A 144,179-nucleotide genomic window follows, 5' to 3' on the forward strand; every position below is an offset into this window, starting at 1 on the left:
AGAAGCTTCAAAGAACGACATGATATAAGTTACTTAGTGTAAGCCGGTGACAATGTCTACTTTTTTTCTACGTTTATGTAAAAAAATGGGTTGAAAACAGGCTCCGCCATTTTGTTATGTATCTATGGTTATTGATGAAACAAAATCTTTAAAAACCTTTCAAATGAAAGAATAAGAAGTGTCAATTAAGATGGTATAACAGTTTTGTCGATAAAACTATTTATAAAACCACTGCACGAGGATAAAGTCGGCAATTTTCAGAAAAAATCGAGGGTGGTCGTTTTTCGCTAAATTTGCTCAACTTTGACCTCACATATATTGTTAAAGTGAAAACACAGGACCAAAATAATCTGGGTAGTTATGCACAATTTATTTGAGAATGTGTATGCGAAGTTTCAACTTCCTAGCTCAAAAAAATCGATTTTGAGGTTTTGGCCAGCTTTTTTCGATTCTAGCCCACTGTGCGGCGCCTCTTTCCTTTTCCCCTCCTCTCCAGCCCCTCCCCGGGTGTCCTGGCGTATAAGCCTCGGGCTTGGTTCCGGGCCCCGGTGCGTTGTACCCTTAGCAGGGTTCGCCTTGAACCCTCAGAATTCTTGCAAAAGGATTTCTAACCGAAATAAACAACGCGAAAATAAGACGCTATCGTCGCAGTCAGCCGATTAGATACATATTGAAATAAATACTTCCAATTTCTCAAGATTGTCAAATTTATTATGACCTAGGTTGCAATATTACTACATCACCTTCAATATGATGTTCAATGCTACTTCATCATCAGTAACATTGAAACCTAAGTCATAAAAATTTATAATCGTAGAATATTACAAGTACGAGTATTATTTTCAATATGGAAAAATTCCACTCTATCGCTCATGAATCTTCGGATTTTATATTAAACTAGCAGGCCACCCCGGCGTTGCTCGAGACGGATAATACCCAGAGAACTGAGAAACTTGGCACTTGGAATTTATGATCATATAGGACTCCCATTTTTCCTCTATGAGCGTGGTAAAAGGTGTGCCTACACGGCAGGATGTCAACCACAGAAGTTGAATGACGTGACGTAACAAACGGTAATGAGAAAATAACGCAAAGGACGCGTCGGACATAACCAAAAGTAGCACTACAGAGTTTAAGAGCATGAGATACACTTATGTACTAACTTTGGTCGCAATCCGTGCAGCCGTACGGAAACGCATAGCGGACAAACAAACAGATATCCTCTTTTACATATATTTATAGATTTGATCCATCTTGCGATCACGGATTACGTCATTTTAATCGTAGTCGCGTGCGTAGTAGCGTTCGATCTTTTGTTCACATTTACATTTAGGTGGAAACAATTAATGCTCTCCGTTTCTCTCACCTTAACTAATATGAGCTACCTTCCCCCACCCCAACCTTTTCAGCATAGCACATTATTCCCGTTTGCTGGAGCGAGCCTAGAACCTCCCACCATCCAAATACCTGCTACACCCCCTTATAAGTCCCCTGCACCCTCCACACTTTCCCTTAAGTCATTGGGCCCCACCCTCCCCGTCGCTTATTTATGTCTGCTGCCTGTTGGGGGGATGAGTTTTTGGATAATAACCCAGCCTCGGGTGGTCCGAGGGGGTGGTAGACGGAGGGTTATAATACGGATTTAATTATTTCACGATCGGGCGGAGTCGAAGAAGGGGGGAGCGTGTGGAATTATGGGGATGGGGCTGAGGGAGGGTGAGGCGTATTATTAGGGTGCAGGGAAGAATGCTGGTGGGTGCCCAGAGGCTTTGAGTAGGTGTTCGAGATGATCGGCTGACAAGACTTATTATACGCACCTTGATTTCAACATCCAACCCTCATTCCTTCATCCCAGATAGAGAAGCTTAGACCTTGAATAGATGAAGAGGTAGTTGAAGTGAGAAGGGATGGATCCGGGACACGTAGGTAGCCAGAATAAAGCCAATTTTTTTCTGGAGAGATATCGTGGAACAGTATATCAAATGATACACATACAGTGGGAAACTTAAATATGGAAGTAAAGAAACAATTTATAAGAACCTAAATTTTTGGAATATGCTCCTATACGGAAGTGAGGCATAGACAATGACCGAAGCGGAGAAAGCAAGGATAGAGGCCTTCAAAATGTGGTGCTATAGAAGAATGATGAAGATCAAATTGATCGAACGAGTTAGTTCCGAAGAAGTCCTAAGAAGAGTAGGAGAGAGGAGAAGCCTCATGAAAATCTTAACAAGAAGACGGAATAACCTTATTGGCCACATCTTGAGACATGATGGCCTGATGAAGACAATCGTCGAGGGACAAGTGGTAGGCAAGAACGGAAAAGGAAGACCTCGAACAAAATATATGGAACAAGTAAAGAAGGATGTGAAAGAGAAGAAATACGTAGGTGTGAAAACGTTGGTGTGTCTATATTTTTCCTTCATTGAAAACCTATAATTTAAAACCTTTATAACAAATTTCTCGACCCAAAAGATTAGTTGATAGGAGAATTGAGTGGAGAGCTGCGTCAAACCAATCGTAGGATTGCTGACCAGTGATGATGATGAAACAAAGGTATCGCTCTGCCCACTTAATTTTTTGTCAATCTTTAGTTTATTAATATATTAAAATACATACATGTCATTGGCAGGTCTTCGCCTAATCTAATCTAGAACCATGCCCATACCCTCCGTGTGCAGGCCTGTCCTAACGAGTCTTTGAGTCTCTAACAAAAAAAAGCTCACAATGCACTTATTAATAATTGCCGATGCAGCGTCCTAATGGATTGAATATAATGCAAACTAAGATTTGACGAAACAGGTTAATTTTGCTCTGTGTACTTGAAGATGATTACAAGCTAATCCAAGTCCGTGTAGTGGATCTGTGAAATAAAATTATGGGGGCAAAACGATGTGTTTGTTTATCATTTATAATACACACTTTGATTGACACGGTAGTCTTGTTGGTGTGTCTATATTTTTCCTTCATTGAAAACCTATAATTTAAAACCTTTATAACAAATTTCTCGACCCAAAACCTAGCACTTCAATTCATAAGACCCCATATCACTCAAAAATCTCTTCACATGTGTTTCCCTAAATGGCGCTAATCTTGTTATCACAAGATATTTTTCCCACCCCTTACAAATACATTATTTGTTCATTATATACATTAATGATCTCTGCTGCCGCGTTGGCAGTAAAATACGTTTATTTACTGACGACGCTGTCATCTATCGCAAAATTAGTGATCACTCTGACTATGAAATTCTATCATCGGACTTAAACAACGTTCATTTGTGGAGCCAAGAGTGGAGACTCGAACTTAATCTTAGCAAATGCATGACGGCACATTTCTTGAGGACTTCGTCCAACTATAACCATGTTTATGCAGTGGATGATAATAGCATAAAGGCAACAGACGAAGTGAAGTATCTGGGAGTTACGATAACCTCGAACCTCACGTCGGGAACACATAAAGAATATTTGCGGCATGGCCCTGAAGAAATTAGGATTCGTCAAGCGTATTGTGGAAGATTTTCGGATGAGAAAGTAAAAGAAAGGTGCTATTTCACACTCGCCCGACCGTACCTCGAATATGCAGCGAGCGTATGGGATCCGGTGCCGAAAAACTTAATCCGCGAACTGAACAAAATACAAAGGAAGGCTGCGCGGTTTGTCAAAAACGCGCAGCCTTCGCGTACTGACAGTGTTACCCAGATGTTAAGCGAATTAGGCTGGGAGCCACTGGAGACTCGGAGGCTGCGCGCTAGGCTTAGATTGCTCGAAAAATTGAGAATTGGATATCATTAAGAGCGACACAGAGAACATAATATTAGAGCCACACTTTATTTCCAGGTCCGATAGAAGCGATAAATTAAGAGAGATGTTTTGCCGAACGGATAGATATGGGAATTCCTTTTTCCCCCGAGCCATAAAGGACTTTTATAAACGCTAGTCCCAACTTCGTTAGAGCACTTCATTTTTTTTAAAGCTGTAAACGGCTGGTGTCCTAACACCCCCAACCACATGCCTTTTAGGCTTGCGGGGTATTATGTAGATGGAGAATACGATTTCAGCAGGAAAGCTAGTTAGTCTCACTAGAATGACATGGGACTGAACCTTCAGGTAAACGCACAGCAAGCGTACCTGTGTGTATCTCTACATTATGTTAAGCTCTCTATCTATATATTTTTTCTCACCCTCACAAATGCGAATCAAAAATTAAGAATAAACGCTATTTGACCAGCCTGTAATGGTATGAGAGCAAATCATTATGATAAACACTCAATAAAGCCTATGCTACTTCGAAAACAAAATCATCGTTCAAGTAACTATTTGCATTGGGCTGCCGAATAAGGGCCGCAATATTTTTAAATTTTACCTATATTAATGGAAATAGACATGAAATTGCTTAAATTTGGCGAACATATTTCAGGTACGCTGACTTTTAATTCACTCCAACTATTTTTGGTAATCCTGTTACTTAGACCCTCTGATCTCCAAACTATTTAACAATTTCGGACCCATATGCATCTCTCTTGTAGTTCCCATCAGTCTTGTTGATGTATCTATACAAATTCCTCCATCAGAAACCTATAATTTTAAACAATATCCAACAATTTCTACCCAAAACCTTTCACTTAAATTCCTGTGTTGCCATATCCCTGCAAAATCTCCTCAGGTCATTTTGGGTATGTACTCCTGTGTATCTCTAAATTACATCCATGATAAAAATACAAATGGTAATGTACACACCATTTAATTTATCACTTAACGACCAACCATAGTTTCAAAAACTTTGCGAATGACTAAAAGTGTTGAAACCATGGTCGGAAATAAATCATTTGTGTTTTTATCATGGATATAGCAATATTCAACAAAATTAAGCCTGAAACGATTTTATGCGTCTCTAAGTTACGTTAATCTCGCTATGCAAAGATATTTTTCTCACCCCTCACAAATACGATTGCAGGAGGAAAGCTAGTTAGTTAGACTAGAATGACGTGGGACTGAACCTTCAGGTATACGCAAAAAAAAACGTACCGACATGCGCGAGGATGGGGTGGGCGGATGGGAAAGTCTCTTTTGAAGAGGGGGTACATCATGGGTATGGGGTAAGGGATATGAGGGTAACGGATCGTTATCAAGCGAGGAATAAACAGCGTTAAAGTTCGACGGAGGCAGGGAGGGTGGTGGCAGGGAGTAGTCATTTCTGCGAAGCGCGGATGGGTGGAAATACATGAGCTACTGCGGAGTGCAGCCAAGTGCGAAGTCAGGTGAGCGCTGGGATCTGTTTCCAAGCCGTCACACACACCTCGTTGACGCTCCAAGGGAGACAGAGAGCACCGAGTTTATGGCGTTAGTGCGCTTCCCTCCCTCTACGGATCGCGAGTGCTTTTTCTCTCACTCTTTAGCCAAGGAGGTAACTACAAGAAGCGCAGTAAATGACGTTTTCATTAAAGTAACGTTATACTTTCCTCAATCTGAAGTTTAAGGGTATTTGCAAGGGCCAGAATTGGCCATACTCATTAGCTATAATGCTTTTGATATCGCGTGTGCTTTTATCTTTTTGCTTGAGAAGCAAGAATAATTTTACGCCGGGTTTTTGCGAAGTTAAAAAAAGATTTTTGCGCCGGGCTGACAAGGTATACCCAATTCTGACCATTATAAGTACTCTTAAACTTCAGATGGAGGAAAGTAGTACGATGCTTTCATGAACTACTGCTTATGTGTTTTTCTATAATACTGTCAAACTTAAAAGCTATTTATTTCTCGCTTGATAACGATACGTTACCCTCACATCTCACCCCTGAATGCTATCTTGAAAATTTCAAGGTATAGAGAATAGATCTTTACCAAGAACTACCTGTTTGCAGAAATATATGTAATAATATTTTATTCGTGATGATTTTTTCCATCAAATTCAACTTTTTAAATTCTATTTCCTTTTGAGAAGTAGTTTATTTTTTAACATTTCGGCTCGCGAGTCCTTTTTCTCTCATTCTATAGCCAAGGAGGTCCCTCCAAGAAGCCTAGTAAAAGGCGTTTTCATGAAAGTACCATCCTATTTTCCTTCATCTGAGGTTGAAGTTTACTTGCGGGGGTCTGAATTGCTCCGCAATAGCTTTCCATCGCTTCCTCCCTCTTCGGCTCAGGAGTGCTTTTTCTCTCACTCTCTGGCCAAGGAGGTTCCTCCAAGAAGCGTAGAAATTGACGTTTTCATTAAACTACCATAATATCAACCTCCATCTGGAGTTAAGGGGTATTTTTAGGGGACATAGTTAAGAATTACTCATCAGCTAAAGCCCGGCGTAAAACTATTTTTGTTATTTAACATAATGAAAGTACGTGTCTATTCCCACACCTTTTATTTATTCCATATCGATACCTCCACTTCATAAACGCTCAAAAATTCCCCACCAAATCAAATCCACTCATCTAGTAGCACTTGTAGTACTATATTACCGCATTTGATTCGATGGGCGATTGTTGAGCGCTTGCGCAGTGAAGGTATCAATACAGTCACACATTACAGTCAGTGGAGGTACATGCTGTCCCCCAAAGGCATATACCTTGGCAATGGCATTATGTACCGAAACCTGAGTCAGTGGAAGTAAAAAAGTGTGAAAATAGAAAAGCACTTTCATTATATTAAATATCACTGATTTCCACCGAATTACGCAGGAAACTGTACCTTATATTTTGTTATTTATATTAAAATTTTGGTTTTATTTCTATTAAACTGTTTAAAACTTTCTTTTTTCGTGTTATATATCAGAACATCGTCTTGAAGGAATCTTTTTAAGGAATGGAGAAAAGATCTTTATCGAGAGCTACCTGTTTCCAGAAAGATATGTGATAAATTTTTATTCGCTATGATGTGTTCCATCAAATTCATTAATCTAGTCCAGTTTCCTGTTGAGGACTTGTAGATTTTTTACCATTTAAACCTCTTTGGGTAACGAGTGCTTTTTTTCTCATTCTATAACCAAGGAGGTTCCCCCAAGAAGCGTATAAAATAACGCTTTCATAAAAACACTATGATATTAGTATCGGAAGTTGGAATGTACTCAAGAGCAAGAGTCAGAATGGGCATAGTAATAAGCTAGACTCAGGTGTAAAACTATTTTACTTCTAACAGAAAAATAAAAAGCACTGGCGGTAGCAATAATGGGAAGTGTGGAATCGATAGGGTGATTTCCTTTTTTTTATTGCCTAAATCGAAAGATTATTACTCCTAGAGTACGCATTTCACGCTATTAAATTTTTGAATGACGATATCTATTTTTCACCATTAAATGAAAAGTGAAAAATTTCAAGCGCGCGAATACGCGACGGCTAAGTAGGAATGCTGATAAAAGCCCGTGTGACGTATTTCTGGTCCCAGCTGTCGCCGTGTGAGGTGACCTTGGGGCGAGGCTCTGAGCGCTGATACGACGCAGACTGTTTGCAGGTAGCAGAGTACCCTGCTAGCAGGTAGCGCTTGGCTTAAATAAGGATTATTATTACCCTATCAAACGAAGGAAACTTTCCGAACTTAGGCAATTTTAATAAGTGATTATTAAGAGATGTTTCCCTGAGCTCTGTGCCTCCTGCATGCATTGGTAATCTCAGACGATGTAAAACTCCTATATACTCTTATAGCATCTAGGTCCCTGTCACGTCACGTGGAGTGGCATCGCATGGCCGCCAATCTCAATTTTTTTCAAATGAGGTTAAAATTGACTATTAACATTCGTCTAAACTGGGATTTCTAAAATGAAATTGTTTATATATTATGAATACACTAATGATGGGTAACGAATCGCAATCAATGCCTTTCATTTTCTTTGATGAAGGAAACTACCCTATTGTGAACTCATTCCGATATTAAACGGGAAGTTGTTTCTCTTGCCCCTTACGAGTTGCGCAACCCACACAACTTAAAATGATCTTGGAACGCCTATCCTACTGATTGCAGGCTGAACTCGAATCCGAAATGTGAACACGTTACTGCCCATCAAACCAACCGCGGAGGGTTAACACAATCCTAAATTAGAAAGATATTTATTTCCTATCAATATCTGATTGCTTTCTCGATATTTTAAATTGTGAGCGATCATTGCGAGAAAAATCGTTCCTTTCCGAATCGTGACCGGTTAGAAATGACATTTCTATGAGATGTTGTTTTGTGTTGTGAGCTTTGTCTTTTCTGTATTCCTTTACGGTTACATTAGTATCAGGGTCACGAATGCGGGTGGTTGAGGGAAAATCCAAAAAGGCTTCGACTTTACACTTTATTTTTTAAGTACCTTTCCCATTTCGTCCATTACCGCCATTAAGTGACCAAATTCATTGCCTTAATGCCGATAAATATGGGCTGGAATGCCTTAACACATTGAGAAGCCTTCAAGGCAATATCCGACTGAACGTTAAGAGTTTTCCAGCTCTGAAAGTGTTGTAAGTGCATGATTACACAGACTAGACGCAATCTGTCATCCAAATTTTAGTGTTTAGAAGTTAACGGAGGATGATATAGGAACCCGAATTTTTCCGTTATCTGGCATTAAAAATGTTTAATTTAAAGAATATTTTTTCCATGCAATTGCGATTTATGCGATTTAAATATTTATCTTTTTGTCTACATGTACGCAATTTTGCGCACTACCTATGCAATGTGCTTTATCATGATATCTTATGCTCTCTCAAATGCATCAATATTTTCATGATAATTTTTCTAATAAATTAGTGACATCAGGGAAAAATATTTTCACCTAATTTATAGACTTCAAAGGTACTGTATCTACCGTTAGAGTATCTTCTCCAACTTTTAAGCCATTGTCATGAAATTAATGCTAATTATTTGATAGCATGAAACTACAAAAATTTAACAAAAAATGAGAAATTTCAGTTATCTGAATCCAGGTTAATGTCGAACAAAACGAATGACAAACTATAGCTGGAAAATCGGAACACATGGAGAGGCTGTCAAGGCAATATCCGAATGGACCCAAGAGTTTACCAGCGCTGAGAAAGTGGGAAGCAAGGCTACACAAACTAGACACAATCCCTCGGTCTCCATTGGCGACTGCGATCAGAATGGAAGAAAGAAAACAATGGCGCCGGATTGGAGGAAAAGGCGGTCGACTCATACGTGTACAGAATACGTACCATTCCATTCTCGGTTCATCGCCCGACGACAAATAATCCACGTCGGATGTTTTGGCCTGAAAAGGCTCCAAAAGGAGAAAAAGGTGGGACTTTGACTGGGAGGCTGAATAGAGTGGAGATTTCCGAGCGAAGGCCTCGCGATAATTATGCCCAACCATTTTCTGAGAGCAGGTGTAAAAAAAAAAAAACAGCGACGACCCGCGTCTGACGGTCGACGGAGCAGAATCCGCTGATTGGTTGGACGGGGCGCTGGGTTTGTCCGGTCGGTCCTCTGGAGGAAAGCAGGGCGGGAGACAAAAACAAATGAAATCCGACAATTGACGCGCGCGGTGCGGGTAGCATGGCAGCGAGGCGACGACGACGACGGTGCTGCCGCTGCCGGGGAAGCCCCACGGAAGCGAGAAGGTGCACGCGTCGCATTTCGTTCGTCTTTTGTTTCGGGCCCATAATGGCGGCACAGCGCGCGAGGGGGGTGGCGCCCTCGTTATTCGAAGCACTTCAGAGAATGGCTCGGAGATCCGGGTTGAATGAGAGAATCGGAAGGATTGTCGTCGGGCTGTGGGGGTGGAGCTTTGTGCATAGACACGGTCAAAAAGGGGAATGGAGGTCAAAGAGGGTTTAAAGCTATTGTGCGCCTGACAAATATTCATCCGAGCGGAGACAAAAAAATGAAAGGAGTAAGTCAGGGTTAGGGCATTGTAGGGTACCTGAAAGGCGAGCTTGCAGAAATTTTAGGCACCTTGTCCTGAGTAACTCTAACAAAGATCCAATTTACCTTGAGGAGGTTGGATTTTTTTACCTCCTGCATGTCAGAATAGTTTTTTCTGCTCTACTTCGTTTCGGTACTCAGGCTTTTATTTTCCAACGCAATTCCTGAAAAGCAAGGTGTGCAATATCCTTCAAAGCATTACCATTGGCATTCTCGAGTCATCATCGCAGGCTAACAATCCTAAGATTGATTTGACACAGCTATCCATTCAATCCTCGTATGTGATAATCTATTCACACCTACGTATTTATTCTCTTTCACATTCTTCTTTACCTGTTCCACATATTTTGTTCGAGTTCTTCCTTTTCCGATCTTTCCATCTACATGTCCCTCGACGATTGTCTTCATCAGGTCATTATGTCTCAAGATATAGCCTATTAGGTTGTTTCGTATTCTTATAAATGTTTTCATGAGGCTTTTCTTCTCTTCTACTCGTTTTAGGACTTCCTCATTACTGACTTGGTCGATCCATCCTTCTATAGCACCACATTTCGAAGGACTATATCCTTGATTTCTCCGCTGCTATCAATGTCCATACCTCACTTCCATAGAGATGAATACTCCAGGTGTAAGTTCTGATATATAGTACCTGGATTTATCTAATCAAAAAGTACAAAATATGACTAGTTTACGTATACCGGGACTAGCCACGGTGATAATTTTACGGGAGTTACCCGCAACGCACAAATTGTACGAAAAATATGATTGTTTGAGTCCGTTTATGAATATCTTCATTTGTGCCCCATATTAACACACAATCTTCTAGGTTTTGCCCTGGGGTGTGTTAATTTCTTTCTCTTGGGGGAGATGGGGATTGGTAAATTATTTTTACGGCTACCTTGAAGCCATACGAATTAATAGGCATGAAACGAGTGCTCGAAGAAAATATTATATGTGTTCTATGATGAGCAGATAAAATGAGAATTTGCTTTGGAAAACCACGTTTTTGTTAAGCAATTTTCTATTTTCCAAGGAGTTAAGGGGGGAAGTTATCCCCACAAGCCGCCCTTCTTTATCCTCTAATTTTGTACATACACAAGATTATAATCTTGCCCGAAGCTCCACTAGGATATGGTGAGCGTCTAGTCACCTGAGGATGGAAATAAAATTATTTTATTTAGAATACTGTTCGTCGCTGATGAGATGGAGAATTCTAAAAAAAATTCTATTCCATTGCCTAAAATAATCAAAACTTAAATAAAAGATGCATTTTCCGGCGTAATTCTGTGGAAATCCTTTATATTTAACATAATGAAAGCGCTTTTCTATTTCTACACCTGTTTATTTTTACCGACCCAAGTTTCGGTATATAATGCCATTTTCAAGGCATGAGCCAAATATTTTTTTTCGTGGCGCATATCATCCTTGGTGCATGTAACTTTGCACTTGTGCGCGTGACTGTGCAGAAAGTTATTTGTTCTATGCTGTAATTTTAAGTTTTAAAATCCAAGTTATAGGAAAATACTGACATGGGTTGATTATACATGCCATGAAAGTTCGGCATTCGACACATAACGCCAGCTTGAAATTGGCATCATGTATCGGAATCTGCGTCAGTACAAATAAAGAAGTGCGGAAATAGACAATTGCTTTCATCATATTAAATAATCAAAACTAAGTTACCATTTAATTGAACCATTCGACGTCAGACCTTCTTAGAGGTGATATAGATTGATTTGATACATATTCCCTGTCGGTGGCTTAACTAAGGAGGATGAGGGGATATATCCTCCCGCAGAACCTCAGAAAAGTAAAATAAAAAAATTTGAAACCATCCTCTAGTTTTGAAATTTAATAACTGCACCTGCTTAAAGTTAAATGTTGAGTGCCGAAATGATGTACTTAATATGTATATCCAGGCATGCCGTTTTTCAAAAATTTTCCCGGACCCCCCTACGCCTGGGGGGGTCTCCGCCCCAGACCTCCCCATCCCTAAGAATATTTCTAGTTTAAACGCTACTGTTCCCTGTAGTAAACTGCTTTCAAAAACATATTACGATATTTCTGATACCGCTGGAATATTGGTGAGCCGAAAATAACAGCAGGGATTGAAGCGTATTGGATGCTATGCGATCGATCGTGTGAGATATTATTGGATTGGGATGGATTGAGAAGGTATGGGAATGGCCTCATCGGATTTTTCAGTCAACGGAAGGAAGAAAAAAAAAGTATTGATGCGAACAAATGAACCCAGATTTTTTCCTTGAGAATGGAATCGCTCGTGATTAGATGGGGAAACGGCTGAATGACTCCTGGTTTCCATGAAGGTCCCCACAGAGACCTTTTCAGAGCGTTTCCCGTATTCATCTTGTAGTATGGGAGTAATTTCACTCCCACACGTCCGCAATGAAGAAGAGAAATTGGATGAAATCCTTGGATTGGAACGTTGAAGAACCTTATTTGTTCGCTGTAGTGCAGTGCGTTTGTCAGGATTTTCAATAGCTAAAATATCAGTCTTTTACACGCCGCCGAGCCTTATCAAGAGAAAGTATCCGGATCTTAAATAGAAAGTTGTATTTATTCAATTTGCCAAAGGCCTTTATCCCTTCTTTGACTGGTAGTTACTTTTTATTTATATCATGAGTTTTTTTATTTATATCATATCATTGTTTTTTTATCTTTAGTTTAGTTAGTAAAACATCGAAAAATAATCGATAGATGTACAATACGTAGATTTTTCTAAAGGGTTAGACCGACACTATTTGAGCTTGATGGTAGGTATTTACAATTAACTGAAAGTAAGATGGAGAAATAGTGTATTTGAAATCAACTTTGAGAGGATGTGTTGCTCCCGCTCCACTGATCTTTTCGTGACGAAGTCACTTGCTTCTAACTTCAAATATCATCCTGAAACTTACATTGCACATAAAATCCATCCTTGTCAGTATTTTACTATTTCTTGTATTTGAGAAATTCAAAGCACTGTGTAGAACAAGATACTATGTACGCAGTCACGCGCACGATCGCAAAGTCATTTGAACCAAGAATGATATTTGCCATGAAAAAATTATTTGGTCTAGCTGAGATTTGAAGCCGGATCTCCCAGATGCCGTTCAGCTTCGCTATTAGGTACACTACTAACACAAGGTGGTGTAATGATTTTTCTTGAGGAATTTCCTTGGTGCACATTAACAACTTCACCCTTATTTTTCTCTCAAAATTTATTTTTTGAGATACAGGTAAATGTTGACAATGGTTTGCTTTACATATTCTGGAAATTGCTAATTAGCCTATTATTAAGATGAATAAAAAGTTAATGTATAAGTAATAAGTATAATGTCAACAAAAAGTCCACACATAAAGTCCACAAAAAAGGCGTGTAGAGTTGTCCTTCGTTGCCCTACTATGACCTCTCATAAGTACTTGAGGCAAATGAATGAGAAAGCATGGAACAACAACTGGGAACTGGAAAAATTAGCTTGGAAATGGGAGAAACGGTGGTCTGCAGTTAGCCTAGTCAGAAATTTGCTTTGGGAGGTTCTTGAATGGTTTGCCAGTTTCCCTTCATGGTAATTTTTTGTCAATTCCTATGCATCAGAAAACTATAGATTTCATTAAATATTCTATTTATTTCGTTTACAATATTAAACTGATAAAGTAGGTAAATATATCGGAAAATAAAACCACACAATAACGCTTAAAAATGATGCGTGTACTATCGAGTCACTACCAGTAAAACATAAACACACCAGAAATAATTATCTGGAGCTTTCGAAGCAGTAGCTTCTTTCTCAATGTCTAAGAAAACACTGGTAGGTTTATGCGTGAAGCAGGAGCAAGCAAAATACTGGAAGATGGAAGGGGTAATGGGGAGGTGGTGGGGGCTAGTAGGAGATATCCAAGCCAGGTGTGTTACCCGCCTGTATGAGCCAATTCTACGCCAATAGGGTGGTTTCCCATTATTTTTATTGCCTAAATAGAAAGATTATTACTCCTGGAGTACGCATTTCACGCTATTAGATTTTTAAATGGCGATTTCTATTTTTCGCGATTAAATGAAAAGTGAACATTTTCAAGCGCGCGAAAATGCGACGGCTAAGTATGAATGCTGGTAAAAGCCCGTGTGACGTCATTCTGGTTCCGGCTGCCGCTGTGTGATACCACCTTGGTGCGAGGCTATGAGCGCCGCCACGATGCAGGCTGCTAGCAGGTAGCAGATTACCCTGCTAGCAGGTAGCGCTTGGCTTAAATAAGGATTATTAATACCCTATCAAACGAAGGAAACTTTCCGAACTTAGGTATTTTTAATGTGCGATTATTAAAAGATGTTTCCCTGAGCTCTGTGCCTCATGCATGCATTGGTAGACGAGCATCTCAGACGATATAAACCTCCTGACTACTTGTATAGCATCTGGGCCCCAGTGACGTCACGTGGAGTGGCATCGCATGGGCGCCAATCTGGCCTTTTTCAAATACGGTAAAAATTGACCATTAGCATTCGTCTGCACTGGGATTTCTTAAACCAAATAATTTGTATATTATGAATACACGAATGGTGGGTAACGAATCGCAATCAGCCTTTCATTTTCTTTGATGAAGGAAACTACCCTATTCGAGGGTGTGCACGTTATGAGCGGAGTCAGTGGGGGGGAAGGGATGCAATAACCGAAACTTAGTATACTTTTGTGCGAAGTGGTTACCTCCAAAAATTCGAATTTTATCTAGCGTGTTTTTTAACCTGATGGGGGGGGTCTATATCCCCCTTTGACCCCATATATCTACCACTGAAGGGCAAGGGCCACAAAAAGAGCATGGGTCGGCCCCGAATGAGTCACATGGGACAGGTTATAAAGAATGCAGAAGAGAAAAAATGCGTCGCTTTGAAAAGGCTAGCGGATAGGAGAGAAAAAATGTAGAGATGCGTAAAACCAATCTTACCATTGTTGAATAATGGTGATAACTTACATATTTGACTTTATGCTTACTTACTTATTTACTTATAAATATTGCTGGAGTAGAATAAAATTGTTTTATAGGTTTATATTTTCCCTAATAAAGTTAATTAGTTTTTAGGGGGTCACGCGCCCCTTTTGCTCCCTCTGGTTACGCCACTGACTAACGAATAAGAATTTACAGTAAATTTTCCCAATTTGGCAACAACCAGTGATCTCTATAACTTTCAACACTATATTAAGAGTCACTTGCAGCCGCCGCAAGGGAAAAACCTTTCCAGGCTATGTGCCTGAATCTTGGAATTGCACTGCTATGAATAAATGAAAGGTATAACTTACAAAGTGTACGCTTGGTATGGAAGTCGTGGAGAGGAGTGAGGGGTGCCTGAAGTATGATGGGAAGAGGGTGTCGCAGGTAGCAAAGGAAAAAGGGTGACTTTTTTATTTCCTTTTCACGAGGGTGATGCACCCTTAAATGAGGGCGCGTTCAGGGTAAGGGAATCGGCTCAAAGGGATGCAGGCGCGGGTGAGATTTTTGACGCTCCCAGACCGGAGCGGCGTGGGTGTGTAAACGAAGCGACGAATATTCCGCACCACGCACTTCGCGGCTTTGGCAAAGAAAGAAATACGTGGCGGCATGGGAAAAATATATATTTCCCAACGCCCTCTCGCCTCGCGTTGGAAAAACACTTGAAACCTCCCACAACCCGACACCTTCAAAACCACGTAATCCACCGGCATCCTTCTTCTGCTAAGGGATCACATGTTTCGGCAACGCTTTCACTTTACCCTTTTACACCCCGAACCACCGGCATTCCTTCAGCTTTCGTGGCTAAAAGAAAAAAAAATGTCTGTCACTTGCCTGTTTTCCTTTCCCATGTTTTTTTCTTAGAGTAGCACCGGATATATAGAGTAATGGTAAGGTTTAGTACTTGATGTATTTTTATAAATTTATTTTTATCATTTTTTATTAACTAAAAGGTTAAATTAAAGATAAAAAAAGGATACTGACACATTTTCAATGAACTAGACTTCATTATAATATGAAAACCATCAAAATGAAACTGTAATGTGCGAGGATGGAATGAATTACCCCTCTATATTTGTACAGAATCACCTTGTATGATGATGAATAATAATGGAGAATTTCACTACTAATTTAATAATCAGTGCTAAACATGAGTGAAAAGAACTAATTAGGCATTATAATAAATAAAATTGCGGTCATATATATCTCTAACATCTTAACCACCTGCATTCCTTCAGCTTTCATGGCTAAGAGATAAAAAATTTGGCCTTTTGCTTGCCTTTTTATCACTCTCTCATATTTTTTCCCGAAGTGACACCGGCTATGAGGTTTAACACGTAATGGAATCTTCGTTTCGCAAAATGAAATGTAAAAAGGGATTAGCAAACATTTGCAAAACGCTGGACTTCATTACAACACGAAAACCATTTTTTTTAATGTGACTGAAATCATCGAGAATAGGAAGAATTATCCCTCTATATTTGCCCAGAATTGAACATGGATATATATGAAGATGGATTATTGAGATTATCATTTAATAGCAGACCACTCGGGATTGCTCGGAAAGGAGTGCACCCAAATAAGTTGGAAACTTGAAATTCATGGTCACATAGCAGGGTTTTTACCTCGACCACCCGAATGTATACTACGGATGACTTAAAATTGAAGTAAGACGGTAAGCGGAAGGCGCTGAACAATAAAGAATGGAAAAAACGATTTCTGTATACCGCGCACAGGAGCATCTCATATATACAGTGACGTCATGGCAAAATTAGAAGTGCCGGAACGCACTTCCCTTGACTGTTTTTAGAAATGAAATATTACTCTGGGTGTTTTTGATTACAATTTATTATTTGCATTTTGTCACAAAAATGTTTGTTTTGGTTACAAATTTATATGTTAGAAATTTTGAGGCGACAATATTGATAAAAATGTTATTTAACTATTATGTCTTTCGTTAACCAGTGCCGGAACGGCTTTCCAGCACCATGGCATCACTGGTATCAATTCAAAAGTTTTACACATATTTACTTTCATTATCAGCTCTATTTTCTCTCCTTGGTATATACATTGTAAGGTCTTCGGGGTCTGGGAGAATGAGATGCACCTATTTTTATATTTTATATTTTTGTGAAAGGAGAAAAAAGAAATTTATTTTGTTCTGTCCATATATTATACTTTGTTCTTGTTTATTGCAAGTTATTGTCACATATATGTTTCATAAGGATAATGTTTCAAAAAATTATATAAACTTTCTTTTGTTTTCTGGCCTGCCTTGAATTTAATTTTTAAGATGGTAGGTTCCATGCTGGTATTTTATTTTAACCATTGAAGCTACCTAAAACTCAATTAATTTTGTGTTGTTAAAAAAAAGTGTACATTCAAGGTTGGAATCATAAATTCATTCATTCATTTACTAACTTTGGCCACAATTCGTGCTGCCGTATGGAAACGCATAACGGACAAACAAACAGACGTCCAATTCCATAAAAGTCCCAAACGTTATAGAAGATTGAGTTCTATTTATTGTAGAACGCAGCACTCCCTACTGAAAAAAAATCAGCTCAAAAGTAAAATTAGCTGTGTCCCAACTCGTTAGACATTGGGGTGCATGGATTTGTGTGCCTAAAATTTAGCTGACTTACCAAAAAGGGAGCGTGAGTTTTGACATCCTCATGCAAGTATTTTAGGTATGAATTATTTTTACATGTTCTGTTGAATGAAACACTAATATTTTATAATTATTATTTTTAACTTTAAGCTGGCTATATATTTATTCTCCATTTTTAATCTTCTTAAATTTCTGTGATACAAATGCTGCGATTTACCGATGACAAGGGAATCATGGAAGAGACAGAGAGAGATAAAATCTACTCTGATGCAGACGAGATGAGGCTAAGACCTATTTTAAACTAGGAAACCAAAGAGGAGATGAAGGAGTTCTTCCAGCTGGATAGTAGTGTAGCCATCAATAGAGGAAGCAAGAAGGAAAAAGCAGAGTAGCCTCAGCGATAGGGGTAGACTTCACAAAGGGGAATGTGCCCATTGCTGGGAATATACGCTTTGACGTGAGGGAATAATTTTCGAAGACTTCGATTTGAAGCATGCCTCTTTACGCAAGAGAGGCGATAGCAAAATGAGGGAAGATGATGATGGGAGTGTTAGAAATGTGGTTTTAGAGACCAAAGATCAAATAGATCGTTCGTGAGAGCATCGCGGAAGTTTCAGAAGAGTACAATGTAAGGGACGTTCTTTGAAAGCCTTGTGAAGAAGGAAGGAGAACTAAATCGGCCACATTATGAAGTATAATGTCCTGGATGAAAACAATCGTTGAGGGACAAGTAGAGGGAAGAATGCATTGGATGAGATCAGTGGCGCAGCGAGGGGGGGTTTTGGGGGATAAAACCCCCCCAGAGCTCACCGAAATTTTTAAGTTAAATCTATTTTACTTAATTGGATTAATATTGATTCTAGAATAGGGTGAGGATTAATAAAATATCCCTAAGAAGGTCGTAAAAATTACCATTTTGAACCATTCATCTTAATTTTTCCGGCGGAAGGCCTCCGCACCTCCCGCTAACCCTTGCGGGTATGCAATACCCCAAACACCCCAGTATTAGTTGCGCCTGAAACCCCCCTAGCCTTAATTCCTAGCTGCGCCCCTGGATGAGATACATGGAGCAGGTGACGAGGAATGTAAAATAGAAGAACTATGTTAGCATTAAATGGAAAATTATGTTAGCATTATAGGAAAATTGAATGAACAGCTGCATCAAACCAATCTTCGGATGGTTGACTGCTGATAAAGGTGAAAATCAACGAAATACCTTAACTAGGCGCATGCCAAAAAAGATGAGGTGGGCTGACAATAGGAAATGCCCACTTAGATAGAAATCGACAGTGGCGTACCTATGGGGTGGATGAGAAGATGTATCCCCCCCAAAGCCTCAGAAAAATCAAAAAAATATTTTAAATCTTGTCTGGATTTAATATTTAAAAACTGCATATGCTTCAAGTTAAATTTTAAGTGCCAAAATGATGTAAAATGCGTTATCAATCATGTTATTTTTCAAAATATTTCCTGAACTCCCCGTTTCCTGGGGGGTAGCCCCCACTACCCTCCTCTCATCTCCCCAAAGCCCCCACATCCCCTCCAAAGCATATTCTTAGTTAAGCCACTGGAAAGAGAAAATTGAATTTATTATTCCCGGACTTGCGTGTTGGTTAGGAGCACACATCATTATACATATCTTACAATTAGAGTCAACAAGTTGTACATACAACACGAAGATTTACGTATGCATCAACATCACAGAATCCGATCCGATAGGACTGGACATGAGGTGAGAGAGGAGAGATAGATTCTATCTGCGATACGGAAGAGACAGAAGGTGTGGATGGAGCGATTAAGCAGCGGGGAGGGGATGTTGAAAACAGAATAGGGTGGTTTTCTATTATTTTTTTATTGCCTAAATCGAAAGATTATTACTCCTGGAGTTCGTATTTCACGCTTTTAGATATTTTAATGACGATATCTATTTTTCGCGATTAAATGAAAAGTGAAAATTCTCAAGCGCGCGAAAACGCGACGTATAAGTAGGAATGATGGGAAAAGTCCATGTGACGTATTTCTGGTTCCCCCTGCCGCCTTGTGAGGTGACCTTGGGGCGAGGCTTGAGCGCTGATACGACGCAGGATGCTAGCAGGTAGCTGAGTACCATGCTAGCAGGTAGCGCTTGCCATAAATAAGGATTATTATCACCCTATCAAACGAAGGAAACTTTCCGAACTTGGGTATTTTTAATGTGTGATTATTAAGAGATGTTTCCCTGAGCTCTGTGCCTCATGCATGCATTACTAATCTCAGACAATGTAAAACTCCTATCTGCTCGTATAGAAACTAGGTCCCTGTGACGTCACGTGGAGAGGAATTGCATTGGCGCCAATCTGGCCTTTTTCAAATGAGGCTAAAATTGACCGTTGCCATTCGTCTAAACTGGGATTTCTAAAACCAAATAATTTATGTATTATGAATACACTAATGGTGGTTAAGGAATCGCAATCAATGCCTTACATTTTCCTTGAAAAAGGAAACTACCCTAATATAGGGTAGATACTTGGGTAAACGAGGGTGATGAAGGAAGATAATAAAATTTTAACAAGGAATGAACGGGAGCAAGCCTTATTAAGAATTGAAGAGGGAACTCCGTGAAGGGAGAACAGACTACCAGAATAATTTCGAAGTACTCCATGCAAACCTAAATTTATTGGTAGAACACTTTAATACCAATCACAATGTAATTTAGCATACCGGTTCAGAAGTGCGAGAATAAAATGTGTTGGTGTAGATAAATTATTTTTAGCATATATACCTACTGTTTTCTAGCGATTTATTTCGGAAAGCAGTCGACGTAATAGATTTGGCTTCATTATTAATGCAGCGTTAAAAGAGTGAAAATGGTGGAGGGATGAAAAAAAAGGATGCCATGTCAGCATATATGCATCAGAAACACGGCTAAAACATATTCACTGCTATTCCTTGCATTACCTGTATCTTCGTCCAAGCGCCCTCTCAATTGTGCTATAAAGCCAGGAGACGGAGCGCCATATTGTTCTTCCAAACGTGTAGTCGGAAGTTGAGTTTCCGTTCGACTCAGGAAAAAAAGACGGCGAGAGAGCGCTCGCGTCCACCAATTCGTGCGTTATTTGGAAGCAATGAGTGTCAAAACGGGGGCTCGTTTCATGGCTCCCTTCGAAATGGACGCATTAAAAAACTAAAGCAGTCATTTGAGTTTGAATTTTTTTCCCATATCACGCTGTAGTCGTGCCGACTCTTTCATTTTCGTAGGATGTTTTCCCTCTCTCTCTCCTTGTCCCTGGCTCTCCGCCATGCGATTGTGCTCGCAGCGCCGCCGCGGCAAAGAGTGGAAATGAAATGTCCTCCCCTCAGCAATCAGTTCCTCAGATCACCAAGTCCTGCGCTTGTTTCGGTTGAGTTATTTCCAGAATAGGAACCCTCACGTCCTATTCTCTTGCTTCCCTTGTTCGCTTTCGTTCTCGTATTTGGACGAGTGAAAAATGGAATGAAGGGAGTGAACAATAAAATTTGAAGACAATACAAAATCGTAACTCCCAAAGCCTTACGGTAGATTTTTGTGTTCTGTCGCGTGAAGTCAGGAAAAAATGTCCTGCCCCATTTGATTCGCGAAATACTCGCCGATGCTGAAAATAATTGAGGCGGAAGGTGATGGAATGGTGTATCATCGTTGCAGATTAAAAGCATAGCAACGAGATCCACCCTTAAAGTGTAATGCGCGAATTCCAGATGAATGGGTAACGAAATTTTGGTAGTCATTGCAAGCTTAAATTGTCCTCCGTTCAATGGAAAATGGAGCCCTCCTAATGGCCAATAATTACTGCAGAATGAGTTCATAATCACGGGGGCCATTAATTCAAAATGAATCGAAAAATTTCCATTGCATCCTAAGTACCTATTAAATACATGTTTACCCTCCTTGATCAGGTGTTTTCGTTGCTTTCAAGGTTATGTCCAAAAACGGCTATTTATTTACTGAAAATGTTGTTGCCCTCTATCTCACAAGCATTTACGATCTTTTTAAATATTGAATTTTGGCTTAACTAGGAATGCTACTAAATTCTATGCATAAATATTTTTGAATTCTTGATGAAAAACTAAAAATTAAGTCTTAAAAGATTCCAGTTGTTCCCAAAGAAAAAAGGATGATTTAATTATTAATCTTCATTCATACTTTTCGTTATTCTTATCTAACAGTTTTTCCTTTTCAAATCTCTTCCAAAGTATAAATCATAAGGATTTAGATAGATGAAAGTTTCAAATCGCCTGGGTTATTGTCAAATTTATCATTTTCTTCAAAGACTACTTTTCGAGATAGGCAAAGAAAAAATTTATACAGTCTTAAAATTATTATTATCATTATTATTACAATGCAAGTAATATTTTGAATGTAATTGACGGTGATGTACCAGGTATATTTTATAATTATTTACTTTAATATTATTATTGGTATTATAATAATTTTAATGAGGGTTTGACTTCAAATGTTCATGTTCCCTGTTGGAATGGTGGTTGACGTGGGCGCAGCTAGGAATTAAGGCTGGGGAGGGTTTAGGTGCAACTAATATCTGTGTGTGTGGGGGGGTATGGAATACCCACCAGGATAAGCGTTATGTGCGATAATTAATAAATTGCGGAATTTAAGATAAATGGTTCAAAATGGTGAGTTTTTCGGCTTTCTGAGGGATATTTTATTAATCCTTACACTTTTCTATTAGTAATATCAATCCAATTAAGTAAAATGGATTAACCTTAAAACTCTCTTTGAGGTCGGGAGGGGGGGGGGGTTTATCCTCCAAAACCCCCCCTCGCTGCGCCACTGGAGGTTGAGAATCCATGTTCCCAACTTCATACATGTACTTTTCTGAATTCAGACTATTGTATAACCGTGTCTCTCAGCGGTACATCCTTTCAGGAACTTAAAAACGTTGCCTATATCCCACATATTCATGCCGGAAATTAAAATAATATACGTCCAACATGCTGCATGGATGAGCTATACATACTACACCATCGAACATCTGTCCACGCAAGGTCATTCCATATCACCTCTTGCGAAGTATGGAATCAATTGTCAGACGACGTAAAAAAATTGAAAATGCAAGTCAATTAAAAGATAAATACCTTGAAATATTACTATAAATGAACTAATTATTGTAAGTGAACTTAATATTGTGCTACAATGTACAAAATCAGATGCTTTTAATATGTAATTAATTTCGTGAAGACAGTTTTAATTCCGCTTCCGAAAAAGAAGAAAGCTGTGGAATGCGGAGATTATAGGACTATCAGCCTAATATCGCGGTGTGGGTATGGAGAAGAATGGAGAATGTGAAATGGACGGAGAGGAATAGGAACGACGAAGAGCTGGATATGGTTGGCAAGGAGATTTTCATTCGAAAATTTAAGAACATTTTTTCCGTCTTAAATATATATATCATGCTCGTTACAATTTAAATTAATTCGCTTTGAAAGAGAAGAAGGTAAGAAAGATATAAAAAATCGTCTTATGTGCTATATACCGCGAAGGAGCAAAAAATTCGACCGTGACAGGACTCGAACCTGCAATCTTCGGATCCGAAGTCCGACGCCTTATCCATTAGGCCACACGGTCATGTTGGTTGAGGGCGGACTTAAATGTACTTATTTTCAATATTAAACTTGTAATTATTTATACTCTTTAAATTTATATTTGGAATCGGTGAGAAGTATTTTAGCCAGATGATTATTACTTCTCAGTGTAAGCAACATGACCGAGGTATTCTTATTTGCTCCTCAGTACTATACGACGCCAAAAGTGGCGAAAGCCCTCAAAGTATGCGTCGTCTGCTATACAAAAAATATTAGCGAAGTTTCACAACCTAACATTGGCATTTCATATAGCGAATGAATAAAATTTCATCAAAACATTTTGCCATGATTCTTACAATTCTACCTCTAATAGTTTATGTTTTGCGGCTTAAGTCATGTATGCTCTGTATCAACCAAAATAGGCAAATATTTTCCTGGCACCGCAATTAATGTCAAATCAATATATCTTACCTAGATTGAGGCATTTCAAACACATTAATAATAATATATAACCTTTTCAAACCATTGTTTCACATTTCTATACGTAAAAACCGGTAATTACGTTGTTTTCCATAGGCATTCGCTATACGTTAGGATTTTGTTCTTAGAAGCTGAAAGAATTTCTGTTTCGATTTCACTGATTGGCCAAGCTGGCTCAGTTCGTGGCCAATGATAGCAAGTTTTTTGTAAGCCCGCAAAACATTTTGAAATAACCGACTGCAAGTAGGGGAGAGGTATGGGATAGTATGGGATGGATTATAGTAGTTTGACAGGTGGGTTACAATATATTTGTAATGGATGTTTTCCGGGATTTATGTGATAAAGAAGTATTGAGGAATGCTGCAATTCAAGAGTTAAGGAAACTTGGTTTCAAGAATATACTCAAACAGAAGAGAACTCGTCAAAAAGGGGAAGAGGTGGGTATCAAACGCTGGGGTGTATTTTAAGAAATTTAAACATTATCTTCGTGTGCAACTCCTAATTCTGATTTCATCTTCATCATCGCGCTATTGAGTGATTTAAATGAAGTGTTCCATTTAGCATTTATTAACGTTGTTCAAGATACCTAAATATAGTTTCTTAGCCCCCAATTTGTTCCATGGCCTTATACGTGAAATTACGGTAGTCGATGGACGCTGTCTATGAATTAACGAGCATTTATTTACCCTCTGACATCGTATCTATCTGCCTCATGACGTAATTTATTGCAATCCGACATGCGTCGCGTCCAAACGTGATTCAGCTCCTCAGTAATTTCCTGCCATAACAGCGTAACTCAAGAGCACACGATAAGAGCAGGATTCGTTGAATTGATGTGACAGAAGTTTCGAAAGCTAACCTTCGTTATTCTTCAGGTCGATAGAGGGATTACTTACGAAACTTATCACAAGTAAACGAACGCGGATGGAGAACCTAGAATACTACATTCATTATTAACATCGCCGAGGGAATGTACGCAAGAAATTCAAGGGAACAGCTATATTTTTCCACGTGCCTGTAGTTTCGATTGACGCAATCAGTGTCTATTGCAATTTAAACCAGTTCGTTTGTATCTCAAATTGCTAGCGCCAAACCTGCAACTGAGCTAACCATTGAATAGATTTCATCTCATCCTTTTTCTGGCTATTAAGCACTTTATCCCACAATATGTGCCTATTAACAAAACCCACGAACAGAGGTTATCGTATTTGCCTCCTAATCACTTAAATTATGCATTGGTGTGTATAAGTTGCTAGATTTTGAAGAATGTAGTCTCTCTCCTTGCCCTTTTTTTTCTCTGCCAATTTTTATGCTACTGATGTAGCCATAGTTAAAAATTTTGCATAGTTTTAGTATTTCTCTACCTTTCACGGACAAGTCTTCATTAATTTTTCATCATGCTCATTTAGTGTTTTATTTTCCTAATTACCATCTATATTATGCTAGTGTATAAATGGGGTCTCATTGTGCATGAAGGATAAAAACACTTGATGGACTCGCAGGTTTGAAGGTTGTGTCCATTCTGGGTGATTTTGTTAGAAGTATTGTTTTTGTTCTGTATCCCAAACCCAACATTTTGCCCTTAAAACAGTATACGTATTCCTGGTAAATAATCCATAATATTATACTTTATTTATTAAGAATAATATTTTAGAAATTCCTAAGTTGATATTATTGGAAATCTTTATAATTATCTAAACGCTTACATTTACTCCTTGGTTAGTACTTCGTAACTTCATGGGATAATAACTTTTTCTTCTTTGATCATGTAGGACAGAAAGTGTGGAGTGAGAAGAAGATTATTCCATGTAGAACTTCATTCTTTGGCTCACAGAATTATTGCATTGAAGTCTGGGGTTAAGACTGAAGTACCTTCATTTGTCGTTGAAGCTTGTGAATTTATTGGAGAAAATATTTCCACTGAAGGGTTGTTTCGTAAAGCAGGATCCAACGTTAGGCAGAAGGAAATTAAGGTAATGCCTAAATAATAATTTTTACCTAAGGTATTCCACATATTGTTGTAGTATTACATGGAACTTTTTACATATAACCCCAGCCTGTACCCCTCCTACAAAGAATTCTCTCATTAATTCACAATAAGGCTTACTTATTCATATTCAATGTGTCCATGATCTCCATTCACCTTAAATGCCTTAATCAGAACAATATTTTCATCCTCCCCTTGGCTTATTGCTTGATTCATCTACATCCTCAAGACTCGTTTTTCCTCCTCTTACCCAGGCCGGCTGGTCGGCGATCGGCAAGGGCCCCGAGCTTGGGGGGGGGGGGCACAATGCTTGCGTCTATTGTCAATCGTTTATTTAAGATTTATGAAAAAAGACATTACATAAACCATTTTTATTTTGTAATTACAGAATTCTACATTTTCATTGTTTTTAGTTGCTTCTTTCACAACATATTCAGTGTACACATTATTAAAAAATAAGTACTACAGTAGATTCCGTTTAATGGGTCCACCGGTTACTTGGGGCAGCCGCTTAATTGGGGCAGATCTTGAAGAACAGAACCCAATAGAGGAATATCCCAGAGTATTCTCCGCTTAATTGGGACAGCATGCTGCTTTATTGGGCCATGAGTCGGCGACATAGACTCTATACTCGCGACGAAATGAAATTTTTTTGTATTTTCCTCCTTTGATTCACTCTTATTTTGCGCAAATATTTTTTCCTATTCTTGCCCTGTTTTGAAAGCTCTTGTTGTTATACTATCCGCGAGAGGATAAAACTTTTCTTTAACAGTACTTAGTAAAAGACATTCATTCAGCGTCGCCCAAGACTGAAAAATATATTTTTAGCTAAATTGTTATAATTCTTAAAAATCATAATAAATTAACTAAACTCGTCGATTAATTAATCAAATTAATAGTATAATAAACTTATGTTGCATTATAAACATTCTTTAGTCTTCTTTCTATCATTTCAACGTTTGTTTATGCCCATATACAGGATAGTTCACCTAATTGGGGCAGCCGCTTAATTGGGGCAAAGTGCATAAGTCCCGATATGTCCCAATTAACCGGAATCTACTGTATAATTAAAATAAGTTGTTTGAAGATGAAAGAAAATCTGATGCTTTTTTGAAAGAGTTGTTCGGAAAGGTTATTTTAGAGATTTTTTTAGATTTCAGTAGGGTTTCAGGGAACAAATTCACTAAATAGATAATAGAACCATAAAAAATTATTAAATTTTGTAAGCTGTGAAAATCTCTTTTCATAGTATTTTTTCTCACAAAATTACTATTCTTTATTTATTTATTTATGTCACACCAAAAACATCACTAAGGCCTTTACATAGGGCCTATAAACAAAATAAATTATATAAATATAATAATGAACATGTAAAAAAAAAAACAAAAAATAATATCATAAATAACAATCATTTTCAGCTTATACAACAGATACAAAAGGTCAGTGTCAGAAAGATAGACTTTTCACTATTAACTTTCATCTAGTTTTTAAGAACTAGAATGGCGTCATAATCGATTTCCGGGCATTGAATTTTCATAAGAATTTCTGGGGGAGGACCTCCACATCCTCCAGCATAAAGGGCCCCATTATGAGCCCCAGTCGAGGGCCCCCAATCACCTCAGACCGCCCCTGCTCTAACCCACCATGCCAGCTCATTTTAGGTCCTTTTCCTCTCTCCATCTCACCTCCATTATTCTATTATTCGCCTACTCATCCGCATATCCAGTGCCTTCGTTCTTTCCTTTCATCTTCCTTGTAGTCCAAGTTTCTGCATGTTTTACTGCCATGCTCCCGATCAAACTCTTTGCCTGCCTTTCTTTTACACTTATGCACTGTAAGGCTGTTTTAAACTATTCATTTATGCCACCATTTCTAATGTAATTCTTTCCTACAGTCCTTATTTCTGCGTCAGTTTTCCTCTAACTATTTCCCCATATTGTTAACTCTTTCCCCTGCTCAAGGTCATGACCAACTATGTTATTTGAAACCTCATATACCATGCTTTCTGACCTTATAAACAAAAACGTTCATTACTTTTCACCAGTTCTGGTATGGTTTTCTTGAACCGATCATCCCCAAGCCTCAATTACTTAAACATCAAGCCAATGTAAAATGTTTTACACTGTGTTTTGGGTGAAAAAGTTTTAATTTCCTTTTAATTAGTGTTTCACTCATTCTTATTCAGGCATCTCTTGAGGATGGAAATGGACTTACAAAAGAGTATCATGTTATTGATGTAGCCAATACCTTGAAACTTTTCTTTCGTGAACTGCCAGAGCCATTGATACCTTTTTGTTATCATGAGGCATTTACAAGGTATGTAGGTGCCAATTACTAAATTTTTAGTAATATTAAAATGTCTTTTCTATTTATTTTGATTCCTCTAACTTTATTTGCAGATGTCTTAAAATGGAAGACAAGGTGACTGAATGTTTACTTCTATGCTGCCTTCTTCTTCCCTTGTATCACCTGAACACATTAATTTATTTTACACAGGTGAGTAATGATTAAGTTATTTTGTGTAAAGATCTAGTTGTATTAAGGGAGATTAAAAAGAGTGATTTGAGTGCTATTTTATGAGTTTGTTTTCCTCCTTATGTACAGTCCTGCATTGCCAAAAAATTATAAGGCAAAGCAGGTTGTTTGGATGCGATGCAAAAATTCTCCAGACTTTCTCCAAAATTTCTCTTGGTTAGGGTACAAATCCAGATACCCTGTTCCCAGAATTTTCTCTCTACCACCTACTGTACGCAGGTAGACCAAATTTTGTATAAATCTTTATCTAGGCAGATGATTTTTCTCCTGTGTAATTTTTGCACCTTATGAGCACTTGGGGCTATCTCAGTGATAGTACGCTACAGGCTAGTCCGCAATAATTTCCTTATATATATCTGCCTATTTGCTCCAAATCATAACCAAGCTTAGTCCCTCCTGAATGCAAGAAGCTGATGATGGATGTAAAACAATACTTAAGTAAATTTTAAACATCCCAAGGTCACATATATTTGGCCTTGGACTTCAGAGTGTTAAACCATCGTGTCCATGAACCACAAATCTGTGTCTATGTGATGGGCAATGGCATGATCACATTTCAGTTGCCCTCATTGGAGCTTGTTATATTTTAATGTTTTATATTCTTTTATTGCTATTTATTTTACGGTTATATTTCAATGATTAAAAGTAGTTAACTTTTCTCGAATACTCCATCTCATAATTAGCTCTAACCTTTATTTATAATGCAGACCCATTTGCCTTACTATTCCATTAATGAAATTTAGTGGCAACTCATGGATTTTTATAAAATATTTACATTTTCTCCTATTATACCTTACTGAACTATTATCGCAAGAGTAAGCTTCAAAATTGTTGTACTAGCTACTAATCGTATCCGTACAGCTTAGTAATCTTAAGTACAGCTCTCGCATTCCATAAACCTCTACACTGAATCTCGCATAAGGTTCGTCAAAAGCATATTGGTGATAGTACAAATAATGAACATTTGGCATTGATATTTTGTTAATAAAGCTGTAGATCATATCACTATGGTCTGGGGCAGCTCCCTTCTGTTCATATATTCTTGCATGAACTACTATGTACGAGTGCATCTTGTAAACTGTCCTTCCCGAGAATAGATTTCAAAAAATTAACAAATTCACACCAGGATAATTTAGTGCTCCATTGCAAAAAGACACACAATTATATCATATTAACATTAATGATAGATGTGATTTCTATTCCGTCAACAATCTGACAATATAACCTTGGTTTATAGATGCATCTTTCATCTCCAATATGTCAAAAATGAAATGTTTCTTTTTATGTTTTTTTATTGGTACCTGCTTTATGTGCAGTATCTCACTGTAAATAATGTGCATTGTTTGTTGACTAGTGAGTAGTCTTCATTTCAGCTAAATTTACCTTCCTTTGCAGTTTTTGAGGAGGGTGTCTGATTACTGCGAGAAAAATAAAATGGATGTCATGAATCTTTCAATTATTATGGCTCCCACTCTAATGCCTGTGGAAGGAAGAATATCCCAAAATATGTCTGTGAAAGGATCTCAATTGAGTAATCATGTCAAAGTGATTGAGGTAATATATTTTGTATTTTAGCCTATTCTAAGTTTTGCATTTCTCCGATCAAACTCGTAAATCGCTCGTTAAATACACTCATTGAAAAAGAACTTAGTTGAATGGCATGCTTACAAAAGTATCCTCAAAGGAAAGTTCATACTCGGAGAAGCTGCACTTATTTTGTTGATGTTTTGATACCTAATCAATGAATTTGTTCAGTGTTTTCTGGAAGTAATATTAAATTTGCTTTTAAATATAGGCTTCTCTATGTGAAGAATTAGAATGAGTTTTTGTAATTCAGGTGGCTATAGAAATATTCTTTATCAAATACATAATTACAGTGGAACCTCGTTAAAGCGAGTGCGGGCTATAGCGACACCCCTGCTATTACGAGAGATAGCCGATGCACCGTCAATTGACCCTATAATAAGTGTGTTAAAAAATTCGTTTTTACGAGACCCTTTCGGTGTAGCTCTCGCCATAGCGAGGGTTTCATCGCCGGAAGACTTTCATCAAGACTCCTTAACCTCTGTAATTGCTAGCGATCTGTTAGAAATGAAGTTAATGGAGTGCTCAGTCTCAAATTTATGTGGTAAACTGTCGTTCGATAAATATAATGATTGACGAAACAATGCTTTGCATGATTTTTATTCAGTGCGGCGCTTATAAATTGTTTGAATAGTTAGTCGTTATTTGAGTAAGGAAATTTAGTGATGCAAAAAAACATCGCCTTTCGTCTGGATTTATGCTTACGTTTATCGGATAGATGTTTATCTGTCGCCGCACCACTCCTGTTCCTGTATATCTGTTCGCAACAGGTATATTGGCTATTATTTGCTCCACCTCCGGTGAAGCGACAATTCGCTATAGCGAGTGTTTATTAGTGCACCGTGGGGTGTCGTTATATCGAGGTTTCACTGTATAATTATTGATATGAGTAGAAATTGTAAGAAGCTGATGAGGAATAACTCCCATATTCGTCCTTAATTTATTTGCAATTAGGTATAAAAACATTTTATTCAGGTTTTACATTGCCGAGAAAATTTTCTATCATGGGGGTAAAAGAAAAGCATCTCGTATTGATCCAAATTTTAGCTAAAAACACTGACTCAGTTCAAGTGTTGAAACCTGAGTCGCTGTGTTTATAAATTAATTTTGGATCAATCCCTGATAAATGTTTTCCTCTAACCATCATGCTCCTCATGCATTACGCTGTACGGCTCACATCAATAATTTTTCTGAGTAGGGGTCAACTTCTTCTGTTTGAGTAAATGCTTGGATTTTTCTATTCATATGTTATATAAAATAAACTACTTTTCTATGAAGTAACTTACTTTTTTGGTGGAAGGAACTAGGAAACCTCTGTTCGGGGATACCTGTGACTTAAGGACAGTATTCAATTTCCTGGCAGAAGTATATGCATTTGTATAAGGATAGGACCTCTAGTACATATATGTACCCTCACACTTACGGACATTACACTTTTATGCATAATTTTTCTCTTTTACGGACACCAACAATGTGGTTTTTCTGACCTATCTCTTTAAAATTGAGTTTTTAAAATATAAGGATTCCATCTAGCTGACTAAAATTCCTACTCTATCACTTCATTGTGGGGTAAAAAAACGTAAATATGAGGTTTTCTTAAGGTCACCTCAGACTTATGGGCACCCCTCACTTGCAAAGACATTTTCGAGGAATGTTAGTGTTGGTAAATGATTGGTTTCACTGTATACTAATATTTCTTTTTTTTTCTTCAGCTTTTAATCAAACATTCCCATGTACTGGGAGAAATTCCTGAGAATTTAATGAAGAGGCTTCCCTCCTTTGTTGATGTTTCGAGGGTCGCATCCCGTCCTGGCAGATCAGATGCGCCAGATGGAGTAAAGAAGAAAAGGAGGAGTGAGTCTATGACACGTGTGTATTAATGCTTGTTCATGCTTATCTGCAGTGCAACTGCACTGTGGACAGATGATATTAATCACTTGCCAGAGCAAAGAGTTTACTTCTGCTTCAAGTAGTTTTTAACAATAAATACGATTCTAATAGAAAAATGAGTTCATTCCACCTAATAAAAAATTGGTTCAATTTGAAGTTTTACTCAGAACTTGGTAACTCCTTAATTGCAGGCAGAGAGTGACACTATTACTATTATCTAATGGAAGAGAATAAACTTTTTCTCATTTTGATCTCTGCTCAAATAGCTATTCTTATAGCATAATAGCATAGCAAGTCATAATTGTATTTTTGACTGTCAATTTTTGGACACCATGTAGGGCCTTACTCAGTGAAAGCCTTAGAAGAATCTCTTCTACTTGGGTTCTAGAGAGCACTAAATATTATTAATAAGCTATTCATGATTGTATGTCCAACATCTCTACCATGTTACACCTGAAGCAATCATTTTCATTAAGAAATTTATTTATGCAATGTTACTTTACAGGTGTTTTAAGTGGCTTCCGAAAAATGGTGAGAAAGCCTCCTACTCCTAAGAAGTCAAGCTCAACTGAATCATTAGACCATTCATATTCACCATTTACACCAGGGAAGAAACGAAAGACTGTTCAGTCTACAGCATCATTCTATGCTGGTAAAACGTAAGTGTCTTCATACATGTTTAATAATAATAATAATAAAATGCCTTTATTCGGGCGAGGTTGAGACTAAGAAGTTCCATCTTCCACCTAACCCCATTTTTAAGAGTTGTGCTACCAAATCACCCTAAGTTCAATAAAGTTTTCTATAAAATTAATTAATACCTGAAGACGATGCAAGAGCATTAGTGAAACCCAGGGTTATGAGTGTATAGACCACAAATATTACAAAAGAGGATCCTCAAGTCAGACTCTAAATGTTACATCACCTTCGGCGCATATAAATGGGTTTGCAAAAGTCACCACTAGTGTCGCTGAGGGGCAAAGTGTTCCGAGTTTCACGGGAAAATACTGTATAATTAGGGCTGCTAAATGAAACTTAAACACATTTTGACGTGATCTATCAAATTCATTACTTTTCAATGCTATACCTAGCAATGGCAGGCATCATGCTGCAAAATATTGGAAAAAAATTTATCACATTGCACTCATTACCGTGCCGCAGAAATTTTTGATAACTGATTAAAATGCAACTGAAGTGGCAACAGAAATCAGCCTTCTATGGGATGGAATTGGGCCTCCTCTATGCAGTCCCCTAGGTATAGACGAATCATGGTCTTCACATATTACATACGTATTTGATAAATCTATTTTAAAATGGTTTTGAAGCAAAGTACTAGAAATATGTAGTCCCTTTGCATCAAATGTTACACTTGTCCCTAAGGTAATTATTGATACTGGGAAAGCAGAGATGAAACATTTACTATCATCTTTTTCTGTTTTGCACTAGATGTTTGATGAAAGTGCCACCATCCAACTTAGTTATGCTGGACATTTTAGTTTATCTTTTTTAAAGACTGTTTTACACGAGGCACGTACTTGCACAATCTGACATGAGTTCAAAGTGTACAAAGGCGGAGTCAAAATTGCTAAAACGCATGCAAGAATGCACGGATGTGAGATGGCAAAATAGCCCCTGTTCTAATTTCGTTCATGCATTGGTGCAATTCCACGCCATTTTAGAAATAAATGCAGTTGTAATCTGCGCAATTCTGTGCCCTGTGTAAAATGGCCTTAAATAATCATACATATTACTAATGAAATCTTCTTCAATCAATCAGGGTAGGTTTTCCAAACCTTTTGTTGTGTTGCCACATAGTGATAGCATTAATGTGAGAAACAGACAATACTCGTAAAACTACCCAATGGATGATTGCAATCCCATGAATCACAGCCAAAACTGTCTATGAGTGAGAGCATGCTGCATGATAGAAATTGAGCTGTAATTCCAAGTATTCTTCTTTTGCTCTAGATACTTACCTACTTTTATCCATATGAAGTAACTAGCAAGTGCAGTTTTACAAATTTTGCCCACTAAAGAAGTTGGAGTTGTTTAAAAAAATTTTATGAATTTGCAGAATAAATTAGTGAATCAGCAGTAATGTTTACTATGTTACTGAATGTGTACTCCATTACCTGTTTGAGTACAGGTTTTTTCAAAGAAAAAATAGAAAAAAATACTTATTAGTTTTTATGTTTAAAGGAGGTATCTTATGACTCCTGCATACACTCATTTTTCTTTCCTTAGAAAACCTGGCAAGGAAACTTTTGCTTCATTTGGCTTTTGTATATTTCTATCTTTAAAGAAATGTTCATGCTTCATAGTAGTTTACACTAACCAATTTCTGGGCACACTTAGCTCAGTTTTTTATTAATATATTTATCTTTTATAATGGGATATTTGAAATATTTTGTTTACATTGTTAAAAAAAAGTTTTTCTCTCTGCTGAAGAGTGTCATTGCAGGAGTGGATATGTTTTTTTTTAATAGGATGTAAAATTACCAATATTTGAAGAAATGAATCTCTAACTTATTCTTAACTGTGTGGTATTCCATTGTAAGGTTTCTTGGTTAGTTAACTTTTACTTATACCACTACTTTTTTACATAAAACTCAGGTTTTGAAGAGTAATCGTCATCGTCAGGCATAAATTATTATGAGTAATTGTGTACAGTGGCGGAAAAAATTAACGCAAAGCTCGTTGGCGTCTGAAAGCGGCCAGTTCAGGAACTAGGTACTTGTCTTCCAAATTTTCATTGCTTTTTTTGAAATATTTCATCATTATTATGGAACTAAAGCTATTTCAAAGTCATAGAAATGTTGGACTGTTCGCGTTTTCCGCTATTTATTCAATCCCTACTTCGAACTTATGATTACTTTTAGCACTCAACGTAGGAATAGAATACAAAAGGAATAACAAAGGGAATAGAATAGATCTCACAACCAACTATACGAGGCAATTTCGCATCAGAAATGCGGTTGTAAGACATTTATGTAAATTTACAAACTAACTTTTCAAAAAATAAAAATGATTTCTCATTACCTTTACATATCAATGAAGAAATTTTATTATTGTAATTACATGAATTACCATTCATTGCGACATCTTCATTTTATGTCCGAATTTCCAGTATTCTCTATTGAATGAAGAGGAGCGATAGAGTTTTTTTGACCATTCCGTGAATTATAGTGTGTGGTCGAATTTTCCCATTGTCTTAGCAAAAAACATATTTCTAGTAAACCACGTACTGCTTACAAAAAATTTACCTCATATACAGCATACATTTTCTTTTCACTTTCTTACGAAGGATTTACTCCCATGATTGTTGCATAATTGAAATGTGCATCAAAGATGGACTTTTGAAGAAGTCTACGTAGCAAAATAAAAGTAAATGAGTTTAATAGGAGGCAACACTCAAAATTAGAAATTGAATTTCGTTATTTTAAACCAAAAAGATATGAATGAAAAACACACACGCCAAATTTCAGAGCTCAAATTCGATTTTTAACCGAGATAAGTAGCTTTAAAAGTCCGCTAGGAGCTTTGGCCACGCCCACGACGTGAAACGTATTTCTATTGGCCTGCGCCGTGTGACGTGTGAACCTCATGAATGCCGCGGGAGTGACGCTTGAAGAAGCCGTAAACACATTGGGTTCGTGGAAATAGTGGCCTAAAGTGTACCATCATGGTGAAAAAAAACGTTAATTTTGTTCTGGCTGATTATCGAAATGTACTGACATTATCAACTGAGGCTCGATGAACAATTTTTTTGTCTTAAAACGAATCATTTCATTGAAATGAAACTTCTTAAGATGAAATGTTTAAAGTTTTGATAGAGACAGTAATCACGGCAATTATAGTGGATGCTTTAATTTGTGGACATACCATCGTAAATTCCTTTAGGTACTTATTAATGGTTTTTAGTTTCCGGAAGTAAATTATGAAATAAATTAAAAAATGTCCTATAGTTATAGCTGTTTTCTTGCTCTCTGAAATGAGGAAGTTCGGGGTTCTCTCCGTTTCTTTTAGGATTAGCATTCAAATTTCGTTGGAACAGCATTTTCAAAGCAGAGGCCTCGCTTTGGTCAACTGTGCTCCTGATAATTCTTCAAGTCAGTTTCGTTCTTTAAAAAATAGTAAGCAGTTGTCATCAAAATGATAGAGGAACTCAGAGATGGGGATTTTTACATGAAAATATCCGTAAGTTCACATATATTTACATCAGAGTTAAACGTACAGTCACTTTCAAAAGTTTTAGGACAAAGTTTGTGGCACCACTTCTGCTTCTCAAGAAAATTTAGTATCCTGTACTACTTTCGTAGTTTTCTGCTGTGCTCCACTAACATTCCGCTTGTGAGTGAATATATATTTGCACTCAAAGGGATAAATTATTTTATACTGCAAATTTATCATTCCGCTTCTATTTATGCAGGATGTAATGATTGTTTCGTATGCATTTACTGCATACTTGAACCGATTTTCACCCTTACTTTTTATAATACGTACTTTTTGAGTAATTATATGTTACCGAGGCGGCCAAGTGGCCATCGATTTGAACTGTGCTAGTAAAGGTTGAGGTATCGGGACTGTCTTTCATAATTTTTTCAGCTTTTTCTCTCGTTTTCTTTCTTATTTTCAGGTTTTTTGTGTTTGTAATTTCGCTGTCATTGCTAATACGCTTTCATTGAAGCTAATGCAAATTTTTTAAATTAAGAAAAAAATGGTTGATAAAATCATGACGTCGGCATTAACGTACAGTTTGAAGTCTAGCGAGAGGAGTTACACATTACATTGTTTAATTTGACTATTATTATTTTTCGATTGATGATAGTTCAAACTATTTGCTAGTATTCATTCAGTGCGCATTTGCCTTTGGTTTCTGTGTTTTGTTGTAAGATTAGAAAAGTTAAAAAGAAAGAAAAGTTACCTATTATTTACTATTTGTGCTTCTATTTATAAACCTAGCGGCACCGTGACTCAAATGTTCTTATTTCTGCTTGTTGTGAGTAATACGATATCGTAGTATTTCCTGGAGTACAAATTTGTGATTATGATATATTACTTTGTACTATTTGACACATCACCAGGTTAGCGTCGAAGACCCTTTCCGTTACAGTAGTTGGCTTTTAATGTGCAAGATAGAAACAAAGAGTGAAAAACGGGGCAGATATGTAGTAAATACACACGAAATAATCATTAAATCCAACATAATGATATATTTGCAATTAAAAAGTAAAATTTCCCATTGAGCGCGTATGCATTTAAGCACATACGAAATTTTGCGATGTGTGGCCAAAGACAACAAAAGGAGTAATGGAAACTAAATCCCATTGAGAAGCAGAAGAGACTTACATTAAAATATGGCCCTCACAAATTCTATAACAGCCCATCTCTGAAGGAATATGCTGTCTCCGTGCAGCGTCGTACCACCGCCTTCCTCGGTCTGGGTCGTTTGGCACAACAAAAAAATACTTTTCTTGTGTTTAACGAGAGGTAGATTCACATTAGGCACACAACAGTACACGTAAGGTTTCCTCCCACTCATTTAAAATTCTCCGTTTCACCTACCATTTATTTATACTCGAAATAACGCCTGCGATAATGCACTCCTTATGCAAGCAATGCAGACATCATGAGGTTCACACGTCATCAACATGGCGTCGCCCGAGAAATACGTTTTTGGCGCGGAATTCAAGTTGAAACTTCAAACTCTTCTAGGGGCGAAATTATTCAGCGCTCAATGGTAAAATTTGGTGAGAGGCTTTCTTACACCCATTGCTTTATAAATCAAGCATAATATTCAGTAGTGTAATCCCTTCTATTGTGGACATTAAATATTTTGCGGAAAACAATTCAGACACAAAAACTGAGTACACAGGTAAATGACTGCAAGATACAGCATGTGTGTTTCAGAGAAGATGAGAATTATGCAGGAATTGATAAAGAAAGGTAGCATCAAAGATCGGATTTGAACAAAAGAAATATTCACTAGAATTAGAAGAAAAAAATTCGAGAATCAATTTATTGATTATGCCTGGGCGAGAAATTAACGAGGAAAAATATATATCAGTCCATTAGATGTATCAACTTGTAGCAAGGAAATATTAATAATAATTCGATTACCACAGAAACAAATTCTCTATTAAATTCATTCCCTTCTATTAACTCAAAAATAGAGTCGAATTCCATTAAGTTCCTTTCCACCCATTCAAATTTCCGTAATCTTTCCTATTTCCTAAATAACTTGTGAAAATTATAATAATTTTTTTTGATTCTCATTTTATGTAAGTTAATAAAATTAAAAAAACATCTAATGCTTAGTTCAGATACAATTATTTTAATAAAGATCTAATTTTTAATTGATGTTGTTAATCAAATGTGCGTTCATATGAATTATTTTTGTGATTAAAAATCAAGTTTTAAAGACATTATGAGGTACAAAAAACTCTATTTACACCTCTCATTTCACTATGAAAGAAATCGTTTAATAAGCAAATTATTCAATTTCTTCGGATAACTACAATAAAGAAATTGTTGAACCTTAAAATGGCCATTACATATTCCGTTACCTAAATCAATTCGGCTTCGCATTTCTTTTCAATTTCAGTATGTTACAAGTTGTTCCAATATAATCCTCGGGAAACTATTATTGGGCGTAGAGTGTTGATCAAAGCATTGCAATACAGAACTGAAAACAAGCAACTGATTTCTCGGAGGTGGCTCAAAAAAGGGCTTTCATTCTGCTTTGAGGAACTCTATAGGAGTTTTCCCTTGAAGGGGAGAAGAAGCGTAGGCCGTGACACATCGCACATACAGCTAATGTTAGGGGCCTTGAAGCGGTGCTGGACGACGCGGAAATGGTAGTCAAAATTCACTCCACAGTCAACTGCCCAAATAGTTATGCAATATGGTGGTTGCATTTCAACAAATAAATAAGCGCGTAAGAATTCAATAGCCATGCAACATCCTATGGACCTATTGCTAGGTATTGCGAAGTTTTAAGATCAGAAAAATGTTTGCAGTGTGTGTGTGCAGCATCAAGTCATTCGTCACTGGGACTTGATCCGTGGAACCTCTGATTCGAAGCATGATACTTTATCCACTACACCACCGGAACGATTGGATTCTGAGGCAGTCTCAATGCCCAATATGTCGGCTGTGTCCACTATGTCCCGACGAGAGTATATTCCATTGTAGGTGAGTCGAGGGCGAAGTATGCTTCGGAGAATATGGCGAAGAATTTGTAGCTGGATCTTTTGCGCCTCGTCGTAATGCGACAGGCATGATTATTTCCCCGGTATAAGGGATATATAGCTTTTAAAACTCCCGGTTGTATGAGAGCATTACGAGGGCAAAATTTTGGAAGACAAGTAGTTCCTGAACTGGCCGCTTTCAGACGCCAACGAGCTTTGCGTTAATTTTTTCCGCCACTGTACATCCAGGGAAAACTTATAATGGAATACCACAAGGTTAACCAAGAATTAGTGAATTTTATAAATTATGATGTATTTATCTTATTATTGTAACCTATTTAGCTTACATGGGAAAGGATGAATTTGGAAACAGATGCTAAAACATGGGAAAATGATAGGTAAAGATGTTCATTTATGAGAGTGTTTTCTTGGTTCCTCTTGGTCTCTCATAAATGAATATCCTTGCCCATTAAAGGAGGTTAGGATAGTTTGGTGATGAACCTCACTTCAATAATGTAGAAGGAAATAATTTCGTAAATACAGATTTGCACTATCATCTCTCGCACGTGCAAGTGCTTCTCCGTTGCCTTTCTGTGAGCGTCTCTTTCTCACAGTGCCTTCCTGGCTCCAGCCTCCGCATACCCTGGTGGCATTGCCAGGGACCTCAGGGTCCCAGGGAAACAACCTCAGCCAGGTGGCTGTCCTTCATGGTGGCACTTGAAACTAAAGAGCTCCACCACACCCATCAATTTTCCCCTATTCTGGCATCCATTTCAAAATTTATCTCTTCCTCAGTTAGGTACCTAACTAGGTTACAATTATAAGATAATAATTAGAGATGGATCGAATAGCATTTTTCTCGAATTCAAATATCGAATACGAATACTTAATTTTTTTCCGAATGCCTCTCTCGAATATGAAATACTGCATTACTGAATATGTATGCACGTTTCCACCAATTTTAAATACAAACGAAAATTATAATAAAAAATGCTGAACACTTTGCTAGTCATTCTACTTGAATACGGCTCCCAAATCCTAAAGCAACTGTCACCCACGTTTACATCAACTATGCGCGCATGAAACACCGCAAATTCTTTTGTTCTTTTTAATATGCATATTGAAGGTTACGTAATTAGTATGTTCTACTGCATTTGAAAATCTAAAATTAAAAATAAGAGTGACAGTATATTTAAAATTAGAATATGCAAAACATAAATTTGATCATGCAACATGAAGTCAGAAAAAGAACAGCCTTCGTGAGTGCATTTGGAGGTACACATACATTCTTCTTTGGGTTGTTATTGTGGAGTCATCTGGATTATACGTATTCTAATGCTTATTTTCAATCATAAGTTTTCGTAAAAATATTAGTAAAGAATTGAACCAATCAAATGTGCAAACCTTTATGTTTGACCCAAACATTGTCAACGGATTTATATTGAACCACAGACAATCTGTGCTGTGTATTTGAAATTCGAATAATTGATAACTTTGTGTCATCGTATATCGAAACATAATGAAAATACACTTTTGTATGTTCCACAAGAGTTTTTAATACCGACCCAGGTTTCGGCAGTACACACTGTCATTATCAAGATAATGAAGGTGTAATTGATAATGATAGTGATACCTTGATAATGACAGTGTGTACTGCCGAAACCTGGGTCGGTATTAAAAACTCTTGTGGAACATACAAAAGTGTATTTTCATTATGTTTCCTGCGAACAAGTTCCACCAAATATCGCCTTCCAACCTTAAGCTGATCGTATATCGAATCGTGTAAAAAGCTCATTATTCGAGGTACTCGGTGATTCGACTATTCGAACGTCCCATCCATAATAAATAAATAAATATATAATAATTCACGCCTCATGATGATGATTACTCATAGAAACCATCATGATTGGAAATTTATCATCATCGGCAGAACCGTACTGTTATTGCTATCACCTAAGTATTTTTACATGTATTCCTGCATCTTTTCTGTATGTAGTGTTCTGCATGCTTAATGTAGATGCATGTTATTTCAGGTATGATGTTCCAATGACTGTAACTCCAAGATCATTTTTGTCTAAAATGGCTCGCTTTTCCATTCCTCAAGATGCTATGATGTCATATCCTGCATGTGCCTCTTGTTCACCTAAAGTTTGCTTACATCCCAAGTAAGTGGCATCAATTTTGTTTCATTTTGAATGCATGTTCTCAGTTTTCTTTTGCCCTTCAATTTGGTTCCTGCATTTAGGGAACCAATATTTTTATGTCATTTAGGATACCAGTAGCATTTTGGATTCTGATGTTATGTTTTACTGTACATCTACAGATTACTGTAATCCTGCTATCTACAGGTGCTAGTGGTATTTTCCTGTTTTCATTGATTTCTCCAATTTACTCTCATGGTTAATATTTTCCATTTCTTTTACTTATGAAACTGTTATCCCCTGCTATTTTATGAAACTATATTCCTGTATAAAAATGCTAATATGTATATTATGGTAAGATATATTTTATATCTGCTCCTATTTTCCCAAATTTATTTAGTGCACTTTCAGGACAAATTGAAAACTTGTGGTGAGATATTTTTGAGGATAATATGGAGATATCTTCCTGGAAAAATACAGTGAAATGATGCTGAAGAAAGTTGTGATCACCTTGATATTTTATTCTATTGTTTCGATAGAAGTCCACTGAGTATTTGCCCCCACCATTTATTTCTGTATCAGGACACTGAAAAGTGTCGAGTAGAACAGGTATTATTAGAAATGGGTATTTCTCATGTCAAGTTATATTGTGCATGAATTGTAAAGGGTTTAGATTGAATAGACAACCCAAGTTATGCGTGCAAATATGTTCATATCGTGTATCCTATGCATCCTTGGAATTAACCCTTGGGCTGCAGGAGTTCACAATGTTAGCTACCAGCCAGTGATGAAAAGACACCCAGTGCATGAGGCACCCTCTGCCATGAGGGCTGGTCTGTTAGAATTAAGCCCCTTAACAATCCTTATGGTGAGGGAAAGTGCCCAAGTGCAAGATATCCAGGTAGAAATAAAAATTTTGAGTAAAAGCCGCAGTCGGTGTGCAAAACGTATAAAAACATTCCCGCACTCCAAGGGTTAATGAACATGAAGCTGAACTTAAAATCTAAATTTTTCAAAATTTACTCTAATTCGATGATTCAAACCAAAGGTTTGTTTTGAGAGGAGAGGGTAGAGCTCACCCAAGACTTAGCCACATGTATGTGAACTTCACGCTTTTAAGATAGGGGGCCTATTCCTTTCCCTGGGCCTCCTCACACTTTAATTTGTGGTGTCCAAAGTCTTCCCCTGGGAAAATGTTTTCGTTATATTAATAGGAATGTAGCATAAGTATGCAGTGTGAGTGACCCTTCTTATAGTACATAATATATTTGAGTACTGTCAATAATTATGCATCTAAAGATGTGTTTACATGGTACATTAACGTGTACAAGTTAATGTCTTAATGTGTGAATGCGTGAATGAACACGAAAATGCTCCGTGTAACCACCCAACTTGAGTCAATGCATGAACAGAAAATAGAAGCTGTTCTAATTTGGTTCATGCATTCCGTTCCTGTCCACAAAAATCATTCACTCAAATAGACATTAACTTGTACGTGTTAATCTATCCTGTAAAGAGGCCTTAAGATTTGTATGCTCATAAATTTTTAATGGCCATTATGAAGAATTCTTGTATGAAAACCCACTTAAGCTCTCTTGTCTGCTTTGAGTTGCTGAGCCAGTCCTTATTGCACTCACTATTATGATTTTTCTTTTCAGTGTATCTCCTGCTGTTTGTCACCATCGAGGTTGCTCCTACGGAGATGATGAAAGCAACGAGGAGTTGACAAAGAGTATTGGGAAAAAGAAGGTAATTAATAATAAGTAGTTTGGGTGAGAGCACATTGAATCCTATTACATTATTCTTTACATAATATAGTATTTCTTGGAGTTGAGGTCATTTATAAAATAAGTTTCAGCCAACGTTTCGATTTATTTTTTAAATCATCTTCAGGGCTATGTAAGAAAAAGTGTGAACAATATAAAATACAGAGAATAAAAACGATACACAATATTTATACATAAAAAAAGGTATAATCGGGTTTTTTATACAATATAATTTTAAGAAATACAGTGGAACTTGGTTAGTACGTTTTCCTCCTTAGTACGGCGATTTCCCTCGGTCCCGGTACCATCCGAACAAAATACAGGTAAAAGAATTTGGTTAGTACGTTTGAAAAAATTGCGCTTTCCTGGTTAGTACGCTCAATTGCTTGCCGTGACGCAACCCGCAATTCGTTCTCTAGTGTCTTCTTAAGGGTCGCAAACGTCTGAATTCATGATTTAATTTATTATTATTAGCCATTAACATTCTTCCATTCATTCCACATCTCTTTCTTCTACCGTAATTTATCCAAATGCATTTCTGAATTCTTGTGACGTGATGAAAAATAAAATGCGCCCATTTTTCGGGAATGTCTGACTACGAAAAACTACAGCCAATAAGAAGCCCCAATATTCCCCACCCCGAGCTCCTCACCTTCTGTTGCCTTTGGAGTGCCCGCTGCGCACAAATTTCGCGAGTGGGCAATTGTTGCTATTGCACGAGTTATCATGATGAAGAAATGAGTCTTAACGGTATTAGACAATTCCCACATTATCTAAAGCAGTACTGCTCCATAAACTCGACGTCGTGCGTATTTACTTGACTACTGTTGCGGGAGCAGACGGTCCTGGATCTCCACGCGAAGCTTAGCTTAAAAATACTTGATCTCGGAACGAAAGCAGACGACATTAGACAAGTTTTGAAAGTAAATTTCAACTGTCTAATATAAAATTTTCTTGTAATTACGTCGTAATCTAATAATCTTGCGTGTCATCAGTCGATATATCGATCGATTTTACAATCGAAATGGTATCATTCCAGAAGCGAATGTCTACGGCTGTTGCCGTAATTTGAAAGTCAATATATTTTTGCCCAATGATGTTTAAAAAACCAGTTGACTTACTCCGGGTTGTTGTTATATTCTCCGAGTACGCTGTGAGAAAGAAAAATGACTTGTCTTCGCTTGTCTGAGCTTCACTCGTCCTCGTTCTGTAAATATATATAGGATAAATCACGGGAGATAGACGCCGTAATCATGGAATCGTCTTCGGAAATCTATGAAAAATTGCGATTTTTATTCACATGGTATTGTTTTTCAATGTAGCGCTCATTTTCTTGATTTTAAATGTGAAAAGAGTTCAGGAAGGCGATCCTATGAGAACTACCGATAGTAATTGTAATTATGACGACTTTTTCACTGATTGCAATAACCCCGACTGCTATTATTTACTTTCCTCGTTAGTACGTTTTCCTGGTTAGTACGTTCATTTTTCGTGGTCCCTTCAGAAACGTACTAACCAAGTTCCACTGTATATATATAAGAACAGAATGGAATATACAAAAAATTTTGGCATACCTCAAAAATACAAGAAATACTATATTATATATTAAACAAGGTCAAGAAAAGGAAAAAAAAATAATATTAATTATTCTTTACCTAAAACCAATGACTAAGGTATGCGTAAAGGTATATTTTAGCTTATCCTATTTCACTTTTTTTATGCGTGAACTGGTCATGTAAGCAACTAATGTGAAAAAAAATTCATTGAACTTCATATTTTAGTACTAATTGTGTTCTTTTCCAGAAGATGGAGGATCCACTACCACCATCGGCTACCAAAGTAAAAACAAGTAAGTCACAACTGAATCCTGTCAGAAGATGGAGTTCTCTTGCTTCCTCGGCCCGGGGCAGTAAAGTAGCTAAGAAGTTAGATATCCAGCAATGTGGTAGTACTCCAAGGAGAGATGTATGTACGTCAACTAAATCTCTTCATGTCCCATCGTCAGGATATGATATTCAACGTTCTCAAAGCTCAGGTGACTGTCAGAATCCTTGTAAGACTGTGAATGAATCTGAGCAGCAAACGCTTGATGAGCCACCTGCCAAAGTTCATCGAGGATCTTTCACTATGGCTACATTTGAGGAGGAGTATCAGGAGATAAAAAATAAAGTTTCAGCCATTGAAAATCAATTGATGGAGGAGTTTGGTAGGTTAGGTGCAACAGTTGATGGGAATATCTGTCCACCTGGCGTCTCATGTGCCAAAAAAGGTAACAGTGACATCAATTCAGAGCAATCTAAAGTTCTAGACTCCGTGCAGACAAAATATGAAAAAACTTTGGAGGAAGCTGAGAGATTCAGTGATTCATCTGCTGATCAACTGGCTAAGAGACTTAGCAGAGATTTAAAAATACGGTGGAGTGCGGAGCATAAAATTATTCGATCTCCAAGCGCACGAAAAATTGGGTCCTTGCGTCGTCGTTCAAGGGAAAGTCTAAAGCAGCAAAAAGTTAATGCATCGACTGATGGTGGCCCGCAAAACTCGTGCAACCCCTCAGTTGCCAATAATTCTGCAGATTTTGAGGTTGCTTCCAGGTCAGGTCACAATAGAGCGAACCACAGCAGTTTGAGGAGAGGAAGACCCAATACAGTTCTCACTGGCCTCAGACACCCAAGTCCTGGATGTAATTCTGATGGTGGTGATATACCTCTTCATCTGAGATCAGGAAAATGTGTGAGCAGTCCTCAGTTAAATAAACAGCAAGAAATGGCCTATGCAGGCTCAAGAATCTCGAACATCTCTCAGTCCCTGACAGATATGGGAGTCACGTGCACTACATCTGAGCTGAATGAAGTGAGAAATGGCAATACTTTTGATTTTCACTCTCCTTGTTTCCCTCAGTCCTCTAATCTGAATTACTTCAATTCCACTATGACATCAACTCCTGGCCAGCTGAAGAGAGCTTCATCATTCCAAGATCAAATGGAAGCTTCAAGAAGTGATATTTTACGATCAACTCCCCAAGATCTGAAAAAGTGTGAGAGTTATGATAATGTTTCGAGAGTCAACATGTCTGACCCTATGTTCAATGCTTCATCGGGGGCTGCAGTCACCAACTGGCGACCAGCTGCTGTGTTTCTGAGTGACCCAAGGCTCTCTGAGCAGCCAACAACAGGCAGAGAATCTGTGGCCAAACTGAGAGCTCAGAATGCTGGGAAGGTCTTGGCCAATGTTAAACTATTTGAGCATAATGGACGTGTGAGAAGTGAAAAGACTTTAAGTCTTGCTGGAGCTTCTAGCACAAATATTAATCAAAATTTTAACCTCAGATATAAGTTGAATACTAATGTTAATGTAGTTAAAAACGAGAGTAATAATAATGGTGATACTTTACCCTCAAATTATTCTGCCTCTTCGTCACTCCCTAATAACCTAAAGGATAGAGCAAAACCAAGACGCTCCTCCAGTGATTCTGCTTCCCATGCAACCAGACAAGGTCATCTTAAGAGGCATGGTCATGGAAAACGTCACCATAGGAAGCACAGAAGTTTTAGTCCTTTCAGACATAAGGAAAACATTCATGGTATTTACAACAATGTTAGTAAAGAAAATGTGATGGATCCTTCATTAAGATTGACAGAGAATTTAAATGAGTATAACCATTTTAAAGAAGCACAAAATCCACGCATGGATAATGTTTTGAGCAAATTAAATCACCCATCACCTTTGAAGGACAGCAATCGAATATTAAATCGAGAATCTCCTTCATGTACCCCCCCAGTTGCCTCACTCCATGGCAATGGGTCCCACAAGTATTCAAAAATGGAATATGATGGTAAAACTCCTCAAACTCCATGTTTTGATCGAAGTCCCTTGATCAAACAGCCTTTAACTTCAGGCCATGCATCTTTGCGTCCCATTAACTCCCTAAGGAAAAAAACTGGGAAAATATCTCCCATCAAAGCTATTCATGTTGTGTCTAGCGATGGGACTCCCAAATTGCCAGCCAAGCGGCAGTCACCCCGATTATTGTTGCGATCTCGGTTAACGTCCAATGCTTGTATGTAGTAGGAACATGATGGAGAATATTTGACTTGCATAAATTGGCTGTATGGTTCTTGTGCTAACGAGCGGTATAAAAATGTGATGTCTTGTATGTGTGTTGATTTTATGGCATTTGGTATGGTTTTCTTCATGTTCTCTTGTGTTATGTATGTATTTTTAAGATTTTTATATGTATATTTTTAATAAAATGTTAATGACTGAAATTATCGTATGCTGCATTGATTTCTAATCCTCAACCTGGAAGTTGCAATTTGATGAAGTTTTGGCTGAGGCTGAAGTTACTGTGAGTGAGGAATGGGGTCAGAGAGTTAACTTGTTAGCATTAGTTTTTATGTATATTTATGTCCTCCTTGGTCTTTCAGCTAAGTTTGAAGCTATTGATGCATATACTGGGTTACAGATATTAGATTGACTTCTTGATGAAGAGATTAAGCTGTGAGATAAGCAATTTTTCTTGTGGAAGAAATAGTTGTTATAGCAGCAGAATTCCAATGTAGTATTGATCTACCTCTGAGTACAGAAGACTATGTACATATATAAAGCAGAAACCTGTGAAGGTTCCTTGACTTAGCAGGAGGCCAATAACTGCTTTGCTACCCATCACATGGAGCAGATGATGACTACTGCGCTTCATATGAGAAAAAGTAATACATATTAACAGTGGTTGACCCTCCCTTTCTCTATAGCCATGATAACAAACTTTGAATACTGATATGGGTACTATGATTAAGAAGTGAGGAAAAAATGCTGGTATTATCAAGAGGAGTTGTAGATACTCAGCAATTTTTGTCTTAGCTTATCAGAGAAATGAGTTGAGAACTTGGCTCAACCAATCTTTAGTGTTTTTTACTGATGGTGGCAATGTACACATCCCTATGATAATGATATGTACTGGAGCTTGCTTTCTTCAATATCATTGCCATTTGGAAACTTGGCCAAGCAGTAATTTTGATGACACTAAATTAGTATTCTTCTCCACCCACCAATTTTTTTTTTCAATATAAACTGAGTTTCCATGGTGGTAGCGTTTTATTGGCCATTGATTTCGAATAGTATCCGGCTACCCATAGGCTCACTCTTGAGACTGTGAAATACTCTGAACTCAAATCTGTCTCCCCTTCATTAGCTTGTGTGACCTCACCAAGAACTTATCATGTAGTTGGTTGCTTTTGTTGCCCACCTTGTGCTGGCTTATCTCTGCTGGAGCCTTGCTACATGTGTCAGCATCAGGTGATGTGCTAGTGTTTGGAGATTTTAATCTTTCATTCAGTTGGATGCCTTCATCTTGTAGTTCCCCTTCCAATTCCCTGAATGATTTCTTCACTGAACACTTATTTAATGCACTCGGTCTTCGTCCTTTCCATCTATAGTTTCCCAACAAGAAATTTGACCATGCTTGATTACATTCTTTTTCCAGCACATGTCCAGTTGCCCCGCAGTAGAAATATATTCAGTACTGGCCGTGAGTCCCCTATTACTTTTCCTGCCCCTCTCACTCCACTCAGCTACCAAGATTTATCACCTCCTGACCCTGGCAAAAGCTGGAACTAAGCAGATGGGCCACCAAAAACTGCTCTGTCTCCCATGGAGCCTCCTGGAGTATGGGTTACCAGAGGATGCCCACCAACTCCCCAACTCCTTCATATGGATTGGATTTGGTTATTGAGGATTATCAGTAGAATGATCCTCGGCATTTAAAAAGCAAATTAGCTGATAGAAAACTTTTTAAGTGCTACCTTGGTCCACAGTCCCATGAATCATTGGCAAACTTCCATCTTTGTCACGACTACACCAACTAAGTAATGGGGTTTATAGATGAAGATGTGGTAGAAGTGTGAGTGTGCAATAACCTGGCATCCTTAGGAGAGACCATCCAGCTCTATGAAGGGTCCCAAGGTCACCTTAGCGTGGTCCGACAGCCTTGCAAAGGTGTCAATTTGGGGGTGTGTGCTTGTGCCTGTGGTAGTCCCTGACGTGGAAGTACATAATTCCCGTAAACTGCCATAGGAAGGCAGTCTGGTGAAGTGTTTTTTGTTTATTCCTCTGGCGAGTGGTGTCAAATTTTACGGCCTTATGAGAACCTCTTTTTGAATCGCCTATCTATAGAAGCCATGGAGCTCATTTTCCCCATTATCTATTTATAGATAATACTAAGGTTGGGCAGAAATTCTACAGAGAAAAAATCACATGCCCAAACCAGGATTTGAACCCAGATCTCCCAATTTCTGGTTGAGTGCTTTAGCCTGTTAAGCTACAAAAGTGTCTTTCTTTCCCCTCCGTGGAAAATAGGATATTAGCTAAATTTGGCGAAAGCACTCAACTGGAAATCAGGAGATATGGGTTTGAATCCCAGTCAAGGCAAATGTTTTTTCCCAGTGGAATCTTTGCACAATTTGTAACATTGTGGGTGACTCTGTAAAGTTTTCACCTTGGCTAGTGCCGGTATACTTAATTTAGATGTTGCAACTAATTCCAAAAAAGATTTTTCTCTCTAGGTCCTGAAAGAGAATGCTCTAAAAAACAGTGAAAATTGGCAGTCAGGATTCAAAAAATATTTTTTATTCAATTTTACTCTTAAACAGGGTTTATACCGCTCAGGGAAATATAAATTGGGACAGTAAGTCAATGAAATTAGCTCACGGTGTGGGAAAAATTCTAGTGGCACTGCAAAGTGGTTGAACACGCCTTGCTGCGTAAGAGTGGCAAGGTGGGTGTTTTGGTTATGTCCTACCAGGAAGCATAGGGTAGCACCCTGGTGCTAATTGACTTTGTTTCATCAAACAAACTTTATTTCACTGTGTACCTAGCTGCATTTTTCCATAAAAGTGACTGCTTTGCCATTGAAATAAAATCAGGGAAATTTAAAAACTTCAGAGTGGAAATCAGGGAAAAGTTATGGAAATTTCTGCTTGCGGCTTTCACAGTGCTGGATTGCAGTTTTCTCCATAGTTTCCAGATTAGCTGCGTAGAAGTTTATTTCCGTTGACATTTTGTGGCCTATCTTCAGAGTGCTGATGGATGGAAATATCATATTCCGGGTGGCCTACCAGTGGTGCGACCAATCCGCGTTGAGGACCTCGATTTTGCATGCTTTTGCAAATTAGTCTTTTTCAGGTCGCATTAAATCTATCCCCATCATCTCCATAGAAATTTTCTGTTAGTTTTTCAATTTCAATAGCCTCCTCAATAATGCTTTGGAAATGATGTTTCTCTTTGGCAAGGACAAAGTGCCACTGGTTGACCCCGGGAGGATGATGTAGCTATATAAAGGGCCATTTCCATCTATCAGCACTCATACCTGATCTGAAGATGTGGCCAGCATATGCCATGAAACGACATTGGAAATAAACTTCGACGCAGCTAACCTGTAGAGCATAGTCATTGAGATAATGGAAATGTATTTGCTTGGTGGCTGTGAACAGAGTTGATTATAGAAGTATCTGAACTATAGAGTCTACGTTGAACCGCTAATCCACTAATTCAATCTAATAAATTTTCAGATGAAATGAGCTTTGATTAAATTTGGAATCTTTGAATTCAACGAAATTAGATGAATTTTCAAAATCCTACCCCAGGGATGTTTACCAATGGGACCAAGGGGGTCCGCCTCCCCAAAATGAGCATCTCCGCAGTCTATCGCGCACTATGCTTTGATTGATCATGATCAGGTTGACCTCTCACCTGAAATATTTTTCCTATACACTACTGCCCTCCTCTATTTTTCATCGGAGATGGGTTGCCTCGCTAATTTAATAACTATCAACTGTCTTCCTTCCTGTTTTGCCTAGTAAGCTTCACACTAAAATTCCTTCCTGTGTCCCTTTCATTCCATCATTTGATGGCAAGAATAGTGTGAAACGAAGAAATCGATAGAACAAAGGTTGACTGTGTAGTGCAATCAATGTCTTCACAAGCAAGGGCAACAGAATGAAGACACAAAAATACTTCCTATTTAAATATTTATTGCATTCAAAAATTACCGTCTCAGTCATCCACTTTGATGAATTGAAAAAAAAACTATGGAGTTTCCTGTTCAATCCCCTTGAACCCCAAGTCGATTTCAACAAAACTTACAATTTCCAGAGTCGAAATTTCTTGATGTTCATATATCTGTGGATTGGTGAACATTCAATGGTTATCCCCATAAAACGGATTGTTGATGATTATAATGCAATTTTGTCCTTCCCCACATGGTTACATGGAAGTCACAGAGGTCACCTTCCTCCAAATTTTGTCAAAAAATTTCAATTTTTATAAGTTTAATAGTTTTTGTATATTTGTAAAGGATTAAAACCTTTTCCAATGAATTATTTCTATATTTCTTGCCGCATGAAATTTAAATATTTCAAAATTATTTTAAACTTCAAGCTGCTAATTATTTCTTCCTGATTGTTAACCTTCTTAAATGTCTAAAAAATTTCAATTTTATCTGTTTTTAGGAATAAATATGAAGTTTTAGGCTCGAAAATACGTTGCAAATGAATATTTTAAAAATTTTACCCTGGAGATCAATGCCTGTCCCTCAGGGTTATTCTGTACTCTCCGGACCCAGGTCATGATCCTCCCCCAAATTTTATGCTAAATCCATCCCTGCTCACGTAGTACCTATTACTGTACGTTTCACATCTGTCCCTCTCTGTTCTGTTTTTTCGTTCTCTGAATGAAGACGTGTGTGATGAACCCCGTTTTTTTTGCCTCCGCTCTTAATCGCGACATATACTTCTGATGAAAATGTAAAATGTTAAGTCTGTGCAACTTCTATTTTATTTCAAATAATTGGAAATTTTACTTATTATTTTCTATTGTGTACTATGGGTACGTGATCAGAGCCATCATACTTATTTTGTTAAGACTGCTCTTCAAGAAGCTATCATACAGGAAAGTGGTTATCAGTTTCTTTAATCTTTTACGACGCTGCGAGAAAATATAGACATATTTGGCGCCCACCGGGTGTTTTGGCAACAGCGCATCGTGGTAATGGCAACAGTGTCACCAATAAGATTGCTCCAGAACTACACCCACGTCAGGTTTGTTGCCGAATGAAAGAAGAAATTTATCAGTGACAAAACAGAAACACATCGTTAGCATTTGGAAAGTGTACGTTCTAGTCATTTTGTGGTTTTCAGAAGATTTGCAGTGAATCTCTGCTGTGTCAAATCGCTTTTTGTAACCGTCAGAGTTTTTCTGCAGCCTATATTTTGTGTTTTCCGTGTGCATAAATTTATAAACAAGAATGCGTTCATTAGCCTATTTCACCATAACATCCCTAAGTTTCTTAATGACAGCGTGTGTCATTGGAAATGCATATTACCAGAAGAAACAGTTTTATCCTTCAGTTGTATATATTACAAGATCCAGTCCAAGCATGGCGGTTTGTACTGTTTCCATTATGTCAAAGTGTAGACTTCGTTTTTGCTACTGTAACTGATGACTGTATGACTCTTGATTTTAGGTCATCTACATGCAGGCACTTGTTCTGGTTATTGTTATTGGAAAAATAATGCGGAAATTCTTCTTCGGACAGTTACGAGCTGCTGAATATGAGGTACTTTTGAGCTCAACATTTGTTTATTTCTGCTAATGAGTTGCGTGAGCTCCTATCTTCCATATCTAATGATTTTTAAAATTTATTTTCACAGCATTTAATGGAAAGATCATGGTATGCCGTGACTGAAACATGCCTAGCTTTTACAGTGTTTAGAGATGATTTTACTCCGAAGTTTGTGGCTTTGTTTACAGTACTACTGTTCTTGAAATCATTTCACTGGTTAGCTGAGGATAGAGTGGATTTCGTGAGTGGAATTAGAGTTATCGCCTTTACTAAAATATTTAAGTTCCCTTGAATTTTTTTTCATTTCCTTGATTTCAATTTTCAGTTGGAAAGGAGTCCATTCATATCCTGGGTTTTTCATCTGAGAGTTTCAAGTAAGTAATGTTTACGATTGGTCTAGAACTATAAAAATTTTCTTTCAAGTGTTCTGGAGTTATGTAAGGGTACTGTTACCGTGTGCTTCTTTCACTTACCCGATTGAAGTATGAATTGGTACAGCTAGCATTTCTCCATTATTTCTTTCGTATTAATTTTGTCCATTTAAGTTCTAATGCGAGCAAGGATTTAGCTATAGCAGCTACTTACAGTAATTCGGAAATGTCTACACTCGAGTGTCAATGGAAGGCAGATTTTTTAAATTCTCTTATTGCATCACCTATTCTTTCTCATTAATCTATCTTGATAACCTTAGTAGCCATCGCAGAAGGTGTTCATATGTTAGTGTTGTGTGTGTAGGTTTGTCAAGAAGTCTCAAATCTGCTGCTTTTATAAGGAAAGCATTCATTCAGTATGGTTTTCTCGGTTTTCTTACTGGGAGGGATAATCCATAAGTAGTTGCAGATTTTTCAATGTACATGTTTGTCATCAAATGAACATGACAGACGTAGTAACATTGCCATGTATCAAACATCTCTCTTCAAAAGAAACCCAGGAAGACTTTGTCCAGGAGAGTAACAATTTTGATAGAAATTTTCAAGCTTGAATAGTTCACCAGTTTAAATGCTAGATTAGATTGATATAGGTTGAAAAAAATGGTTTACCAATGTTTTTGTGGATATGGTATTAACAGATATGGAAATATGCCAAAAATTCATTCAATAGCATTTTTAGTTGGCTGTTATTGTGGTGATATGATTACTTTAATCTATATTTTATTTTTAATTGTTAATTATAGTATGTATTGTCATTATAGAAATCAGTATTCCAAGTATTGATGGTACTGCCATTAAAGAAGAAATCAAAAATACCATTTTGAGTTTTTAATGGGAGCATAAATTATTAAAGTACTATCTTCAGGACAAAATTTGAGACATACCTTAGAGTGCTATAGAAAATCTGTAGCCCATGTTGGTGCCCTACCCTCAAAACGAATATTTCTGATCAGACATTTACGTGTCAAAGACTTCTCTTTGGTATATTTGTGATTGTTACTCATTGGGAATGACACTGCTCTGACTTGGATTCACAATATACTGTAATTATATGGTAAAAATAAAAAGGAAAGTTATGTTACATCAAAAATACATCTTGAAAGGTACTCCTTCAAGTGTCAGATGGTAAAATATTCATATTGAATTTGATAATGTGTCGTGTATTCCACAGATTTTTATTCATTTCCAACAATGGTTTGAACGACAGAACGTCATAGTTATGGTTTGCAAACTTATGATCGTGAAGCAGGGGCAGATACAGGATTTCTTTCTAAGGGGGGGGAGGGGGGCACAAGCAAGGCCGTATCCAGGATTTTGTTCTTGGGGGGGGAGGGGGGGGGCACAAGGGTACCTAGTAATACAAAAAAATGCATTGATAATGGGACTGTATTAATAATCTTGCATATTCTATAAGAGTCTAGGGGGGGTACGTGCCCCCTTGTCCCCCCCCCCATAGATGTGCCAATGTTGTGAAGTACTGAAAAATGTGGCTGTAAATACAAAATATTTGGGGGTGGAGAAGGATATAAGTTAGGGCAGAATATATGGGGATAAGTTACATAACAGTTTTTTTTTTTGCTGAGACCAAGGAAGGTTGGCTCAGAAGTGGTGACCTGCTTGAGGTAGGAGCATTTTATGTTATCAGGTTGTCTGCTATAGGTTTGAGACCATCAATTTTTTTTGCAGCAAATTGACATTTTGATGCAAAGTGCATAGATAATGGATTGAAAAATTTGTCTCTCCTTATTTTCACTCTCACAATCGACAGTGGAAAGCATTGTTAAACATTCCTGAAATGTGAAAAATTCATCATGCGGTGGAAAAGCCTGTAAAATTAGGAATATCTTGGTGTTTACACTCATTTTGTGATGAGGTTTCTCTATTTTTTTTTCTTGGGAAGTTGAGTGGTAATTGAACAATACTAGTAAAGCATAAAACTATGAGAAATAATGTAAAATCAGCACTCCAGAAATATGTTCATACCAGAAGTAAATGGGAATTCATTTTTACCATTTTTATCTGGGTAATCTCAGGGAATTATACCCTCGAGTCTGGAACTCTTTGTGGCGTCTTTGTATAAAAACTGCAATGGAAGGGGCCTTTTTCAGCTAGCTGGGGAAGTAGTCAGGAGGCAAAAATTTCCCCTCCATTCCAGGCTGCTAGAAGTAGGCAGGGTCGTTTAAGTGACCAAACTAATTAGGGGTAATTTTTAAGTTTTTATCTAAAGGAAGCAAATGCGTGGTGGCGAGCTGTGATTGAAAGGGTTCTCAGTAAAGTCTCCTAATGGGAATGGTCACCTTTTCCGACATCCTTTTTCATCATTATAGACTTGGCCAGACTGAAAGTGGGTATTAGCATTGGTGTAATGAGCTTTTAAAAGAGTTCTAAGTTGTTTAATACAGTGGAACCTCGTTAAAGCGAGTATGGGCTATAGCGATACCCCCGTTATTATGAGATATAGCCGATGCACCGTCAATTGACCCTATAATAAGCGTGTTAAAAAATTCGTTTTTACGAGGCCCTTTTGGTGTTGGCTCTCGCCATAGCGAGGGTTTCATCGCCGGAAAAACTTACATCAAGACTACTTAATCTCTGTAATTGCTAGCGATTTGTTAGAAATGAAGTTAATGGAGTGCTCAGTCTCAAATTTATGTTGTAAACTGTCGTTTGATAAATAAGTAGTTAATTTTGGTGAAAATATTGTGGCGTTAGCATTCGCGAATCTTCTTTTGTTCCTCGGGCGGCATAAAGCAGTCGTCAGCATACCCGCACGTCCATGAGTTGCATGAATAGAAAGCATTTGATGGCAGACACCATGGCCAAGAAAACACCAAACAATTAGTCGTTGTTTGAGTAAGGAAATTTAGTGATGCAAATAATCATCACCTTTCGTCTGGATTTATGCTTACGTTTATCAGATAGAAATTTATCTATCACCGCACCACTCTGTTCCTGTATAACTGTTCGCAACAGGTATATATATTGGCTATTATTTGCTCCACCTCCGGTAAAGCGACAATTCGCTATAACGAGTGTTTATTGGTGCACCGTGGGGTGTCGTTTTATCGAGGTTGCACTGTAATAATTTATTAGACATTAAACAAATTGAATTTGCATTAGTCTTCATCATACTTAAGTTGAGTGATTTGGATCACAGTTAAATGCAATATTTGACCTTAAGAAAGTAAAATACCTAAAATACAATATGTCAAGACAAAAGATTATATGTACATCAACGAAGGACAACACAATGTCACAATCAAAAAACTCAATTACAGAGTAAAATGCTTTTTGTAAGCCATTTACGGATAACTTTTTTAAATTTGGGCAATAACACATCTTTAGCCTTAGGGGGTAATCTATTGAATAGTCGTATTAAAAAGACATTAAAAGGATTTCTGTATTTGGCTAATTTACAATAAGGAACGTCTAGGGATGAAATGAAATGTTTTTAAATGATTGATTGAAGTATCTGCTATAGTGCAGAAGTATTGAATTTTTTGTAATGGTTTCTTATCAATATGGCTTTTCAGTTTTGCTGGCATTGCTTGGATTGTTGGATGAACATTTTGTGGAACATGCCTACCAATCAACAATGTCCAAAGGAGCTTCAGTTCAGCTTGTATTTGGATTTGAGTATGCTATTCTATTAACCATCATGATCAACATAACTATCAAGTACATCCTTCATACTATAGACCAGACGAGTGAGAATCCATGGGAGAATAAGGCTGTATTTTTGCTCTACACTGAACTTGTAATGGGTAAGTTATTGATTTATTCAGCTTTAGCGTCTAACAGTAAAAGTATGTTTGTAATAGTTAATCAAATCAAGAAGCTAACTTTTTGTGAGCCATTTGTTTTAAAGAAAGAAAGAATGTCATGTTCATTACCAAAACATTCTGCATGCGACTCAAACTGCTCTCTTGTCTTAATGGCCAAGATAATATGTTATTTAAAATTTTTTTCAGTTTCTATATTTTACCTCTTTATGAACTAAAATTCGAGGACAGACTTATTTCAATCTAGATAAAAAGTAGGCCTTATGTTATTAAAAGTGAAAGAATAATATTTTCACATTGGTTATTGATGACTCAAGTCTGGAATAGCAAAGTTAAAACATTGATTTTTTTTAGTCCATGCTATGTTGTATAATGTGGCAGAAGTTATTTCTAATACTTCTTGTTGATTTTTACTTCAAATTTCATTAACTTGTTAATATCTCTTTTGTAGGTTTCATCAAAGTTGTTTTGTACCTCACGTTTGTGGCTATAATGATCAGACTCTACACCTTGCCATTGTTTGCTTTCCGGCCAATGTACTACACTATGCGGTATGTTACACTTTTAATAACATTTATACGGGAACTCATTTTGACCTTTCAATTAATGAAGGAACTTATTGCATAATTATGCTTATATATAACATTTAACTTATGCTTAACCATTTATGCTTAACAGTAACATTTACTTATTTTGATTAGGATGTTAGCTTTCATTTTCATTTATTAACATGTTATATTTAAATTTAATTGTTATAGTTTTGATCCTTTCCTCCTTTGAAATGTATACTTTCTCTTTGATAGTGCTTTCAAGAAGGCGTTCAACGATGTTATACTCTCTAGACGAGCCATTCAAAACATGAACTCACTATATCCAGATGCTACTCCAGAAGAATTGGCTGCTGCGGATAATGTTTGCATCATATGTCGTGAAGAAATGGTCACTGGTGAGACAACCTTCACTCTTAGGTCGTTTTCCAATCCACGTAGTATGCATTCATTCCCTTGTTCCCTTTCTCCCTTGCACCCTGCTCCCTTACTAATGCTCTACTGGCACCATAAAGTGTGAACGGAAATAATACAAACTATTGACAGTGACGAAATGTGACGCACGGGGTAGTGTTAGGACATCTGGTGATTGATTTAAGAATCAATTTCACCTTTATACTTATATTTTTGCATGTGAAGAGCAAGAATTCACAATGCCGATATAATATAGCGTAAAAGAGCTCACCTAATAAACACAAAATTACTTAAAACTCCAGTTCAAGATTTCTGAGTTTCCCATTGCCGCCATTTTCACATCCACTTCCTACGAAGTAGCATCCACGTTCCCTTGTTCACTTACCCTCCGTTCCCTTGCGCCCTGCCGATTGGACCCACCCTTGCTGTCGTCACATCCGTAAGTTGCCGATCGAAAAGTGCACGAAGGGTGAATAATTGCGAATTGGAAAATGGCCTTAGCTTGGTTAATTACTCTTTGTCAGTGATCTCTTGGGAAAATTATTTCTTAATGACATTCAATTTCTCCTCCTGAGCAGCTTCAAAGAAACTGCCATGCAACCACATTTTCCACACATCCTGTCTTCGTTCGTGGTTCCAAAGGCAGCAAACATGTCCTACTTGCCGTCTCAACATCTTGCGTACTGCTCCAGCTACCAATAATCGACCTCCTGTTCCCGGTGCCGCTGCCACACAGGCAAATGCTCAGCAGAGAATGGCTGGGAGGCCACAAGCTCCGAATGCTGGTGCACCACCAGGAGCTCGACCAGGTACAAGACATGATTCAATGAAGATGTTGTGTAGTGTGGGTCTTAACACTAGAATGATTGGGGGCGGTCAATTGACCATTCACGTTTTTCTTTTGTACACCATCTTGCCCGTGTGAATATAATCAGAAAATTTGCAAAACATGCTTACGAGAGTTAAAAAAATACGTATCTTGAGACCAAATTTAATGCTGTCTTTTCTGCTTTTAATGCTTCATTTTAGTCCTGTCTTTTCTGATTCTTTTTTTCTCTGATATATGTTTTCAACCAATAAAAATAAGACAAAAACAGGTTTTGAAATGCTACTGGTGTTTTAAAAGGCAAGATGTATAATTTTTTAACAATGTAAGTGAAACACATTTTTATATTACAATATAAATTTTTTTGGTGTAATTAATATTGTTTACAGTGTTCTTTTTTTCTAACACTTTGCCTGAACATAACACAGTATTGGAACACTTCTACACTCATTAAGTAAAAAAATATGGAGGGAAAATGAACGAAAGAACACAAGAAAAGGGCAAACGGTCAATTGACTGCTGGCGGTCATAATAGGTACTCTACTGTAGTACCATAATAGGTAGGCTTACCCTGGTCATTCTAGTGTTAAATAAAGTAGCTTTTATTTACTAGTTATTTTTATACTTTGGCTGAGGTGAAAATCATTAAAGTTTTCTTCATCATTGTGTCATGTGCTGCAGTTTCTTCTTTTGATGTGGGTGGCATTGTATCCAGGATATCCTTCTCTTGGAGCAGGAGACAACACCGCCCTCTTTCAAAGTATGAAAATTGAAAATGATGAAGTTGATTGTAACTTGTTTTAGATTGTTGGAAAATTGCAGTTCATTTGATAGTGCATTGGTTCCACAAAGTAAAGCTGGAATATGTGATAGATATGAAGTTAATTTGGGATCCTCCTTTGAAATCAAATTTATAGTGAGGGCAAAAACATATTTTTTCATACGAGTTGAAGAAATAAAATCTTGGCTTTTTCCACATGGTGATTTATTATGACCGACCATGGTTTCGTTACAGCATAACGTTACCTAACTGATAATGTTACGCACAACCTTGATAATGCTACACTGGAGCAAAACCATGGTACGTCATAATAACCCGCCAAGTTATTATTACTTCAACTCCTATGATAAAGGACTTCCACCAAGTTACACACCTGCTACTATTAATTAAACATTTTTCTTTAAAGTTTATTTCTATTTTTTGGTACATTATGAATAATGTCTATAAATATCTTTCATTTCTGTTCTTCATTTTGCAGTTTTCATGAATCCATTCCAAGTGCTTGCGGGAGGAAATGGAGCTGCCATGCCTGCACCTCCTTTTGCGTTTCCCATGTGGCCTCCTTTCAGGCAGCCTCAGCAACAACCCATGCAACCGCAAGGAGATGGCGCAGGCTCTTCGCAGGCTGACCCCAACGCTTCCTCTCGGCCAAGATCTTCCACGCCTCAGTCAGGTGAGTTTTCAGTCATTGGGTCACTGAACCATTTCCACTTCAGTTTATTTTCTGAATGACGTGCTCCAATCCTTTATTTATTTTTTCTGTGGTTCTTTACAAATGGAAGGGTAGGTAGTGGAATGATAATTTATAGTCTGTAATCAACATAGAAGAGTGGAAAAAAGTGGTTATTATTTCATATTGTAAAGTATCTAGTTAAATACATTGAGAGCACAGCTATTGCTGCTGGTATAAAATCATTTTATTACTTCTAATGCTTCATATTTCATGAAGTATGAGTTATTTATGTACGTTACGGATGTTTTAGCATTGTTAAACTTTCAAAATACCATATTTGACGGCATATAAGATGCACTGGCATATAAGATGCACTCTTAGATAGAAGGCCACACACCAGGAAAAATAGTTTCAATAGTCCGCGCGACAGTGCGGTACTACAATAACTTAACACGTTGCGTACGGATGGCGAGAATTCTCGTCATTTTTTTCCCAAACTTTCCGGACGGATGACTAAGATTCTCGTCATTTAGGCGTGTCGACCTAAACAATTTAAAGCGTACAATACGTATTCGTTAGTACGTTTTCAGTTGTTGTTCGTTATTCATAATGAATTGATGCATCATAACGTTTGATTGGGTAAAGTTATATTCTAAACATTAGCTTTTTAACCATGTTTAAACCAAAGGCATTACGCCCTAATAGGCACATATTTCCAATCTCGGCGTTCCTAGGAATTTAAATACTCCGGTACGCAATGTGTTAATGTGGTTTCTTTTAGTTCTCATGTTTCGTAAAAGCCAAATAAACAATCATTGAATGCAATTACCAAACATATTTTTATTGAGGAAAATTAACAAACGGCAAGGAAATGTACATAATACAAAATAAAGCAGAAACATCAAAAACACAGATTATTTTAGTTCTCATGTTTTGTAAAAGCCAAATAAAGAAAGCAGAAACATAGGCGGGCAAAGCAAAGCAGAAACAAAAGAGGGCTGAGCAAGCGCTACTAGTTTCGTTTACTTTTTTATGGGAACGGTGCGGTGTCGAACAGAAACCATCTCAGTTTTCTCTTCTGAGCTATATTTTTGTCTGCAAAAATTTAGTTAAACCTGATAAAATGATTGTGGCAGATGTAGAAAAAGTTACGTGTCTCTAGACCTTTATCCGGGCTTAACCCGTTTAGTGTGGCACGCCGATATATCGGCTTTTACGTTATTGTTGTTAAATTGGAGAACATTGAAATTAAAAAAACTTCTATATCAGTAAACGTATAAAAATGTTGTGATTATTGTCCAGTTTAATCTCATTAATTAAAAAAACCACTTAAAGATATATAAAAAATTAACTATTTAATGTTTATTTTTCCTAGTTGCTACATTTTATTAATATACCCTCCGCATTTTTTGACTGTACCCCAGGAAGAAGGATAGCACTAAATGGGTTAAAATATCACTCAGTATTGAAAATTAGCCTGTGTCCTTCACGTTTAAGATGCCGGTAACTTTTTTGAGACCAGATTTAGGAAAAAAAAGTGTCTTACATGCCGTCAAATATGGCATTTATACAGTTCCCCTTAATAGAGCTTATATTATGTAAATTGGATGACAAGCCACACTCCACAGTGCACGATTTGGCATTGGAAGTTCATGACGAGCTAGACTCGTCATTTCAGTGCCAGGGGTTAACAATCCTGAATTTCATGTATCTCCTTGGAAGTGGTAACATGAAGAGTACAGCAAGCTGTCCAAATCAGGTTTATTGCCTGTGAGGGAAACCAGGTATATTGGGAAAAGTCAAGAGGATTTGAAATGGGTTTGTGAAATCAGGGAATCTTGCCCGTGTTATCTGGGAAAATTTATTTCATGAGGAACTGCCACCAATCTTAGGATTGTTGACCAGCGGTGATGATTTTTGTAATTTACTGTAGTGCATTCTTTGATTCAGGTGATCCTTCTCAAGATGGTGATGCTGCCTCCCGAGGAAGTGGATCCGAGAATGCTTCATCTTCGCAGAATGCAGGGGAAACAGGCGGCACTTCTGAAAGTATGCCCAGGAGCAGCCCGCCATTTTTCTACCCTCCATTTCCATTTGTGCCGTTTGGTAAGTTATTACCTGTTATGTAGTGTCTTTGTGGAAGGTGTTATAATTAAAGGGTGTCCAGAGACAGAGAGAATAATGCGTGAATGTTTAGTCCCTTGAATTATGCATGAATTATTCATAAATTTTTTGCTCCAACCTCTAATTTCGAATTCTTTACATTTCAAATTAATTTCAGATAAAATTTTGTCAGTTCAAAGCCCATTTTCTGGCCTAATTTATGTGAAGTCGGATTCAAAAGTATTGCAACCAATGAAGTGGCACCATTTATGCCACAGTATGGAAATTGAGTTTCGGTACTTTCTATGGTACCAGTAGGTGGGAAATTTGAACAACATTCTCACCTCCCGCAATATTTATATTACAATGCGTAGATCCCTACAAACGGTTTATCCAGGTTGCAGATTATCCGTGCATGATTTTTACTCTCGCTCAATTTTTTCCGTGATCTTTATAAAAAAAATTAAAAGCGGGCACAAAACCATCAGAATTACTGCATTAATGCTAAGATAAACCGAGCTTATTATTTCCGTGAGAATCCCCATGGTGAAATGGAAGGGATCACGTGCTAGCTGCAATCCCTGGGAGCACCGTGTTCCTGTTTTCCAAGCCTCGCAGTGCATGTCTGCGCTTCGCTAAAAAGATCGCGGACTGGCGAAGAAAGCTCTCATTGAGTCCGGGAAGCACTCTAAAATAACGGAATAACTGCATAAACAATAAAATATTGTTTGTTTTAGGTAAATTATGAACATTGCAAGACATTTAAGTGAAAGGTTGGGTTATCCGTGTTTTCCGACTATTCATGCCGTCTCTCCCCATCATTAGCCCGGAGAATTGGGAGTGTACTGTACGTGTTGTTATAACTTAGCCATCGATATGATTTTGGCTGGTAGCACGTCCGTGTTGGCAAGCAAAGTTGGGGGCTCTGGCCACCACAATTTTGGCCGCGCTTCCAAGGAGCACGACCAAGTCCCCAAAATGGCCCAGTGTGCTGTTGTACATATAGCTCAGTGACTTTCGTGGTGGTGCCTCCATGGTGGCCTTGTGTGCAAAGGCCCTAACTGTCTGTGATGGCTTTTCTTCTTCATGTCGTTAATTAGCCTTGGATGTCTTGTTTTCAGGTGTACCTCCACCCCCTCCTCCAGTGGGCTGCCTCTCTGGCCTCCCTGAGGAAGAGTTGAGACGACTGGAAATGGCCGGGCGGGAAGGTCTTGAGGCCAGGCTTGAGGCACTGAGGACCATTCAGATTCTCCTTGATGCGGCCGTCACTGCAATGGGTCAATATGCAGCTGCAGTTGCATCTGCAGATGCTGGGGCACAAGTTAGACCTCCAACTCAGCAAGCAAATCCAGAAACTAGGTAAGAATAAAAACTATTCCATGATGCAGTAGATGTTCAATTATCCATCCTAGTGTCCGACACCTTAATGGATAATCAAAAGGGATGAATGACATATCACTGGCATTACTTGACTATAATGGACCGGATATCCTCAATCATTGTTAAACTGTGTATCAATTGTGAAATTGACTGTATAGGACTTGATTTTAAGTTTCTTGAGATACAAAAATATTTCTCATTGCTATTGTACTCATCGACAAAACCAGAGATAATTATAGACCTGATATTTTATTGATCCATAAATCAAATCCAAAGCCAAAATCAAATATACATATCTGATTAGTACCACTGAATCAAAGTGTTGAGTCCACAGAAACAAAAATGCATAAATATATTAGAATTTGGGCGATAAAATAAAAAATATTTGGAAATTAGAAGAAGTTAGTATTCACCCATTAATAATGTCTGCTGTGGGAGTGTTATCAAAAAGGTTCAAAAAAAGAAATTGAAAACCTGGGAATTCAAAACACCTAGCTAACCTCTGGCAAAAAGCTGTTTTACTAGAGACTTGCCACATTGTAAGGAGATTCCTGGGCTGATTATGATTGGGCAATGTAGGATAGGGTGAATTTCTTCTTCATTGTCATAGCCTTATCCTATTTTACCTTTAGGATAGTTCGAGTATATTTATTTTTCCAGTAAATCAGCTGAGAAAGAGCAAAAAGCCTAAAATAATAGTAATAAACTTTATCTTCCCAAAGATGTGGTAAATTAACAAGAACAACGTATGTCACAGATATATAAACAAACATATAAACTAAATTAACAATACATGCTTTAGTGCAGTCACAGAGCTCTTGAAGTATTTCTCAATGGAGTAAAATGGCTTACTACAAACAAATATTTTCAGTTTTGATTTTAGAGCATTCATATTTTTTATTGCTTCCTCATAATGCAGCTATTTATTATCCAGTTTGATGTCTATATTTTTACAATTTTTCTGGTTATAGTTGTAGTGGATGTCATTTTTTTGTTCTTGTGTGATTATGGTGAAATACAGTGTTAGCATCGATATAACACATGATCTTTTTCACATAGAATGGAAACGCCTCCTACCAATGGCTTTTGGGAACTAAGAAACCTCTAGCTATAGTGAACTTGCTGTCGTTATTTCTGAAAGTAGTTAAATCACTCAAAATCATTCCACAGGTGTTAATAGGGCTGTTTTTGCTGAGAGGTGAACATTGCAGTGTAATAAATTTAATAGTTCTATTATTTATTAATCATACTTTTGAACGTTGTATTTCTAATTTATCCACTATCAATTTATCATGAAATCATGTAAACATAACCACAATATTTCATTATGAAATGAAAGTTTATATGATCATTAGTGGGATTACATCATATGCTGAGGCATTAAGACTTTGAATTGCAACAATCCCAGCATCAGTCACTCACGTACTGAACTGCACAATTATGTGCTGTTATTATTCTGATTTCTTGAATGCTTCCAATATGTTATGACCACTAGTTTATCGATAGAAATATGTTGGTAAAAATTGATTTTTCGAGCATTCAATCTTTAATCGAAATGAAGTCATGAAACTACTGCGAGAGGATAAAGTTGGCAATTTTCAGAAAAAATCAAGGTTTGTTTGTTTTTCGCTAAATTAGTTTAACTTTGACCTCGTACATATTTTTAATGTGAGGGCACAGGAAAGAATAAATCAGGAAAGTTATAAGTTATGCACTCTTTATTTCAGAATATTTATGCGAATTTTCAACTATCTACCTACTCAAAACAGTCATTTTTGTGGTTTTTTGATAGCTTTTTTGATTTTAGCCCATTGTGTGACACTGATCGAAAAGAACACACAGCAATTTGGTCTGACTGTCATCTGTGATTGGCTGCATCTTTGTCAATCATGTATTTTTCTAATTACAGTAAAACCTCTATGTAGTGAACCTCTCTACATCGAAAACCTCTATACATCATACCAACCCTCTGGTCCCGTCAGTTTTACATGTAAATTTATAGGCAAACCTCTCTATAGTGAACCTCTTTATATCGTAAAACCTCTATATATCATAGCAACGAGACACCCCCGAGACGGCCTAATTACCTCCGCATTTCGTACCGAGACAACTAGAGACCATCAATGCAGCTGCGATAACGAACATGGAATGACATTATCAGCGATAAATATTTCACGCTTATTTTTTTCTTATACACCTTTAATAATTTTCACGTTAACCATTAGTTTGGGCCATTTTGTTCTATATGAGAGCATACCTAACAGTTAATAAGAAAAAGGCATCCAACTCTCCTAATCATATTAAGTGGTAGTTAATGATGATGATGACAGAAGACATTGTTTTCTCTCAAATCATGGTCAAAATCTTGCGATAGCAATCGCTTTCATTTACTTATGGCTTTATTTTCTTGTAAGTGCCTACATACAATGTTCAGTTAATAAAAGAGGCGACCAGCGCAGCTTATAATCACTTGCTGGCAAAAATATTTCAACCAACTTCACTCCCATCCATGGAGACAGAATTACTCGACCGCATTGCTACTTCTGCTTCTAAAATGAAAATATTTCATGAATATACTGCGACTCGAAATAAATCAAATACAATTTTGCAATTATTTCATTCCCACATTTCCCAGTGTAGCACTTTCTTACTACCGCCTTGGTAATTTTTTCGATACTTTCGTGAACGATCGTAGTTTATAATTTATTGCGCTTAGCGACATATGTCTTGCCTGCGTATTTATGCCGCAAAATCTGACTCTTCCATCGGGAGTCCGGGATGTCAATTTCTAGCAATACTGACGAACATCAATCCATGCGCGACAATGTTAGGTGAAGGAGACAGCTAATTAGCTGATATGCGGTAGGGCAATGAAATTTCTTACCGTCGCCGCCGCATTCTAAAGTAGTTCGCCCAGCATTCTCGCCGGGAAATCACGTCCTTTCGCAGACCTAGCATTTTTGTGTGCCCCTGACAGATTTTTTCTTCGGAACACTACTTGCATTATATTTTTGAGAGAGAGAATTCAATGAAATTTTCAAAATTGTGCTCAATTTCTTGTCTATTTTTTGCAGTAGTCACATGTTTATTTATATTTTTATATTTTTTAACAAATCACATGTTATAAGAATGATAAATCAGTTCTCTAAAAGATATTATCAGGAGTATTTTCAATTATTGCCCATAAAATATAAAAATTACTTAATTAATCATAGGCTGATGATGGATTCGAGAAATAAAAGAAGGCGACTACTTGGCATTACCACATAATTAGCAATTTCTCTAGCCATCAACGAGGGCTGGCAGAAGGAAGATGTAGCAGTGACCTTTGGAAAGCCATCATTCACCCTGACATCTATTTTAAAAAACCAAGGAAAAACATAAGAAACTGTCTATCTAGGCTGCACAATTAAAAGACTCAGGCAGTGAAATACGAGGATGAAGAAATTATGTTGAGAAATATAAAACTATTGTACTTTCCTCCGAACACTATTAGTAAATTGAATAATTTCTTAGGTCAAAAGGCATTAACGAAAACAGCTAGTGATTTATTTATAGTGAAAATGACATTAAAAAGTGCTCATGTAATTGAAAACATTATTTCGAAAGAGTTTGAAAAAAAATTTAAGCAAAACGAATAACTAATTTATTTTCTAAAAAGGCCTCTTTTACTAGTTACTTTACCTTTGTGTAATCCTTTTCCTAATGTATAACTGTAAATATATGTTCACTTATGCATGCATATATGTTTAAATATAGTTATTTAATGATTAAAAAGACAGTAGCACCTTTAATTTCCCAAGGATATGAAAAAATGGTGCCTTCCACTAAAACCTCTCTATAGTGAACCTCCATACATCAAATTGCCCAAATTTTGGTCCCCTCCATTACGATGTAAAGAGGTTTTACTGTATATCTATTTGCTATAGGGATCCAAGTCATACTCTTGACAAGGCCGTGATCCCTGTTGATGTTGTAGTGTGAAGGCAAATCTCAATGTCGTCTTCAATGACAAGGTCCCTCTATCCATGCTGCATCCTAGCTGTACAATTTCCTAGTGGATATGATGCGATTGCGCTTCTGTTCTTCTCTGCTGCTGCTGATTTCTCCTGCTTACAGAAGTGGCATAGGTGTCCTTTCAGTTGCATTTCAATGGCCCCTGCCATCATGTTGATGTAAACCTGACTGCTGTCCCGCAGGAAGGCACTTTCCATCAAACAGGATCTTTTGTACTTACAAGTGGCTGACTGCTTTGTTTATTTGGAGGTAAATAGATTGTTTCGATGTTGTGGTAGGGCAATATCCTAGATGTCTTCCCGGAGACAGTGGATGCATGTGAAAATTCAGCCTCCGTCGAAGCACTGACCCTGTATGAAACCTTGAAGAATTCACCCAAGGTCATGAAGAGTTACTGGTTACGCTTGTACCCCATAGACTTTGCTTGCATTTTCTGGTGCAGTGTTGTGAACACAGGTTGGATACTTTTTGGGACCTACCTCTGCGGTTTTTTTGTTTGAAGAGAAAAAGTATGTTTCTTTAACCCGGCAGTGGTCGCGTGGGGTGTCCCAGACACCCCAGTCTTATATAAGCGCTATTTTTTCATGCAATTGTGACTGCAATGACCTGTAACCTCCTCTAGCTGATTTTTTTAGCTTTCTGAGGGTACATGTAAAAGATAATTATAAAATCAATGCAAGTTTTTAAGAAAAATTACTTTTGTCAAAGCTCTGCAGAGTGGGGTGCGCCAGACACCCCACGCGACCGTTCTCGTTACGGTTTGCCGCCGAATGTTTTTCATCCATTTTCATCACATTTGATAGCTACTTTTCTGAAACTGGCCATTCAAGTTGTCTTTTACGTTTACATTAATAAATATTTATTTATTGGTATATTTTTTGCCTAAATTTATGTAAACAAATAGAAAGTTAGTATTTTTTTATAATATTACAGTGATTTTTCTCGAAGTGAGCCACGAAAAATCGATCATGTAATACTTTTAGCACGTTCATTCAGTACACTATGGATTCCTGCAGTCTTTCTAAAAAAAGGAAAAAGCTAATATACTTTGACTTTTGACTGAAATTTTGGATGAGGATTTATTTGTTTCTGACGTCAACTTTTGTAGAAAATGCGATTTCTTAGAAGTGATTTTTTGAAGACTTCGTTCAATTACGTTAGTGCAGTAGTTATTCAAAAAAAGTCGTTATTTACATGTTTCTGTGAATTTACCAGTGAAGGTTGGCTTTATAATACTTACATTCATCGATTTCAATTCATACTAGATGTCAGCTACCTCTAGAGTAAAAGAATGAGTCTTTGCCTTTTCAATGAATCTTTGAGGGAAGAAGATTGATTCTGATGAAAAAGAAGATGGGTGTCATGTAGCTGCGCATGACACTTACACTGAACAACAGTGCAGAGATGATTAACTTTTATAAAAGGGAAGGGAGCTTATGTACGTTGGGAAGTATGGAGTTGAAACGTGTAATACGCAGGGATCAAGACCAAACATAAGAACATAAAATTGTAGCAGTGTTACTGAGAGGAGTGGACTTATTAGAAAAATAAATTGGATTCAAAACTCGAATGGTTTGTTTTCGTATGATGTTCATTGAAAGAATGGTAGAGAAAATTGTGAATTGCACTAATATTCAGGTAGAGAAAGTCACTGAAAATAATTCTCGTAAAAGAGATAGTGAAACAGACAGGAAAGAATTAGTGTTCCTGAATAGTATTTTACTTTTAGCCAGGGCAAATAAAACTGAGTAACAGAATTTTTTATAGTTTTGGAACCACAATGGATTAGGAGTGGAAATATGTTATTCCTCCATGAGCCATAACATATTTCTCTTTTCCCCTTTATCTTTTCGTTTCCACAACGTGACTGCTAAAGTAGAGAAAATGAAAAGTGGAAAATTAGCACAAAGTACAGATGTATTTGAGATGTTTGCTCGCAATACACGGCAACATTATAGAATTGGGCCATGAGAAAAAGCTGATGAGCAATTGATTCCTTTTCAAAGAAGATGTTCATATAGGCAATATTTACCTTCCAACCCCGCAAAATATAGCATCAAAAGTTTTGCATTGGCAAATTCGATTGTATTTGAAGATGTACCTACTCAGAGTGGCAACCAGAGGGTCCATTTTTTTTAGTTAACGGTCCAAAAGAGGAGTTAAAGCGAATGTTTTCTTTTGTAAACAGAAACGGGAGGAACATAGTTTGAACTACTGATTCAATAATATTCCGCAAGTACATGAAATTCTAAGCAATAATTTGACGGTTGCGGGAACAGTGCGCAAAAAATAAAAGAGATTTAGCACTGAAAGTCGTATAAGTAAAAGAAAGAAGATAATAGCAGCTTATTTTGGTTTAGGAAGAAAAAAGCTCTAGTTTCCTGCGTCGTAAAATGGTCAAAGAATGTAATTCTTTCGCCAACAATTCACACAGCTATATCTATCCATGAATCCAAGACGAACAGATAATAAAAGAAAACCGGAAATATTGACCTTTTATAACTGCACTGAAGGAGGTGTAGCCACATTAGACAAAATAGGCAGCACCTATCATACAAGCAGAAACATCAGGAGATGGTCCATGGCCATTTTCTTTCATTTGCCAAACACTGCTGACATCAGTGCATTTGTTATACGTAGGTATTCTAATTCACTATTACATTGCAAAGAAGTTTTCTTCGTGAGATAACTCGATCGTTAACTTTTCCATACAGTAAAATTAGATCGATATTGAACACGATCTCTAGAGACTTGAAAAATAGAGGAATATGCGTAAAATGAGCCTGAGAAAAGGATGTGGAGAAAAATAGAAAAAAGTAGGAAGATGTGTTTTTTTCCCCACAGATATAAAAACAAAAATATACTGTAAACTGTGTTAGAAACTAATGTGCGGTACACATTTGCTGAAAATTTTGAGAAGTGATTAGAAGCAAATAAATAGTTTACATGATTTATTTTCTGCATTCTTTAGATTCAATAAAACTTTTCAATAGCGTGAAATTGAACTTCTATTGAGGACTACATATTTGTTAGTTTACCTTTCCAATGCTGTATATAATTTGTAACAGGAGTATTTCAATAGTTATAAGTGACCGTAATATCATCTTAAATTTTTCCTCAAGAATACATTTTTGGAAATCGATTCAATATCGATAAGTAAATTAATTTAGTACAATTATTAGTATTTACGTAAGGCAAATAGAGGTCGACGCTGAAAATATGATGAGATACAGTGATTGATGTTTATAAAAGTATATGCCATGTATTTATATCTCAACATTTCAACTGTGTCCTTTGGCTGAAACAAAAAAAATTGGCAATTTTTTCGGAGGAACTGGGACTGCCTACTGGAAAATAGGGTAGGTATTCAAAAATATTTTCTTAAAAAAATAAAAGTTGAATTATGGTTTGAAATATATAGTATAGCCATTCCTAAATAAACAAAGGATACGTCGAGATGTGAAATTTTTAAATGATATATACTATTTGAAAGAAATTGAAGAAAATCTTTTGGGGTGTCAGAGACACCCCACGCGACCGTTTATGTTCGGAAAATGGGCGCGACTACCGCCGGGTTAATATCTATGGTTACAGTTCTAGGGCCGAGGAAGTGAAGGAAGATCCAACCAAAGATGTAAGGGTGAATGCTGGAGCATCCACGTCATCTGTTCCTGCAAGTAGCAGTGGTAGCAGTGAAAATGCCAGCTCCGCACAGTCTCCCAGTGAACCACCCCTGACCCAGGAACAGGAGGAAGTGCGTCGTAGGAGGCTACAGAAATTTGCACAAGCAACCAGTGAAGCATCCGAGTAGGCCCTTTTGAACTTATATCCTGGTCTGATGCTATCTGGTTTATATTATTGAAGTTTTGTATGCGACTGAGTGTGATATGAACTATGTGCAATGAAGAATCCAGTCGGTGTTTTCCACTGTGTACACTTCACCATTGTCACTCTCTACAAAGCGAAAAGGAGCACGGGAAGATGTGCTAAGGTTCTTTAATGAAAGCCTTATTTGTTTCCAGTTAAAGCAATTGTTATTTTCAGCTCATGGTTTCCGGTTGGAAATTCAGTTAAACCTCATTCTAAGTATTTGAATATAAGGTTATTTTTTAACTGATGAGGGTATCCTTTTAATAACATTGCCTCAATGAATGTACAGGACTTAGGGTGTTTATGTTTTACAGTGGCACTACATGAATATGATTGAAAGGATACTCAAATGGTTCATGGAATTATTGGGATTGAGTTATCCCAATGGCCCCTTGGGGTTGACGTGGTCTTTAGTTCCCTACGTCCCCAGCTGATTATCTGAGGTTCACTCTCCTTTCGTTGTATTTTGGTGCAGTCAGTGTTTTCAGATTTCAAAGAAACCTGCTGGTCTCAAAAGTGCAGAGTTTCTCTGTGTAACTACACTAATGTTGTCTTAATATTTTCTTTATGACGAAAATATTAGATATCAGCTGTGTGATAATGTCTAGGTGTTCTTAAAATATTAAAATTGAAAGCAAGTCAACTTGTTTTTATTTGAAAACAATTGTGTGGTATCAATCATTTGTATTAAAGGTACGGATGGGATGTTCGAGTAGTTGAATCACTGAGTACCTTGAATAATGAGCTTTTTACACCAGTAGATATTCGATGACACAAAGTTATAAATCATTAAAATTTCAAATACACAGCATAGATCCTTGGTTGGGTGGTTGGGTCTTACATGAAGTTTTGTATATTTGGTTGGTTCAATTGTTTAATAATATTTTTACGAAAGCTTATCATTGAAAGTAAGCAATAAATTAGGTGTAATGCCGATGACTCCATGAGAACAACACTAAGGCCCTTATTAGATGAGGTAGCCAGGTAAAGTCACCAGCAACGAAACTGGCTACTCAGCTTGTCATGGGTCATTAATTCTTATGGATGTTATTACGCAAGGGTAGCCAGCGACGTAGCCACACTTTGGCGACTGACTGGCTACTGAGCCCCGTCGCCACTGGCTACCCATACTGGCGACGCTGCATTGTAGCATACGGAGCTTATTACACTAGGTCGCCAGTCTCACGTTGCCACTCGGTCAGATTGCACGACAAATATTTTTATCAATACGGAAAAAATTGTGGCTACAGAACTGGCTACATAACTGGCTGCTAGATTTGGTAGCCAGTGCGTCGCCAGTTACTGCCGCTGGTGACGTTGCCTGGCTACCTCGTCTAATTAGGGCCTAAGAAGAATGTGTGTATACTTACAAGTGCATGCGAGGTTGGTAGTTCCTTTTCCGACTCCCGGTTGCATGATGAAATTTACGTTTTGCGCATTCTTATTTAAATTAATTATCGATTGTTTATTTAGTTTAAGGTTTGCAATAAATGCAGTAAAGCATTACTAATAATATGTCCTTCGATTGGCATATACATAGTTAAAAAAAAAAGAATTGCGGTGCTGCATGTGCACAAGTTTGATATGATCGTGGGTGACAGTTGCGTCAGGATTTAGGAGCTGTATTGAAGTAGAATAACTTGCAAATTTTTCATCTTTTTTCATTTCAATTGTCATTTGTATTTAAAATTGGTGGAAAAATCCTTAGTCAGTATTCATAAATGCTGTATTTGATATTCGAGAGAGGTATTTGGAATAAAATTAGGTATACGTTTTTGAAATTGAGAAAATGCTATTCGACCCATCTATAATTAAAGGTAAATGTATGGAATATCTTTCCAGCTTCTTAGTTTTCATTTCAATTGCATGTATGAGGAGTGTGTATTACTGTATGAATGAGAATAAGTTAGTGTATACCACTCTAAGTATCATCACCATCCAGAGTTTTTTTTTAACTTCAGCAGACATTATCTGTTTGCAACTCAAGATAATGGTATTAATCCTCTCCTTCATTGCTATTGATATAATCACCCATATCAACCATAGCTGTACTTTGATAATGACTGTAGTGCTGACAAACCTTTATTTATGGATGTTTTTCTGTGGAATTTTTACCAATACTTACCAATATCTTCTATGCTAAGGAGAGAACTCAACCGTCTTGAAAGGGTTGAGAGTGCAATCTCCCGTAAATCCTAATTGTAAGGGTCTAATTCTAATTAATATTTGTTCAGCATCTATCATACAAAGGAACATTAGAAGTGATAATAACAGAAGAGATGATAGCAAGTAAGAGAGTGGAGTTAACTGATATTCTAAGGTACTGCACGGTATAAGTAACTTCGTGCAAAGTCACCCATACGGAATGTAGACCAGGTTGATGATTAAGTTATGTACACCAGATGATGAAGTTATTTACACCAAGGATGAAATTTACCATGAAAAACTCTTTCGGCTTAGCCAGGATTCAAACCCAGATCTCCAGATTGCCAGTCAGGCATGCGACCAGTTACACCATCAAGCCATGTTCTTCTGAGGTTTAATCTCAGACTGGGTTAACCAAACAAGATTTGGACGTCTCAAGCCCACTCTGTGGCTCAGGAAACGAAGGTCGTGCTTACTAAGCCACTGCTGGAGAATTGATCTCCTATTTGCAGGCCACATATCATACCTGACCGGTAATAGGAGGATCCGGTTTTGAATCCTGGCTAAGCTAAATGATTTTTTCATCTTTGGTGTTTTTAACTGATAATAATGGAATGGAATATTCAAATTGGCACTATTCATTTTGTATGAATTACCGCAAAGTTGACTCACTGACGATTGAATAAAACTGATGGGAGGATATCAATTTGGCTCTGATTGCAGTGGCGGATTTGTGAAGGTTCGAATTCTAGTGTTGGAAGCAATTTAAACCGCATCCAGAGGGAATGACTTTTCGCTGGCTGCCATCCACGGCAAGGTGCCATGCTTTCAAATATTCATAAGCCTCTATGGATGCCTTCAAACGAGTCGAATCTCGCCTTTGACGGCACGGCACCGTGGTCTCCATGGCACCCATTTCAATCTGGCACGCCCCTGTGCTGTCTAAGGCATGAAATATGCACAATGCCACCTAGAGGCTGCTTTCAGACGAGATTACTTTTTGCCAGCCTCCATTCTTTGAGACCGCTGTCAGACAAGACGCCTCTCTGCAATTCACGGTGTCGTGCCGTGAACAGTGACCAGCAAAAAGTCGTATCGTATGAAAGCGGCCTAAGAGTTCTGATTACCCTAAACTTGGCTCTTCCATTCTTTTAATTCATATTTTAATTTATAATTGATGGTTTTAACAGATATTCATTTCTGTGTGATCAGGACTGAAGTAATTTTTGGGTAGTATTAAATGAAGAAAAGCTATCAAAAAAAATTTTATTAAAAACATTGCATTGTAGTTTGTGGCAATTAGTCCTTTTTGACCTCTACATCACAGACGTACACGTCAATCTTAACATTAACAAAAGCACAGAATAACTTATCATTAGTAAATAAAAGCTTTCTATACATTAAAAAATATATAATCTACAAACGCAACAGTGGTAACATTAATTTCAGGGGAAGTATTTGATTGTATGTACAAGGCAATATTATTTCTTAGTTGAGCAATACAGTCATTATTCAAGACTATACACTTCAGTAGGTGTGTGTAATTGTCAGGAAAGGAAATTTGTGCGCCAGGAATATAGCAAACTTTAGTTGAATATTCAGGTATGGCCGTAGGAATGCATTTATAATTCTAATTCCAAGCAAAGTCTCCTGAACGAACCGCTGAAAAAGAGTAAGCTCTGATTAGTAACAGTTTCAATATTACTTTTACAATATGCTTCTGCACAAGGAGTGATATATTCCAAATATATAACTGGATCTGAAATGCTGGATTGAATGAGGATAATCATTGAAATATTGAGAATTTAGGCTTCTTCAGTTAAAATTAATCACCTCACTATAGTCCGGCAGCTGAGAGTTGTCCAATGACAGGTAGAATGGTCTAGTTCACGGTTGGGGTGAGGTTGCATGGTCAGAAAGGGAAACGCCCACCAGGGATGCCGACTTACAAAAAATATTGGGGGGGCCCAAACCAGGGATCTTGCCCCGGGAAATTTTATAAGTACGTAGTGAGTTGTAAGTTTTTTAAGCATTTTAGAAGAGCCATATGATCAACATTAGAACCCTGATAACTCAAATCTTTATATCTGGACACTCCGGGGAAAATCAACAAGCCTGAAACATTTTTTCCTCTCACCCATAATGAATTTTTGAGGGGGCTCGGGCCCCCTCAGGTACGACCACCGAGAGACAAGGCCTGAGCGCTGATGCCTTCTAATTGTCTGACGTCACGAGCCGTAGGTTATCAACCACGCCTTCCGACAATGCTTGCTGTTGTTTATATTTATAAGCCATTGCGGTGAAAATGGTGATTGGGTTGTTTAACGCTAAGTTATTTGGAGTTTGAAAGCTTTTGCGATGGTTTTGTGGGCAACAGTATTGAATATAAGTGTTCAAGAAATGGTGTACTAGTTTTGTGTGCCTCTGTGCAAAGGAAAATACACGGAGGAAACGAAAGTGTGTGTTTTCAAATTTCCTATGGACGAAGAGACGAAGAGGAAACGAACCTTGCCATTCCAAGAAAAGACTTCCAGCTGACGAAATATTCCAAGGTGAGTTTTTATCTTTTTCTTTCTGTTTTGGAAGGCGTGATTATTCAGGGAAATGTTAGTATAATGCATTATTGTTACATATGTAAATGTTGATCGTCATTAAAAGTGAATTAAAAAGATATTTGATACAAGCATTGACCGGTAGACGAATTGTTATTGGCTTCTTGAAACAATTCTACTCTCGAGTGTATTTGCAGGTTGATTTCAATATTATTTGCGTTATAGCTTGAATAATTAATGGCTTTAATTATTTCACAGTACTTAAATGTCTTTGAAATTCTCGTATATCAACGCTAAATAGAATACGGCGCTTATCCTCGTGTTCTAAGGTGCGGTCATTAAGAAGAACTTGATTTTTTGAGGGTGTTATGAATAATTTTTGTTATTAGTTAATTGTGGAAACATGTGAAACACTCGGGGTGAATAAATGGGATACCTACTTGTGTAATAAATATGACCCATGCCTACGATGGCATTTTACATTATTTGTATGTTTACGCATGCATAGGGTAGTATTACTGTTTTAGAAAAGAAGATTTTTTTGCATTAAGTAGTTCTTACATAGGAAATATGTACTAACTAATCGTGTTAATCTGCGAACGATTGTGTAGAGAGTGAAATCTCAAAGTCTTCGAGAGTACTAAATGAATGATTCTTCAGTAGTTCATAAATTATGGAAACATGTGAAACGCTCGGGATGAATAAATGGGCTACCAACAAGCGAGATAAATATGGCCCATGTCTAAGTTGGTATTTCAGATCAAATATTGTTAATCTAACTACCATTGTGTGCAAAGCGAATTAATTAAGTCTTGTTTACTACACCCTTAAGGTAAACGAAGGTATTCCTCACTTGAAATACAGTTGATTTTCCGCCTACCAATAAAATTATCTCTATTTTTAAGGCATGTATCCGGCATTTTCTGTTTGAAGATGTGCTTCATTTAAGCTCCTACTTCGATGAGAAGTCAGGAAAACTGCTGGCTGTACCATTGAACAGCCCAAAACTGAGGGATTGTGCCATGCCAAGGATCTTCCCTGATTGCCCTGGGTACCTTACCACTTCAGAGCAGACCAGGGATGCGCCATCAATGAGGGAACAGTGTCTTGAAAGTGCGACTGTGGAAGCTGCTTTAGCTGATAGTTTGAAAAATCAGGAAGCATATAAGGCTTAGAAAAAGCTAGAAACTCAGAAAGCTCTTTCGGTGAAGCGTAAATTCTCTGGTGGAGATGAATAAGTATTCAGCATTTTGGGATGTGGTCGTGAAGCCTTGTGCTATAATATCAAAGCATTTGGAAGAGTGCGCACCACCTCTTATTACTTACTCATTATATAAATTCATAATAATATCAAAGTATACCACTGAAAAAGGGAATTAAAAGCAATAGGCAAATTCACTCCACTTTTTCAAGCCTCTTTCATGTATGAAAGTACCTATGATGTGTTGGATAGAATTTAAAAACTCCACAACTAATGTAAATATTAGCGATATTGTAGCTTTATTGAAGAATGCAAAATTAAAGACCCTGTAAATTAATCTTTGAATAACTTTATCAAATCACAAATGTCCCTTGTTCCAGAAAAAAGGTAAGTAGGTTCAAGAAAAGAAGGTAAGTAAGGTACATCTGTGACATATTTGTATTTGCTGCAATGTTTTGTTAGTATCTCCTGAAGTTCTGTATTTGTTCTCAATTCTGTTAATTTGGTTTTCCCACATCCAGTTACTATCAAAAGGCTCTGCTCTTCTTTTAAAGTTGGTCCAATTAATGAGCATGGGTTTCTATCTTACGTAAAGCACCGAGTATCTCATTACAGAGCCACTATCGTTATATCACCCATATGAAGGATGAAGTTCATTTGAAACCCCTTCTTGACTACAAGGGCTGATGTATAGTAGAACCTGCATAACTGCAGCAGTTTAGCTTCTAGTGCTCATGTGTTCGCGGTAGAGAACTTTCTATATTCATTTAAAGATGTTGTCCATATTTTGCCTGTGAGTACTCTGTCAGCCTGCGTTCTAAAAGATATTCTGAAGAAAGTCATCATTGGTCTCGAAAAAGTTGGTCTGGATGTGGTTTGCGTTATAAGTGAAAACAAATCCATCAACAGGAAGGCAGTATCTCTCTTCACCAATCCATCAAGGCTGAGTATAGTTTATCCACATCATTCTCATCATACTTGACCATTACTCTAAAGGCTTGACTCTGTCCATATGTTTAAATGTATTCGCAACAACTGGATCGATAAGAAAAACTATGATTTTCCCAACTGAATGCATTATATGCTACATTTCTGTGTTATCAGGTAGGACATGGTATTTTTCCATTCAAAATAATTTCCCCAGGTACTTTAAAGTAGCAAATCCTAGTCACCGTTTCTTAAAAGGTTACAATTCACCCCATTAAGTGCATAAATTGCCATGAAATTATAGTTTGCAGATAGGTCTAATCAAAACAATCCCTATGTAATTTAACAGAAGCACAATCTAGTTTTATCCTAATCTTGCGCATGTGTAAGAGCATAACTTTTTTATTTCATCATCGTTTAATGCAGCGATGCTGAAAAAATAGAAGCCCCGTGAAGGATGTAAAAATCCTATGACTTCTATGTTATAAGTACCGCTGATGCGTAAAAAATGTTTTAGTGAATATAAGACTTTTAATGATATTCTCGAGGTTTCGAATGCATTTGGAAGCAAGCTGTTTCTCTTCAAAGAAGATTTTTCGGCGAAGGCGTTGGTCCATTCGAAACAATCATGTTTGCCGAGGTAGGGATTTACTCTTAACATCATTTAAATGTAAGTACATATGATATTATATAAGGAAAATTGTAGCCGGAGAAATGTCTGTTCACATATCGTTTGGTTTTCTTACGCATTCCCCACCAATCGGCGCTATCAATGGCAGTCTTCGCTACTCCCTCCGTCCGCCTACGACTCGTGACGTCACAATTCAGCCCTCAGGCCTTGTCTCTAGGTGGTCGTGCCTCAGGCCCCATGGAGTCGGCGCCACTGACACCCACGTCACTTGTAAACAAAAGGGTTCCGTGAAGAAAGGAGCCAGAAGGGATGATGAGCGTGAAGGTCCAGTGGAAGAATCCCTTGTTTTGTTGATTCCAAGAAAGGGCTTGTTTTGGTGGTTCAGGCTAATTTCGGTGATTCATATACATTTAACATCGTTGTATGACTTGGTGAGGGTGTGAGGCAAAATTGGGGGGCAGTGATTGGCTGCAAACCGTGCTGGCGAAGAGTTCTTTGCCCCTCCTTCTGGGCTGTCATTGGACAACTCTCGCTGGCCGGACTGTATCTTGGTCTTCGGGGTGAAGCCACGTTAAGTTGTCTCTGCTCACATAACTGGCCGATGTTTCACAGATGATGCACTACTCCATCTTCTGGGCACACTAAGCGATCAGTTCTTTCATCCTTCACCTTGTGACCAGCCCCAGCAGTGACCAAGACATTGCTTGATGTGCCCAGAAGATGGAGTGTTGCATTGCCTCCGGAACATTGGCCATGTATGTGAACAATGAAAACTTGATGCGGCTTCATGCTGATGACCAATATAGTGCCAGAACTCAGTGTAAGGGAGTGTCCATTATTTACGCAAAATGATTTTTGGCAAATTTTAGACCTTCCTCCCCATTTGGGGAGATTTGGCTTGACCCTCTCCCCCTTCCCTCTAATCTCTAGTTAGCGTGTTCCAAAGGCGTATTTTCAGTGTGAATACTTTAATCTATGCTTCATTGTGTTAGATTTATGTATAAAAAAAACTATATGTTTAATTATTTTCATTTAACATTAGTTAAGGCTAGTATTTAACATTATTAAGATCAAAATGTTATGCTGTTTCTGCAAAAAAAAATTACCTGATATTTGACAAGACCCCCCTCTCCCCCAAATTAATGGATTACTCATTACTTATTGATTTGCTGGATATTACTAGTTTTTGTCAAATTATGTCTTTATGGTAATAATTTTACACATAGCTAAATTAAATGACCTACCACCAAGTTAAATATGAACCGACTGTATGGACCTCCAAAGCCTTGGACCTGGTCAGCATTATCCTTGCCCATTGTGTAAGGCTTTGTGTCCTCATCCTTCATCTTGTCGCCCATTAAAGAACGTGTGTACCTCAGGAAGGCATGCGCATCAAGCACTGGTACAAGCGCCCACATCCCATTGGTGAGGGCTCTGGCCATTTTACCAAAGGCTGGAGGCGGCGAGCGAAGTGAGGGAACAAGCACGTTCACCAGCAGCCCCCTGCAGATTGCCTTAGTTTCCATTGTGCTTGGGCGGCAGATGTTGAACCTGTAGATGTGAGGTAGTTGTCATATAAGTCACCATCTAGTTTTTATTATTCCAGGACTTAACCCATAGACTTCGGGAGTGTTTTTATACGTTTTGTATGCAGGACCGATAGGTACGTCTCCATTGAGCACGTCTCCTCACTTGAGCCCCTCCCTTCCCTGATTTTTATTATAGTAGATTCCGGTCAATTTGGACATATCGGGACTTGTGCTCTTTGCCCCAATTAGGCGAACTATCCTGTATATGGGCATGAACAAACGTTGAAATGATAGAAAGAAGACTAAAGAATGTTTATAATGCAAGATAAGTTTATTAAACTATTAATTTGATTAATAAATCAGCGAGTTTAGTTAATTTATTATCATTTTTAAGATTTATAACAATTTAGTTAAAAATATTTTTCACAGCCTTGAGCGGCGCTGAATGAATATCTTTTACTAAGTCCTATCCTCTTGTGGACAGTATAACAACAAGAGCTTTCAAAATAGGCAAGAATGGGAACATTTGTGAAAAATAAGAGTAGATCAAAGGAGGAAAATATATAAAAAAGTAGTATTCTGAAAAACAAAACATTTTAATTCCGTGGCGAGTATAGAGTCTATGTCGTCGACTCATGGCCCATTAAAGCGGCATGCTGTCCCAATTAAGTGGAGAATACTCTGGGATATTCCTCTATTGGGTTCTGTTCTTCAAGGTCTGCCTCAATTAAGCGGCTGCCCCAAATAACCGGTGGACCCATTAAACCGAATCTACTGTATAAGGCTTTGTGTCCTCATCCTTCATCTTGTCGCCCATTAAAGAACGTGTGTACCTCAGGAAGGCATGCGCATCAAGCACTGGTACAAGCGCCCACATCCCATTGGTGAGGGCTCTGGCCATTTTACCAAAGGCTGGAGGCGGCGAGCGAAGTAACCATACTCGCATGAGGTAAGGTTAGGAAAAATGGAATAAACAGATACATATATGGCAGACAGAAAAAGTTTATGCTTGAATTTTTACGCAGGGAAAACATAGACAATTCAATTAAAGAAAAACAGCTTGGAGTAAAACTACACGAAACAGTTTAACTTTTATGCAACTAAAACACTTTATGAATATCCTTTCCAAAAATAATGTCTAGCCTTAACTCATAAAACAAAAAAGAGTCACTTCAAAAATAAAAACATTACGTACTGCTGTAACTGAATGAACTGCCGCCCCTAGGCACGTGCCTAATTTGCCTTACAGTAAATCCAGCCCTGTTTGTACACTGACTTTGGAAAAACATTTGATCATTGCTAGACTACCTTCTTCAGTTTCCCAACATTTTTTTCATTTTACCTGTCTTGTACTCCCAACAAGTAGGCAATGGTCCTCCAGAAGTGAATGAATCCTTCTTCATCTGCTTCTCTACTTGAGGATGATGTGGGTGATATACCGAGCTTGTTTGGGCAAAGTATGGCCAGCCCCATGAAGGCAAATTGAGTGAGGACCATGTCCAATTGTGAGAGGGGAACACTGGAGCTGCTCATTTTCAGGGCCTTACGAGCTGCTGCATCGTGCTTGCCGCGGACAGCTGCTAATGACTGGTAAGCTCTAAAAAAAAATTAACAATTTAATTGTAGTTATTAGTATAAAGTAAGCGCATTCAAAAGTTATGTTCCTAATACATACAATGACCTGAGGCCTGTTAAGGTTTTTTTGCTTCGTTTCCTAGGGTGCTTATGAGTGCCTCCTCATAAATATAGTCTCTTTTATGAATCAGACTGATTGTTGACGAGTTGACTTCGTGGAAGTTCATGGATAGTAATAATGGAAACAGCCATAGTAATTGAGACAGCTCTTGAAAATGATGTGTAAGCATTGAAACCGGTCAAGAAAGATTAAAAAAGTGTGGAAAATTACTACAGCTGTTTCAATTATCTTTTATGAATGATTATGAAGTGTATGTCCAAATGAATATAAAATTTGATTTACATGGATTTTTTTGCATTTGGTCTTTTTTCTGCATTTTTCACTGCTTGAAAATTTTGTTTTTATTGTATTGATAGATTCCAACAGATCCGGAAAATTATTTTAATAGATTAATCTAAGATGGCAGGTATACCATGAGAAGAAATTTAAGTCACATTAATTAACAATTAAATTTATAATTAATTGAGTGTAAGAGGATGTTATTACCTTTTTCCTGCCTATTTTCTTAAGAATATTTTATTTAAATATCACTTGAGGGCAAGCAATGAAATTTTTAAGGCTAATGACATCAAGTAGAACTTAGCTTGGAGGCCAACACTTGAAAAATTACTATGAGTGAATTTTGACTGACAGTAGCCAGTGGCGTATCGAGGGGGTTGTGGCGCCAACACCATGAGGCTTGAGGGGGCCCGAGCCCCCTCAAAAATTCGTTATGAGTGGGGAGGAAAAGATGTCAGGCTTGCCAGTTTTCCTTGAAGTGTCGAGTTTTCAGGGTTCTAATGTTGATCAAATGACTCTTCTAAACAGCTTTAAAAAAACTTAATAACTCACTATTTATAAAATTTATCAAGGCAAGACCTCCAGTAAGGGCCCCCCAAATATTTTTTATAAGTCAGCACCCCTGCGAGGGGGGGGCGACCCCCAAATCCCTCCCAAAGTATAAAAATAAAATTACTTTGCTTCATCACAAAAAAAAAACCAAAATATTGAAAAAACATGAATTTACAAAAGATTTCATTGAAAAAAGAATTTTTTTTTGTGTGAAAAGTGTTAAAAATATGTAGTTTCAAACCCTCTACTTAGTACCCTGTTTTTCAAAAACTTTCCCCCGGGCCCCTCCGGTTTGGGACGCCCCTTGAACGAAATTACAGGCTATGCCACTGACAGTAGGTGTGCTAAAATCACAGCTTCACGTATACGTACTTTGATGTTGGTTCTAGCAGATCTCCTTCGTACCAGCTGAGCATGTGATCAAGCGTTGACAGGTACCTCTTGAAGGCAGTGCTGGGTGTTCCACTCTGTTTAGTGAGGGAGAGAACCCTTAGGATAGTTGGGATGGCAAGAATGGCTAGAAGCCCACATAGCTTGGCAGCAAACATAGTGAAGAAGTTGTGCTGGAAGTACCGCTGGCCCCTGGAGAAGTTGATAACACAATAGACTCATCATTATTATTTATCACTGTTGCTCAACCAGTCTTTCTTCATTATGTATTGCTGGTTTAAAACAAATGCTATCATAGTACTACATGAAAAAATTTACTTTGTACGCAGTCACGCGTGCAGGTGCAAAGTTAAATACACCAACAGATGAATCGATTGGAAATCAATTTGTCGATCATGTTTCAAGGTCAGTCACTCAGAGACACTGTGAATGCATTTATTTTTCTTGGATATTACACAATTACTTACACCACTTCTTTTTTACAGAGCGCGACCTGGGATTTGATGAATTATCATCATCATCAGGCGCAAGTAAGGCAGAAGTGGTATAAGTAATTGTGTAATATCCAAGGAAACATGTAATAGAATACCACAAAGTTAATCATGAGTTAGTGAATTTTATGCATTTAGTATCTGCACACATATATTTGAAGCGTAATTACTGTTCCGTGTGTCATGACGACACATTGATCTTAAACCTGTGATTTGAAGACTGGTAACCAAAGTGTTCATTAACCTTGGCAAAAAATCAGACACTTCTTCACTTCCCTGACACATTACTCCCTCCATTTTCTCAGTCACAACCTTTAGCTAGCCCTGAATTTTGCTAACGATCGGTGATGTTATAAGAGATAGCACTTTCATTGCTGCATTTGCATTCACGGCATCTGTTGCGTTTGCTAAATTTTTAGTTGACGTGTGGTGATTGTAACGTGATCAATATTTCTGACTATAATGGCCCTTCATTGGAATGAGAATTTATAGACATGTAGACCATGAAAACCTGGATAAAACCATGAATTTCATAATATAGTTAGAGTGGCAACCGTGTACAAAAATTATTAAGCTAATAAAAATCAAAAAGTTTTGATAAAATTTGGTGGAGGTCACAGGGGTACCCAGCGAGGGGCAGGATGGGGCAGCTGCACCCCTTAGAAGGAAAACTTGCAAATGTCTGTAAGGAAAATAATATTAAGAATATATATCTTGAAGATACAGCCTCGTACAATGTGGTACCGCTAGGCCCTTAAGGGGTCAAAAAATCGAAATTAGGTAAATAAACATTGGTAATTTCACATTTTAATCCCAAAAACATTATATATTTTCCATTTTTCACAAGAAGAAAGATTCATTTTCATCCAAGGTTACTTAAAAATGTCAAATCTTGCATAAAAAAGCAAACTTCTGAAAAACGTAATTATAGTAAAACCTCTTTACATCGTGATGGATGGGACCAAAATTTGGGCAATTTGATGTATGAAGGTTCACTATAGAGAGGTTTTAGTGATAGGCACCATTTTTTCATATCCTTCTGAAATGAAAGGCACTGCTGTCTTTTAAACCATAGTATTTATGTGTTTAAACAAAATAAATATATGTTCACTCATGCATGCATTAGTGAACATATACTTGTTATTTAATAATGACCGAAAGCAAGCGCTACTGCATGATTTTTACCATGATTTGAGAGCTCTCTTAATTCAACAGTCACTGAAAATGATTGGGATAGTTAGTTACCTTTTTTCTTATTTACTGTAAGGTATGCTCTCATATGGAACAAAATGGTCATAACTAATTGTTAATGTGAAAATTACAGCATATTAAAGTTGTATAAGAAAAAAATAAGTGTGAAACAGTTATCGCTGAATATTTCATTCCATGTACGTAATCGCGGCTGCATTAATGGTCTCTAGTTATCTCGATACGATTTGCGGAGGTAGTTAGGCCATTTCGGGGGTGTCTCCTTGGTATGATAAGTGTAGGTTTCACAATATAACGAGGTTCACTCTATAGAGGTTTGCCTAAAAATTTACATGTAAATCTGACGGGACCGTAGGGGTGGTATGAAGTATGGAGGTTTACTATGTAAAGAAGGTTCACTACATAGTACCGCTAGGTGTTAACGGGTTAACCCGTGCAGAGGCCTGAGAGAAATTTAATCCTTGGATCTACTGACTTATGATTATGATGACTAATTCATCCAGGGATTGGTGTGATGAGTAGTTTCCTACCTCTGGAACTTGTCCCAATCGAACCATGGTGGTAGCTCAATGGTGTTGGAACCTTGAGGTCCTGAGCCACCACTGCCAGCCCCTGTTGCAGGCACTTTGGGACCATACTCCAGAAGGTCCTTGAGTCGTGCAGAAGCGGACAGCAGGTCCTTATTGTTTCCTCCGGCTGCTCTGCTACTGCTTACCTCCCGCCTGGCACTTCCTGTTCCAATTCGGAGAGAGAAAGCATTAGAAACGAGACATTCACATCTTAGAATCCTCAAATCTTTCTAATCTTGAACAAGATTCTAGATACAATTAATAATTTTATTTATCCAAAGGTTGCCGGTGACAGTGTGGCCTAAGGAGATGTCAGGAGAAGTTAGTGTAACAAAGAGATCAGTGCTTATTTGAAAGCATACAAAAAAGGTACCTTTTAAAAAATAAATACGAGTGTTTATTTTGGGGGCGGCAAAATTTGAAAAGTTTTCTCAAAATTTATTTAATTTTTGTAATTAAATTATTTAGTTATAATTAATAATTTATAAATTATATACAATAGTATTAATAAAATAATATTAACTTCTTATTTTGCATGAATTACATATTTTAAAACATGCGTTTTCATTATGAAAATTTCAATATAGATATAGAGTTGACATTTTGACTATTTCAAGTTTTCAAATTTAACAAACGTATTTTCTCGGATGTAAAATATTTAGAATTTAGATAAAAGCTGGCAATACTCTACTCCATATATCTTTATTTAATACATAATGGATAACATAGGGCAGAAATTTGAAAGGTTTATTAGAAAGTTATTTAATTTTTCTAATCAAAATATTTAGCAATAATTATTAATTTATGAACTATTAAGCAATGATATTAATTAAATAATATAAGCTTCTTAATACAATGATATAAAGTTCTTGATACCAAACATACAGTGTGTTATTTCAATTACCGCATCTCAAAAACACAGGTTACGGATGCATAATATTTTATTGGTTGGTGAGGGAGAGAGTGAGGGGGCTTAGGGGAGGGCGGTGGCATACTGATCTTTGCCCCTCCCCTGACGAAAGTCCTAGTTCCAGCCCTGCTCCTATCCTATAAATAATATAAATATCCTATAAATACTATTTAAAATTTTTCTAGGATTAATAGTTGTCGGAATTTATAAACTTATCATCCTGAACATTTTCAGTCTATTGAGTGCACCTATGTCAACATTTGACTATTTCAAATTTTTTAAATTTAACATACATGTACTTTGTCGGGTGTAAAATTTCTAGAATTGACATAAAAGTTGGCAATTATCTACACTATAACTAGGTGTTTCAGAAGGAATCTGTAATATTTCAGGAGGTAGCATACATTGACGTCATGGCAAATTTAGCAGTGCTGTAATACACTTTCCTTGACCCTTTTTCAAAAGTGTGTGCGTTTTTTTATCAGAAGTTATTATTTACAATTTATTTCAAATTTTTTTGATTCGATGAATATATTAGAATTTTTGATGCATCAAAATTGATAAAAGTGTTATTTGACTATTATGTCTTTTGTGGACCAGTGCCGGAACGTTGTTCCATCACCATGACAACTCTGGTGGCATAGGAGACAATGTTAAGCATTTTTTTGTCCATAAACATGGGGTCGCAACTTCTCAGTTACTGAAGTGGGGTCTCAAAATGGGTGAGACTGATCAATCATATTGTTGACAGTCGCTCAAAGCTCTTGTTTAATTAAAGCTCAAAGATTAATCGTTTGTGACAATTATTATCACATATTTCCATCCAACCTCATCATGTGATTGTGCAATCTCACCAACTTCGAGATTGTTTCAGAGAATTATAATTGCACAATTTCGTCCAACCAGAATTATTTAATGTCCTTAAATATCCAGAGTAATAAAGAAAAATGTCTAAAAGGCTGGATGCCCAAGAAAAACCGTTTTCATGGTAACTTCAAATTGCATTTAAAAAAATGTTTGTGTTGCCATAGCTCAGTAAATAAGGAGGTGCGACCCCATGTTTATGGTCAAAAAATGCTTACAATTGCCTGACGTACGACCTCCTGAGGTACTGCATATTTCTCCTGAAACACTCTGCATAATCTGAAATTCCAAGATCATAGCTTAACTTTCAAGCATGTAATACACCATGAAAAAGGTCGAGCGGGTAGAGTTCCTGCTTTAAGTATAAGTTTGAGCTTTTGCTTCGGGGGAAGTATACGGGTTGGCTATACTGGTAATTGTTTGTCAATTCCCATGCATCGAAAAACCATGAATTTCATTGAGCAATCGATAAATTTCGTTTACTTAGTGGTTCAGTGGCGCAGCGAGGGGGGGGATAAACCCCCCCCCAGAACACAGATAATTTTTTTAATTTAATTCATTTTACTTAATTGGATAAATATAACTTATAGAATTGGGTCAGGATTAATAAAATATCCCTCAGAAAGCTGTAAAACTCTCCATTTTGAACCATTTATCGTAAAAATTTTCCGGGGGAGGGCACCCGCATCTCCCGTATTCCATACCCCCCAATATTGGTTGCACCTAAAACCCCCCTTGGCCTTAATTTCTAGCTGCGCGCCTGTAGTGCTGTAATTAGTAATCGTTTTACCGAAACGGCCCTAGTTGTAAAGGAAGGACTGGTCTCTCTAGGCGTTTTTTTCCAAAATTCGCTTGATTTTTCCGAAAAAAACAACGCCGGTGACGTAAGTTTATTTTTTTCGAAAAAAATAAACTTACGTTACCGGCGGCGGTAATAGTGAATATTATCCGATTTTGAGAAAATTTCGGATCTAAAGGCCGTTTTACGCGGGGCAGGTTAAGAATTGCATTAATTTCTCTTTATGGCGTACAATTGCGCGAATGCACGAAAGATATTAGAACAGGGGATATTTTGCCATCCGATGCCCATGCTATGCGGTCTTGCAATAGGGTGGTTTCCTTCATCAAAGAAAACGAAAGGCATTGATTGCGATTCGTTACCCACCATTAGTGTTTTCATAATATACAAATTATTTTGTTTTAGAAATACCGGGTTAGAAAAATGGCAATGGTCCATTTTTATCCTCATTTGAAAAGGGCCAGATTGGCGCCCATGCGATGCCACTCCACGTGACGTCACAGGGACATAGTTTCTATACGAGTAGATAGGAGTTTTACATCGTCTGAGGTTACCAATGCATGCATGAGGCGCAGAGCTCAGGAAAACATGTCTTAATAATCACTTATTAAAACTGGCTAAGGTCGGAAAGTTTTCTTCATTTGATGAGGTATTAATAATCCTTATTTAAGCCAAGTGCTACCAGCCAGTAGGGTACTCAGCTACCCGCTAGCAGCCTGCGTCGTATCAGCGCTCAACTCGCCTCAAGGTCACCTCACAGGGCGGCAGCGGGAACCAGAAATACGTCACACGGAGAGATTTCCCGGCATTCATACTTACGCATCGCGTTTTCGCGCGCTTGAAATTTTTCACTTTTCCTTTAATCGCGAAAAATAGATATCGTCATTTAAAAATCTAAAAGCGTGAAATACGTACTCCAGGAGTAATAATCTTTCGATTTAGGCAATAAAAAAATAATAGGAAACCACCCTATTCGCCGCTTGACACGACGCAATTTTGACTGCGCCTTCCTACACCCGTCAGATTGTGGATTGTGCAATTACTTCCGCCCCCCGTGTAAAACGGCCTAAAGAGCCTGATCTCAGACCACAACTCTCAATAGCTGAAAGAAAGTCCTGGAGGGGGGGGGGGAAACAAGTTCCCCTGGGCTATTTGCCTCCTTAGGAGACTTGATGGGCGGTCGTTGAACGCAAGGACGGATCCAGGATTTTTTTCTGGGGGGACACAAGGGTCTTTCAGGCAAACGGTTTTCTCATATTTGGGATTAAGAACAACACATAAAAATTAATGTACATAATGTATTTTTTTATTCCAATGTAAATGTTATTTATATGAATATATTAATAAGTTACATACATAATAACGACATTTTTCTAGTATGTTTCCTTTAGGCAACTTATATTTTTTTATTATTAACTCGCGATCAATGGTGGATAAATCAGCACGGATCTTCGCATGGCATGCACTCTATCGCCTCAATGATTTTCTGACTTTCGCGTCGTACCATCATGGTTCACTTCCTTCTTTTTTTAATTTACTAAGAATATAGCTTTTGATACCTGAATGTACGTACGAAATAAAATCTTTTCCAGTACCCTCCACATTTAGCTCTATTACTGATTACACAAAAAACAAGCGTAATGATAACAGGACCGTATTAAAATTCTTGTCAACTTTTTTAATCGTTTTGGGAGGGGGGCACGTGCCCCTAATCTCCCCCCTTAATCCGTCAGCGGCAGTAAGGGACAAAATTTCGGGGGTTTTGAAGCCAACATGAACATGTGCCTACCTCCAGGAATACATTAAGATTTTACCACATTCTCCTTGTGGCAATCATCTATGTGGCATGCCCTTGGCATGATGACGCTTGACACGTGAAAAGGAAGATCTTGAATTCATTCTCAGACTTTTGCCTTGAGAAGTCGAGAGTCGAAAAGTTCATCGTCAAACCAAACAATGGGCTTACCCGGACAACGTTCATTATACAAAGAGCAAGTCATGTGGAGACTTAACCGTTGCAAATGGAACGGAAGGTCTTTTGGAATGGACACAGGTTTATTTTTTCAAGGATTAATTTTCATTCGGATCATCTTTTTTCTTTATATTGGTAAATTTGGAATACCCGTACGTATTGGAAAAAAATGTTGTCAATGAATTAATTATGCCCTATCAACTATTGAAACTATTATTCAGAGTATATTTAATTCTTCGCGGATAGGAGGAGCATGGTAAATTACCAAAAGAGATTGGTAAGTCTTGGAGATGGATTTTTTAAGAAGCTACGGAAAATAAAAACTGCAAGAAATTTGAAAGTTACGGAAATAACCACGGAATGCTAGGGGCATACCTTTACTGTGTGTCCTGCAAGTGCATATTGTGTGCAAAATATTTCGTGAGGGAAAAATCATTTGTCTTGACAAGGATTCGAACCCAGATTACCTAAACACGCGGAACTCACAAATCCGCAAATCAAGGCAAATGGTTTTTTTCTTGTATGGAATTTTCGGTCCTAGTTTGCACTCGCGAATTCGGGTGATCCGAGTTTGAATCCCAGGCAAGAGAAATCGTTTTTATTTTGGTGGGATTTACGCTCAAAAAATAAGATTATACGGTAAAAATGATTTAGTAAGAAGAAAAAATCATTAGACCATGTGGCAGAAATGATGCAATTGGATCAAAATTTTCTGGTGGTTAAGTGAAAAAAATATTGGCTCGGCTAGTTAATATGGAATATTTTATTGCTGATGAAGACCAATGAAACCACTGTATAGTAAAAATGATATAGTAAGAAGAAAAAAATCATTAGAACATATGGCTGAAATGATACCGTTCTATCAAAATTTTCTGGTGCTTAAGTAAAAAAAATTATTGGCTGGGATAGTTAATATGGAATATTTTATTGCTGATGAAGACAGTTGTCAGTCAATGAAACCACTATTTTTTCATTCATACACCTGAAATTTACATTTACGCTTGGAATTAAAACTTAGAAACTCTATCGAAATAATCATGCTTTTTTTGTTAATTGATTACTCATTATATTATCATACATTAAAATCTTACATGCCCCTATATTCAGGGATCACCTTCTTAAGCGGCCAATTTATGGTTCAGTGGCTGCCAGCAAATCTACTCTGCGTAATTAATTCACGCCTGTGGCTGTTCGGGGTGAGCTGTACCCTCGCCTATCCAAACCAACTTTCAGGTTCATACTCTGAGCGAGTGATTGAGTGGTGAATTTGTTTCCTTTTCTATGAATGTACCGTTGAGGTCTACTTCCAAGCTCTGCCAGTGCAGTGGCGAACACAGGTGGGGGGCGCGCGCCCCTCCCTTGAGGGGTCCGGCCGTATTGCCAAGCATTGCAGAACCAGAATTATGACTATTTTACATCATAAGATGGCATTGTATTATATATGTGTATAATTACCTTAATTAAAATTTTATTTTACTCTGCCTGTGACTTGATTACTTTTTATCGCGATAAAAGTAAAGGCAACTCAATATATCTTTTGCGCCCCCCCCCTTGAGTGCTTTCTGTATCCGCCTCTGTGCCAGTGTAATTGTACATTAAAATCTGCCCAAACGGCCCCTAATCAGCGGTCACCTCCTTTAACGGCCGTTGGCCCCACGTTTTTGGCCAATCCATGTATATTAAGTCTGTAGCGTGTCAGTCTGTTTGGATTTTTCGCAGTCACACTTTATGGTCTATCTCAGCAAGGGCGTACCCAGGATCAAAACTAGAGGGGGACAAGCCGTGGTCGTTCAAGTTTTAACACAGGAAAGGTGAAGGAAACTAAAATTCCAAGAAAATTATAACAGCGCTTAATTAGTTTTTAAAATATTTTGCTCAAAAATAAAATATTTTTACTTTCATCACATTTTTTATGCTAATATCACTTTCTTGGATTAAAAGAATTTTTTTTTCAAACTAGGCATAGAAACTAGGTCCCTGTGACGTCACGTGGAGCGGCATCGCATGAGCGCTATTCTGGCCTTTTTCAAATGCGGTTAAAATTGACCATGGCCATTCGTCTGAACTGGGATTTCTGAAACCAAATTATTTATATTGTATGAATACACTAATGGTGGGTAACGAATCGCAATCAATGCCTTTCGTTTTATTTGATGAAGGAAACTACCCTATTGATATCTTCTATTCTAGAAACTCTACGTTCCAAAGGGCATTGAAAGATCATTCTGAAAATCTCAAATTAAAATTTACAAAACGTAGCCGTGATCAAAAAACAGCCGTGTATTTGGAGCTTGAGTAGCGGCCTTTTTGTCGTGAATGCCGTCTTAGTTTCGAGACCAGCGCGTTGCTGATGGTAGGGAGAAAGATCTTCCGCATGCTTTCAATCCTCTTAAGTTTCCCTCTTCGCCTCTGTGCGAGCTATTGCTCAATCGACATGTTAAGCCGCTTCGGAAGCGGCCTGCCGCCTCCCAGCGTCCAGCGATGAGAATTGCCCCGGCACGCTTTAGGAATTCGATGATTTTTATCACCACTGCGCCACCGTAACCATTCCTTGTGGGGAAGGTGAAAGCGTGCGCTCTTTCGAAGGGAATAACAAGCCGATTCACCCTACCGGTTAGCGTGTTGCACTTCCTGCGGTGGGGTCTCTGTATTTGCAATTTCGTTCCATCGGTGGATGAATTTCATTCGGTTTCCATGTCAACAGATTTCACCCTTTATAATCCAGAGCAGCTTCTGGGGGAGAAATTTAATTTCAAGATTTCTCATTTTAAAAATTTTGAAATTTTTTTACCCAATCATAATTATTTCGGCAGCTATATATTTCGCCATTAAATTTTACAGCACAAAATAACTCGTTGTTAAAATTTTTCAGGAATAGAGATGAAAATGTCTAAATTGTTTGTGTTACTTAGGAGCAACTTTGGGCTATAATGGGTTAAGGCGACCGTATCTTATTAATAGGGGCACGATCGAGCGACATAGTGATTAATTGTACTCAATAATAAAATCCAAAGATGGAGTGGAATTTTTCCCTATTGAAATAAATACTTGCTTGTAATTTTTCACGATTATGAAATTTATTACGAGTTTAAATGATACCAAATCACCTTGAAGATGATGTAGCATTATTGAAACTTTGGTGGAGTAAAGATTTCTCGGGTTTTCCACCGGGGCAGGTCCTCCATGTCTTCTTCCAAGGTTTCGGTGAGCAACTTGCCCATCGTCTTCAGGGATTCAGGAATCCAAATTGGATATGACTGAAATGAACTCACCCAGTGCGAAACCCGCGAAATCTTGTCTTCGATTGTTCGCCGGGGGAAAAAAAACAAAAATTATAACATTGAAACTTAGGTCCCAATAAATTTCATAGTTGTGGAAAATTGTAAGTATTTATTTCAACATTTAATCACCAATGGAAATCTTAACCAGTTTATTTCTAATTGAAACGAGGAAATGGAGTTTAAATACAAATCATTATCTATACGTACTCTCAGAGTAAACATAAAGGTACAGTAGCGATTTTCGGCTATCTAGATTGGGCTATTATGGGACCAAGATTGAATGGAAAATCCGAGATCACGTGATAGGCCCGGTTCGCTGACTACGAAGATAGTGTTTATTTTCGTGTTTTTTTATTTCAATTGGAAATTTTATATTCAATATTTTGATGCTCAAATGTAGAAGATTATTAAGGTTCTAGGAGTACTCATTAATTGGTAATTTATTCGCTAAATCTTTCCAACATCATCATTAGTCATCAATCTTAATATTGGTTTGACGGGGGATCGGGTTGGTGTGGTAGCTAGAGTGTTGGCTTCCCACCCGGCGGGCCCGGGTTCAAATCCCGGCAGTGGCAGAGAATTTTCAAAGACTGCCCGATCCCTGCTTGGGTGATGTGTGGAGGACATTTCAAGCGTAACACTCCGTCCGTCGGATGGGACGTTAAGCCGTGGTCCCCTTGGCGCCTTTCGTTGAGAGCAGGCTAATGCCGACGCCGGGTTTCTCTCCACCCTTCCTTCCATACCCTAAACTCATGGCGCAAATGACCTCAGCTGTCGGTCGCCTCCTCCACATACCATACTTGGTTTGACGTAGCTCTCCATTCCTTTCTCCTAGCCTATCCTTTTCATAGCTACGTATTTCTTCTCCTTTACATAATTTATAATCTGTCCTATGTCACTCATTCGAGGCCGTCCCTTGCCCTTCTTCCCTTCCACCTGTCCTTCTACGATTGCCTTCATCTGGCTGTCACATCTCATGATGTGGCCGACTAAGTTCAGGCTTCTCCGTAGAGTTTTTAGAAGGCTTCTCTTTTCTACAACCCTTCTTAGTACTTCCTAATTACTTACTCGGTCGATCCATTTTGTCTTAATCACTTTTCGGTAGCACTACATTTCGAATGCTTCCGCTAATACATTAGATACAATTAGATCTATCTTAGGCTGCCGAGATTTTACTTTAATAGGACCAACATTGAAATGGTAAAATCCGAAATCACTTAATGGGACTGATCAGCTGACTACGGCGATAGTGTTTGTTTTCATGGTTTTATTTTGATTGTAAATTTTATTTCCGTTATTTTAATGCTCACGAATCTCGGGTGGAACTTCATACCAATCTTATATTCGTATTTAGTATTTCCGCAGCACTCCTAGGCTCTTCAGATGATTTTCTTCAGGTTCCAAATCGGCAAGGGACTTATTCCCTTGAAAAGCCTCCTATGTTGAGGCCGTGAATCCCATTACCGGACCGCGCTGTTTTGCTCCTTCGGAGAAAGATCTTTGGTGTGACCGGTTCCGGCGGAGGGGCGTCTGTATTTGTCCCAGGGCCGGACACTGTCCGGCCTTGGGACAAATGCAGACGCCCGGCGGACAGGGAATTCCGCTATCCGTCGCAGCTCTGGATACTTGGATTCCGCGACTACCAGGAAAATTTTCTGCGTCTGGGAAGGAAGAGTCTCCTCCAGCGCAGGAATAGAAGGATCAACAACTTTCCACATAGTAATTTATTGAGACCGACCATGGTTTCGGATCAGAGTAACATTATCAAGGTGAAAAATGCAGGTAAATTAATAGTATATATAGCAGAAGGTTGGTGGTTGGAACCTTCTGCTATATATATACTGTCAATTTACCTGCATTTTTCACCTTGATAATGTTACTCTGTAACGAAACCATGGTCGGTCTCAATAAATTACTACGTGGAAATAGCAAAGTTGTTGATCCTTCTATTCCTGCGATTATGGATTTCCACCAAGTTACGCCCGCTACTATTAATTATCTCCTCCAGCGGTTCCATCCGCGCTAACGGCCGTAATGTATTAACGCATCGTTATGCGGTGTCCATCCGAGAAGAAGGGCAACCCGAAGTGATATCCTCTCTGCTACTGCTCACGATTAAGTAGAAGCATCAGTATTTTAAGCAAATCCAACATTAGGTATTTTATTTGTCAACTCTTTCCATTTACCGATTTAAAACTGAAGTTGAATACTGATACTGAACAGCGTATTATGACATTGTCGCATGCGTCGATAAAGCCACCGCGATGCGACGTGCCAATGGATTTCCGGTCCTAACCGTCTTCATTGTTATTCTCGTTCACTCCGATCTCCGATCAATTAACAGCATCCTTTTGTGCATCGAGTCGCCAGTAAGTGTGTGGTCTGTCACACATGATTTATAATTTTTATTTCATTGCTGTTATCCGTTTCGCTCGGAAAGACGAGATGGGCTCGGATTGCTCAAGCAATCTGAGCCGAGCGCGTAGCCTCCGAGTCTCTAGCGGCTCCTAGCCTGATTCGCTTAACATCTGGGTTATCCTGTCAGTACACCCGTAGCTTTGGTGAAATACTTTGCTATTAAAAATTACTTAAAGAATGTTAGAGAAATGAAACTAACTTTATATGGAGCTATAAAGGTTTCTAAGTAGTCTTTCATAAAGAATGATGATGGATGGCTATGGGAAGGGGATATTTTTAAGAATCTTATATTGCATTTATTTACTCGTGTGACATTGTAGGTACTTATTTGATTTTTCAGCTAAAGGCCTTTAATTACCAACGATGAATTCCTTGCCGAGTACATGACAATAAATTAAATAGGCGGGTAAATAAGTCAGCAGGTATCATGTTTTTCTCGTCCGAAAATTGTGTCGTAAAGCGTCGGCCTTGCATTTTCGAAATGAAAACTTGAGGGGGGAATGCTTTGTTTGGTTGGTGAGGTGGAGTTTTTATGCAGAGAGTCAGCATTACCCATATTCATGGGCGTGATAAGTGAAAGCGTTTTTCGGACGAGTGATAATTTTTTCTTGTTTGTTCAAACTGAAGGGCGAAGAAGTTTTAGTTTCTCTCTCCCTTAAATGAACTCACGAAAACGAAGGACATAATTTCTCAAGTTGTCTTGTATTCGTGTTGGCTAAGAGGGCATGCATCTCCTTTTAGTCGCTTCATCTATAAACCGTAAAACCCACTTCCGACCACAGACTGACTGACTGATTTATACAAATGTTTCGGGTGCACGAGACGAGATACGGCGGAAAAGACGTAAAATCGTCCGTTTAAAGTCGTCTGAAACCCTAGGAACCAGGGGCGCAGCTAGGAATTAAGGCTAGGGGGGGGTTTCAGGCGCAGCTAATACTGCGGTGCCTGGGGGTGTGGTATACCCGCCAGGGTTAGCGGTAGGTGCAAGGGCCCTCCGCCAGGAAAATTAAGATAAATGGTTCAAAATGTTGATTTTTACGGTCTTCTGAGGGACATCTTGTTAATCCTCATACTATTCTATAAGCAATATTAATCCAATTAAGTAAAATAGATTTAACTTAAAAATTTCTCTGAGCGCTGGGGGGGGGGGGGTTTATCCCCCTAAACCCCGCCCTCGCTGCGCCACTGCTAGGAACATTTGTGGAAACACTAAATTTTCTATATATTACAGTGTTGCTAACTGCCTCTGTGCCTCTACTATTTGGGAGACAAAAATTCGATTTTTTTAAATGTAATTTTTCGAATCGATACCACGTGATACGTGGAGAAACCAATTTTCAGACCGATCAGAGCACTTTCAATTTTGGCCAAATCTTGCATTTCCACTATTTCGTGATTTATTATCTCAACAACGCTGTTGGATCATATGGTTCAACGAAGATTGTAAGAATTGGCAGTGTAACCAGAAAAGGCCGCAGGTCTTTTCCGGGGGAGACTAGGGGGACAGAGCCCCCCCCCCCCCCCAACGAGCGAAAGCGAGTTCATAGTTAAACAATCCTAAGTTTGGCATACTCTAGATCTCCATTTCTGCTTTTCCAATGTAGATCCTATAGTTTCCTTGTAATCTTCCCTAGGTTCTTTATCTGCTTAAATACTCTTTTTCTTGACCTACCAGTGCGACTTTTTCTTCTATTTGCCGCTTTATTATTTTTTATAACTAACGTAATAATTGTGTCTTATGACACGGCCCATCCACTGGGTCAACAAAAATAATAAAAGAATGGAGCTTACGGGGGATAATTTGCTCTAATTTTCAACGGGACGCAGCCCCTCTTTCTCAAGTGAGGAGAGGAACAGGGTTTTATTTATAAGGCTAGTGTGTGTGTGTATATAAAGACCCATGTGCACGTCTGACCTGAAGATGCTGGCAGATTTGTCGGTGAAACTGTTGTCATAGGACAGGAAAAAACGCGGCGGATAACCCGGAAACCATGAGAACGACCCTTAAAATTGTTTCAAGTAAATGGACTTATTGCAAGGTTGTCCCATAGTGACTTAAGATTAAATTCTGTCGTAGAAAACTCCTACCAACCAAGGTCTCGGGAATTAAATTAAGATTCTTCAGGCATCACCGAAGATGTCCCGGAATTTGCAAACTTTGGCTCGCTTCCACTTCAAGGTTTGACGTGAGTGGAAACTTCGATGCTCGATTTCTCGGGGAGAGGCATGTCTGTCTCCCTACTTGGAGACTTGAGCGTTCGTCGATACGTGGGGACTTCATGTGCGATGGTAAAAAGAGGGATACATTGTCCACCCATTCAGATCTGGGGGCGATAGTCTTGACTCGTCTTTTTTGTAATTCCCGAAATAAGCTAAATATCAGGCAATTTCGCAATTTCATAGATCGCTCAGTGTACAGGCCCAATAGAGCAGAAATGCAAAAATGGGAACTTTTACATGCAAGTTTATATTTTTTAATACGACAATAGTATCATAAGAGTAATGGTTCAAAAAATCAAACAATTTTTCTCTTGTAGGTACATAAATTACTGTAATAATAGAAATAGGATAGAATTTTTTTGAAATACATGGAAATTTGCTAAGAATAAAATTTTAGAAATACACCATACATTCTACTTCTGTAGCATACCATTGATTTGACGTTCCCTAAATGTACTGTCAATCAAATCCAGTACTTGTTTTGGGTTATAATTAAATAATTATTATATTTTTTTGTGTGTTGTGCTGTTTAGCATAGAAGAAATGCTTCTGGATGTAACAATGGTAACCGTGAATGGTCTTGAAAAATTGATTCAAATGGCCGGGCTCTATTAATGGAAACAGCTGATACAAAGGTTCTCACACTAAGTGCAACCCCTAGAATCTGCTGTGCGTAGGGCGGTGAAGTGTACATTAATTGTCGCGTGAAAAAATCTCCTTTTCCGGAATTCGAACCGTAGACTTTTGGATTCCCGGACCATCACGCAGACATCTACACTAAGCAAAGGAGGTTCTTGTGAAAATTGTAAAAACATGCCTCTTATTCTCTTTTGCTGACTTTCGTTTACAAGTAGACTTTCCGCTTCATATTTTAAAGTTCCCGAATATCAATTGGCTGCAAAATTTATGCAGAGAAGTATTGTAATGTACCTTATTAAAAATAATTTTGAGTTTACCATAATACTCGTCACGATAAAAATAAATCGTTGGCACCTCGTCACTCTGCTTAGAGAACTATTAGCGATTAAATCCTGTAATCGCATTAATTTGACGAGGTCACTCAAGTTAAAATGGTGCCTCAGTGGCTTTTAATAGCTGGCAAGTATTGATGTAAGTAAACAATCATTGAATAACCTTCACGAAGCATAATTTATATTTAAAACATCTGAGGATGGCATTTGTAAAAACAACGTTTTTTTTATCTGCGGAAAATTTGAAATTGAGTGAATGACGTGGTCTCTATAAAATTACTAGTCGCTTATCCCTCCGATACACGCCGATTTTATTAATAATGTCCATTGATTTTAACCAGTCCACTCTATCGAATACTATTTCAAAATAAACGAAGAAGTAATACACATACTGGTTACATGCTAGGTTCCCCTCCTTACGGGACCTCATTACCGCCATTGTATCTCGAGATGACCTTCCTTTTCTTAAACCAAACTTATCGTCGCCCAAATGCTCGTTTGCCTTCCATTCGTCTATTTAAAATCTTCAGTACCAGTATCGCCACGAGTGATATTAGGCTAATAGTCCTATTGTCTCCAAATTCTACAGCTTTCTTCGCTTTCTTCTTTTTAGGTAGCGGAATTAGAACTGTCTTCACGAAATCTGATGAATCCCGCCCTTCGCAAACGGCTCCCGTTTGATGAGTCCCGAAACTCATTTCATTGTACTCCATGTTTTCAGGGAAGAGATTGTTGATAGGATTTCCCACTTCCATGCCAACAGTGTTTTTTACGTGACACCATCTATGGTGTAGCTTTTGGGGTCATAGGAACGCGCAAGCCTTTTCGCCGCGTCAAGGTCGTAGCCCAAGGGAAAGGAGTAATAATAATAATCTTTTGAAATCAAAGGTGCTAAAGACTTTTGGACACATGAACTGATCCATAGGCGCACCCAGCGGAGGGCAGGAGGGGCAGCTGCCCCCACTAGAAGCAATAGTAAATTTAGTTCAAAACGAAATTTCTGAACAAATTTACTTCAAATCTTAGAAAAGCGATATTATTATTATTAAACGTGTAGTCAAAATAAAAATATTTTACCGACCAAATAATTTAAAATACGAATAAAGCGCAGTTATGATTTTGGCTTCATAACCTTTTCTGTGTTATAACTAAAACGACCACGGTTTCCCCCCTCTAGTTTTGATACTAGGTACGCCCTTGTACTGATCCTTTGAAATTTTTGCTAAGTCAGAGAGGCCTCCAAATATAGCATTGAGGCACAATGACGAGACAATATTCGAGAGATTTTTCAAGGAAAGTGAATGAAAATAATTTTCCATGTACTCACTTATTTTTTTAGTGTTTAAGGCCACTTGGTCCTATGGAATGCGAGGATTCGTTAAACTCTTTTACCCTTAGTGCTCCCTACCGATTTTTTACTGTTATGTTTTCTATTAGCCGGCCTCATGTCTCAAAATGCTCCGTATGCATCTTGCATAAATATGAAATAAATCTTTAAAAGAAATGTGCATCAACGTTCTACAAGAACTCATCTTTCCTATCTAATGATCACACACAATCGTACAGAGATGTATCATAGATCTTTCGTAGTGTCTATATCCCGCAGATGGAATTCACTGCCTGATAATGTTAAAGTATGTAAATCGATTGCAAGGTTTGAAAGAAAATTTTTCGATTTTGATCAATTCCAATATGTTGAAACGAAGAGTGAAATTTATTGTTATATCTTTTGGATTATAGTCTATTAGAAATGCTATTTACACACTCTCATTCACTCTATAGATGTAATATTATGCACATATTTATTCGGAATATTTGTTTGTATTGTGTTGCATTTATTGTATTTTTTTCTTTGCTCTTTTGTCAATGTCTAAAGGGCCTATGAGTTCACGACATTAAATATTTATTATTATAGTTATACTTTTTATTTAAATATTTGATTTTAAAATGCTTCTCAAACAAACACTATAATTACTCTTGCTTTACATGGATTGCCATAAGAAAAAAATTCCTCAAACCGGGAATTGATCCACGGATCTTTGACTGCGTAGACCACTACGCTATTCAGGTCCCCAAAGTAATTGGGCGTAGTTGTATGCGCAGTGGCTCGGAAAGCCAAAGGTCTGAGGTTCGTATCCCGTTCCAGGGAAATTTTTTATCACGGCAATTCATGGTTATTTTATCGCCGTTCACCCGGTAGGCTTCGAGATATTACACCTTACAATTGTTGTTAGTGTAACCAAAATGAACCATTGTCCACGGTAATTTTTCTTTATGGTGGTTAAACGCGTAGGGATTTAAAAAAATATAAATTAGATGACCTCTAATATCAATGTAAGAGGTACGGTTGTTACTTGAATCTAGAGCATGCGTCTGGCTAAAGACGATATTACAACCTTTTCACCATCTCTATGAGAGTGAAAATGTTGCCCCGCTTTTCTTTCCTATTTTAATAAGGGTAACTGAACCGTGCTACGGAGAGCATACTTACTTGTACCGTACCAATTTGAAAATAGATATATTTATTTATTTTCTCATCTTGCTTCTTCACGGATAATACATACTAAGTGGCGCAAGGTGTTTGGGCGATCATTTAAAAGGAATAATTATTTTTTTAAATCGATTTTCTCACGTTGCGATAGCTTACAAACTTTTTTATGCTCATTTTCTTAAAATTATTTCTAATATTTATTGCATTCATCTCATCAGGTACGTAGCCAAATAGTTTCTTCGAGGGTAAGGCGGTGTTTGGGTAGTACGCGGGTTGCCTGTCCCGGTAATTAGGTGTCAATTTGGTTGCATCGGAAAACCAGACATTTCATCAAGTCAGCTATATATTTCTTTTGCATAGTGCTGAAAGCTTAAGTAATCGTTGATTATTGACAGACGTTATGAAATGCTACTATATCGAAAAATGGAGTATCAGAGGATCCCCTGGGCTAGTGGCCAGATGTATCGCCAGTAGTCGCCTCTAAGGAAAACTTTCCGGAGAGGCTGAAACTAATGAAGCCCCCCTCCCCGACTATTAACCTTTATCTTATCACATCAGAGAAAAAGAATTAGATACTTCCAAAGCTTACAAACCTAGAAAGTGCTCTGCTTCGATAGTGAAGATACTGTAACAGATATGCCCATTTATTTATTTTACCATTGAGACAGTTGGTTACCAACATAAACCCGGATCACTAATGTCACACTGTTTATTTACCTGAGGAGCCCATTCTGACTCCTCAGGTAAATAAACCCCTGAGGAGCCCATTACGTACAGTCTGGGTTCGCACAGTGCGACTCTTCAGGTGTGCAAAGCTAGTGGTCCCGAGAAAACTCCTCATGAAAAGTTTTGATGTTGGGACCAAAACAACTTTACCACCATTTCATTCATCGCCTGACGATGCGGCCTGCAATGGACGCGAAAGGTCGCACGACAAAGCGCAACGCGCAGATGCTCCCGAAAGACGTTAACAACGATTTTACCACCAACTTATCTTCCGTTTAAATGATCGCCATTTTGTACCTTGTTAATTAAAAATAAAATATATATTATTTTTATTATATTGGTTTTGAGCTGCGAAAGCCCCTAAGGAAACAAATTTAAGACTGCGTATGACGGCTGCGTAGTATCAGGAGGGAGATACCAAAATTGAAACCACAAGATCGATACTATTACAAGAAATGGAAAAAATATCAAATACTCAAGGATGGGTTATATTTGTTTTTAACTGTGGAAACCCCTAAGGAAATAAATGTAAGAGTGCGCATGACGGCTCCGCAGTAACAGGAGTGAGACGCCCAAATTTTAACACAAGTTCAATATTATTACGAGAAATGGAAAAATAGCTAATTAAATACTTATGAGCTGATTTTATTAAATTCCTAATCGTGCTCCTCCTTCGTGGGTATTAATTTTTTGTGAAAGTAAAGTTTCCATTCGAAATAAACATTCGCTATCGTGGTAGCAGAGAGGAGAAGTGGTGGTAGTCACGGTATTCAGCCAATGAAACCTATCATACTCATCACTCCAACTCGTATTTTGACAGTCGCATTGTACACGCCATTGCCATTTCGTAGTACCATAATTTACCACGACTTTATTATTCCTCATGTCATAAGGAATTATTTTTTAATGATCGAGTAACCACTTTGTATTATATTTATGGATTGTACCAATCAGATTAGCCGAACGGATAGATATGGGAATTCGTTTTTCCCCGGAACCATAAAGGACTAATAAATGCTAGTCCCAACCTCGTTAGAGCCCTTCATTTTTTTGTGAACGGCTAGTGTCCTAACACCTCCTACCACTCGCCTTTTAGGTGGCTTTCGGGGTATTATGTAGATGTAGAAGCATGGGGGTAATAACCTGGTTTTTTGATCGTGTTTCTCCCCAGAGCTCTGTAACTCCGAGGTAGACGTGAATGGAAAGCGCGGAGCGAGTTACACAGTTGGCTGCGTTGCGGTCGCCTCTGAATTCTTCTCCGCTGCAAGTAGGTCGGAGATTGTCTTTCACGGTCCATAATTGGTTTTACACATTGGCTACACATTTTTATGCCTCGTTAGCCCTCATGCGCAAACCATGAAGCATTGTTGACTAAGAATTTTTAATAATCATACATGAGTGGGTTGGAAGGAAAGGGATACCAGTGATTTTTCTTCTCAACAGAGTTAGGTAAAAAGTTAATTGTTAGAATAAATACACAAAAACCTGGTTTCCAAGGGAAACGAGTGAGTCTCTGTTCTGTGCTGGCATCGAGTGGAAAATCAAATGCACTAGTAAACATCTAATTGATCTCGTTTGTTTTCTATACCTAATTTCTGTACCTTACTCTGTGTACAAAAGAGAAACCACTTGTACCCCTTGGCTTCCAACCAACTCGTATATTATTACAGAAAGGTCTTTTTCTGATATTCCGTATATTCTCCGTTAATATTTCTCTTACATTGATAAATTAGGCATCATTTTAAACATTGAATCACCGACTTCTGACGAAAAATACAATCTCAATACCAAATTTCACTATTTACCCATTAATTTGACTTAAAATTTTCGATTTTTCCAAGTCAATTACTCACTCGGGATATATCGACTCCACAAATTTTTTATTCTAAACTCAAAAAAAAGGTTTAAAAACCCTTTAAATTCATAACTAAACCAAAGGAACCTGCGAAATTTTTCCTCGGATTACCTAGTAATTAAGTAAAAGGGGATTGGATTGACGTGGTGGTAGGAATGAATTCCACCTTAAAATATTTATAGCACCCAAGGATAAATTGCTTTACCTTTAGAATGGTCAAACTGATTCTAAAATCTATCGTGAAACCATCTGTATTAAGGTTTTCAAAAATAGTTGAATATTTTTTCCACCCAGTGGAGGATCTTGGTTGTAACCAATAATTAATTTGTGAACAAAATTCTTCAGTATTAGGAATCGGACCTCGGACCTTTGAATTTCTGGATCAATTTGTTAATCACTGCGCTATGATGGCGATACTTCCTAATTTTACTTAGTTTTGTTATAATGAAGCCATTGTATATTTGGAGATCACGTCAACTTATCTTTGTAAGCAAGTCAATCTACGTGCAAACATGTTTTTACTTTTTTGGGATCTACTCGTATATATGTGATTTTTGTATGGGATTGTGACTTCCCACTTTTCTAAACACATATTCTCTGAGAGGATTGTGCGCTTCCTTTTTCAGTTCAGTGTGAAAAGAATACGTTAGTGTTGGTATGTAGCCTCTTTATCTTTGGCCAGGAAGTACAATCTGTGTCAATAGGGTGGTTTCCCATTATTTTTTTATTGACTAAATCGAAAGATTATTACTCCTGGAGTACTTATTTCACGCTCTTAGATTTTCTAATGACGATATCTATTTTTCGCGATTAAACGAAAAGTGAAAATTTTCAAGCGCGCGAAAACGCGACGGCTTAGTATGAATGATGGGAAAAGTCCATGTGACGTATTTCTGGTTCCCGCTGCCGCCCTGTGAGGTGACCTTGAGGCAAAGCTTGAGCGCTGATACGAGGCAGGCTGCTGGCAGGTAGCAGAGTACCCTGCTAGCAGGTAGCGCTTCTCTTAAATAAGGCTTATTAATACCTTATCAAACGAAAGAAATTTTCCGACCATAGGCAGTTTTAATAGGTGATTATTAAGAGATGTTTCCCTGAGCTCTGTGACTCATGCATGCATTGGTAATCTCGGACGATGTAAAACTCCTATCCTCTCGTGTAGAAACTAGGTCCCTGTGACGTCACGTGGAGTGGCATCGCATTGGCGCCAATCTGGCCTTTTTCAAATGAGGATAAAATTGACCATTGCCATACGTCTAAACCGGTATTTCTAAAACCAAATAATTTGTATATTATGAATACACTAATGGTGGATAACAAATCGCAATCAATGCCTTTCGTTTTCTTTGATGAAGGAAACTACCCTATTCCCCTGATTATATCTTGCATTCCATCATACGACCAATCAAACAAATAAACCAGTGCTTAAGTTTTCTCGAAATATGCATTGTTATGCCATCAATAGATTTATAAGGAAGAAATCGTATGAATCATTTTTAATAGACCCTTGTGAGGTGTTAGAGTTGGCGCTGTTGCAAATTTTTCACGTACTGTGGTAATAATTCCACTTGTTCGAGATGAGCCGAAGCTCAGTGCAGTGAATAAAATACGAAAGTTACTATTCATTAAAGTAAGATCATGATTCAGCTATGTCGATAGCGTGTCTTTCCTAGTTCCTTGACCTGAAAATGGATTATATTTTCTGAGCCACGGTATAGGTTATGAGGTTGCGGGTGATTGTTAAACATTCTCGTTACAAATCTAGGCTTCCCTCGGATTGCGAAAGGGTACTAGTGGCACTTTCATAGTCTTTATTAATGAATTAGCTGTTAAGTGGCCTCCATAAATTCAATTTTACTTCTTATCCAATATAATTCATTTGCGAAACCGGTATCACAATATCCTTCCAACATATCGATGAAATTTGGGAATTCAAAATACGTATTTTTGATTCATTTTTTATTACTTCCCCCCCCCCCCCCCCAGAGTCCGTAGTAAATGATGCTAACGGCATCGATTCTGTTATCACCTCTTTTTCTAAATTCAATCTGTAGTTTTTTCATACATCCCAGTGATTGGTGAAACCTACCCCTCTCGATCTGATAATTTCAAAACAACCTTCCAATTTTGTTCACTTTGATTTATAAAGTTGAGTTATAAAGTTTGAGTTATAAAAATGTGTTACTGCAAGACAAAATTATCAAATATAGTAATAACCTGAAAATAATTTGGAGTAGAAGATCACTTCCAAAGAAGAGATGGAAATACTCGCGGAACAATATAACCAGGAGTTTGAAATGAAATGAATGTGTGGGAAATGTAATCGATACAGAGAGTATAAGAGTTCGTGACGAAGTTAAAGAAGTGGTGTTCGTAATCAATCTCTTCATAAAATCATAGATGTATAGATTATCTAGGCCAGACCTTAATATTAGCCTGTGAATTGTGGTAACCAAACTAAGTTACAATCACTTACTTCAGCTTGTTGTCTTCCGATAACTTGTTGTCCACTTACATGTCTTGTTGTTGAAGCACAAATATTCTCTAATACGAGTCTACTGAAATAAGGAGAGATTTTATGGATCTAATCAATACATAATACCTTGTTGCATCGCGTACGTTTAGAAAGTGCTAATTTATTCGCCAAAAAATGTTTGATCGTGGAAATAGGCTTCAGGTCGTGATAGGTTTGGTAATGGGGTCGCTTACTTGACTCGAAATCGCTATTTTCCACTGTTCACTATTAAAGTATTCGATAGGTTAGGATAGTCCTACATGAAGTATTTTGCGAATCACCACGCTTTCCCCCATCCAAAAATTGAACTTCCCTGTTCCATTCTCATTAATACCTATTCCTTTTCATTCTACTAATAAGTCCTTTTCACTTCTCCCTTGTCCACTTACCTAAAGTTCTCCTCTCTAACACGGCTTTTAATAACCCCCCTATGCTAAGTATTCCCTCAAAATTCTCAGTTTTTTCCGTATTTCCTCCAGAAATCATGTGTTTGTTTGGCGACAAAAAAATCTATCCTCTGCCACTCAGGGGCGCAGCTAGGAATTAAGGCCACACCTTCAGAAAAATTTCAAGATAAATGGGTCTAAATGGTGAGTTTTAAGGCTTTCGGAGGGATATTTCATCAATATTTACACTATTCTGTAAGAAATATTAATCCAATTAAGTAAAATGGATTAAATTTTAAAAAGTGCTGAGCTCTGGGGGGGTTTTATCCCCCTAACCCCCCCTCGCTGCACCACTGCTGCCACTCACTTTTCAATTAAATATTAGAACTCCTTTTTTAAAGAACTACTTTTTTAAAGTTAAAAGGATTAGTTGGATGATCCAAAATGAGATTCAAATCACATATGAATCACGCTTTGCTGAACAACAACCTAGGCTAACATAACTCTTCCTTGACTGTGCCTAGAAAACTTACGCGAACAACTCTGTGTGGTATCTCAGGTACCCCAATTATAATAGGGTGGTTTCCTATTATTTTTTTATTGCCTAAATTGAAAGATTATTACCCCTGGTGTACGCAATTCACGCTGTTAGATTTTTTAAATGACGATATCTATTTTTCGCGATCAAACGACAAGTGAAAAAATTCAAGCGCGCGAAAACGCGACAGCTAAGTAGGAATGCTGGGAAAAACCCGTGTGACGTATTTCTGGTTCCAGCTGTCGCCGTGTGAGGAGACCTTGGGGCGAGGCTTTGAGAGCTGATACGACGCACGCTGCTAGCAGGTAGCGCTTGGCTTGAATAAGGATTATTATTACCCTATCAAACGAAGGAAACTTTCCGACCATTGGCAATTTTAATGGGTGATTATTAAGAGATGTTTCCCTGAGGTCTGTGCCTCATGCATGCATTGGTAACGTCAGATGATGTAAAACTCCTATCTACTCGTATAGAAACTAGGTCCCTGTGACGTCACGTGAAGTGGAATCGCATCGGCGCCTATCTGGCCTTTTTCAAATGAGGTTAAAATTGACCATTAACATTCGTCTAAACTGGGATTTCTAAAACCAAATAATTTTTATATTATGAATGCACTAATGGTGGGTAACGAATCGCAATCAACGCCTTTCGTTTTCTTTGATGAAGGAAACTATCCTATTCATAAATTGTGCGTTGCATTTTAGTTTTTCGTGTAATTCAACACAATTGCTCTTTTTTCAACGATAAAATATCTTGTTTTGTATAATTTTTAAATACACTGTAGGCTACATTTAGGTGTTTACCTTGATTTTGTGCGAAATGGCAGGAATCTTTCATATTTTGCTATTGTTACTGTACATTGACTGACATGTTATGAAGAAACAAGCAAAAAAGGTGCCATCATGTGGAATATTGGCGTTATTGAATTACAATGTAATAAAATTAATTGCATTCAACTTTTATCATTGCACTCATGCAACAAACAAGTTTTTGTCTTCCCGCCAACAGCTGTGCGGGTTACGCGGTTAACTCGGTTACCCCACCAATAAAAATTTTAGTTTTCAAAAACAATTTATATGCTTAAAAAAATCATTTGTCGCCCAAATAAAGACGAAGTGGTTCAGTTCAAATGCAAAAAATTTAAAGGAACAAAATATAAAAATATTATATGACATTAACATAATTTGGGGTAACCGAGTTACCCAGTACAGTCACTGATGGGTTTAGGAGGTGGGAACAAAACTGCGCAATTCAAAACAAATACTAGTTTTACATGTAATAAAACATTTTTACCATCATAGACCACATCCATCAAAGTTAAAATGCAAACTAAGGACGAAGAGTATGTGGCTAATTCAATCCTAATACTTTAAATTAAAAAAAAATGCCAACTATTTCAGCCAATCGTAGCTTACATTCGCCAACCTCAACTAGCGATGTACTTGATATTTCGCAGGCGAAATAAATCGCACGAGAGTAATGAATGTGAGAAATATTTGATGTTGTGATTCCGTCCTTCAGTCTTTGAGCGACTTACCGATCTTCGCTAATGGGACCATGTGGAGTGCTTTCCAGCAGATCTGATCCATCTGACGGGTTGAATGCCTGCGGCAGTGTATCGAGGAAAAAGGAAAGTGCAGAAGCCGTGATTCTCTCGACGCTTCCTCAAATTCACGAATGATATATCCTCTACCAATCTAGTAACGTTGCCCAGCGCTACCTGATGCCTACGGCGAAAACAATTTTCGGAGGTTATTTTGCTAGTGGTCGATTTCAAATCGAAAAATAGATGTATTCGATGAAGGCTAGCATTTCGAAATTTTGAGTAGCAATGGAAAAATATATCGCTAGCATAATACAGAACAATGGTATCCAGGCTTTCCATTCGATTTTGGCGTGGTTGCCTATTTTTGCAGACTCTGTGATCGTTGATAAGGTTACGGAATATGTATAGAAATCCACAGACGGACTAAGAATGAGGAAAGTCACCCCAAATTCTTTCCAAAGGTTACCACCAGGGATGGCAAGTGAAACGAAATGAAAATGTTTCGCTTCGACCCGGAGCGAAACGAAAATACGAGGCCTGTGATTAGTTTCGTTCCGCAGGGTTAGAAATATTATACACACATCAACTAACTCTAACTATGGAAAAATGGAGTATCAGAGGATAGACGCCCCTGGGCTGGTGGTCCCCTCAGCGGATGCATGGCGTGTAGTCGTTACGAGGGAAAAAATCTCGGGGGGGGGGGGGCTTTGATGAAGTCCCCTTTACTTTTTATGATGTTTCTTGGAGTTTAGGTCTAATGAAACCATGTTATAGCCAACGTTTCGATTTATGTAAAATCATCCTCAGGGCTCTTAACTTTGTACATATTTATTGATCAATAAATAAACAACATCAATAAATATGTACAAAGTTAAGAGCCCTGAGGATGATTTTACATAAATCGAAACGTTGGCTATAACTTGGTTTCATTTGACCTAAACTCCAAGAAACATCATAAAAAGTTAATTGAACAAGGTCAAGAATAGAAGAGGAAAAGTAGTAATATACTAATTGTCCCCTTTACTATGTGCTTGTCTTGAAGGAGTGCGAGGCATTGAAAGCGCATCGATATGTCGTTCCGATCCAATTAGCGTAGTGGCGTGGGCGCCACGCTTAGGAGAAAGGAGACCACTGCGCGAAGGAATGCATGGAGTCAAATGCGCCGCTGAAGAGGTCACCAGTGCAGCGAGGAGTGGGTGAATGGACGCGATGTACTCCAAGTCGATATTCAATGTATCTCACTTGTAAATAATCAGAAATGATTCACGAAACCCACTATAACTCCGAGAAGCCTGTTGCTGCATCGTTGATGCAAAAGAATATCAAAGCGTACGGAATCAGAACTTCGTAATATGATGTAATTAAATTAGTACGAAGTTACAGGCAGTAACTATGACATTGCCTGTATCTTCATTCTTATTTGATTTAATGTGTCACGTGTGGGCAGTTGCTATGCATGAAATACTTTCAAAATATCATGTCAAAAGATTATATCACTATTTCCTCGTATCAGCACGTAACTTCGTTTTAATTCTAATATCTTCAGAGGGCATAATAACGAATGGCAACTGCCTAAATAGTTATTTGAAATATATTATTTATAGCAGTGGCGTAACTATGGGGGGAATGAGGGATTTCCCCCCCCCCCCCCAAAGACTCAGAGAAATCAAAAAAAATATTTAAAAATGTTGCCTGGATTTGATATTTATAACTGCATCTGCTTAAAGTTGAATTTCATGTGCCAAAATAATGTAAAATGAATATTCAGGCAAGTTATTTTTCAAAACTTTTCCTGAACTCCCCGTTTCCTGGGGGGTATCCCCCACTAACCCCTCTCATCCCTCCCCAAAGCATATTCCTAGTTACGCTACTGATTTATAGAGATCAGGAAATATTGGTGACTTTAAGATCTCGTAGAAAAATATAGACAAAATATAGAAAATTTAAAAAATCTTGAAGAACAACATTCCAGTGCAATTTTTACGCACTGATTTTTTTTGGGGGGCTATTATTATTTTAGCCGTTGTCATAATATTCCCATAAAAATGAAGCTATCAAGCTATTGTATAGTATTTTAAGTTGTATGGTGTAAAATGATAATCTTCATTGCATCGGCGGCAAACTATATGATTGTCAGCCTTTCTAAATCTTTTAAATAACACCTGATGGTGACTTAAATTTTCATCCAAATAAGGAACCTATTTTGAGGGGCATAGCGGCACGGTGGCCTGGGAGTATTTTTAGCGGCGTGCGAAGCCCGCCGGAATACACGCCAATGTCCTCTACGGCCATTTAAAATCAGCAAATTTAAAGGCAATCAATGTAAAAATAAAAGTAAATATTCACGTAAATAACCAGAATCAATTCTATATAAACAAGAAAAAATCATTCCATGTTGAGAATAAGAATATAAATAAAGAGTGTGCTAATTGGTCACTGATGATTAAAAGTTGAGTTCCATTGATTCAGAAGTGGAGCTAAAAGATATAATTTCGAGTATGCAGTATATAGCTGGGAGGTTCATGATCTTATTTGCATCAGATCGGCGTTGACTAGTTTCAGGTAATAGCGGGGCAGTGTGTTTAATTACATATATACCTACATCTTTAATTAAATTAAAAGTGTACCTATATTGTTCCGGCATTCTGATAATTAATTACAATTTACTTACCAGTATTATATGATTCGCAAATAGTATTCCCACTATGCTTTGGATCGTAGGTGAGACACTGAGGTACATAGGCAGGGGAAAGGGGCTTTTGGGGCTTCAGCCCCGAGAAATTTCTCCCCTTATAGCAACCGCCCATCAATTCAAACAATCCCTGATAATAAACAATTCCCTTGAAGAAGTGACTAGCAGTCGGTCACGAAACGTCGGGGCAAAATCCGGTATATCACGCGCCATACACCCGTGTGTCACTATTTAATCATCATTAGCCGTGAAAGCTTTAATTAGGAAAAAGGGACCATAATACCTGCGATATTTTAGCTATAGGATAGCTTGAATAGGACTAGATAAAAAAGGCTCTACATCAGAAGTTTAATGGTGCAGGAACGCCATTCCGGCGCTGGTTAACAAAAGACATAATAATCAAATAACACTTTTATCAATTTTTTTGCCTCAAAACTTCTAATATTTACATTCGTTGCGAAACCAAAAAAAAAATTAAATGATAACTTGTTATATAAAACACAGAGTAATATGTCACTTCAAAAAAAAAAGTTAAGAAAAGTGCGTTCCGGCACTGCCAATTTTGCCATGCTCTTCATGTATATTTTATGGTTAATTATATTAGTTAATATTACATTTTCATTTCGATTACAAATCGTTTGCTCGAAAATTTCGATCGACATTTTTCCATCACAATGGTGGTGGCTTAGCACACGTAGATGAAAGTCATCTTCTTACCCCGCCTGCTAGCGCAAGGCAAGCCGTTTACACTCCCATCCACTATATTCCCTGAGATCGACTCAATAAGGATTTCGCTGGGCTGTAATCATGTGTTGCGAAACATCTCATTTCCCTTGTTTTCACATTTCCGTTCCCACTTTCGGATTTCACGCGTCGACTACACAAGAAAGCTTCTTCTTTTCCCAAGCGCACTTACTTTCATGAATATTGCATCAATTTTGTGATTCAACACTGTGAGCCGTGAGGTAGCCCGGAATTTCCTTCAGGGGGGTTCCAAAACCAGGGGGGAAATTAAAAAAAAGCAGGGTACTAAGTAGAGGGTTTTTATCTAATTTTAACACTTTTCATAATCGAAAAAACTTCATTTGTAAAAGAAATCCTTTTTAAATTCATGGTTTTTCAATATTTTTTTAATGAAGGAAAGTAATTGTGTTTCTATATTTCGGGGAGAGAGGGTCTCCGACACCCTGGACCTCCTCCCTCGCTACGTCACTGACTGTGAGGTAGGGATATGTCTTGTATCTCTTGTTTCACTCCATTCGTCAAACTTGACTTAAAAATACTAATTTTGTCAAAAATAAAGCACAACTGCGGAGTTTTGGCCACTAACTAGCCTTGCTGGGTACACATAAGGATAAACCAAAAGTCGCGTTTATAATTTACCTCTTCATTTATTTGTATTAAAATATCAAAATTACGCTTCGTGAAAAGCATTTCAGGTAAAAGTTCTCAACAATGTGGAAACAGAAAGGATACAATTCATCTGATGCTAAATGTGGAGCATGTTTCTCTATACATATAAGTGAGTCTTGGATGCTAACAGCAGCAGAGAAGTCACGAGTGGATGCATTCGAAATGTGGTGCTACCGAAGAATGATGAAGAAAAATTGATCGACCGATTGAGTAATAAAAGACTGCTGAGAACCAGTTGAAAACAATCGTAGGACAGGTGGTAGGGAGGAGGGGCAAGGGACGGCCCCGAATGAGTTGCGTAATACAGGTTATAAAGGATGTCAAAGAGAATGGAGAACTGCATCAAACTAATCTTAGGATTGTTGACTAATGATGATGACTAAGCCTTATCGAGTATTTAAAAATTATCTTGCAAACATTTTCACCGACAGAAGCTGAACTGTCGTACATTCATAAATTGTCTAATCTAGCACTTTTATAGCAAAGGTTTTTTTTTCTTTGTATTACCTTTCTAGTAAGGCACCATTACCTCGTGAGCTATTGACCTCGACGTGAGTGGGGCGTTCCAGTCATTGCGCTGAAAATGAGTTCTCAGGCCTTGGAGGTATGAAAGCATTGGTTTTGAGGAGCTGGAATGAGGTGAGATAAGTACCTATAGAAAATGCTGCACGATTGCTCACGTTGCACTAACATGAAAATGTCATCGAATGTTGTGAAATTTTTAGTATTTTTAAACATTTTATCCTGATTAAATTTTTGAATCCATAGCTATTTCAGTTAAACTCAATGCGAATTATATATTTTAACTCTCTTTTGCTTTGCCCCCAGACTTCTCCGTAGGCATTTTCCGGTCATTCTGCCTGTTCTTACAATTTTTTTCTGCCCTTTGTTCCTTGAGGACAATTTTTCTCGATGATATCTAAGCTACTTGAATCCTAGGTATACCAAACAGATCTTAGCATCCAAACTTTCTGACTCTTATAAGGTCTAATGGACTTTACAAGATTCACCGCGATGTTCAAATTCCTCATTACTATCAATTATTTGACCCCCAAATGCTCTAAAAAAATCAGAGGCATTGAGGCAGAGTGCAATAATGTAATAGATAGGAAATTTAGCACTTCGACAGTTTTTCATAGGGTTTCTGACGTATTTAAAGGGGGTCGATTCTAAGACTTTTTGTCGTATCTCGTGTCGTTCACCCCAAACGTTCGTGGGAACGAGTGAGTCAGTGAGTGATCCGATGTTGGTTTTGTAGTACATATATAAATTAGACACATTTTTCCTAGAGTCCTTCAAACCCTAATGAAAAAATTGATTGTTTGAGGCGTAACTTGGTGAAAGCGATTCATAATTAAATTAAAAAAGAAGAACTTTGTGCTTTCACATTAATATTTATTCACGACCATGGTTTCAACGTTAGACGTCATCAAACCAATCCGTTCAACCTAATTACCTTCCTCCCTACCCCTCCTAACCTGGTATAAAAGGATGTGATGGACCTCTGTAGAGTTCGCCTGATTATGACGTCTAACGTTGAAACCATGGTCGTGAATAAATATTAATGTGAAAGCACAAAGCTCTTCTTTTTTAACCTAATGAAAAAGTTAAGCTTCGCACTCCGTTTTCCGAGATCTTGGTCACTAAAATGTTCAGGATCTATTGATCGACAGGTGAGTCACAAGAATAAACAATAGTACCTGTGGAAAAAGGAGATGCATGGTCTATACTAAAGTACTATTTTCACGATTCCGTGTTTCCAAGAAAAATTATATCGCTGAAGCGTAGGCTTTAGCGGTGCGTTGTCAATACAAGCTCTATTTTTTGAGTGTCACTGGTTCCACAAAATTGTGACACTGCAAAACCCGAAAAATGCTATCTACATTAATAAAATATGATTTATTTTATCAATCACATAACTTTATACTTGGCATAACTATAAAGGCTCAGGCATACTATTATTATGGAGGATAATTCGTTTGAGTCTAATACATACCAATAAAATACCAGATTAAAACCATTCGTTTAACACTTCTGACGTCTAGCTATAAATAATTTTATCCGATAATTGAAAATGAATTAAAATAGATACCTCAATTTTAATCAAAACGTGTAATAATTTGAAATATTCATCAGATAATTAAAATTTAGGTTTTCAAATGCATAACCTTAAAAATATTAAGTTTCTTATTTTTCTTTCCATAGGTTTCTCTCCCCGTTCGTGAGTTCCACAGAACTTCGCGCAGCTAATTTTAGCTCTCCACCACTGCAGCGGCTTGAAAGTGAGGTTAGGAATACAGGCTAATTTTCTTCGGTGTTTTCAACCAAATGAATGTGGAGTGGAAATTGTAGGCTGCTTAGGAGATGTGATGACACTTCAAATATAATAAAAACATTTGCGATAAATTTAGTCGTTTAGAGGAGTTTAAATGTGATTTGTCTTGGAAAATGCTAATAAATTTGCTGGCACCAGCCTTTCGTGAATAGTTATATAGTTACTCTTTGCGGTGGTTATTGGGTAATCTTATCGTAATTAAGCTTTTTAGCTTTGCGATAGATGTTCTAATTTTATTTTGCTATATTTAATGACTTATCTTTCTTGCCACCGTCTAAAATTTCCAAAGAGAAGTGTTTCGAAAATACTGACGCTTTTCTATATTTATAGAATTTTATATGTCTATATTATATATATTTTTGTTATCTTTTATATATATTTATACTTTTGATAGAGATTCTCAAATTTGCTTACTGTGCAATTTATTATTTCCTATCTGTAATGGTGAAAAATATGCAGACTCTAGTATTTCGTTCAATGTGGAGCTTTTTCGTGGATATTTATTTTTTATATGCATATATGTATTAGTGTCAATTGTTGCAGGAGAAATTAAAGTTTTAGCTTGGGTTTTAATCCAAGTATATGTTTACTGATCATTTTGGGTCGATCAACTCAATAAATGAGTACATATATATAGAGGTCGATGCTGCAAAATCTCATTCATTTATGATGGAACTTCCCACCTCTTCATACCCGAAACAAACAGATTTATCCTAAATGTTATTTTGATAACGATTCTTAAGGAAAAATAGTACAAAATCATATTTTTCAATGTGACATGCGCCTACTAGCTTTTATTAACATTTTTTGTACGCTTTAACAAGCACCATGCTAAAAATCTGTATAAAAATACGTATTTTCAAGTGCAATTAACAGAAAAATGTCACAAAAATCCCATTTTTGTGGCTTGTAGTGAAGAAGAGCATTTTTGGAAATTTTAGTGGAAATACATATAAATTGCTTCCTAGATCAACCTCCGAAGGGAACGATAAATAGAATAATTTCATTGCATGTTAAATAAAGATATCGTACCGCACATTAATTTTAGTTAACAGTTCACAACACATGTTTCGATTGTCTTGGAATCTTCATCAGATACTTATTATTTTTATTTATCATTCGATATGCTGGTCCACGATATTTTTTCGGATAAATTTTACTTTTTTCTCCCTGGGGAATATCTATCCTGACTCTAGGATTCATATCAACGTCTTATTTCCATCCTTTCGCAGTGTAGAATTGAGGGACCAGACCTCTCACGAACTTCCAAACATCGGGATAGATACTTAGATGAGAGTGCAAAGAGATTTTTGTTGGAAGATTTTTGCAGCTTCTTTTATCTATCTCTTAAGTTCCTATCGTGAAATACTACGCTGAAAACGTTTTCCATAGAGTTTTTATTATTACTGTATTCCTCTGCTCCCGCATTAGCAGTAAAATACGTTTATTTGCTGACGACGCTGTCATCTATCGCGAAATTAGTGATCACTCTGACTATGAAATTCTATCATCGGACTTAAACAACGTTCATTTGTGGAGCCAAGAGTGGGGACTCGAACTTAATCCGAGCAAATGCATGGTGGTACATTTCTTGCGGAATTCGCCCAACTCTAACCATGTTTATGCAGTGGATGGTATTAACATAAAGGCAACAGACGAAGTGAAGTACCTGGGAGTTACGATAACCTCGAACCTCACGTGGGGAACACATATAAAGAATATTTGCGGCATAGCCGTGAAGAAATTAGGATTCGTCAAGCGTATTGTGGGAAGATTTTCGGATGAGAAAGGAAAAGAAAGATGCTATTTCGCTCTCGTCCAACCGCACCTTGAATATGCAGCGAGCGTATGGGATCCGGTGCAGAAAGACTTAATCCGCGAACTGAATGAAATACAAAGGAAGGCTGCGCGTTTCGTCAAAAACTGCTACGGGCGTACAGACAGTGTTACCCAGATGTGAAGCGAATTAGGCTGGGAGCCGTTGGTGACTCGGAGGCTGCGCGCTAGGCTTAGATTGCTTGAACAATTGAGAATGGATATCTTTAAGAGCGACACAGAGAAGATAATATTAGAGCCATACTATATTTCCAGGTCCGATAGAAGCTATAAATTAAGAGAGATGTTTTGCCGAACGGATAGATATGGGAATTCGTTTTTCCCCCGATGTATATGAATTTCCACTAAAATGAAAAAAATAATACTACTATGATTGCACTTCATCGACTATAGGCCACTAAAATGGGGTTTGTGTGTAAAATGGCGATTTTTTTTTAATTTCACTCGAAAAAAAAACGCATTTTTTTACAGGTTCAAGATATTTAAAGGAGATTTATTCAAAAAGTGCTGCTGTTTGCAGGCCGAAATGTGAATGGCGTAAATAAGCTGTTCGATGGTACTCAATGCAAGGCCACGGCAGGGCATAGGCCGATCGCCGGCTGTTGTTCTGCCTCCCCGCCGCGCCGGTCTTCCACAGTCGTGTAACGCGACCTATTTTCTTACTCGTCCAACACTAGTGCTTTCTCGTATAGCGCGCTTCACGAGAGATTTTCTCCCTTTCACTTTCTCGTGGCCACCGGTCCGTAGAGGATTATGGGAGTGGGGAGTCTGCAAATATTTATTTTTTCTCAGCGGTTTATTGGAAACGCTCGTAAGCATGGTTTGAAATGTAAATCTCAGAAGATTTCTCGCATATACTTGTCCGTAGGAGATATTTTTCTCCTCGAACGTTCGGTTTCTATTTCTTGTTCTTCTACCGTATGGTACTTGTAATTTTGAGCACATACTTCATCCTCTGTTTCGGATATGCTCGTATAAGTACACTAATTGTTTAACAACTGGATGAACCTCTCACGAACTATTGAGTTATATAAATTAATGTTTTAGCAATTTTAGAGTGTTTTTAAATTTTAGATAGCATTTTTCTTCCCCGTTTGACACCGTCTCTGATTGTCGTTGTTTAACTAAACTTAATACCTTTTTAATGATTGCCTTTCATGAAAGGAATGAATATAAGGATCTATTCTAGTCCATTATTCTCCGATGAATGCTTGCCACGTGATCTGAATGAGATATAATGACATAAGGCTATTAGTAAATCGATTTAAATTCGTGCTCTTGGTAGCTCTAAATAATGAGCCCGGCAATAATAAATGTCAATTCGTCCTAGCAATTAAATCGAAGGGGTTCCTTTCAAGCGAGGTGGTTCCTTTCCTGAATAAATGACCTGTGGCTTGGTCCGGGGGAGCTCTACTCTCACCTATTCATACTTATTTATGATTTAAAGGACTAAATAAGTGAGCGAGTGGAATTATTGAATTTTATAACCCAATAATTATTGCTTAAGATTTATATTTGCTCCATCGTATTCATCGCACATCATTTTCATCCCATCCTAGGCAACTTTTGATTTATTTAGCGGACTTCTTCTAAGGCTCTCACTGACCACCAGTTGGAAGCCACTGCATCATAGAAATACTCGAAATTGCAAATTTTTAATCGTCAGATCTCCAATCAGCAAACTTCTAGGACAAATTACATTTTTTGTGTATCCTCAAAGCTTCCATACCCATCACTTTTATTTTTCAATTAGGATAAATTTGCCACTCCAATTAATTAATGCAGATTTTCAGAACCAATCTGCGTTCAGTCGTATTCGTCGCAAATTTGGTTGAAGCAATTGAAAATAATTGAGTCAACAGCTCTAGATGCCCCAATAAAAGTATAAAATAACTTGCTTAAAGAGTTCTCGGGATAGCCTCCGGATCAGGAACTGCATTACTGCCGACGTTTCGATGTCCAACTCGGCCATCGTCCTCAGGGCTGTGAGTCTCTTAGTGTAGGACATTGAAACTTCGGCATTAACGCAGTTCCTGACCCGGTGGCTATCCCGAGAACTCTTCACGCAGTCTATTTGCCGGGAAAGCGATAAATATTTCCTCACCAACAAAATATCTTGTTCATCTCAAATTTATACCGAGAGTATTTGTGCTGTTTTAGAAAAAATGCTTCAATTGCCTATTACAAAATCAAAAAAGACCAATTAATTCCCTCATCACTCTTCAAAAATGATTTTTGTTTATTAGGAGTTTCTATCCCCGCAAATATAGTCAGTCACTTTCGTTACAAAAGAGCTATCTCAAACGGTTACTAGAAGAATTCGTAGACTTAATTCGTAGAATTAAACTTATATGAGGCAATAAAAATCCACATCCCTGCTTAGTGGACTTTAACTCTATTAGAATTCATCTGCATCTACATAATAGCCTACGTGCCGCATTTTTTGGTGTGTGTCACGAGGTGTTATTACGACAGCTGTTGATCTGTCAGAGATTGCCTTAAAAATATTTACGCGTTCTTAGAGAGTTTACTGTCCGATTCCGACCTAGCATTTATTATAGTCCTTTATTGTTCGGAGGGATAAGGAATTCCGTGAGGCTAAGCATTTCTATAGATGTCAATCAACCCCTGGACCGGGTGGGAGTCCTGAGAAATCTTTCTTCTATCAGATCATCGGGAAAGCCTATGATTCTTCAAAACATTTCTCTTATATTATCCTTTAAATCTGACGCCTGGAAGTATAGTGCAGTTCTAAGATGTCACTGTGAAAGATTTCTTTTTAAATATCTCTATGAGATACGGGGGAGACAGAAGGTATGGATGGAGCGAGTACTTAGTGGGGAGGGGATGTTGAAAACAGTGTTATAGGGTAGAATGTTGGGTAAACGAGAGAGAGGAAGAAAAATAAAAGGGTTTTTAGACAGAATGAGGGGAGTAGGATTTATTGTGAGTTAAAAAGGGAAGTGCTTGATGGAAAGGCTCCCAGAATTCTTCTTAAGTACTCCATGGAAACCTACCTTAATCGGTAGAATACTTTAATAATAAGCAGTCTAACCCTCGCACATGGCTTCATTTGATAAAGCTATTGGTTTACTTACTCATCCTTTCCTCTTGAGGCGGCATGGTCTTTGTGCTCCGGACTCCAAATCCACAAACTGAGACACAATCACTCACACTAAACAAAAGAAGCTTGAGTCCCTTGAGGAGTTTTCCAAGCTGAACTTCAAATCGAGGGTCGCGTAAACACGTATTCCACTGTCACCTGATTGTCCGAGACATCACCTTCCCACTTCGGCGATGTGTGAACTTATTTTCGGAAGAAAATTAGCGTTCAATCGAATCAGTCGCGAACTAGGCTTACGCCGGAAAAAGTGTAAATGCACTGACGAAACAAGTACCGGCGTTTGATAACTATAAATTTTCTTCTCAAGAGTCCCTTTGATCTGCTTCCATTCACGGTTCTGCGAACTCAGAAACAGCGTCCTTCTGCCTGTATCCTCAAAGGGTCTCCATAGACCTTTTTTGAGGAGTAAAAAGTCGTGTTTTTTTGTGAGGGAAGTCCGTGGGGCCAAACCCGACAAGGTAGGCGCCCTTTCACTTCCCAGTCTAGTGAGGGAATGGTCTTTGCTTTCTCCGCGGCGCCTTCCTACAGGTGTTGCAGGGGTATCCCCCCCTACCTTCCCCTCCCTGGTGTTCCCCCTCCATTTTTTCAGACCGCGATCTTCCTACCTCTCGTCTTCCGTTGTCCACACCTCTTTATGAGATGAGGGTAACCGTACGGGAAGGGTCACCGTACTTTTTTTCAACGTACAACCTCACTTTTTTTATTATTGTTCTTGGACCACATCCACCATTTTCATTGATATCCTACCGATTGAAAGGTGACATACGGGCGTATGCAGCGTGATATATTGGATTTTTGCCCCCACGTTTCGTGACGGAATGCTGGTCACTTGTTCACACTTACACCTTACCTTTACGCTCACACCTTTCCCTTAACGAAATGACCAGTTTCACAATAGTTTCCCATTAAGAAGTCGGTCTTCACTTTCTTTAATCTCCTCAAGTCTTTAGTTTCCCGTGAATAAGTCAGTCGAAACTTCGGGGCAAAAATCCGATACGTTACGTAGCTAAAACCCATATGTCACTTTTAAATAGGGCTTTGCGAGAGTCCCGACGGTCGAGACGAGACTTGAATTTTTCGCTATTGTCGGCGAGAGTCTCGCCTTGAGTCGAGGGTCCTGAGGAGACTCGAGAAGTCTCGCCCTTTCGAGATTTCTCGATACCAGTAGAGACTCCCGGGTCCTCGCAAAAAAATAAAACTATTTCTACTTTAGACCTTGAAAATAATTTAACAAAAAATTATTTGTAGACATGGTATATATTTCCTAAACCAAAAATAGTTTTAATAAAAGATTGACATGGGCAATTTATGCATTTTTTATTGTTTAATTAACCAAAATTGACAGGTTACCATGAACTTTAATTGCCACAAATAAACATGGCAAAAAGATATATAAAAATTCTATAGAAGTAGACTACAGTCTCATCTTTTTTGGTTAATTTATAACTGAATACCTCTTTTTTATTATATTACTAGCTGACCCGACAGACTTCGTCCTGTCAAAAAAATTTGTAATGTGGCAGTGTTTTGTTCCTACCTTTTTTATATTCTTTGCAAAAAATTATCCTGAACAGAACCGTCACCCTGGTAATAATTCGGTGTGAATTAAAAATAATTAAATAAAACACTATAAGCATTTAAAAGTAAGTAATTTTAATCATGTAAATCATAATTATTAACAAAAAAAAATCAGTTCTATTTTCATTGTGCTTTGTGATAAACGATGTTTTTTGTTTGATTACCTGGCACATAGACAAACAAATCTGATGGTTTTCCAATACGGGAACAGGCAACATACAATTGACCATGTGAGAAACATGGGTTTTCCAAATTAATACCACAAACACTTAATGATTGCCCCTGGGACTTGTTTATGGTCATAGCAAAAGCAAGCCGCACTGGAAACTGTAGTCGTTTAAACTCAAATGGCACATCAGTCGGAATCATTGGGATGCGCGGTATGAGAACATCTTCTCCTTTATACTTTCCTTTCAATATAGTTGCTTCTATCACGTTGATTAGTAGTTTTTTTTATCGCTAACCGTGTGCCGTTGCAAAGGCGCGGTTGGTTGATATTTCGCAACATTATAATTACCGATCCAACCTTTAATTGAAGATTGTGAGGTGGCAATCCTGGCAAATCCAGCGAGTTTAAAAATTCCGGTGGATAGTTAACTACATCGTCTTGGTTAGTTGCCGAATCAACTGATTTATATATCCTCGATTCGCCTGTAATTTGTTCTTGAATTTTGAATTTTAATTCATTTACATCAATGTTTTTGGCTGCCAATATAGCTCGTTCGCTTAACCAATCATGGTTTCTGTAATTTTGAGCAACATCTGGAAATACCTTCTGAATGAGTTCTTCTTTTGATTGAGTTAAATGACAAAAACTTTGAGGAAAGTTAATGCATCCAGTCAACATGTCAATAGGAAAATTGCCATTACCAATATCAATGAGTTGTTTAGAGAATATGTTTCCAGATTGGTCATTTTGCAACTCAACACGCATAATCTTGCTTAAATGAAGTACTTTGACATATTTCCACAAATTGGATGACTTTAGACATGCGTTGAGTTCATCAGCTGGCGTTGATCGTGGAATCACTGGCAATGTTTGACGAAAATCTCCTGCTAATAAAATCATTGCACCACCAAATCGGTTCTGATCGCTCCGTAGATCTTTTAAGGTTCTGTCTAAAGCCTCCAAAAATTTTTTATGTGCCATCGTGCATTCATCCCAAATGATCAATTGACATTGCTGCAAAACCTTTGCCACTGCAGAGTTCTTCGAAATGTTGCAGGTTGGAGTTTCATTGCTTTGCATATTTAATGGCAATTTTAGTGCTGAATGGGCTGTTCGACCACCTTCAAGCAAAGTTGCTGCGATTCCCGACGAAGCGAGTGCAAGTGCAATTTTATTTTGTGAGCGAATTGTTGCTAATATTAATGAAATCAAAAAAGTTTTTCCTGTACCACCAGGTGCATCTAAGAAGTAAATCCCCCCAGTTTCATCATTTGTTACTTTCATAAGAGTATCAAATACATACCTCTGTTGTTCATTCAACAGTGGAAGATTTGTTTGAATTAATTCTTTCAAAGTGTTGAGATCATACAGTTTTTCTCGGTGCAACTCTTGGTTAAAAGATTCATGCATTGGATAATTGGGCGCGGTCAGGCCTAATTGAATTAATAGTTTGTTTGACATCATCAAGCACATGTCTTCAATTGAAGTCAATGCTTCGTTGTAAATTTCTTCACTGATTTGCATATTTGGATTTCCCATTCTATTCCGTATTTGACACAAAATATCATCACACATATAATCTTTGTACTTGATCCACAAATCAATTGGGTTTGATGGGAGGCATGTAGATATGATTATAGAAAACAATGTTCGTATTTGATGATCGTGTGAAGATATTACAGCATCACTGAGAGTTTGGTCCCAATGAGCGTCATTTTCTAGCAATTGTAAACGTTGACAGGCTTCTCTGTAGGATCCACACAATTCACCATCAACAGTTCGTAAATGTTGGAATGATGTTGGGCCACGTAAATTGACTAATAGCAGTCGTAAATAAAAACATTCATCATTGCTTGGATGTACTGAATAAATTCGTTGGCATAAAATTTTCCCGAACCACATTTGTTGCCACAAATGAAGTCATTTGAAAGCAATTGTTGTATTGTTGGATATTTTTCAAAAAGTGTATGGAATCTGTTCCTATTCCTGAAACCAATGAGTACAATGGCTCTGGTGGTGGATTCAATGGTATTAATTTCACTTTACCATTTGCGCAACACAATCCATTGGCTTCGTTTTTGTATTTTAATGCTTTACAATGTGAGCAAACCGAGTTCATAGAACCAATAACAACACATTGGTAGTTACTGTAGTCAATTGACACATCGTAACTGAAAGCAGCTCGATTCAAATTTGCGCGATTATTAGTTGAAAGTCGTGCTCGCGCTTCACGTGTTTGTGATATCCTAATTCTTTCATGTTCATTTCGGTCGTCACGTTCTTGTGCAGTACGATTAGATCGGTAATTAGCTTGGTTTGTAGCATTTCGTGTTCTTCTACTTAAATTGCCTCGTCTTATAGGAGGCATTATTAAAATATTGTGTCACATGCAATAACTTTTTTTTCATAGGTAGATAACAAAACACTGCAAACAAAACAAAAGCACACTCAGTAGAGTATAACAGAAAATCCAAGAAAAACAACACCGGCAAAGGCGGCAAATCGACATTTACAGTTGTTTTTTTAATTTGTTTTTTTTTTTTTAATCTGATATGACTTGAAGTCAAATCCTTTAAAGCCATACAAATGTTTTATTTTTTTTGTCGCCTGCCGAAAGTAAAACAAAAGAAATAATATCGCGAAGCCAACCAAGTTGATATTATTATATTTTGTGACTATTCAATTTGGTCGGGTCCGCGATCACTTTTTTTTAGTCGACGTATTCTGTGCTCCAACGCACACACGCACACTGTTTTGATAGAGATGATTGAATTTGAACTTTGTATAGCGGTAAGAAAGTGCAAATTTACTTTTTGACGTTAGGAACACACCTACATTTCTTAGATAACAGTGAGTGCTTGTAATTTAATATGAACTTTATATAATAGCAATAAAGCTCAAATTGATTCTACGTTTTAGTAAGAAAACGTTTGTATGTGAAAAAGAAAAGGGCTGTTTTTAGGGTTTTCCCGGCAATTATTCGATTTTTTCTCGCCGTAAGAACCATCTTTGGACTTCAACGAACATTTTAAAAAAAGAATTGGCCAAATTGGTCCAGGCGTTGTTGAGTTATGCGCTTACCAACACATTTTGCGATTCATTTTTATATATAAGACTATAATAGGAACATTGATACAACCCTTTCATACGTGTCTAAGTACCAAACTTATATGCTCATCTTCATTTTAAGCCCTGATAACGGTTTGTAAAGAAACGGAAATATCGGAAAAATTTGCTTTTCAATTTTAAGATCTACACTCCAAGATTCAAACTTAATATTAAATATGGAGGTCAGGAAAAAGAAGTAAAAAAAACTTTCAAATCTCTTGTTGGGAACTCTAGTTGCATCATGCACACAAATTAAAAAATAATTGGACGAATAGGCTAAATGATTAAATAAAATATTTTTATAGTGTGAATAAATCCGTAAAAATCGTAAGGAATGCCTTAGTAAAATCTATTATCGACTGATTCCGGAAAATCCCGCCTTGCCCGTGAGTCTCGACGGGTGTCGAGAAGTCTCGAAAGGGCGAAATTTTTCGAGTCTCGTCAAGACTCTCGACCCTGGCGAGACTCTCGCCGCGCCGAGAATCTCACCTGAGTCAACCATTTACCAATCATCTTCAGGATGTACAAAATGTAGGTAACAAGTGAAAAACATTTTTTTAAAATTTATGAGTATTTATTTGTGTACAAAAACGAAGGAAGATAAAATTTTTAAATTTTATCTTCCTCTGAAAATAAGTGACTCCCTGAAAAACCAATTTCTGTGCCTGTCTGATCGGCCGAGCCCTACGCAGGGTCATCTTGAGCCGCGAAAGTTTTAATCAAGAGATATTCTGATGTTTAAGATAGGTTTCACGAGGGGCAAAGTGGTCAACTAATTGCCCCGGTGGCGACATGATCAAGGGCCAAGATCCCCTTCCAAAGTCCCAAAGGCGCATGAATTTCATACAGCAAGTGTAGGTCGCCAAATCATTTTCCCTGGGCCATTCCCCACCTCGAAGGTTTATTTGGGTAGATACAGGAAGATAAGTTTATATGGAGCATTTCGCGAATCAAACCTACCTGTTCTCCTCCCCGAATATATTCAGTATCCCTCTTTATCTCCCAGTGAGGCCCTTTTATTCTATCTACAATTACAATTCCCTATTTCCATGTTCATATTTTTGACATTTCAAAAATATTGTATATTGTATATCCTTTGTATTGTAAACGTTTGTCTACCATTTTTAATATGTTTGCATTGACGCAATGGAGGGGTTAGGTGGAAGAGGGGACTTCTTAGTCTCAACCTCGCCCGAATAAAGGCATTTTATTATTGTTATTATTATTTCCCACTGACATAACGTTTTAATTCTAGTACGAGTTTTAGCATCCCATCCCCGCTTAGTAATCCAAAGGATTTTCTTATATTTATATTCATATTGTTAATGGTTAAAGTATTTTCTCAATGATAAATTCCAGTTTTTTCCAAATCAAACAGTTTCATACGCCCAATAAGCAGCTCTGGTCCCTTGTAATTATAAGACAAATATAACTAAATTAATAATAAAACCATCGAATTCCAATGGCAAAAGCCACCCAGCGAGAAAACCTAGTCATAGATGGAGGACCGTATCCAGCACCTCGACTAGACCACTTCTCCCCGCTCCCATTTTAAACCAGTCCCGGAACAAACGGTTTGGCTTCCCTTCCCACAATTCCCTTCGCCCCATCCTCCCTTCATTGGAACTGACGTCGCCATGTCCTTTGTTTGCCCTCTCCGTTTCCTGTTACCCTTAATAATCGACGTCTCAACTCCGCCCGCCACTTAAAGGGCCTGAAAAAAATAACCCCTGATGCCCTGGGGGTCGTCAACCTGTCGTTAACGAGCCTCTGACGGGAGCCCCTGACGTAAGAATTCCGCACAAAGTGGCTCTAAGGGATCCTTGGGATGCGTGGATGGAGAAAAGGACGCTATAGCTCCGGGAAACACTTTACTACGGGCGGTGAAATCTCTTTTTTTATGAAAAACTTCTGAAACGAACTAAAATGTGGATCGGGTTGGTGTGGTGGCTAGAGTGTTGGGTTTCCACCCCGTGGGCTCGGGTTCAAATCCCGGTGGTGGCAGAGAGTTTTCAGAGACTGCCCGGTACCTGTTTGAATGTTGTATGGAGGGCATTTCAAGCGCAATACTCCGTCCGTCGGATGGGACGTTAAGCCATGGTCTCCTTGGCGCCTTTCGTTAAGAGCAGGCTAATGCCGACGCCGGGTTTTTCTCCACTCTGCCTCACCTACCCTTCCCTAATGGCGTAAAAAACCTAAGCTGTCGGTCGCCTCCTTCAAATACCATACCGAGAAACGAAAGGTTAAAATTTACATTTTTTCTTTCTGTTTATAATTGACTATCATTAAGAGCTGGCTTATGCCGACGCCGGGTTTCTCTCCGCCCTTCTTTCTAACCTTCCCTCATGGTGCATATGGCGTCAGCTGCCGGCCGTCTCCTTCAAATACCATACCATGCGAAATAAATCCTCAAAATAGTACAGCATGTTCTAAACGACGCTGTTTTTTTTTCAGGTAAATATTTAATACATTATAATTTCTCCTTAGAGTATATCGTATATATTTTAATTTTCGGAAAGGACCATGACATTATTTTTTTCAGTTAATTATAAATTAATTCATGACTTATATTTCTTTAAACTAAATTATATTTATTGGTTTTAGCTTTCGCGGATCATTGTAGCTGTTGGTAATGTTTTATTTTCGGGTAAGCCCCATGTACTTATTCGGTTTGTTGCCCTTTCTAACCTTGTTGAAAATGGGGTACAAACAAAAAAACACCACCAACAGCTAAGTTATATTATTTCTTGAAAAGAATAGTATTATTGTTTTAATTAGGGAGCCAGAATTGATCTAATTTCAATATAACGACTATTTTTTAATTTGATATTTATCAACAATATTTTATCTATCAAAAATGCTTTCATTGGAACGGCATTGCTTTGGGTGATACGATATTAATATCTGTTTTATATATTTTTACGAGAATGGATTTTGATGTTTAGTCTTACTCAAAGTTAATTTCTTATCTGTACTTCTCTACCTTCAAGTTATCAAATTAAATGGAAATAAAATTTACAGTTGAAAGGAGCGCTATAAAAAACAAACACTACCGCCGTAGTTAGCCAATGAGACCAATTTGACCCGTCACGTGATTATATATTGTGCCATTTCGTATTAGTTGCATGCGCAGAAGCCGAAAATCCATCTTGTGGATATTCAATCCGAGGCATTGACGACTTGACCCAGTTAAGAATATTATCATGAAAAATTCTCTCAGCCTGACAAATATTTTTTTTATAATGCAGTGTCATTGTCCTTGCTAACCATGTTTTCTGTTCGCTCCTTAAATAAAACAGAATACCGCATCACGCTGATTCGAGAGAAAAAAATATACTCAGATAGCCTCGCGTTTTTGTCAGTGAAGAAGAGGACCACTTCTATATTGACTGTGAAAGGAACAGGGACGAAGCCGGCAGTTGCGCGCACGGCCATGTTAAGTTTCAAACCAACTTCGAAGCTTCAAATGCATCACCTGGCGGAACCTAAGAAATCTTGTCTATATGCAGTGGCATAGCCGGGAGGAGGCACAAGGGGCACGTGTCACCCCCGAAACCAACTAATTTTTAGCAGAAAAATATGAACCTATTAAAAACATCCATTCCACTCCAATAATAGTAGGGAGCAAAACTAATATTGACTATGATTTTTGTGAAGCGACGCTGAGAACCACGGCTTTTCGCCCGGCCTGACAGCAAAGATAGCGTTTGAAAGGGGGGGTTCCACCCCCCTTGACCACCTGGGTCGCGCCCCCCCCCCAAACACATCGTCCTAGCTACTCCCCTGGCTCTATGCCCAACTTTTTGTGGGTACCAAGCATGACATTCGGATTCATTATAAAGAATCCTTAATTAAATATCCCCTTAAAATTTATGAATAAAGAGAAGAACGACTCTCGAAATAAACTAATTTTTTAATGACTCAGATATCCGCGAAACCAAAGCTGTTGATTAGGGGAATTTTACTCTATAAATTGTATTTATGAGTATTTATGGTATTTTCTCCAAAATGAACTTCAAAGTCATCAGTCGAAATTAGGCCTTGAATCTGGTGAATACAAAATAATTATTTGTTTTTAATGTGATGGTGATGTTGAATCTTTGACTGATTAAGAATTGATCAAGATTATATTGGCACTATCTCGTAAATTAATCTCGTTCAACAATAATAAAACTATATTTTGAATTTATTTATATTTCACCAACAAATACCAAACATTTATTTACATAAATTTAGCTAGTTTGATTAAATGTATTTTATCCCTTTTAGTCTCGTTGAACAATAAAAAAGCTGAACTTTGCATTACTTTATATACCTCCATTAAGTACCTACTTAACATTTATATACATAACTTTACCGAGTGTAATGAAAATTTTCAATTGCTCTCCTATCTAATAGGTTAAGAGTAGAGAGTTGAGAAAGAGATATAGTTTTACAATTGATTCGTGATGATGGGTAGGGAGCATTGATGGTCCGAACTTGACATTTAATGTCCCGCAGGCCTCAGTGGTTTTGGAGTCGCCGCCCTAAAGCGTCATATTACGTGCTGTCAGGTATTTCGCTGCCGAAAGTCCACGGGAGAAAGTGAGATGCTGGCGGATGATGGCATCGAAGCAGCGGACGAGGAGCCATACACGTAGTCCCATCCTTCCACTCTCAAGAAACTTTCTTTCCCCGAACCAACTCCTCTTCTGAATGGAAAGTTGAAAAAAAAGAACTCATTTATGTTTGCTTCCCTCGAGAAAAATTGCCCATATTTAATTTCACGTAAGAGAATTAAAAGTGTAATTCCTGACTTTCTTTGAGGAGGTTTGAGCAAGGATAGAATTAAAGTAGTACATGTCACTTAAGTGAAATTTTAAAAATACGCTCCTCAAGTTGTACTTCATAAATTTACGTAAAAAAAGCTTTCCGTGCTAAAACTTCTGATCTTTTAAAATGTGGTTAGAAGGTAGTGAATCTTCACCATAAGACTTATTAAAATGCTAACTTATTAATTGATGGATCAAAATAGGATTTGGATAGAAAATTGGTATTTTAAAATCTCTTTACTAATTAGAACTCTCCAAGTTAGTTAAAAAGAGTTATATTATAGAACGAGCTGTCATATTTGAGGTCAGTTGCGGTAGCGTTTAAATTTACAATTTACGTCTAAGCGATTTTTAAAGCATCTCTTCAAGACGTTATGGAATTTGTGTGAGTTGCATCTAATTTTTTGTTTTACTTATACTTCATCAATCATTTTAGGTTAAGATACATTTTGAAATCATTTGAAAATCTTCATTTTAAAACTGGTTTTTAAAATCAGCATTTTAAATATTGATTTATTTGTCTAAGAAAATTAAAAAAACGTGATAACTGTTGTAGTATATAAATGCGTTTTTTTTACTAAACCTCGTATAATGGTCGTAATAAAATAAGACGCGTGATCAATATAAAATGTTTGCATGACACCATCTTACTTTTTGAGTTATTAGTGGATGATTTCTGTAGGTATGAATGAAGTAAAATCACTTTAGTGACATGCGGCGGCTTAAATAGCTGGAAAAAGCATAAGATTAAAAATTTACCTAATATATTGTTGAATTTTTGTGTGCCTTAGTTTAAATATTTAGCCTCAATGGCATTCACCTCTAATGGCAAACCTTTTTTTAATAAAATCTCGTATATAATTTTGTCGAGACCCTTATCTCCTGTTGTTTTCAAATAAAAAAAAACTATTTTTATTCACATTATTTAACCCAGACCATTAAATATTTGTTTTCCAGACCATATTCAGACAGACCACAAAATATATACGGTTAATATGATGTAGTTTTGTCGTCATAACCTCTAACATTCCAAATAGTAATATTATTTAAAGTAGTGAAACCCTGGTTTATACTTATCCTTTGCGAGACGTCCAGCCCACGAAAATTTCGAAGTTTCACCGCGTCACAGAAGTCCTGCTAAATTGTACCACAGAAACGGTGCACTAATCAACATTGATATGTTCTTAAACAGACTCTTCCTTGGCTATTCATCAGTTAAAAGTAAAGAAAAATACATCTTAGCCTAATAATGATCGATAAAATATAACTAAAACAAAAATAAGATGCAAATTCACACAAATTTTATAACTTCCTTAGGAAATACTTTAAAAAATCGATGAAACGTTCTATTTGAAATTAGAAATTTACTGTAAATGATCTCTAAAATATGGTAACACACTCTATTATTTGACGCTTTTTAATAAACTTGGTGATTTATAATTAGTGAAGCGTTTTTTCAAAATATCAATTTTCTATCTAAATTTTACTTTGATCTGTCCATGAATCAGTTGGCATTGAAATCAATGCTATTGTGAAGATTCCCTAGACTCTAAGCGACATACCTGTGACAATTTTATCGACAATAAGATGCATTGTAATAGGATCGACTCGAGGCCTTTCGTCGATGCTGAGTGCACGCTTGAAATTTTAGGAATTTGAAGAATTCCATTCATTATTCTTGCCGAGTGTTAAAGAGAAAACCGTAAACCTTAACCCCTCAGGAGACCATCGTTCCGTTCCATCTAAAAGACAAAATTCTTCATTTGAATCGCTGCCCATAAGGCCCATACCACTGAACTTGGTAGTTACATACCTAACTGATTACCTACATTATATGGCTTACGGGATCTTCAGACCTCAGCGAGAGGAAGGGGAAGACCATTAAGAAGCCACATCATCTAACCGATTCCCAAGCGTTTTTAGAGAATAAGGCATATCTTCCTAGAAAATCTGTGGGGTAGAATAGTGGAGGGAATTCAGTAATGGCTGGGGTATAATTTAAATAATGTGGAAGAAGGAAGAATTTTAAGCGGAAGAAACGGTCAGAAGTTGATAGTCAGATTGAAAAATTTAGGTTTAGTTATTTGGTTCCATTCGTCATTTTTCAGTAGCATTTCTGTGGAGACGTTAAAGCAAAATGCGCCATAACAAGCGAATTATGACAAATGGAATGGTTATATGTGACCAAATGGAAGGTGATTCCTCTATCAATATGATATTTGAGACTTAAATACACTATTCGATTTTGTTAAATTGAACGCAATGTTGCTGTATGCAATTTGAAATTCTTATTTCTAATGGGTAAACAAGAATTGAATATAAAAAGACATAAAAAAATTAAAATACTAATTATAATTATGGCAAAACATAATTCATTTGATTTGCGAGGTATGTTGTTTTTGCATGACTGTTATAGTGCAAGGTAAGACGGTAGTAGGATGTGAAGCTTGCTATATTGATGTTAAATTTACATATATATATCGTGCTTGTCATATTCTGTTATACTGCAGTGTAATTTATTTGTAATCCTAGCGACATATAGTCCTAATAAACCAAATTCCGTGACGTGACGATATTGTTTCTTGTAATGATGACATTGACAATATGAAATCCGTATTTTTAATGGATAAACAAACATTGAATTTAAAAAAGACAAAAATTCAATGTCAAAAGATTATTTTTTCCTTCGAAATATAGGAATCCGAATGGCTGTCCCTGCCAATAAAAAAATGATAAAAAATACCAGTTCCTCCCTAAATAATTGGATAAACAAACATTGAATTAAAAAAAAAGGCATTAAAAAACTAAAAATGTCAAACAATCCATTTATTTCCTTCGAAATATAGTAATCCGCACGGCTGTTCCTGCCAGTAAAAAAATGAAAAAAAATTACCAGTTCCTCTTTTTAAAAAATCGGATGAACAAACATTGAATTTAAAAAAGACATTAAAAACTAAATATGTAAAAAAATATTTTTCTCGTTCAAAGTGTTGGAATCCGCATGACTATCATCATAAATTGATAAAAAATACCAGTTCCTTCCTAAATAATTGGATAAACAAACATTGAGTTAAAAAAAGGCATTAAAAAAACTAAAAATGTCAAACAATCTATTCATTTCCTTCGAAATATAGGAATCCGCACGGCTGTTCCTGCCAGTAAAAAAATGACAAAAAATTACCAGTTCCTCTTTTTAAAAAATCGGATGAACAAACATTGAATTTAAAAAAGACATTAAAAATGAAATAAGTAAAAAAATATTTTTCTCGTTCGAAGTATAGGAATCCGCATGGCTATCCTTACCTGTTCCTTCCTTAGGAAAAATAAAAAAATGCTTTATTTCCCCTCCCCAGGGCAGGTGACCCACTTGGCCTCCAAACAGCTCGGGTGCATCGGATTCCACTTCCTCGGGCGGGAACGTGGAGGAGCTAAGAAGACAGCTGGCTCGGTGAAAGTTTCCGTCAGGTTTGTTTTTTTTACGTCTATAGTCCCTCGCGTTTAGTCTAGGGCAGGGGTGTCAAACACGCGGCCCGCGGCACCTGACTTCTTCAATCGCAATCGAGACTTCCTTTGCTCCTTTAAGATTTACAGCTCTTGCAGTTGGAAGATCAAAACTTACTGGCACTTCATCCATAATTCCCACATGCATTTTTTCTACTCCGAAAATGCTCTCTTTCACAAATTGTCTATCTAGCGGTAGTTTCTAGCCAATACTTGTCGAGGCACGACTACTTCTGTGTCGAAGGATAAGTTTTCAAGGTTAGATCTTATTGTTAGTACATTTTATCGGCATTTTGGGCATAAATATCCCCAAATTAAGCATTTGGCCTCAAATATCATGTCAATGTTTGGAAGCACTTATGTCTGTGAACAACTTTTTTCTCTCATGAACTTGAACAAGTCTAGACTCAGGTCTCGACTTACTGATGAACATCTTAACTCAACAATGAAGATAGCCACCGCTCAGTCCTTTGTGCCAAACATTGATGCATTTGTACAGGCAAAGAGGTGTCAAGTGTCTGGAAATATTAGTACCAGGAATTAAAGTAAATAAACACTTTCTTCTTTTTCATTTACCTTTTTAAATAATAATTATTATAATATAGTTGCGGCAGTATTTTATATAATTCTCCTGTTATTGGTCCTGAATCACATATGCGGCCCTCGAGCTGTATGAGTTGGCTATTGTGGCCCGCCAAGGTGAATGAGTTTGACACCCCTGGTCTAGGGCATCTTCATACCCAACATTCTGTTCTAATTATCTTACTTAAGAGGACATTTTACTCCTCATCCCGTCGTATATAGACTTTAGTCGTGGCTCTTTAAACGTTAAGGCTTATTTTATTTATTTATTAGCTGAACCAGCAAACATTGTTTTGCCTTATAAAATATTTCCAGCGAATATTTTGGATTTCAAATAAAAAATAACTAACTAATTGTGAGTGTAAATGGTATATGCATCAACTAAATGTGTTATGTGACCGTTATCACTTCATGAGCAACTTGACAATGTATTTAACTGCATATATTTCATGTTTGACGAGGGGTTAAATGGAAGATCGGACTTTCTAGTCCCAATCTCGCCCAATAAAGACGTTTATTATTATTATTATTATCACTAATTCAAATATGCTAAAGAAAAAAGGTCTGCGGGTATTAATAACGAAATTTACATGTATTTCTTACGGAAATTATTCAGGGCCCAATCCAGGGCCTCATGGGTCCTGCGGAATAATGAAAAATAGTTTACATCCTATTCTCAGACATACTGAATATGCCCACAAAATTTCATAGGAATCGAGGCGGTCGTTTCGGAGGAGTTTGGCTGCAAAAAACTGTGACACAAGAATTTTATATATTAGATAGATAGAGTATTCCATATGCCACAAGTAGGTTATTATCTCGTGGTAGCATGAGATTTAAAATAAATGAATGAAAAGTCTACATATCGAAGAAAAAAGTAAAGGAAAAGAAAAGACACCCGTAGGATAAAAAAATACATATCAAGGAGCATACGATATCGATCGGATATCTAAATGAGGTTGATGTGTCCAAAACACGTTGTTATTACACGATGGATATTTTGATAACGTTATAAAAATATCCTATTGTAACATCCACTACAAGTTGAAAAAATAACGTTACATAGACTTTTGAACGAAAAATCGAAAAAAAAGGCATTTGATGGAAAAAATGATCATGTGATTATTTAGTAAGCCTGGTTTCACGTCGAAGGTGACTACTATGGCTGAAATTCTAAACCTGAAAGGTAAGATATATTATATAAGCGTACTCCCTATATAGGTTCTCATAAATTGTTTCCTTAATCCCAAATTTAAGTTTACCGCTACAAGTAGATTTCTGAAAATATCGTATGCATGTATTAACTGAATAGTAAAGAAATATGCATATGATCAGATGACCATCTTTTACTGCTTGAGATGTTTTTATTGTTTTATCTCTAAACAAATCTCAAAATTAGTACCTTTGAATCAAGAAGCAACTAATCAAGTTTATCAGTGGGAATTATTTTCGTAAAAATAGAATTCAACGATTCGCTTTTGTCTGACCGATCACCTCGGTGAAGCAGACGATAGAAGGAGCGACTGTCAATACGAGCCCTAGTACTACTAGGGCTATGGCATTAAATTGACAAAACTGATAATTTTACGGTTTGCGGAGTCACTTATTGCTCTGGTGAGTCTACATTATTAATTTTTTCATCAAACAAAAAATACGCTGGAATTAAGAATAAAATTTTATTTAAAATGACATATTATTCATTATTTTAGTATGTGCACAAGCCCAGATATAAATTTGCAAAGTACAGCGGCACAGCAGCACAGCACGCCGACAGTAGATGAGCGGATTTGATTCAGTAGGCAATTGTTGAGCGTTTGTGCAATGGACTTATCGCTGTATCTCGCTACTTTTATCAAAACAGAAGTGACCCAAGAGTACTAATATGCTTCATGATGGCTGGGATGGAAAAATTAAAGAATTTATGTCGGAGAAAGAGAAATATTTTCATCAATCCTTTTTTAGCGAGAAAATTCATCAAAATAATAACCTACCACGAGTCCTTCTCTAGTAATTAACTAAAAAAATCAAACTCTTATCATGTTATGTGCCCGAGTAATTAAATCAATATTTGCCACTTTAGACACATCCGTAGCCATATTGACTCCCACTGTGGCCAAAGTTGAACTGCTTCAGGCTCCCTAATTGATCGCATCAATAGCTATCACGTCCTCGTTCCATTCATAATTTGTTCCCAGCGCTTCAATGTCATTGTAAACACGCACGAGTCGATCGTAATATTCGGCACCAACAGCCGTCCACTTCGGCGTATAATCAAGATGGTAAATATTGTGGTTAATCGATGATGTAATAGATCTTTATATTATATTAGCAGGTTTCGACTTTTTTGTTGCAGCAAGGTGTAGCTGTATACTTTACCTGCGTAGCTAAATCAACACCAACGCTCGACGCGTATCAACAGTCATCGATTCTTTTTGCCTTCAAAGTTGAACTCCTCCAACTTTGCTAATAGATCGAGATTATTCAAAGAGATATTTCGTCACACGTGCACTGTTACACAGGAAATTTAAGACAATATGTGCAAGTTTGATGATTTGTTTTACATACTATTTTTAAGAATAGTGGATTTTTTAATCAATCGATATATTTTGGTTTAAATATTGAGTTTGTTTGAATAGTCGAGCTTTTCATTTCGATTAAAAACCGATTGCTCGAAAAATCGATTTTTACGGATATTTTCCATCACTACCTGGGTAATCATAATGGTAATATCTTTAAATGCTCAAGTGCGAAGTTATGATTTTCACAGAATAGATAAGTTGAGATGATCTCTTCTTGCAAGAATATTCTTTTTCGAATGAATAATAAACATGGTTTTGTACAAACTTTTTTTAAGGTGGTTGATTTTTTTTTCAATTAATCGACCTTTTGTTTCAAACTTCGATTTTTGTTGAAAAGTCCAGATTTTCATTTCGATTAAAACTCGATTTCTCGAAAAATCAATTTTTACGGATATTTTCCATCACTACCTGGGTAATCCTTATGGTAATAGCTTTTCATACCCAAGTGCTATGTTAGGATGGTAGCATTATAGATAGAGTGACGATGCTCTTGTCTTACTAGAAAATTCTTTTTCGAATGAATAATAAACTTAATTTTTTTACTTTTTTGAACCGTCAATTTTTTCGATAAATCGGTATTTTGTTTCACAATACGGATATTTTTTTAAGCCGAGCTTTTCATTTCAATAAAAATTGATTGCTCGAAAATCGATTTCGACCGATATTTCTTTGTCACTTCCTGTGTAATATTTTAGATGAGATGCGGAGGAGACAGAGGGTATGAATGGAGCGAGTACTTAGCGGGTAGGGGATGTTGTAAACAGTGTTAGAGGGTAGAATGTTAGGTAAACGAGGGAGAGAAAGGAAAAGAATAGGATTTTCAGAAAGAATGAAAGGGAGTAGGTCTTATCGTGAATTGCAGAGGGAAGTGCAAATTCTTCTCCGTGTAGTGCTCCATGGAAACCTACCTTAATCGGTAGAATACTTCAATAATAAACCTGTTTTCTCCTTATAGTTATAGCCCAAGCTGCCCAAGTGCCAAGGTCGGATGGTCGCAGATAGCGTTTCCGATGACCTTGCCTTGCAAGAACATTTTGAGTCCGCGCTTCCCAGCGAGCGTTTCGGCGGGCCGGTGAAAGTTACCCATCCTAATGATCGCGCTGCAATTTATCAGTCTCTACGTTACCACGGTCACGCGCTACCTCGCCGCCACAGGCTAGACTCCCAGAGAAAGCGAATGGTCAAAGAAAGTGAAAGGCACCCCGAAAAAAAAAAGAAACTAATCGAGAAAAAATGCGCAAAGGTGTTACGGGGACGCATTGCTACCGCTTGAAGTCTTTTTTCGTGAAAAATAAAGACCTGGGTAAACTCTTCTCGGGATTCCCACCGGGTTATTTTTCCACAATGGCCAACGTTTCAAGCTCCGACTCGGAGCTCATCCTCAGGGCTGAATGTTGTTTTATTTGTTGGATGATGTTGGCGAAAGAGAAATGTTTTCATCACTTCTTATTTGTGAGAAAATTTAATTAAATTGTTACCAACTATTTACCCTTGACGAGTTTAAAAAAATTAAGCTGTTACTATACTCTTTTCCTGCGTAATTAACTCAATCATTGACACTTGCGAAATTTCCAACCAACTGTCAGACTTTCAACATTTGTTCGGAGCGCATCTTTGGAGTCTTTGCTGTAAGTTCTCATAATTTTTAATTGAAACGTTGGCCGTTATGGAATAATTAATCCGGTGGGAATCCCGAGAAGAGTTTACCCACATCATTCGCCGGAAAAGCATCAATTCATATTTCAAGAATAAAAACCGTTAATTGCTTATACACGACAAAAAACTACCAATGGAATCAGGTCGTGCAAATATTATATCATATGGCCGTAATATAATTCGTAAAATATAAATTCGTAAAATATAATTTCAAATCCCTGTCAAATGAAATGGTTTTTCCTCTGCTCATTATATGCCTTAATTCCTTTTAATTTTCATAGGTTTTCGCGGGTATCAATTTTGAAAATATTACCTCTGTAATTGCACAAGTATAAAACTTTCATAACGGTCATGCTGGAAAATATGGCAATAGGTCTACTCTCTATATCCTGAAAACCTCAAAGTAATAACTTCAGTTAAAATAAGTGGTACTCCTAAAACAAAGACAGAATACGACTGGTTGAGCAACTGTCTTTCAATCTAGCACTTCCTTTACATTCGTCGACACGAGTTTTAAATTTAAGGTTGACCGACGTACACCCCATTGCACTCATCACATATCAGAACATAGATCACTTTTATCTTCAGAAAGTACTGAGTCCTGTAGATTGGCTCAGAAAATCATTCTGCCAAGGAAAAGTGATTTTCAACTCAAATGACAAAGTGATTCTTGAAGATAAAAGTTGCGTCTACGCTCTGAATATGATGAGTGCAATGGGGTCAGTCAAACGGGCCGTAAATTTAAAAGTAAGTGATAGATACTCATAGATACACAAACACGCTATATATTTTCGTTACGCGGGTCCTATGACAACAAGCTGTGATATCGGAAGTCATGTGAAAGATGACGGCGGGAGGGACCGTGCGATTCAGAAAAATGATCACTCGAGCGATCATTTTTCCGGTCGCGAAAAGCGATCGCTCTAGGGATCACTTTTCGCGACGAAAGAAAATAATGGTGTGCATAAGGCTCAACATTGTAATAGGGTGGTTTCCTATTATTTTTTTATTGCCTAAATCGAAAGATTATTACTCCTGGAGTACGCATTTCACGCTTTTAGATTTTCGAATGACGATATCTAATTTTCGCGATTAAACGAAAAGTGAAAATTTTCAAGCGCGCGATAACGCGACGGCTAAGTAGGAATGATGGGAAAAGTCCGCGTGACTGGTTCCCGCCGCCGCAAGTGAGGTGACCTTGGGGCGAGGCTTTGAGCGCTGATACGACGCAGGATGCTAGCAGGTTGCAGAGTACCCTGCTAGTAGGTAGCGCTTGGCTTAAATAAGGATTATTACTACCATATCAAACGAAGGAAAATTTCCGACCTTAGGCAGTTATAATAGGTGATTATTAAGAGATGTTTCCCTGAGCTCTGTGACTCATGCATGCATTGGTAATCTCAGACGATGTAAAACTCCTATCCTCTCGTGTAGAAACTAGGTCCCTGTGACGTCACGTGGAGTGGCATCGCATGGGCGCCAATCTGGCCTTTTTCAAATGAGGTTTAAATATGACCATTAGCATTCGTTTAAACTGGGATTTCTAAAACCAAATAATTTGTATATTATGAAAACCCTAATGGTGGGTAACGAATAGCAATCAATGCATTACGTTTTCTTTGATGAAGGAAACTACCCTATTGCTCCTTCTGTCTTTATAACGACGCTATAGCCGTCTAAACCATTCTACAGCAAATAAAAGTTTGTGGAACAGTACTGTTTTTTTTCACCATGAATATCCACCAAGTCACGCCAAAATCATTTGATTTCATTACTAGTGTACTTTTCGCAGTTTTGACAGAGCACAGTTTCGCAGTCAAAACCAAGTTCACTTCGATCTGGCGAATAAACCGACTATAAGCGATTTATTCTGCCGGCATTAATACAATTCATCCTTTTTTTCTAAAATGTCCAGCATTCTTACTAATACTGCCAAGAAATACATTTGTTACATTGTGAGAAAATTCAAATCGTTCTTGTTAGGGAATCTTACGGAAAGTACATCACAAAAAGTCCGAAACAGGTGGTTATAAATTGCCCGTAGAACTCGATACATGACTCGTTTTATCATTACTAATTGAAAAACTAAAAATTCTGCTCAGTGCCTAAAGTTCGTGGTTCGACTATCAGCATTGTGTAAATTTTGACAGAACTATGCATCAAAGAGGGAGAGGTTAATATTTGAAGACCGTAACAGAGATAATAAACGAGCCGTACGACGCAAATGAATGTGCTCGGTTTTCCTTCTCTGCTTTCAAAATCTCTGGGTTTCTATATTTATGGTTTTCAAACGTATTTCATTTAAATCTTAATGATAAATTGACGTTGCATTCTTATATGGGGATTCTATCCCTATCGTATGACGAGGGGAGTTCCGAGTTGATGGACGATACGATTTCAAGCCTGTCTCTCGTCTCAATGAAACATTCATGGCTATTATTGATGCTAAAACCATTATGATCCTCTGAATTCTGGCCAGTGTTATCATTGATTATTTATTTATCAGGGTATTTTTCCTGAGTACGTGCTTTTGACTGCGTATGTGTTTTTTTTTGTTATTAAGTTTTGGGAGATATTGATCGCAATACGGATCGTATTTTGCAGAGGACTTGTTCACCGATGTTTTTTTTAATGGTAGGACACTTTCAGAGCAGAGTTCAAGCTCCATCCGAAGACTACATATTTTTAGCGTTTTCTCCTATGCACAATAATTTCATCCTTGTTGCCATTTCTTCGATAATCTTTTTAAGTTTTCTTGTATGCATTTTTCAATTTTATGCGTTAGTGTTGTGTATTAATGCAAATGTTTTTTATTCAGTGGATAATTTGAGTAATTTTGAATGTTTTAAGCCATCAGGAAAGTAAAATGAGCTTTGTTTCGTTTTGGGAGAATCTATGTAATCGGTAATTGCAATGTCTCTTTCCGTCATGTAAATATCTTTGAAGTAATTTTGTCCGCTTATTATGTGCTAAGTGTGTCTCAGGTGGGAATATTATTTCAATGATATAATATTGTTTTCGTGATGTTTTTAGTCCCCGTATTTGTTTCCATTTGCAATGCATCCCTATGACGTCGTAGTCAATTTATTTATCCTATATTTAGCGAAGAATATTGGATCCACTAAACAGTTCCACAGAGCTATATTTGGAGTATTCGGAGCTATCATTCAGTGATATATTTAGCGGAGAATATTGCATCCACTAAAGCGTGCTACAGAGCTGCATTTAGAGTATTCGGAGCTATCATTCGGTGATATATTTAGCGGAGAATATAGCATCCACGTAACAGTTCCACAGAGTATTCGGAGTATTTGGAGTATTCGGAGCTATCAACTAGAAATGTCGGTGATATTTTATAGCTAACCTTAGGCCTTCTTCGATTTTTTTTCCTCAGCCTGTATTGTCAGCGGAGCGTATTGCTGATTAGTCAGTCCGAAATTTTAGTGCAGCTGTAGAGTTTTCAGAAGTTCTCGAAGATGAAATACCATTTGCAATTAGACATTTGTCCTTTTGATCGCCATCCTTCGCAACGTTTTTCGCTTTTTAAAAGGGTATATCCATTGGTCATTTGAAGGAGATACACGAAACAAGTAGTGCTTTGATGTAAAGGATTTTATTCAAACACTGTCACATGTATACATAATAATAATATACAGTAGTAGCAATAATAGTAATAAGAGCATCCTACAACCCATTTACATCGTTTTTTTATTGATCGGATTTTTTCCATGGCGTCCGGGCTCCAAACATGCCTCACGAGAGCTTTGAAAAACAGAAGCGGATGGAGAAATGGGATCTCTCATAGGGAGTTGCTTCAGGGAAGGGCGGCGGACTTGTATAATAGGGTTCTCTTCTTTTTATCTCCTTCCGGGTTTCGCCTCATTGCATTCGGCCCGCGAAGATGTTCCCCGTGAGGCAAGCGGACGCCCTGCGGGGTTGGTGGTCGTCGTTGATTAGGCAGAGGACTTCTCGTCGCTGACGGCGGTACCAGCAGATCCCTGGGACTGGTTGTCAGCAGCTGGAGCTGGATCTGGAGAGCAGGCAAGGCTTGGGAACTTCTGGTAGAGAGCAGCACGGTACTTGGGGTGGCTGGAATATAGAAGAGAAGGTATTTATGGTCAGTTTTATCCCAGGTGAAGATGAGGTTCTCATGGAAACGTTGCCTTTAAATAGTTTTGCCCAGTGCCAAATCTTTGACGATTTTATCTCTTGTATTCGCCGGGAAAGCATACGATCTTTTTGGCATTTTTAACTTGCTCGCATTTCGAGAGAACTAGAGCCATTCACGATATGATTCATTTCGTTAATGGGCGTGATCAGTTGGTGTAATTGAGTATAAGTTTCCAGGTGCTGCTTCTGGCAGTTGGATGGATTTGCAGTTATTTTTTTGCAGTATAGAGTTGATCGGCGTATTTTTATTCCCCATTTGTATGTAATAAGCTCGCATTGCTAAAAAAAATTATGCATTTTGTTGCTTAATCAGCAAGGAGCCGTGACCAGTTTTTGTGTCCCAGTCTCACTTCTAAATGAATCACTTATCAGTGTGTTTTCCAGATTTCCGGATGAAATTATAGATATATATTCCTGTTCGGTGTTGATTTTTTAGATATTTTCCTTTCCTTCTGGTATCAAATTAGTCTTGCGTTGGGGTATAAGAGAGATGAAAAAATCAGGAAAGTAGTAAGAATTGTTTTTCTAGACGGGAGAATTCGTGTGATTGCAATGTATTATAGTGTAATTAAGTGCATGATCTTTTAAAGCTCATATCGAATCGTTTTGTGTTTATTTTATCGAGTTATTTATGTGTTATCGAAGAGTCACCAATTTGTGAAGTGTCGATCCCACCTTCCCAACATAGTTTGTTAGGAGTTAGTAGCCATAGAAATCTGAACCCCGATCCCCACCTGTTGTATCATTTTTTGCTCCACTTTTAAAAATGCTTGTAAGTTACATGGCCTCAAGCCCTAGTCGGAGGTGTGTGATTCACTTAAAACCTGTTCGGTTCAACTTCCCGTGGGAGAAAAAAGTTATCTTCGGGGTTTTCTGTTTTTAAAGGGCTTTTAGGATTAAATGTTTTGAGTTCCTTCTGCATGTGAGGTCGGGAGGCACGAAATCCCGTTACTTAGCGATCGCCAGGAAGTGAGTTGGTTTCACCTCTTTAGAGGACCCCCAAGTGCTCTTCTTGTCTGTATGCTTGGTGCTGGAACACCTTCAACCTTTTCGTTATCGAGTTTTCGAGCAGCGCCATCCTTTATGAATTGAAAATTATAATTTTTAAAAAGAATGAATGTTCAATTAACTAATCATCAGTATTGCTTCTCCAAAGCACATTTTTCTCTGCAGCTGAAGACTATTAATCGTTTAATATCAAGCGAATAGTTTGCAACGCGATGGTTATTTCGTGTCGATTTACTGCAAAGTTTGTCATTATTATTGATTCAATGAGTTGCCATCTTTAAGTGCGGTTAGTCCTTAGAAATTTATTTGAAAAGTATCTATGATCTATTACATTAGAATATTGATATTATTTATTTCGGTGGATATTCCCAGAATTTTTGCGACCGTGTTTTACGGAATATGATTAAGTGTGCTTTTTAAATTGAATATGACATTGAAGTCATATAAAAATTTTGTTAAAATGATTAATAGTGTAGTTATTTCATCAGAAAACCGTTCCCAGAGTATCTGCCCCGCGCTTTCTTTAGTATTCCCAAGTATTAGGCTGTTACAACATTCAGTAAGTATTTTTCAATAGCTGTCCGTTTGGTTAGATTTAGGCATTTCAATCGATTCTCCCTTTTAAGGTCCCATTTCTCACCTGATACCGTAGACAATTGGGTTGTAGACAGCGTTGGCCTTGGCGAAGACGGCTCCCCAGATGCTGGCAAGAGGGCTGAGAGACTTAGGAGCGAAGATTCCAGCAACGTTGATGATGAGGTATGGGGTCCATGCGATGAACCACAGGGAGATGGTCATCAGAGCGACCTGTATAGCAAGAAAGTAATAAAAAAACATGTGTGACGAAAGTTCGTTGAATGAACTTTGATGAGATCGAGTCATCTTTCGGTAGAATTGGAGAGAGTTGATATTTTTCAGTTCAAGTCTTGGGTTTGGTTGGAGATCTGTTGCTT

At 37.6% G+C, this 144,179-nt stretch overlaps 4 protein-coding genes and 1 non-coding gene across 9 annotated transcripts in view; 2 read left to right on the plus strand and 3 right to left on the minus strand.

Moving 5' to 3' along the window:
• Positions 1-22,960: 22,960 nt before the first annotated feature.
• Trnar-ucg lies at positions 22,961-23,033 on the minus strand. The gene has a single exon. It is a non-coding gene; the product is annotated as a tRNA-Arg (tRNA).
• Positions 23,034-23,684: 651 nt separating this feature from the next.
• LOC124168051 lies at positions 23,685-46,831 on the plus strand. 4 transcript variants are annotated; one of them, XM_046546148.1, is made up of 10 exons: positions 23,685-23,907; positions 25,243-25,443; positions 27,643-27,773; positions 27,857-27,953; positions 29,388-29,546; positions 31,289-31,445; positions 31,972-32,125; positions 40,690-40,821; positions 42,456-42,546; positions 44,367-46,831. In XM_046546148.1, the coding sequence occupies exons 1-10, from the start codon at positions 23,785-23,787 to the stop codon at positions 46,629-46,631; spliced, it is 3,510 nt and encodes a 1,169-aa protein (XP_046402104.1). In that variant the 5' UTR covers positions 23,685-23,784; the 3' UTR covers positions 46,632-46,831. The 4 variants fall into 4 exon arrangements, with proteins under 4 accessions (XP_046402104.1, XP_046402105.1, XP_046402106.1 ...); XM_046546149.1 differs by having other exon boundaries at positions 44,370-46,831; XM_046546150.1 differs by having other exon boundaries at positions 31,289-31,430.
• A 4,798-nt stretch (positions 46,832-51,629) lies between these two features.
• Positions 51,630-71,647, plus strand: LOC124167726 (E3 ubiquitin-protein ligase synoviolin B). Its single transcript, XM_046545735.1, has 12 exons — positions 51,630-51,999; positions 52,081-52,173; positions 52,268-52,420; positions 52,505-52,553; positions 56,144-56,374; positions 56,844-56,943; positions 57,196-57,338; positions 57,933-58,163; positions 59,440-59,634; positions 61,585-61,740; positions 62,859-63,096; positions 70,729-71,647. Exons 1-12 carry the CDS (start codon positions 51,862-51,864, stop codon positions 70,943-70,945), a joined length of 1,944 nt encoding a protein of 647 aa, XP_046401691.1. The 5' UTR covers positions 51,630-51,861; the 3' UTR covers positions 70,946-71,647.
• Positions 71,648-74,398: 2,751 nt separating this feature from the next.
• Positions 74,399-120,538, minus strand: LOC124167727. The gene is made up of 6 exons (XM_046545737.1): positions 120,039-120,538; positions 85,137-85,338; positions 82,889-83,098; positions 81,332-81,586; positions 79,705-80,011; positions 74,399-74,811 (listed from the first exon to the last, which is right to left on the minus strand). The coding sequence occupies exons 1-6, from the start codon at positions 120,061-120,063 to the stop codon at positions 74,677-74,679; spliced, it is 1,134 nt and encodes a 377-aa protein (XP_046401693.1). The 5' UTR covers positions 120,064-120,538; the 3' UTR covers positions 74,399-74,676.
• Positions 120,539-141,645: 21,107 nt separating this feature from the next.
• LOC124167891 (rhodopsin-like) overlaps positions 141,646-144,179 on the minus strand; it is a 9,215-nt gene continuing 6,681 nt past the window's right edge. For both annotated transcript variants that reach the window (XM_046545950.1, XM_046545949.1), the window contains exons 7-8: positions 143,867-144,033; positions 141,646-142,137 (exon numbers count right to left, since the gene is read on the minus strand). In XM_046545950.1, the coding sequence (XP_046401906.1) occupies positions 142,002-142,137; positions 143,867-144,033 (303 nt within the window). In that variant the 3' untranslated portion in view covers positions 141,646-142,001. The remainder of the gene's footprint in view (positions 142,138-143,866; positions 144,034-144,179) is intronic.

Source organism: Ischnura elegans, chromosome 11 (genome assembly GCF_921293095.1).
Source record: "Ischnura elegans chromosome 11, ioIscEleg1.1, whole genome shotgun sequence".
Classification (NCBI taxonomy): Eukaryota; Metazoa; Arthropoda; class Insecta; order Odonata; family Coenagrionidae; genus Ischnura; species Ischnura elegans.

Bases quoted from the DNA above. Each gene is read 5' to 3' on its own strand.
- LOC124167727 (XM_046545737.1), bottom strand. From the start codon at position 120,063: ATGCCGCCTCAAGAGGAAAGGATGA. The intron at 85,339-120,038 runs GTAAGTAAACCA...GAATTGGAACAG, and splicing joins GCCTCAAGAGGAAAGGATGA to GAAGTGCCAGGCGGGAGGTA. The intron at 80,012-81,331 runs GTAAAATGAAAA...TCACATCTACAG, and splicing joins TTGTTGGGAGTACAAGACAG to GTTCAACATCTGCCGCCCAA.
- LOC124168051 (XM_046546148.1), top strand. From the start codon at position 23,785: ATGGATGTTTTCCGGGATTTATGTGATAAAGAAGTATTGAGGAATGCT. The intron at 31,446-31,971 runs GTGTGTATTAAT...GTTACTTTACAG, and splicing joins GAGGAGTGAGTCTATGACAC to GTGTTTTAAGTGGCTTCCGA. The intron at 40,822-42,455 runs GTAAGTGGCATC...TTTTCTTTTCAG, and splicing joins AAAGTTTGCTTACATCCCAA to TGTATCTCCTGCTGTTTGTC.
- LOC124167726 (XM_046545735.1), top strand. From the start codon at position 51,862: ATGCGTTCATTAGCCTATTTCACCATAACATCCCTAAGTTTCTTAATG. The intron at 52,421-52,504 runs GTGAGTGGAATT...TTCAATTTTCAG, and splicing joins CTGAGGATAGAGTGGATTTC to TTGGAAAGGAGTCCATTCAT. The intron at 56,944-57,195 runs GTATGTTACACT...TCTCTTTGATAG, and splicing joins CCAATGTACTACACTATGCG to TGCTTTCAAGAAGGCGTTCA.